The sequence below is a fragment of the Alligator mississippiensis genome, chromosome 2 (genome assembly GCF_030867095.1).
Source record: "Alligator mississippiensis isolate rAllMis1 chromosome 2, rAllMis1, whole genome shotgun sequence".
Classification (NCBI taxonomy): Eukaryota; Metazoa; Chordata; order Crocodylia; family Alligatoridae; genus Alligator; species Alligator mississippiensis.
Genome location: NC_081825.1, coordinates 186293373 through 186408344, shown reverse-complemented (window position 1 = coordinate 186408344; position 114972 = coordinate 186293373). Strand labels below are relative to the sequence as shown.

Sequence of the window (114972 nt, the reverse complement as noted above, 5' to 3'; positions counted from 1 at the left end):
AAGTGCCATTGGCTTTTTTGATGGCTTCGTCACAGTGCTGACTCATGTTCATCTTGGTGTCCACTAGGACTCCAAGATCCCTTTCCACTTCCGCACCACCCAGCAGGTTATTCCCTAGGCTGTAGGTGTGCTGGACATTTTTCCTCCCTAGGTGCAGCACTTTGCATTTCTCCTTGTTGAACTGCATTCTGTTGTTTTCTGCCCATTTGTCTAACCTGTCCAGGTCTGCCTGCAGCTATTCCCTGCCCTCCAGCGTATCCACTTCTCCCCATAGCTTTGTGTCATCCGCAAACTTGGACAGAGTACATTTCACTCCCTCGTCCAAGTCACTGATGAAGACATTAAAGAGTATCGGTCCAAGGACCGAGCCCTGCGGGACCCCACTGCCCACACCCTTCCAGTCGAAACCGACCCATCGACCACGACTCTCTGGGTGCGACCCTCCAGCCAATTCGCCACCCACCGGACTGTGTAGTCATCCAAGTCACAGCCTCTTAACTTGTTCACCAGTATGGGGTGGGATACCGTATCGAAGGCCTTCCTGAAGTCTAAGTATACGACATCCACCCCTCCTTCTGTGTCCAGGCGTTTCGTAACCTGGTCATAAAAAGAAACTAGATTGGTCAGGCACGATCTGCCTGCCACGAACCCGTGCTGGTTTCCCCTCAGCATAATTTGCAATATTGTGCTTTGCTATTCTGCTTCCTTCCCTGTGGTACCTGCACAATTTGCTATTTTACTTTCTCCTTCCTGCCCTACATGTCACTAAGCTGCCTGTCCCTTCCATGATCTGCTACAGGCACAGGCTCGCCTTGCCACTTATGGTGCCCATGCCAAAGGTTGGCCACCCCTGAAGTAGACTTTGATTCAAAATGTACAGTATGGTTGGTAACAGCTTTAGGTATTTTCATTCTCTGGGAGGCTTCAGTACTAGTTTTTCGGTACAAGTGCTGATATAGCTTGAATTGGGAATCTGGAATATTACCTACATAATATTTATTTTCCTCCCTTTTTAGAGCTGAAGTGCTTCTCCTCACCATGATGTATACAACCATTTGCTTAAGTTGAAGCAGGATTGCTCATAAAGAATTTGAAACAAAGCATTTATAAAAGTCCTCAATCCACATGTATGTATTTATTTATTTATTTTTAAAGAATGATATAAATGCAAAACAGTGAGCATGCTGTGGACTAGCACTAAAGAGGACCTACTCAGAATTTGACAAGGGCCTTGAATTCAATCATCTTTTTCATGGACAGTTAGTTGGTGTGAATATAACAGGGCTCATGATTTTTCACACTGTCCTTTATTATTGGCTTTTAATAGCACATTACCTTTTAAATGCTATGGCAAGAACATTAATTTTAATCTCCACATCAAAAACAGAGTTAAGGGAAAAATTAAACAGAGAGACTTCCTTAAAGAACCTGGTATCAGCCAGAATCAGTACAGAAGAATTCCTAGTCCTCATGTCAGTTGACAGTTTTGTGGAGGGTGGATCATGACCAACAAACCTGGCTTCCTTTTATGACTAGGTAACTAACCAACTTCTTACCTGTCAACAGCTCTGTGTTCCTGAGGGAGCCCAGGCACCCAGCTTGCTGGACTTACAAAGGACTTCTTCTATTCGACACCCCTCCTCCCCCAATCTAACCACAACTAAGCAGAAGAAAAGTTTAATGGGCATCTTGGGCCTACAGTCCCAGCTAGGGAATGTACAGCCTGAGATGCCTATTTAAACTTGATTGACTAAAACTTGTTTGCCGGGTTAGGGAATGCTGAGGCAAGAGACCGAGCCAGAGGGGGTATGGGCAACATTTGAACAATGGTTAAGGGTTCATCACAACATCCAGCCCGTTGGAGTCCTGACCACAAATGCTGTCATACATTTCCCAGGATGAACACATCAAGTAATCAATCATCTTAGCTATGTTAAAAGACTATAGTAAGATCTGAAAGTCATGCTAAGCTGAGGCTTATTTACAACAGGTAAAATACAAAACACTGATGCTGACTAGGCCATCTGAGAAGAAACAATGTGGTTATCCCTTCCAGTATATCATCTATATTCATCATCATTTCAAGCTGACTCCTAGGTGTCTGGTTACTCCTTAAAACTTTGTTTTTCCTGGTTGTTAATCAGTTTCTTGAGATGTTTCAACCCAGATAACCTCTTGTCACTGAAAAGGGTAATTCATTTAAATTGAAACTGTTCATATAACAGGATTTTCTCTGTCAATTATGGCTTGGAACTATCTTGATTTACACAATTACAAGAATGCTTGTACAAGAAGGTATAAGAAATCTGTAAAGCAGCAAACATTGTGCTTCAAGAGGGAGAAATTTCTCTGACACCATCCACTGTTGTTCTTGAGAAGCTGGGATAAACGGATCATCTCTTTCTGTTGCCTGTTTAACCTTCAACGATCATGCTAGGAACTTTGCCTGTCAACAAAACACCGGACTGCCTTGGAACGGTGAGATCCCAGCTCGCTCGCTCACTCTCTTTCTTTTTGTCTCTTTCTAAACCTGAATGCTATTAGTTAAGCTTGAGCTAGGTTTCCCCAAATACTTAAATAAACCAGGGTAATATTGTAATTGTTTTTGTTTGTTTTCCCTTGCATATCTATTACTACTAGTACCATCATAAATTTCACATACTTAGCAATAAATAACGCTTATAGTCAAACTAGTACTAACTGGGTGAATTTTTCCTTGTCTACGTCCCCTTCCCCACTTGCTCTGCAGCAACACTACTTTTACCTAAGCCAAAGATCCCTGTAAAGCCCCAAAAATACTATGGTGCCCACTCCTCAAAAGGCTACCGCTGCTAGGACAGAGCAAAAGATTGGGACGTGCTGAGTTTGAGATGCATAAGGGGATCAGCTTGTATAGGCTGATTGACCCAGTTTGGCTCAGACATGCCCTAATGAACTGAATACTGGCCCATGAGGGTGTCAGCTGATTCAGAAGTATTCTGTTTACCTGTGTACTTATGTCTGACTGCATTTTATTGTTACCTTAATGAACTGATTCCTGGCATATGGGTGTCAGCCTCTACTTGCTGATCAACCCGGCCGTGTCAGGTGTGTGTGTGTGTTTGACTGATTTGGTGGCTGGAGGAACCCAGCCTCATTGAAGCTGAGTTCTGCAAGATCAGTCCATTGTGGGTAAGGACTTGCAGAAGGGAGAGATACAGCTCCATATAGAAACACAAGTAACACAAGCAGCACATGGATAGAATTGCAAAGACCCTAGAAACGTATCCCTAATAAATGAGCACACCCCAAAGTGATGGGCAAATCTGGTAACAAGCTGGACAAGGGACACGAGGTAGACATTATTTACTTAGACTTCAGTAAGGCCTTTGTCTCTGTCTCCTATTAAATACTCAATTAAACTGGAGGGGATTGGCCTGGACCAGCCTACAGTGGGGTGGGTAGATAACTGGGTTAGAGGCTGGTCCCAGAGAGTTGTAATCGATGGGACGGCCTCATCCTGGAGGGCTGTCTCTAGTGGTGTCCCACAGGGATTGGTGCGTGGACACGTGCTTTTTAACGTGTTTATTAATGACTTGGATGATGGGGTGGAATGCTCTATGATTAAGTTTGCTGATGATACCAAGCTGTGGGGAATTGTGAGCGCACCGGAAGATAGAGTAAGTTTCCAGGATGACCTAAACAGACTGGTTCTATGGGATGATCAGAATCAGATGAGGTTCAACAGGGAGAAGTGCCAGGTTCTCCATCTGGGTAGGAAAAACCTTCACCATAACTAGAGATGACCTGAGCAGGGTGTGGGACCTGAGTCAAATCAGCCTGTGCGGGTCCCCGCCCCCACGTGCCCAGGACATGAAAGAGCTGGTGGCAGATTAGGCAGGGGGGAGGTGACAAGCAGCTGGACGCGAAGCTGGCAGCGGCGCTGAGTCGCTGCACCCACTCTGCCTTGCTCCGCGAGGCCCCACGCAGTTGCCCAGATTTGCCCCCCTCCTCCTCCCAAGGATGGTCCTGACCATAACTATAGGATAGGCAGTAGCCTGCTGGCTGGCACAGCATTTGAACGAGATCTGGGGGTCACAACTGACCAGAAGATGAATATGAGCCAACAGTGCGATGAAGTTGCCAGCAGGGCAAACAGAACTCTGGCATATATCAGCTGATGTGTTTCCAACAGATCCAAGGAGGTGCTTCTCTCTCTCTACTCAGCATTGGTGAGGCCGCAGCTGGAGTACTGTGCCCATTTTTTGGCACTGCACTTCAAGAAGGATGCGGATGAGCTTGAGAGGGTGCAGAGAAGGGCCACCCACGTGATAAAGGGCCTGGAAGATTGCCCTCTGATTGGATTGTCGTTAGACTGGACATAAGGAAGAACTTCTCCGTAAGGGTAACTAGAAACTGGAACACACTGCTGGCAGAGGTGGTGTGGTTGTCATCCTTGGAGGTTGTCAAGAGGAGGCTGGATAAGCACCTTGTTGAGCTAATTTGAGCTCTTTAACCTCCTGCCTATGGCAGGGGACCGGACTTGATAATCTTCCAAGTCCCTTCTGGTCCATTGATTCTATGACTATGTCTGTTTAAGAAACCTTCATATTATTTACTGGGGATCTTTTGGAGTTTTATCTCAGCAGTGAGAATATTTTTTGTTTCTTTATTTGATAGATGGTCCCGAGCTTGAAACCTTGCAATGTAGCTTTTCAGTAGTTATTCCTGTATTAAGAATTGCAGTAGTCTAGTGACGTCTGCTCTTGAGTGGTGTGGAAGATAAGCTGCTTGTTTGTGATCCATAATGCTGGCAGGCCTACTTTAGACATTACATCAGTTGTGGAAGCTGAACCAGCATCTTGCATGCTGGTGTCACAACAATGCCAGCCCTGTACAATTCCTGTTGTTTTCCTGTAGAGGAATGTTTCTGCCCACACCTGTAACTTACTGCACAGGGAGATTGTAGCCTCTGCTTGGTCAGAAAAAATGAGCCTTACAGGGGTGGCATATATAGGGAAGAAGGGAATAGGGAAAGGGCACCTAAGGGTGAGAGTAGGGAAACAGCAGCAGCTAGAGGGATGGGGGCAATGTGGGGAGAGGAGGAGCAAGGACCTGGAGGGGACTGCCTTTGAGGTGAAATGGGGTCACTGGAAATGGATTTCTTGATGGGGAAAAGCATTAAAGCCAGGACTGTGAGGGGATGAGGGTGAGAGGCAGTGATGAAGAAAGTGAGGACCTGGGCTGGGAGAAACTGAGCAGGTGTGCAATTCAGTGTAGACAGCAATGGTGAGGAGGGATATTGGGAGCATACAGAACCCAGGCTTGGGTTTATACCCAAGGAGCATACAAGCTTTTTAGAAGGGGAGAAAGTGTGGAGTAGCATGGAGCAATTGAATGAAAATGGCCTGGGAGGCCATTCTCCCCACCCACACATGTGGAGCTTGTAGGGAGAGTGAAGACATAGGAGGAGATTCTGGTGGATGCAATGTGCTCAGAAGGTAGAAAGGCTGTAAGCCCCTGCTGATACATTGGTAATTACATTCTCACTTTTTTTTATAGTTGGACTCTTCCTTATTCTGGAGGTGGATGGGGGTTGTGCAATGAGGGAGAAGTCAGCTCATCCTTCATTTATGGCAGAACCTGGAAGGTGGGGAGTGAATGAGGTGTAGGGGTAAGCATGAAGAGAGGGTGGTTTCATGGCTATGAGAATTGAATGCTGCCTCATGCCCTCTATCTCAACCAGTTAGCAGCATCCCTCATGTTACTGTGGTCCAGTAAGGAAATCATTGTCTGGTCCTAGACTCTCAGTCTCCCTGCGTTCGGTTCATATGCCTGGACCTACACCTGGCATGGCCTGTAGTAGTCCAGCCCTGAAGTTCTAGGGGAAAGTCCTGTTTAACTTCTGGGTGAAACGGATCCAAGATGGACAGAATCTTCATTGAATTTAGCTGCTAAAAGTTCTCTTATTATGTGCAATTTTTTCAGATTAGCTTGAACTTGGGCAGACTTTCATGGGAACAGCAAAAAGCAGTTATCCTGATACAAGCCAAACTGAGCCACTGCTCTAAAAGGGGAGGTAATAGACTGTTTCAAAGAAAAGGCGGTCAGAATTTTTTAATCTGGGTGATTATGACTACCTCTTCATGGTCCCTGTAGCTTTAAAGTGAAACTAAAAGTCACTACCAAGGCAATCAGACTTTCAATTTTTCCAGTTTTGATGCATTATATTTTCCAATTTTGATATACTAACTACAGGATGAGCTACAGCAACCTCTCCTATCTATGAGGGGAAAGTTTTACTGCTCTTCAACTTAATGTTGAAGGCTATACCTTGCTCAAGCAATCAGTGCTGGAAGGCATCCCCAGGGAAATTAAACCACATGCAGTCCTTCTACAAGAAACACATATAGAGCAGCTGCAGAAGATGAATCTCTCAGGCTACAACCTTGTACACCCTGTAGCCAGCAGGATCTGTGGCCTTGCTACTTCCATCAGAAATGACCTGCCATATACTACCAAATGATGTAACACCTCCCAGAGTGCAATTGAATGGAGTGCTGTTCAGATCAGTGACATAATCATTGTCAATATATACAAACCACCCTTTGCTATGTTGTCAATCCCATCCCTGCCTATTTACGACCAGATGACCTTGTATGTGGAGACATCAACTGTCAACATTGGGGATACTCTGTTAACAGGAGCAATGGAGGCAATCTTTATCTCTGGGAAAGCCTGAATGCTGTAATCCTGAAAGTGCCAAGCACCTTCCACTCTGGACAATGAAACATTTAGACAAACCCAGTTCCTGCCTGGTGGAAGGGGCAACTCGAATAAAATATCAATAAGAAAAGTACTTGACAAGTTTCCATCTTTCCAGCATAGACCCTCACTCAATATGATTGGCAATATGATTTTTCAGCCCATAACGTTTAGACCAGCTCCAAGATGGAACTTTTGGAAGGCAGATTGGCAGAAATACCAAAGGCTGACCAACATGAGAGCAAAACAACAAGAGGAACCATCAGAAACCAATATTGATCAAGGCTACAATACATTTATAAACTGCCTAATTGAAATAGCTAAAGTCTATGTTTCTAGAGACTATAGAAGACACTGTGTGCCATGCTGGTATGAGCAGTGCAAACAGGTTTTTGACATCATCAAGCAATACAGTGACCTGGAAAAAATCATCAAAGAGTCTGTGTGATACGCTTACATAAGGTAGGATTGTGAATGACAGCCATCATGGCTTCGTCATAGATTCATAGATGTTAGGGTCAGAAGGGACCTCAATAGATCATTGAGTCCGACCCCCTGCATAGGCAGGAAAGAGTGCTGGGTCTAGATGACCCCAGCTAGATGCTCATCTAACCTCCTCTTGAAGACCCCCAGGGTAGGGGAGAGTACCACCTCCCTTGGGAGCCCATTCCAGACCTTGGCCACTCGAACTGTGAAGAAGTTCTTCCTAATGTCCAATCTAAATCTGCTCTCTGCTAGCTTATGGCCATCATTTCTTGTAATCCCCAGGAGCGCCTTGGTGAGTAAAACCTCACCAATTCCCTTCTGTGCCCCCATGATGAACTTATAGGCAGCCACAAGGTCGCCTCTTAGCCTTCTCTTGCGGAGGCTGAAGAGGTCCAGGTGCCCTAGTCTTTCCTCATAGGGCTTGGCCTGCAAGCCCTTAACCATACAAGTGGCCCTTCTCTGGACCCTCTCCAGGTTATCCACATCCCTCTTGAATTGCGGCACCCAAAATTGAATGCAGTACTCCAACTGCGGTCTGACCAGCACCTGATAGAGGGGAATTATCACCTCCTTGGTTCTGTTCGTCATGCATCTGCTGATGCATGACAAAGTGCCATTAGCTTTTCTGATGACTTCATCACACTGACAACTCATGTTCATCTTGGAGTCCACTAGGACTCCAAGATCCCTTTCCGCTTCCGTGCCACCAAGCAGGTCATTTCCTAGGCAGTAGGTATGCTGGACATTTTTCCTCCCTAGGTGCAGCACTTTGCATTTCTCCTTGTTGAATTGCATTCTGTTGTTTTCTGCCCATATGTCCAACCTGTCCAGGTCTGCTTGCAGCTGTTCCCTGCCCTCCGGTGTGTTCACTTCTCCCCAGTTTTGTGTCATCCACTAACTTGGATGGAGTACACTTCACTCCCTCGTCCAAGTCGCTGATGAAGACATTAAAGAGTATTGGTCCAAGGACCGAGCCCTGCAGGACCCCACTGCCCACATCCTTCCAGGTCGATACTGACCCATCCACTGCGACTCTCATGGGCAGGTCTTGTCTTACCAACTTCATCTCCTTCTATGACCAGGTAACTCGCCACCTGGATAAGAGAGAGGAGGTCGACATTGTATACCTAGACTTCCAAAAGGCCTTTAATCTACTATCCCATGATGTTCACATGGGAAAATTGGAGGATTTGCAGGCTTAACTGCTCAACAATTAGGTGGGTAGGAAGCTGGGTGCAGGGTAGGACCCAGAGAATTCCAGTGAACAGATCTGTCATCCTGGTGAGAAGTGGCCAGTGGTGTCCCTCAGGGATCTGTGCTTGGTCCAGTGCTTTTCAACATCTTTATCAATAATCTGGATGTTGGGGTGAAGAGCTTACTGGCCAAGTTTGCAAATGACAGCAAGTTATGGGGGAGCGTGGTCACACTTGAAAATAGGCTGCAGATACGGGTGGACCTAGACAGGCTGGCAAGCTAAGTGGATCAGAGCCAGATGAAGTTCAACATTGAGAAGTGTAAAGTGCTCTGTCTGGGGATGAGCAATCCCCAACATACTTACAGGCTTGGTAGCACCATACTGACTAGCACCATGACTGAAAGGGACCTAGGGGTAATAATAGACCATAGTATGAACAGGAGCCATCAGTGCGATGCTGTAGCTATCAGGGCAAACAATACTCTGGCATACATCAACTGATGCATCTTAAGCAAAACCAAGGAAGTGATTCTTCTGCTTTACTCAGCATTGGTGAGACCGCAGCTGGAGTACTGTGTCCAGTCTGGACACCGCACTTCAACAAGACATGGAAAAGCTTGAGAGAGTCCAGAAAAGAGTCACCCGTATGATCAGAGACTTGCAAGACAAGCCATATGAGGAAAGGCTGAAGGACTTGGGCCTCTTCAGCCTAAAAAAAAGAAGGCTGAGAGGGGACTTGGTAGCAGCTTACTGCTACATCAAGGGCTCAGTGAACAACTGTTCACCAGGGCACCCTTGGGGAAAACCAGGAGTAATGGCCATGGGTGACTGGTGGCTCTTGAGTCGGGGGGGGCATGTGCCCCCCCTTGACACCAGTCAGCAACTGGGGGGGGCGGTCCCCTGGTGGGCAATCCCACTGACCCAGAGGGGGTCCCCCGATGCCTGATCACACTAACTGGGGGGTTTCCCACTCCCAATCTCACTCACCAGAAGTCCCGCGGCTGCTTTTGCTGGCAGCCCTGCTCCCCAGATGACGCTTACGGGGGGCGGGGGGGCACTGGTGCTCCCATCTGCCCCCCTGCCTGCTGGTTAAATGGGGAGCGTGCCTGGAAGGGGGTGCACCAGCACTCTCAGCGGGTGCACGTACACCCCCGTGCACCCTCTAGGCGTCACCACTGGTAAAAGCCAAAACTCCTGGAAGACCGTATCAGGCTTAACACTAAGAAAATCCTCTTCACAGTTAGGTTGTCCAGACTGTGGAATAGTCCACTCCCTTCAGGAGTGGTGCAATCACTTACCCTGGAAATCTTCAAGAGGAGACTGGATGGTCACCTTGCTGGGGTCACCTGATCCCAGTTGTTTTTCCTGCCTAGTGCAGGGGGGCTGGATCTGATGATCTTGTGAGGTCCCTTCCAGCCCCTACCAATCTATGAATTTATGACCCTGCAACTGTAAAAGGAACTACAGAACAGCCGGCTACCCCATTGAACAATATCAAAAAGAAGACATGGCTTACTACCATAGAAGGACTGGATATGACCCATTGGAGCAGATAAGCATGGAGCACCATTGACTATCTTACAAGCAAAGACGACACCAAAATGGACTTTGCCCTGTGTCAGCAAACTCCATTGCTAAAATACTGTGCAACTACAGCAAGTACAGTAACCCAAGCAAGCAATGCAGAAATGATTAGATATCTGATTCATGCATGACTTAAATAACTGGATGCCAACCTTAATTTAACCGCCCCCATCTCTGACAGCAAGTTTGACACAGATATTAAAGTGATCAAGATTGGCAAGGCTGCTGGACCAGATAATATTCCCAGAATTCGTTACCAAGCTCAGAAGCACAATGAAAAGATAGCTTCAGAAATTCATGTATAAATGTCTAAAAAGTAACAAAGTTCAGAAAATCTGGAAAAAAGCTGATGCTATCCTCAAACCAAATAAATCACCAGCGGATCCGAAGAGCTACTGACTCATCTCAGTACTCAGTGTTACATAGAAACTCATGGAGTGCATAACCATTCCTTCATCTATAAACATCACGTTCAGAAGGTCAGCAGTAAAGTCTCTGCGTAGGTACTTGCCGTAAGATGTTTAGCCAGCATGTCATGGGGTGCCAACTTCAAAGTGTTCAGAACCACCGCACTTGCAATGGTATATGCCCCAGCAGAATATTGTGCTCCTATATGGTCCAGAAGTTGTCAGGTTAAAAAGCTCATCACTGTACTTAACAGTGAGCTGAGACTCCTATCAGGCTGCACAACTTATGCACAGATATAGTCTCTGTACTCTCAAGCATTAGACTAAGTGATATAAGAAGACAGACCCTAACATCATTACTGGCAGTAGAGGCAAGAGATGATGAAAATCACCTACTACATAAACTGTTAATGGAAGACCCAAACAGATGGAAGCTTAAGAGGCTTAAAAGTTGTAAACCCTTTGTACGTGAAGCCCACCAGCTCCTAGTAGAGACTGGAGATGCGATACTAAGCCTATGGGCAATAATGGAGTGGACTGACTGTTGGGAAAGGTCAGACCTATTCCTCCAGCATTTTATACTGACACCAAATATGTCCCCCATTGGACACGGCCTTGACAGAGAAGCCTGGGTCAAGCTGAACAGACTGAGATCTGGATACAGACACTTCAAAACAACACTTCACAAGATAAACATCTTGGACAGCCCTCCGTGTGAATATGGTATCTAACAAACAGCACAGCACTTACTTGAAAGCTGCAATCTTTACAAATGCCCAGACAGGGTAGATGGAATCTGCATACTGAGCAATAATACCAGACAGTGGCTCATAGAGCTGGACGTTGATCTCTGACACCATGTGAAAGAAGCTGAGCAAAATTGTGTTTTCCCTTAGCTTAGTTCTCAGAAATGTATGAACCATTTTGGTTGAAACTTTCCAGAATAATACCTCCTGGTCATGTCTACACAAGATACTGACTGCGCAGTTGTAACTGTGCAGTATTTTAGTACTTGTATACCCAAGGACTAAATGACTGTGTAGGACTGGTCTTACTGCACAGTAGCTCACCCACATGGCTTCTTGGTGATGCTGACTGTAGTGTCGTCACTATTTGTGTCCCATGATCCTACTGTGCAGTAAGCATCTCATGTAGATGCAGCCCCTGAGGCAGATGCTCCAGCTTGGAAAATTTTAGTCCAGAAGGCTAAAATTTGGGAAAGCAGATGACAATCAATTGAAAACATGGTCTTGTAGTGAGTGAAGCCTGCCTACGATTAATTTTAATTTCAAACTACTCCCTGTTGAATGCAATCCAGGAGTGTCTAATAACTATGTACATGTTTTTAAAAAAAATATTTTGTATCAAAAGCATGTGAGAAGCCCACAGCAAGCTTCATGCCCTCATCTACTCTATGCAGGGGTGGGGGGAGGGGGCTTTGAGTATTTAAATTGCATAGGAATACGTGCCTGGAAAGGACTTCCTATGTCACTGCATCTATAACAATGTCCTATATAACTTGTTTCAGATACTGGGTAAAGCACTACATGGGTTGTTCCAGAAAATTTCTCATTTCTATCTGCTGGTATGGGAAGCTTACCCTACAGCAGAGCTATCCAACTTCTAAGTGATTGAGCCTTTAAGCCACTGGCTGTGTGGGCTATAGCCTGCATTGCACTGCATAGGCATCTTCCCCTCCCCACTGGCCTGGCCAACTGCATGGCAGGTCCCCTTCCCCCAGTGCACTGAGGTACGGCAGAGTCCCCATGCCCTGCATGCTGCACGGCATGACCAACACAACACAACAAAACACAACACAACACCACACCGTGTGCCTCCCTCCCCTGTACCATGTGAAGTCAGGGAGCAGCTCCTGGAGTAGGAGCCTGGGGCTGCATGTTAACCACTCAGGAGCTCATGCAACCAATGGGTTTCCAGCTGGACAGCCCTACCTTAGAGCCCTGCTCTGTGAAGGCATGTCATGTCAGTTAAAGGAAGACACCTGTTTGCTTTTTTTCCCCCTCACACTTTCACAGTGATGATTGATTTGAATGACTTTCTGTAAATTGGCGACCACCTGAGGGTGCAGATGCACGCACAACAATTGAACCATTCCCAAGTGTCAGTGGGGAAGTGGTTCACAATGGTGTGACGTTCTGTGGCTATGATACCAGGGGGGTGGGATTGAGCACCCAACCCAGCATACCTCACAGTGGGAGTGTCTGGGATGAGCGGGTGGGAGCGGGGGCAGTGCTTGCACCCATGCTTTGGAAATCTCAGGGGTAGGTCACCTATGCCTGTAGGCTTTGTCATTTTTCTGCTTTCTTTGGTTTCCTAGGCATGAGTCCAGTCAATTGCAAGTTACTGAAGTTTACTGAAGTCTTCACTAAGCTTGCCTGATTTACAAGTGCTTAGATCCAATTTTCTCAATTCCAAGGGCTGCAGTCAAATAGGGATTGAGGATACAGAAGGTTGTTATGAAGATAGCTTTTATCAACCAAGCCATGCAAGGGAGCTCATTGACTAAAAAGTGCCAACAAAATGGTGAGAAAAGGGAGGGGGCAATAGTTCTGCCCATATATCAGAATGGTTAGTTGCAGCCGTGTGAGTGTGTGTGTGTGTAGGGGGGTGGGGAGAAGGCTGGTGAGTTGAGGAGCAATGCAGTATGGGATGCCTGGAGGACTGACCAGACCCATGTCCACACACAACACTGTAGTGGTGCATAGTGAACCAGTTCAAAATAGTTTTTGATTTTCCAGGTATGCTTTTGAACCATTCCAGGAGGATTTAAATCAGTGTAATGGGCATGTATATTTGTTTCAAGGGTAAACCACATTTAAATGGTTTTATCTGTTATGTGTGTCCAAGCTGATAGACATATTTTAAATTCCACATAGCCAGGTCCACTTGCTCTTAATGACCAAAGAAAAATAGCCCTGTGTTCTGTCAGAATCCATTTGGTCTGGTGTTTTCATAATAAAACAGCTCAGGGTTAAAATGAGCTACAAAACAATCCTATGTGTAGAGCACTTGACAGTCCTTTGCAAAGCATGGAAATTCTTTCTCCTCAACTGTGCTAATCCTCTGAGCAGATTATTTGATGCTAATCAAGCTTGAAGTGTTTGAAGTGGTGGACCACACAATATTTGACTAATGGTAATAAATGGTGTATAAATTGCCTTGTTTGCTTCTAAAAAGGCAAGAGATTGCTAGCTTGTTTTTTCAGCATTACAAAAAAATGTTGACAAAAATGAGACCTGCCAACTAAAAAAGAACACTTAGACAAGTGTAGGAATCTTTTACTTTTGGATTTTAGTTTGTGTTGCTGGGGACTTGGACAGAGGCAGAACTACCCTAGAACTAAGCCCTACTTTTATAAGTGCCTGCCTAAAGTCAGGACCCTAAATTCCATTCTCAAGCATTGAAGTAAAGGCAGGGGCAGATCCAGAAGGGGTATGGTGCTGTGGTTGCACACCCTTCCCCACCCCACTTTAGACCACTTTATGGAAGCAGGAGCTGGGGACTTCTTTAAGTCCCCAAAACAGGTAAGAACCCCACCTTTCTTTGCAATCCCTCCCTTTTCCTCTGCGTTCAGCAACATCTCTCCTTCCCCTGCCTCTGCCCCTGGGGATAGGGGGAGCTGTAAAGCCACTTCTGTCCCACTCCAGCCAGGCTACACAGGGAGCTAGGGACAGCTGCAATAGTGGGGCCAGTGTCCCTCTTGCTGTCCAGTCCCCCAGGTATTTCCCGCTAGTTAGGAACAGGTGTAAGGTGGGGGAGTGCACCCACCGCTGCTGCTGCTGTTTCCAGCTGAGCCTGGCTCTCCACAGCCCTAGATGGAGCATGGCAGGATTGGCTGGGACAATGAGGTCAATGGGAAAGTGAAGAGCATGCTACATTTGAGAATTTAGCATTTTTTGGTGTTTAAACATTACTCAAACTTTCATCTACTGAAGTTCAAAAATGTTCATTTGAAATGTTATGGTTCATTTGAAATGTACATACCTATACACAGAATTAAAAAAACCTGACCCCTCTATGCCTCTAGAGATTTGTGATGTTTTTCCTGATTCTCAATAGCAGTGTTTGTCTACAGTAAAAATTAATTGTACCGGTGTTCTCAACATTGGACCACCATTGCCGATTTTGCTCATGTAGATTAAAAGGTCAACGTCAGATTTTGAACAGAAAACCACATCAAAGGCCAGGTCTATGCCACAGAGGTTTGCTGGCATAGTCATGTTGGCTTGGAACGGAAAGAAAATGATGATAATTTAACAAATATAACTTTCAACAAGGTTTTCACTATTAGGAGATCATAATTTGAAGGGATATTTTGTCTATCTTCTTCTAAACAATGCTTCTGTTTCAAAATAAATCTTTATCAATTCTTGCTGTTCAGCCCAAATGACTGAAGTGAAGTCATTACCTTCATTTGTAACAATAGGATTTATATAATTTGGATCCCAAGTGCTTGCATTTCAAGATCAGAATTGACTGCATACTCATTTCTTAGCTTTTAGCTAACTCTTCATAGCAGCCCTTCTTTAAATATATCCCAGTGGTCCAAGAAGAAGAAGCCTTGTTGGTGACAATCTATGAAGCCATATGATCTCCAAGCATGAGAAAATCCAGGGTTTACTAAAGAGGATTGTGGCACACCACCCTTCAGACTATGCAGGGATGGCTGGATGGGACAAGATGTTGCTGGAGCCCCTTGTACTTGCAGAGGACACTGGGGAGCCAGGTAGAGAGCAGGTGCATGGGGGGAGGATAACACAACTGATGCCACTGCTGTCCCTGACTGATCCAGGGGGTCTGGGAGGAGCCCCATAGCTGCTCCTGCCCAGCTCCATCTGAGGGCTGTGAGGAGCAGCTCTTGTAAGGAGTAGTGGCAGCACTGCCCACTCCTCTTTCTTGCACCTGCTCCCTGACCTGACCACTCTTCCTCTGCAGGAGTCCCTTGCTGGTCAGGAAGGCAGACACTGAAAGGAAGAACGTGCATGTTACTGTTGCTGTCCCCAGCTGAGCCCTGCACCTCACAGAGCTTCTCCTTGCAGTCTGTGGCTGAAGTGGGCCATGAACAGCTCTGGAGATCCCCCTGTGCTTGTGACAGCTGAAGACAGAAGCATCAACAAGGAGGTAGGTTCCTCCTTCCAGTACCTACTCCCAGCCAGAGGGGGACACTGGGGGTATGGGGGAGGACTGAGGGATCAGGTGCAGGAAGAGGGAACCCAGCCACTGCCACTGTCCTCTGCTGAGCCTGGCACCCTGCACAGATGCAAATCGTGGCTGGAGTGGGTCAGGGCAGGATCTGAGGTTCCCCTTGCACCTAGGCCAGCTGAAGATACCTGCATTGCTAACCCCCCCCTGGATCTGCCTGATGCATCTTATTCTACCTGGAGACATATATACATATATTTTTTTCTATATAATGATGCAGTGGATTTCAAAGTAAACCCACTTCAAGCTGATGAGATGTAGCAACATGTTAGCCAGTATACATGACACTATAGGAGTATAGTTTATACATCATTGCTGGTTTAACTTGCAGAGTGATAGCATCAAAAGGGTACAGAGATACTCATTTTTTCCCACTGCACCGAGGTCCCTGTATAGACACAGTTGAAGAGGAATGCCCACATCTTGGAAAGTACAAGGTAAAGCAGGGAGAGTATTCCTTGATGACAGTTTCATATTTAGATACACTGGAGGATATATTTTCTTGTTTTACTTTCCTTTCCTAGATCATATGTTATGTGTACTTTGGCCTTGCTTGGTAGCTACAGTCAAGTGGCTGACTAGAGAAAAGTAGATTCCCTCTACTGGTTCTGAAACCAGTTGCTCCTCCTTGATGTAACTAACCAATGAAATAATAAAAGGAAATGTTCCTTTGTAAGTGAACAAGTCCACAAAGTGGTACATTAAGAGAAATAAGGCATCAGTGTCAAGCTCCTAACTGCTTAACTTAGAGAAGAACTTAACTTGGTAATAGCCAGCATTTTTTTCAATTACTTTACATAGTTAACCCATGTCAGCCTAACCATACCTTGTAAACTATTGCTGCAGGTAATTCAACTCAAGATTTTTAAAATCAAATACATGTGCTGCTGCTCATGATATTTGTTTTGCTTGTGGTTTATTCTCAGCTTGGACAATGAAATCAATTTCATTTTTTGTATATTGTCTGTTTTAGTTTCAGGTCTTTACGCCTATAGTGTCTGGGTTTCAAACACAACGGGACAATGTATGTTTCAGTGAAAATAGTTATTTTGTTTGAATGTCTTTTATATGTTTAAACATGTTTACTGGTCTTAGGTTTTGTAAAGGCTTTGATTTTGCCAAAATTAAATTTTCAGCCAGATGAAAATTGTCCTTTTCAACTTCATGCTGTGTTGTGGTTGAGTAATAATATCCCTGCGTTAAGACAAAAATGAGGCAGAGCAATCCAGTGTTGTTCATAGTTCTGAATAAGCCTGTATAGTTCTGTTGTCCTTGTGGAGTACAGCAGATTTGAAATAACACTACTGCTTTTAGCAGCCTGTCACCCTTTCTCCTTATTCTAGTATCCCCTTAAGGCTTTTTAACATTCAAATAAACCAACCTTGTTTCCATTATATTTTCCAGTGTTGTAAGCTTAACTTCCTTGCTACCATTGGATGTATGCTGACTATCATGGCAGTGGGGGCTAGCACCTTCAATCCACAGCAACAACAACAACACTTTTTAAAGTGATGAGGCCTCACATTAATTCCCCAGCAGAGACATACCTAATGTAATTTGTTCCCTGGGGTGCTGGAATGCAGGCAGAGGGGCTTGAGGCTCCAGCAGTGTCAGGATGCTGCTGCAATGGGAGGTGTTGCAGCCAGCAACTAGGGTAACTCTCTTTTGATCCTACAGCCACTGAAGTTTTATATACTGATCAACAGGAATCCTGGTTTTCTCTGATACAAAAAAAATCCCCAACTTTCAGATTTAAAAAGTAACCCCAAATCCACATTTTTCTGCGATTAAAATGAAAATTTTAATCTGAACATTGGGGATTTTTTTTGTATCAGAGAAAACCTGGGTCCGTGCTGATCAATGATGCAAAGCTCTTAAGTTGGTAGTGGCTGCAGGGCAGGAGGAAGGTTTAAGGTGGCTGTTGGCAGTGACAGCTGCCCTTGCAGTAGTGCCCTGACTCTACTCTGAGCCCCCTGCCTCCATTCTGGTGCCCTGGGTTGGTGCCCAGGTCTCCCACCCTTATATTTGCTACCCGTTCCCAGCACTCCAACCAACCCAACTGCATTGTCAACATGTTATGTACAGTGTTACGTATCAGTGTTATGCACACGTGCCAGTAGGTGGCCATTTCATATTGTTTATCTCCTATTGCTCTGTTTGAAAAGATTCAGTGAAGTGTTCTCCTACCATAGAAGATGGCTGCCCTGTTCTTCCTGAGTGACCTCAGAAACTTCTGCAATACATCCAACTTGCCCCCAGGGGAAATAGTGGTAGGGCTTTTTCCTCCTATATTTAAATCTGTGCAATTCACATTCATCAGAGTTACATTTGTGAAATACTTCATATATTTTTAGAGTGTTTTTAATAAAAGATAAAGCACAACAGGCAAAAAAAAAAATAAAATAAAATAAGGGGCAATAGGCCTGACCTAATGCACACTGAACTTGGTGGAAGTCTTTTAATTGATCTCAATGGCTTTGGGTCAGGATCTGTAGGGTGGTTATTGCAGTTCAAGTGGTGAGCACTGCAGAGGTTGTAACTTAGTGCCTGTTATAAATGTTCATATTTCATTTTCCATTCATTTTCTCCAAGCTACATGTCCCCCAATATCAGATGAGTCACATTTCCTGGATATATACTGTGTTTCAACATCTGGTCGAATCTTACTAATATAGGAATGAAAGGATTATTTTGCAGGACCGGGGCAATGATCTGTCTTGTCTGTGATCTTGCCTCTGGCCTGTAACTGATGGCTTAGCTGCCAATAACGTACATGCTTGTTTTTCATTATAGTGGTTGGAAAGGAGTGGATTTTCTTCCCACTGAAGGTAGAAATCGGCTTATGTCTAAATGCATGAGGATAGATCATCCTTATGACATTATCTTAGCAAGTCTAACTATAAGTACTCTTCTTATTCATCCTATTTTGTCCATCTCCAAATGGTAAAACATGGGTGCAGTATGTTGGTGCCCAAAAAACTGCGATCAATCCTTTTTATGGAACCCTGTGGGAATAACTTGAAATTTAGTCTTAAATACTTTTCCTTTTTGCTTTATTGTGTGAAACAGCTGGTCATGCCAAAAGCAAGTTAAACATGTCTCTTTCTAACTTCTCTCAGGGGTGCGCTTTGCTTTAAAGGAAACAGGGATGATTTGCATGGCTTTCAGGGCTTCAGCACAGTTGCGTGGCATAGACCAGGAAATCAAGAGCACTACTACTACCTTTTTGGCAGATTTCAGGGCTTACCCCTATATGTGGTGTTATGGATGAGCTTCTTGGTTGAGGAGAGAGCCTTCCTGCAGTTGTATGCTCCTGAAGAAGTTAAAACAGAAACTGCCTTTACATCTCACTTTCCTGCCTCTGCTGTATTCAGCGTGCATCAGAAACAACTTAGCCCCCAGCATGAGCACTGGTGGCATGTTTTCAAACTAAAGATGCAATGCTATCACCTTCTTTCAGCAGAAAAAAAGAAGTCGTGGCAGCTGGGGAAATCAGGGGAGCTTAATTAATTTAGTGTACCAACACAGTTGGTTGTCAGCAAACAGCATGACCATAAGGACTGCATTGTGACTATCTGCATAAAAACACCCGCAGGGTTGCTGTGATACAAGACGTCAGAACACAGCATCTTTGTTTCTTTGACATTGCTTTAATGTTCTAAATGAGAATGATCATTTGTACTATGATTTGCGAGGGGGTGAGACAAACTAAAAAATGAAGCTTACAGCAGGGGAGAATTGTGAATTCTTTCCTGCTAGATGCACAATAAAGCTCAATTCTGGACTTTCCTATTGCCTGTTTTAGGGAAAAAGACTTTTGTCTAGTTTAGTCTAAACCGGGGTAGATTCAGGCTTTAAATCAAGATTTAAATCAAGCCGTGGATTCAGGTATAAATCTCAAAGATCACAGATATTGGACCTATGAAATTAGGAACAATAACCGGGTAAAATATCATGACTGTGATGTACAGAAAGTCAGATTAGATGATCTAATGGTTCTTTCTGGCTGTGAACTATGTGAGTGAAAAAAATCCAGTGTATGACAGTCTATGCTAGCTTCCCACAGATTTCTGCATCTCCAGGGCTGCCTAAGTCTCAGGCTCTTGTGTGCTACTTGTGCACCTGGCAGCTATATTGTGCCTACCTGCATCTCGTCTGTCACCTCACACAGGCACAAAGGTTGCAAGCAGATAGTTTCAGTTTCTCTTGCTCACTGAAGAGACTAGGCAGCTGCATGCCCTTCTGCCTCCTTGCTTTCCTGGATGGAGTATCCAGGAAAAACGAGGCTGTGGTAAGTATGGAAAGCTTGGGAGCTGGATGGAGGTACACTGGTTTGGAGGAGAGAAAATGAAGGACAGTATTAGGATAGGGATTGAGAAAAGATGGGGGAGATTGTAGGAGGTTCACTCTCAGCAGTTGCTTCTACTGCTCATGTAAATGTCCCTGCTTATGCTGTCCCCAGGATCCCTTTTACCGTTTAATGGATCCTCTCAGGCTCCTGTAGTTCCCCACAAAAACCCCTCCCACACTGTCCCAAGATCCTTCTAAATACCTGCAGCCCTCCTAAGTTATATCTAACTTTTCCCCACTCACTCTCCCATTCCTAGCACTTCCTCTTCTAGACTCTCCGCCATATCAACTCCCTTTCCAAGAGAACGCTGACTCCTTCACTACTCCGGTACCCTACTGACTCCCCTGCGCCACCTCCCCAAGCTTGCTTCCAGGGTGTGCAGAGAATAGACTGCTAGTTCCCTGACATCAGGGAGATGGCTGTCTTCCTTTGATAAAGGGACCCTGAGGAGGGGAAAAATATGTTTTGTGTTGCTGGTAAGAAATCTGTCACATAAAGCTGCAGAAAATGGTACAGAATGTCCTGCTCTGGGACTTCAGGATGGTGTTTGCATGCAGAATAGCTAAGGGGCTTTTCACAGGGGAGAGTGGTTTGCTTCCTGCTGGCTCAGCATACTATTTTAAAAGAAGTTTTAAAAGTAAGTTACAGCAGAGCAGAAGCATAGCCAGCTCACTGAGAGTCTGGGAGTGGGGAGTTGCAGAGCTTGCCTAACTGCTCTAGGGGATGAGAGGAAGACTGATAGATGGATGTGGGTGAGAGGAAGGCAAGGCTTTTCTTCCTGGGGTACTGCTGCCACTGTTTTAGCATCATCAGCTCCACTCCAGGGGCAGCAGCCTCACGACTGGGCTTGCTGTGACCTACTGCCCCTTTCCTCCTACTCCCCTCATACATACATATTGGCATAGGGCCCCAGATACAGGTATGATACAGGACTACCCTACCCAGCTCCTGTGGCTGGGCAGGAGCAGCACAGGGCTGCCATAGTCATATTAAAGACTCTTGGTGGCGGGGGTCCTCCTGCCCCTATATAGTCAGCACCCAGGATGGGTGCCCCGCTCCCCCTGGCCTTGTTATGCTACTGCAGCAGAGCTAGTATAGTTGCCTTCATACTCTTCCAGACCTGAAAAGTCAATTTGCTTCACCTCTTACACAATTAATTGGATTAAAAGAAAAGTAGAAATCAATAACGTTGACAAGAAATAGGGTATCAGTTTGATTAGGATACTCAATGTTTCTTTTTCTTTTTAAAATCTTTGGCAGTAGTAACATTTCTTTTAAACGTGTAGCTAAATAGTTAAATCAGATGACCCTGATTTCACGTAGGTTTGCAGAAGAGGTTTCATTCTGGTTTTGAACCAAGATGAACGTAAGCTATGAAATCAAACTTTTCTGATGAACGTTTAGATATGAAATTTTGGTTTAGATTGGTTTTTTGTTTGATTCTTAAGCCTTGTTAGGGATGAGGAAATTAAAAAAAATGTTCCAACCAGTGCTTCTACTAATTGCCTGGGTTTAATATGGAGGGGAACTTTATTAGTCCATAATTAGAATGCACTGTGTCAATAAGTATGAATTGAGGTATCCCAAAAGTACAGGATAGTCAAACCCTGAATCTCTTGGTAGGCAAGTTGAATTTGAAAAAAAACATCACAATGAAAGGATTTTAGGAAATAGAAGAGAAAATGTGGGAAATGATGTTTTTTCTTGATATCAAATGCCCCCAGAATGGATAATTGCTCCAAATGTTTTTATTGTATGAGGAAAGATTGAAAAAAGAGGAGAAATTTGAATTGCAAAATTCAGATCCATGGTTTCTTAGCATTCATAGGATTATAGGTAGGGATCTCCTTAAGTTGCGGAGGAAGTACCCCCCACAGTGACTCCTTTAATTTTTTTCATTTTGCTGCTTGCCTCCCCGCCTCCTCCCTCCTGACACTCCTGATTAGCAGAGGGGCCTTACTGGCCAGGCCATTTGCCGCTGATGCTGGAAAACAAAAATTGCAGTTTTAAATATGCCACAGTTTTTGCCTCTCTGCTGGTTAACAGCAAGCGGTGGGGCCATCGGGACCCCTCCGCCAATCAGTGGTGGGGAGGCAAAACTGTGGCATATTTAAAACCATGGGTTTTGCTTCCCTGGCGATGAGCAGCAAATGGCCCGGCCAGCAGGGCCCCTCCGCCAATCAAAGGTGAGGGGGGCCAGTGCACAAAATGAAAAAAATTAAAGGAGCTGCTGTGGGAGGTGCTTCCTCCACAATATACAGACATCCCTAATCATAGGCAAGTAGGGCTGGAAGGGATCTCACAAGGTCATCTAGTCCAGCCCCCCTGTTCAAGGCAGGATCATCTCTGACATAAATCATCCCTGCCAAGTGTTTGTCTAACCTGCTCTTGAAAATTTGCAAGGATGCAGATTATACTGTTTTTCTAGATGGCCTATTCCAATACTTGACCACCCTCATAATCAGAATGTTTTCCCCAATCTCCAACCCAAATTTCCCATGCTGCTGCTTGAGGCTGTTGTTCCTAATCCTATTTCCTACAGCCACAGAGAAAAGCCCATTTCCATCCTGTTCTTCTGGAGACTGTTATCAAGTCTTCTCTTCTCCATAATAAATAAATCTAGAAAAGATCAGCCCTTCCTCATGAGTCTTGTTTCTCAGGCCCTTAATAAGTTTTGTTGTTGCGTGATGGATTCTTTCCAAACTGTCCACATACTTCTTGAAGTGTGGGGCCCAAAACTCGACGTATTACTCTAGGCAAGGGCTCACCAGTGTTGACTAGAGCAGAAGAATCACTTCTCTTGATTTGCAAGTGACACTCTTGTTAATACATCCCAGTCTACTGTTACCTTTCTGTGCAATAAGAGCACACCGTTGGCTTATATTCAGCTTGTGAAAAATCAGGTTCATCAGGCAGGACTTGCTCTTGGTGAATCCATGTTGGCTGTTCCTAATCACCTTGTGCTTCACAATTGATTCTTTGAGGATCTGCCTCATGATCTTTCCAGGTGTAGAGGTCAGGGTGACTCATCTGTGGTTTCCCAAATCCTCCTTTTTCCCTTTCTTAAAGATGGGTACTATGTTTGCCTTTTTCCAGTCATTTGGAAGCTCACTTGGCCTCCACAAGTTCCCATAAGGGATAACCAATGCCTCCAAAATTAACTCAGCTAATTTTTTCAGTACCCTAGGGTGCATCCCATCTGGCCCCACTGATTTGAAATAATCCCTAACCTGTTCTGCCATTACTCTAGGCTGCTTGTCTCATTCCCTGTCTTTTCTGCCAATTGCACTTGTCACCTGGTAGCTCCCCGTATGTGTGAAAACTGAAATAAAAAAGGCATTAAATACTTCAGCCTTCTCTGCATCACCTGTAACTAGATTGGCTTCTGCATTCCATAAGGGATCTATGATTTTTTTGGTTTTGCTCTTACATTTGACATACTTGTAGAATTTGTTTTATTGAATTTATGTCCCTCGTCAGCTCCATTTCAAATTGTGTTGTGGCCTTCCTCTTTTTCCCTCTGCATGTCCATGCAGTACTCTTATATTGTTCCCTAGTACTATGACCAAGTTTCTACTTTTTGAATTTCGACTCATTAAAGAGATTGCTGTCTAGCCAGGCTAGTCTCCTGTTGCACTTCCCGTTCTTCCATTTCACTGGAATAGCTTGCTCTGGTGCCACTAAAAGGGCCTCCTTAACATACTGTCAGCTCCCCTGGACTGCTTTTCTCCTCAGACTTGCCACCTAGTGGATCCTGCCCACCAGTTTCCTGAGTTTGTTAAAGTCTGCTTTTCTGAAGTCCAGTGTCCTTGTTCTGCTGCTTTCCTTTCTTCTTTCCCTTAGGGTCCTGAATTCTTATCGTTCTATGGTCACAGTCATCCAAGTTACCTTTCACCTTCACATTCTCTACCAATCCTTCTCTGTTTGAGCAGTAAGTCAAGGAGAACTCCTGTACTTGGCTTCTCTACTATCTGTATCAAGTTGTCCCCAACACACTCCAGGAATTTGCTGGATTGCCTGTGCACTGCTGTGTTTCCCTCTCAGTGGCTATGCTGATCTTTAACGTCCCATCCTGAGAACCAAGTCCTGTGCTTTGGAAGGTTCCATCAGTTATTTAAAGAAGACCTTGTCATTGACCCATAGCAGACACTCATTTTGATATTCCCCTTACTGTTCTCCCCCGACCTCTACCCAGATGCTTTCACCGGGCCTACCTTCCACTTTGTACTGCAGGGGGCTTGGTTTCATGTGTTCAAAATGAAAGTAATTTGTTAGTCTATGACTTTTCCCCGATCAACTGATCAGTGAGTATGAGTAGCTTCTATTCAGGAGAATCCCAAGGTAGGCACAAATAGGAATGCTGCACTTCAGTGGTGAAGTGATCTGGGGGGCAAGTACTGTGCAAGTATCCCATATGCACTGGTTTATTTAGTGGTATCAGCTTCTGTCTCCCACATCCATTAGCACTAAAATTCACAAATTACTCACAGTTTTGCAAAGTAAAAAAACATGGATATTTGCAATGAAGCGTTTAGAATAGCAAAGTATAAAAACTATAAATTGTTTGTTAATGGGATGCTTTTGTCAACTAAGTGTTTAAGCTGAATTTTAATACCATCTTCACATTTGTTTACCTAAAGGAATGGGCAAAACAAACCTCACGCAGAGATACAAATTAACTACACCAACTGGGTAATATAAGTATGCATGTGCATGTGTGTGTAATAATACTATATGGCTGTTTTCTAATAACAGTACCCTAAAATGTCTGTATTTGGCAGATTGATTGATTGAATGAACATTTTACACCCCCACTATTCTCTGTTGTATCCAAATGCCATTCACTGGTACCTACTAATGAAACGTCACAGCATTTGCTTATGTTTTCAGATGGTCAAAGTCCACATTTACTAATCTGATCTGGTACAGTGTAATAACTGTTAGCAAAATTGTCCAGTACTAATATTATGTTATGTACTGTAACAGATTTTTAAACATAATATTATTTGCTAACCTCTAAATCCATGATTGTATTGATTTATTGACAGGAATACATGATTAATATTTTTAAGACTATTGCTACAAGATTGAAAAATAGATGGATTTTTTTTTACTACATTTCAAGGGTATCCCTTTCCTGTTCTATCTAACTAAGTTGATGGGATACTTGATAGCTGCATATCTATGCTGGCTCCTCAAGAAACAGTGATTTGTTCTAGTTCGTTAGCTAAAAGTTTATATCTTCATGGTATTATTCACACAGTTGATAATTCCCATGTCTCAAGTACTCCATCTGTTACACAGATCACTGGCTCTTGATTTTTTTCCCTTGGTCTAATAATTTTTGTTGCAATTCATAGCATTTCTTCTATTTAAGGAAAAAAGAAACTTGTATTCCTATCTCTATCAGTCCTTCCTCATTTTAAAAAAAATGTATTATTTTAAAATAAAAGCATAATAGGTATTTTATGAAAAAGCTAAGACTTGATCTTCATGCTGTATAGAACATAATTTGTTCCCTATATCCATGTACTCCTTGGTCTCTTTGCTGAGACTGCCAGCAAATATGAATATTTGTTATAGATCTCACAATTACAATTTTTGCTATCTGCTGTTTAAACTGGAATAGTCAAATCATGATGGTTACCATCCATGTTCAATGTGCTGTTGGGCACAGCACAAAACTAGTTGTGGTGCTTTTCATGTGGAATACTATATGGAGTGAGTATTCAGGACTGGAGTGCACACTGTAGTCCACCGAGAACTACTCTGAAATGACCCAGTTGATTTTCTAGGCCTCAGCAGTTAACTGGAAACAATTCACTTCAGTCATTATTTCCAGGATTTTGATAAATACCTGCCAGACCTATGACACTGTGAAATAACATTTTCAAGTACTGATTTATAAAGATGAAAAGATCTGTATCCCATGCTTAGTCTCTTGATCCCTCTAGTCTATATTATTCTGATTTTGTATTGTTGGTATTGTAGGATTTAATCACTGTCTTGCTGTTAGTGAGTAAATATTTTCTCCTGTACTAATATTTGTGTTGAGTGGTCTCCTAGGTATCTTCTACATTCAGCTGAAATATCTAACCACCACTAGAGGGCAGCCTAACAACATTTTCAGTGAAAGTGCTAAGAAAGACACTGGATTGCCTTGAATTCAGCAAACCCAATAGATCGAAGTGTCCTAAACAACCTTTATAACTTGTGAGTATAAGAGAAGATAACTGAAGCAGTAGAGCACTAAAGAGTTGAAATAGTCCAAATGTATGGTCTGATTGTCAAAGATGCTGAGACCCTGTAGATTCTATTGTAGCAATAGTCTTAAAAATGTTAATCATAATAATTAATTATTATTAATAATAATTAATTAAACGATGATTAATGTAACATTATTTGCTAACCTCTAAATCCATGATTGTATTGATTTATTGACAGGAATATATGATTAACAATCACACCATACTTGCCAGTGCAGAGGGAGCCTGGGATCACGATCCTGGACTCTCTCTGCACTCGGAAGTTGAAAGCCGGGTTCCCAACAATCAGCTGATTGTCAGCTCAGCTGGGGGACTGCACCAGGGTCTGGAGCCAACCTCAGTGCAGTGCCCACCAAGCCAACAGGCAGATGATAGTTAGTTGGGTCCAGTGACCTCACTGGGGTCTTATATCAGTCCTGGTGGGGTCTGCACCAAGCTGACAATCAGCTAGCTGTGCCCGGTGGGAACTGCACAAGGGCTGTTTTTCAAACCCTGATGTAGTCACCACGGCTTCTCCTCTGCCCCTCAGGCCCCCTGCCTGGTACACTCCCTTGCCCCTTGAGGATCTTCCCTGCTACCCCTTTTCCCCTCCCAACCCTTGCAACTCACCTGTGCCCTGCCATGTCCCTTTGGCTTACTTATGGCTGCCAGTGCTGTTCCAGGGAAGCAGGCAGAGAAGGGAAACCCAATTGGGTGGGAGAGGTGGGGTGTGTGTGTTCATAGCATGTAATCTGAATCTAAATTACTATGAATGAAAGAGACTTGGGGGTAGTAACTGACCACAGTATGAACATGAGCCGGCAGTGCGACGCTGTAGCCAGCAAGGCAAATAATACTCTGACGTGCATCAATTGATGCATCTCCAGCAAAACCAAGGAAGTGATTCTTCCTCTTTACTGGGCATTGGTGAGACCACAGTTGGAGTACTGCATCCAGTTCTGGGCTCTGTACTTCAACCAGGACATGGAAAAGCTTGAGAGAGCCCAGAGAAGAGCCACTTTTATGTTCAGAGACTTGCACGGCAAGCCATATGCAGTAAGGCTGAGGGAGCTGGGACTCTTCAGCTGAAGAAGAGAGGGCTGAGAGGGGACTGGGAGCAGCTTATCACTACATCAGGGGCGTACATCAAGGGCTCAGTGAACAACTGTTCACTAGGGCATGTTTGAGGAAAACCAGGAGCAATGGTCACAAACTCCTGGAAAATTGTTTCAGGCTCCACATTAGGAAAAACTTCTTTACAGCTAGGGTGTCCAGACTGTGGAATAAGCTCCCTCCAAAGGTGGTGCAATCACCTACCCTGGAAATCTTCAAGAGGAGACTGAATGGTCACCTTGCTGGGGTCACCGGACCCCCAGTTATCTTTCCTGCTTGGTGCAGGGGGCTGGACCTGATGATCTTCTGAGGTCCCTTCCAGCCTCTTAAAATCTATGAATCTATGAATCTAAATCTGGTCCTTTTAAGCCAATGTAGTTTTTATTTTTACATTGGGCACTGAGAAATATTTGATCATTATCTTCAGTATAACAACATTTTATCTGCTGAAAGACCATTTTCTTGCTTGCTCCCCCTCAATCTTCTCTTTTTTAGACTAAACAGGGGCAGTTCTTTCACACTTTAGTCATAGGTTACACTTTCTAAATATTTTATTAGTCTTGCTGCTCTCCTTTTGATTCTCTCCACTTTTTCCATGACATTCCTAAAATGGGGACTCCAAATCTGGACACAGGACTCCATCTAAGGCCTGACCAGTGTCTAAGAGAATGGAAAAACTATTTCCTTTCTTACATACAACACTACAGTTAATAAATTAAAGAGTGATATTTTTTTTCTTCCTAATAGCCTAGTGAGAGTATAGGATGGAAATAATGTTGTATAGTCTTGCTCCCTGGAAGCAGTAACACTAAAAAAAAACTTGTGTATGTTAGTGGTCAGTGCATTAGGTATGAGTTCATGCTTTATGGAAGAACGACTTCTTTGCATTGACAATACCTCTTTACTTTCAGAGAACAGTTGTAGGAAAGGCACTTAAGTACTATTCCCAATTACTTTTAGCCACGTATTTATGAACTTAGACTTCTTCAGTGGCAGAATTGAGATATTATCTTCGCCCACTTTTGTGCAGTTGGAAGTAATTTTGATTTATAACACTGAGCTCCATGTGTCATTTTAAAATGTTGTAAAAGCAAACTGTAAAGCTAACATTCACTGTTTTATCCCTAAACAATTACTACCTGAGCCCCAAACCATTAATGGTGTACAGGGCACAGGTTGCAATGCTATTCACTTCATCTAGGGACTAAGTTTGGACTTCTCTGCATGTTTAAAATGTGTAATTATTTGAAAAACTAGTTCCTCTTATACTTTCCTGCCAAATCCTTACTTCAGGCTTCATTATTTATGCTGTAGCAGGTGCTGACACAGTAAACACCCAAGACAGCTTGGGTAAATATTGTTTTATAAAGTACTGAGGGGAAATACAGCCAAATTCCTTCTGGGTGTAATTCCACTGAATTCAAGATTTCACAGGTATTGAAGGAAGAAAATGAGTTTGCAGATGCAGGATTAAGTTTTAAGATATGGATCTGTTTGTAAATTGTTAGCTATAAGCGTGTTACAGGTGCAACAGTTTTTCCCTAGAAGCGTTATTTTGTCTTACTCTAATATACCATGCAGGAGAGTAGCAAAGATTCACCAGATCTGCTATACTTCAGTTTATTAGTTTACTAAGGATTCTGGCTGAGATCCATGCTCCTGAGATCTGCTATACTAGCATTTCCTAGTTCTCAGCTTTATGTACAAAGAAAGAAAGAGGCTGCAGCCTGCATGTTCCCCAACCATCACTGGAAATAGTAGACAGAGAGTGATCAAGAATATGACTCCCCGAATCCTCTGTACCAATAAGCAGAGCTGACTGGGCAGTATTCTCTACCCAGAAATGAAGTTTTGGGGAATGTCTTGTTCCCTTCCTGTAGTGGAATCAGGGAGTAGGATTGCTATTGTAAAGTCACAATTTAAGCCAAAGTGAGCAGAGATAATGAAAAGAACAGCAGTCACCAACATGTAAAAATGCTGAAAGTTTTATTAATCAAATGAGAGACAAAATGCAGAAGGAAGCAGTCTCCTCCTTGCCACTACCAGATGCCTGCTGACACTAAAGAACATAAACTCCACAGAGAAGGATACCCAATGAAATTATCTCTCTGGTTACAAATAAATAGGAAAAGACAGTGAAATATAACCACAAAATTTGGTTTTCTTTGTATAAGATAATTATCATAATATTTTTTTCCCCAAGAGCTGTCCTTTTTCTTTGCCAAAACATTAATATGTAAACAATTTTGTAAATAATTGTAGATCTCCAGACTGTTACAAAAGGATGCTCTGTAGAGGGCCTTCAGGTTTTTCTCACACACACACACACACACACACACACACACACGCACGCACGCACGCACACACACACATCCAGTGGTGGCTGACTCACCAGTGAGAGCGAACACTCACAAACATGAGGTGAAGAAGATGGAAATATGTTACTGCTCTAACCTTCAAACCTCAGAGCGGAAATGGTAAAGGAAAGGGTTTTTTCCCATCTTAAATCAAGACCCAACCTCTCTTAATCCAAGTTGTAATTTTGTGCGTTGTTTCTCTTCAAAAACCGTATTGTTCACAAATCAAAATACATGACAAGACAATTTATTTGGCTCCTGAATAGTCTCACATTTTAAAAAAATGAAACATGGTGATAGTGAGAGCTAAAATAAGAAAGGAACACAGTTTTAAGCAGGAGCATAGGTTATTTCATTGATATGGCTAATGAATCTGACTGCTTTGGAGCTGTTTGGTCCTGTCTTCAGACTCTGATGGGATGCACGCAGTTATGCATTGGCACTCTTCCACATATATATAGTCATAATTGCTTCTTGTACCATTGTGACAGGTCAGGGTCACTTGTCTCCTGTGGCTCTTGAGCTCCTTGCAGCAGGTACATTGGTGTTGCATCTGATTTGCTTCCAAGGAATACCTGCCCAGGCAGACAAAGAAAAGGAATTTATGTCCTTCCATAAAAATCACCAGACGCTCATTTCTAAACCCAGCATGATTTCAATAACATGTTTCATAGAAGGTGTGTTTCTGTTCCCACTGAGCTCAGTGGCAAATCTCTCTTTCACTTTAGCATGACCAGGCTTGGGCCTATTATTACCAGCTTGCAAGTGTGCACATAGCATAAGGTACAAACATGCAAGTTGAGATTGTAGTGATTTTTAGTCTGTCCACTGTCATCATTGCTTAATGGGAAATTTTATTCTCTGCATGTATGAGAGAGAGAGAGAGAAATGAAGGGCAGAAAGTTTTTGTTCTATGCTCTATGGGCTTGAATGCAATAGGTCCCTCTTAGGGCTTTTATGTGCTATGATAAAACAAATTTAAAATGGTGGTGATGATTTTGGAAGATGCATTGATAGGAAGGATAGGCCAATCTACATATGAGGGACTCTGTTACAAGCCAAATTGTAGTAATGACTTATACAGGCCCTGACTCTTTTGCTGCAGAGGGAAATCAAGAATAACACTGCTAAAGACATTGGAACTTCACCAGTTTTACAGTGGTGTAAATCATAGAATTACTACAATATGCCTCTTTCTCCTGGTTTTACTTTTGTTCCTGTTTGAGCTTTGCCATCAAGTCCCCAGTGTTCTGCTTTGTGACTTGAACTAGTATTTATCTCCATGAGCCTGGCTTTTTAACATTGTGTATATCATATTATATATTGTGTCACGCTCTCAGCCCAAGTGGTGGAAGATATAATAGCACTGATGTACTACTGTGTGAAAAATCTCTTCTAATATTGGCACACTTGAGATAAAGGAGGCAATGCATTCACTGGAATTACTTGCTTTTCAAGTGTATATCAAATTTGTTGAGAGTGTACAGATGATTCCATGCTTAATAGCCCTTGAGCAGTTGAATAAAAAGAGGCCAGAAGGATAAATTGACAGAAAGGAATATCAGCAGTGTAACAAGGGGTGGGAAACTGGGGTGCCAGCCTCAGGTGCCCACTTTAAACGAAGGGCAAAAATGGCAGCCACTGCTGCTGTCAGCCCAGCTGCCACCAAGGGTGCAGCCACTGGTAGTTATACTCTGTGGAGCATAATGAACTTGGTTCTACTTACTTGGAGGAGCTGCCACAAAACCCTTCGCAGTATGTCAGTTCGATAGATTCAGAAGATTTGCATTCATCCTGGTAGATCACAGTTGGTTTCTTGTGAACCTTGCATTTGTCCGCTTTAATAAAGAAGCAAAAATAAATAGAAATGTTTCACCTCTTTTCTTCAAATACACTGAGAGTTAAAGCTTAAATCATTTTCTCTGAGTGGAAGATGTTGATTACACAGGATTAATATACCATTAATGTAGTTAGGAAACACACATAAAGATTAGTTGGAGATTTCAGCTTAATGCACAGTCTTGATCTCCCAATTCTAGTAGAAAGAACTGGTGAGGAAGTATAGTCAAATTTTGGATGGAGTGGGGAATGTCTTGTCACTATCAAGCAAGGCATGTTGCCCCTTTTCTTTGGAGGAACTAAATGAAAGAGAGGGAAGTAAAGAAAATCAGGGAATGGACCGTGGATGAACCCTCCTTTAGTATAGCTAGAGATATTATAATCATACACACTCTGTTTGGGCAGCAAAAGCTGAAAATTACTTACATTTACATATTCTGCAGCAGCCATCGGAAGTCAGCTGGACGTCTTCCTTTAGTGCGGAGACAAAATGCAAAGATTAAGTTTCCATATAGATGGCCTATGAAGAACTTTCTAGAACGTGTTAGCATTCTTGTCCTTAATAAACAGGGAGTTTGGTGTACAATGGACAGCAAATAAAACCTTAGTTGGTGGACTTCAAAGGGTATCATACTGCCTAGATCCCCTACAGTCCTTGACTACAGATACTCCAAACAAGAAGTAGTTTATATTTGAAGTTGGAGAGGCAGTTTTTTGCTGTGTCTGTTGGTTACAGCTGACACCATGGCAAGTCTAGTTTCACTCTCTTAATAGAAACCCACCTGTCTTGGTCATTAATTAACAATGGATTGTGATTCCTTGTCTTAAATTGCTTTGTATCCATTGACCATTGTTCCATGCAACAGCACTCATTAAATAGTAAAGAAGAAAAAACTGGTGAAGACTTACAGGTTTACACTCATCAGGGTTAAAGACAGGGCATGGTGTCCTAACTTCCACTGTAATAAATTGATCTTCAATTTTATCACATTTATAATAGATGCATTTATTATTTTGGGATGTCCAGGTATCACCAGGCTAAAATGAAAAAAGTTAGTATTATTTCTTTCATGACATGATCAAACATAGTATGGCTACTCTGAAAAGGATTGACATGAGATTTTTCAGTGTATGCCACTAGAAACTCATAATTTTCCTCTACTTCTGAGGCCTTATCAGTTAGCAAGTATCAGGAGCCAAATTTCCAAACATTATTTTAATCATAGACCCGCCTACCCATATCAGCTTTAAGAATCCTAAAATGGATATCTGCTACCACATCTCACTACACATTTGAACACATTAATGTAGGATTTAGTTATCCAAACATTTGTATCCAATTTGAAAAATCAGGCCCTTACTGAAAATGAGTGGCCCTAGCTAATAAGAACATAGGAAGTATCCTGCTGTATATAATAGAGGGTGTGACCTGGTTGTGAGCTGTCTTGCTTTTATCAACATTTCACACCTGTAGTGGCCTAAAACAAAGTTCAATGAAAATAAAAAATAACAGTTACCTTGAGCACCTGGCTAGTGCTGTTATCCAAAGAGATTAAGCAAGCCACCTGCACACATTCCCCACAACATTTTCCATGTTTCGTTTTATACTCATAACCCTGTTTACAAAGCAACAAGAGAGAAAATGCAATGACTCGATGAGAGGGACTTTAATTGTTTCAAATCTACAGAAAATAAATGATGGCTGAGAAAGTGAAATGAAAAATGGAGCTCACCAGGGGGCAAGATGTATGACATTTCACTGGTTCACACTCCACAATATTTTGCTTGGAGACTGGATCTACCTTAGTGCTGCAGGTACAATTCTTACATGGATCGCTTGGGACAAGCATTCCAGTCTGGGAGAAGTCAAAGATTAAGTACACTTAGATTGAACTTTTTTTAATTTTGGAAAATCTAGTCCAGGAAATCTGATAAGTATGGACAGAGGTTAGCACAATTTCATGCAACATTAAAGATGCTGAAACACTAGTGTGATTACGTTACCCTGTGGAGAGCCTAAAGCAATTATACTGCACATATTACACAAAATAGAAAACTAGTGTAGGAGTGGGAACAAACTAACAAATAATACAAAAATGGTTACACTAACAAAGATGTGGTCAGGATATGATGCAAAAGATCAAAAGAACGCTCATAGTTTGGAAAACAGATAAGTCTGGTTGCAGCTGCCTCAGTATTTTATCAACCTTCCAGGCTTCACTTGTGGCCGAAGAATCTATGAATTATATCAAGAGCCAGTGAAACGGTCATCAATTTAAAATGGATATTTAAATTTCTACCTATTTGGATACCTAAACACAGGGACATGAATGTGTGTACAGATTATAGACATAGATTTGAGGCAGGCGGGTGGGTGGGGAGAGGTGGTGGCAGTGAGAAGCGGTGAGTGGTGGGGGGCAGGCATCACTGCAGGGCCTGTGTCCTTGCCCAGGGCCAGGGCTGGTGGGGGCCCAGAGCAGGGCAGCAGGAGTGCAGGCCCGGCCTGGCACGTGGGACTGGAGCAGCCAGCAGGCTAGTGGGGAGAGATGGCGGTGGCGAGAAGCAGCGGTAACCAATTATCTATGTTTACATTCATTCCTATGGACAAATGGGTTTTACTTAGCACGGTTCCACTTAACACTCATTTTTTCTGGAACCAATTAAGAGCGCTAAGCGGAGGTTGCCTGTATTTAACATGTAGGATAAACAATCTCTCTCCAAGGAGCTACCGATCAAAAAGATGCATATTGGATCTCTAGAGATACACTGACATTAGATTATATTGGCATCCTTCGTGTAATACTGTTGTTTTTACCTGATAAGAAGTTCCATTAACTCTACAGGTGTTGGGGGGAAGTACTGAAAAAAATAAACAAACAAAAGGAATTAGATCATTTAAAGTGATAACATTTAACAGAGACTCAATTTTTAAATCTTCCAGAGGCTGATGTAGCTTTTTTGTATGTAGTTCAAGGGGAGTGTTGCATTTAGGGTGTCTGAATAAACTCTGGTGCAGTTCATGCCAGAATCAGCTACTTCTGTGCAGTCTTCATGTGCACCCAGGACCACAGCACTTAGAGCTGGGGTGGAGCAGCCCTGGGCTGGCTGGGGTTTGGGGGATCAGCCCCAGGCTCTGGGTACCAGCATCAGGCAGCAGAGGGGCTGGCTGGGGCACGAGGGTGCTAAAGTGTGGGGTTGGGCATCAGGCAGGCAGCCCATGCATTATTGCACCCTTGTGCCCCAGTCAGCCTTGGTGACTGTCTAAATTAGTGTTTCAGTGGAGTTAAATTAATTACTCTTCTGTAAGCTAGTACTGTCCCCAACAATACTTTCTTACAGAAGAGTGTGTTAATTAATGTAATGCGACCTAATACCAGCGCTCATATAGACAGTGATGTTTTACTGCAGAACTAATTAGTCAGCTCTGCAGCAAAGCACACATGTAGATGCACCATGCATTTGGTTTCTTCATTTCTCAAATCTTTTTTTAGGTCCATTTCTTCTTGAAAATTTAAATTGAGCTTCTTTTAACTCACAGGTCAAAAGGAGAGGAGACAAGTACTTACCACACTCATATGTCACACAACAGTTGCCGGCAAAAACAACTGAGGCTAGATAATAACCTTGTTCACAACTATTCTCGGCCTTGGGGCACAAGGTAATATCACATCCTGAGAAATGAAAGAGAAGAGGACATGTTTAATAGGCTAACATTAGCAGTGTTAGTCTTCATTACTTACCTGTATAGAATTAATGTGTGCCAAAGCTTCATGAACATATGGAGAAACTAAAGGAAGAATGGCACAGAGAAAGCATTGATTAATCAGGCACTATGGGCATTTTTACACATGCTCTGGGAGTGGAGGGTTGGTGGGGAGCACTTTAATTAGAGTGGCTCTGAGAGCGGCTCTAAGTAAAGCTCCCGGAGCATCTCATGTATCAGTGTCCCCATGCTTCAAAATAGCATCAGTGGCACTTTATCTAAAGTTCTTCAAACAAGCTTTATGTACTTGTATATTTCCTGTATATTTCCTGGACCATCATGTCTGTACGTTACCCTAACTTTACCGCATAAATTCAAAGGACACTTTTACTTCACTGGTAAGTTCCCTGAAACCTGTTTGTATGTAAGTTGGATGGAAGACTTACTCTCATAAAAAATATTACTGTACTCATAAAATCATTTACTATCATTAGCTGCCATTTTATATCTTTCAGAAATCCACTTAACATTTAGCTCTCCATTACTCATTAGTTGTACCCCTGGTTCCAGGGTAAAAAAAACAGGTTTCCTTCTCCCCTTGTCTCTCTTGTCTGACCAGTAAGCAAGCAGAGCAGATAGTATAAAGTCTTATTTTCACTATTTTTCATATACTAATCATCCAGTCTTTGCTTATTAAAACTAATTTTATTTACTTTTTATCACCTTTTTCCCTCCTTGATTAGCTAGTGAAATACCACATATAACTGCTGTCTTGTGTTTCCTTTTTTATTCATCTTTATTTAGCTATATAAATAAATTAATATTGATGAACTGCAATAGTAGATACACTTATGGATTAATACTGTTGAATCTACATAAATGGAGTTAATACCTAGGTATATTAAGACTTACAAATATTTTTTAAACCTTTTTTCCTCTATACCCTCCCAAAACAAACACATTAGAAAGAGTATTATTTTGAAATCAGCTCACAGTGCACATCAAAACTGTAACTCAAAAATCCACTTTTCATACTCAAAGTACAGTTAGCTGTGTATCCATTAAGGCACAGCTCTTAAATATTAGATACTATTAGGTATTTTAGTGATAGCAGATATTATGGTGTTAGATGTTACATGATGCCCTTTATTTAGATAATATGTGTTAATGAGAGATCTGCAGTATTTGTCCTAATATATTTATGAGTTGTCTGTCAAAGATAATTGCTGGTACTTACTGCATATAATTTCAGGGCAGCATGGGTCATCTGGTGTTAACACGGGCATAGGGACGAATCCTGGTTTATTACAAGTGGCTGGCACAGGCGTCTGACATAAAAGTGGCTTACACTGTACAGTCATAGACTTTTCGTCACAGACACACTCCTGGCAATTGCTCTTCCATTTGGATCCAGGCTGAAAAAACATTTAAGTATTGTGTTAACTGTTCTCTGGATGTTCTGGATCAATTTAAGCCCTCAAAACTGAAAGTAATCTCAGGTTCAGGGATAGACCCAGGACTGCCAAAGCAGGGTGTGGCTACAGGAGTGGCTGCACCCCCTGCTCCCAGCCTTCTCTGTCTCACTGGGCTGGGCAGCACTGTGGGAGCCTGCAGGGACATTTTTAAGTCCCTAAAGCAGGTGAAAATCCTCCCTCCCTTTCTCTTCATGCTTAGAGGCATGCCCTCCCCTTTCTTCCTCCCACATACTGCTTACCCTGCTGTTCCAGGGGTGCGGGAAACACCAGAGCTAGCTGGGCTGCATGGAGGACTGGGCTCAGCTGGGGACAGGGACAGTGGTGCCAGTATGGTGGGAAAGCAGTTCCCTCCTCCCAGCCTGGGCACTCAGAAGCAGGCACAAGGAAGCAGAACTCCACCCTCCCCTTACCCCCTGTTGTCCATGCAGCTCAGCTGGCTCTGATGTTTCCCCCACCCCTAGAGAAGCAGGAAAAGCAGCAGTGGCAGATGGGGAAGGGGAAAGGATAGGAGAGGGGACATGCCTACAATCATGAAGAGGAAGGGTGGGAGGATTTTTACCTACTTTGGGGACTTAAAAAAGTCCCCACAGGGTCCCATAGTAAGGTCCAATCCAAAAGCGGGGTGCAGCTGTGTGGGGGAGTGTCTGCAGCCCCTCTGGATCTACCCGTGATCAGATTAAACTGTTCATAGTTCCTAATTCAAAGTCCATTCAAAGCTTGAGGCCATTTCTCAGATGCTGACAAAAATCAGTGAGCCTGCTTTCCCTTTTTCAAATGGGATATGTACGAATAAATATCTCTTAACACTTTACAGAGGAATGATAGATCACTGGCACTGAAGTACCAGCAAGCTAACTGAAGGAATATATAGATGCTGCTGCTCTGCTTTCTGCTCCCTGCCCTATCTGTTGCTATGCTGCCTGCCCCTTCCCCATTCTGCTACATGTCACTTTTGCGATAGGTGTTGCAGGTTGGACATCCCTGTGTTAAAAGAATCATATTTGTTCTCTAGGGATATATTGTGAGGGTTAAAATGTGCTCTTTTTAAAGTAGGTGAGTTGTGTATTAAATGCGGAATGTGTTAATTAAGTCATTGCTGCTATTTTCCTCCTTTCTCTTTCTACTAATAACTAGGACACTCACTAGATCTTAAAGTAAAATAAGGACTAAGAGGAAGAAAAAGGCAGTGATATTCTGAATTCCTGGAAATATCTGTATTTGAAAATGTTTTGGGGCAAGATCTGTAGAAAAAAATCCTAAAATACTTACCTCTCTGGGCAGTCCATCTGGTCCAACACAACCTGAAAGAAATGAAAGAATGGAGGCTTACATTTGTTCCAGTGTAATGGCCCTTCCCATAATAAATGTATATCAGTTATACTTTATTTAGTAATGGCAATTTTGAGATACATGTATTGTTATCCACAAGGGATATATTTTAAGCCTTAATTCTGTCTTGTGCTGAGAGATTCTGGTCATCTATTTTTAAATAGTAAGATGCAGGTGTTAATGCCATTCTTTCTTAAAAAATATTGAATGGACAAAACTTATACATCTTGTGGTGAAATCAGTTTTGGCATTTAGCATCCAGTTCTTAACTAGATAGTATTATTTACTCTCAAGCTGATGCCTGTCCAACACTAAAATCTGGTATGTTGCAGATCATACTAAGGTGGATTCATTGTGTATATTTTGCAGATTATTCAAATTCAAAGAATGTAAAATAAAATGGGAATGGGGCTAAAATAGTCTGTTTAATACACCGATCTTAAACCAGTAGCAATTTGGCTTCAAATGCTAATTAATAGGTATAAGTGGTTTTCGTGATTTTAATCAAGTTCACAGCATGAATTTCTCTCGATGTACAAAACCATGAGTCAGACTGATGCAAAAAGTAAAATTTGAATAGTAAAGAACTAGAATGCCAGTTTATCTAGTTGAGTAACAGTAGTGGAACTGTGCGGTAGATGTTTCCATAACGTCCTTTCAAGCTACATCCCCACATAGTTTCTCCCATCAGCCTCTTTTTTTCAAATCAGCAGTATTTGCCCAATTCACATTCCCCTCCAGAAACCATACAAACTTACCGCATTCTGACACACAGACATCAGCAAATGAATTAAAGAGGATGCTACCCTCTGGGCAGAAGCATCCTTCAACAAAACCTTCAATTGTCTGGTCACCAGTTCTAGAAGGAAAAGAGGAATGGATATTGAAGTCCGTTTTTCCTGCATTATATGATCAGAATTTTTATATCATTCTTATAAAAGATGCATAAGGAAGATATTTCCTTAAACAATCCAGATGCTATTTTATAAGCTTTCTTTAAACTCCTTGCATTCATACATACCCCAAATATCCAAAATTATTTTATAAACATGGACAAATTATCTTCAGTTGTTTTACCTGCATTGAATTACAGCTATCTGTGAAATGTAGCATGACAGCTGTTTGCAAGCACACAGCAGTGCTGCCAATAGATTTTTTTTTACAAGATAAATTTGAAATTGCAGAGGGAGAATAACAGACTGTAATTAGCCAAAGAGGAAATTGGCCAGGATTCTGATTCTGGCCTTCCTTCTTTGAAGAAAGGTGATATTTTTAATAGTCACAAATAGTCAGGACATCAGTTTTAATGTCACAAGTGAAATATGGCACCCGTAATGACCTGTAGTAACTCATAGAGTTTGCTGAAATCACCAGCACCACTGGTTCTTCAAACATATGTCTTGTTCTAAAATGCTTCCTAAGTTCCTATCTGAAGACAAACCCAGTTATGCACAGTGATACACATGAATGAACTGCTAATTATTTGGTTTAGCCTTACCTTTCATTACAGGTGACTGGCTTATGAGGACCACATGCCTTATACACCTTGTCTGCAGGACAGCTGTATGCTGTGTAGGAGCAGGAATATATTTAATATGAAAATGAAACATCAGGGTTAGAAAGCAAAGATGATCCTTGCCAATTATTTTTAATTCTGTGTGTACCACAGGGAAATAAGCAACAATGATCTTTGGCTTCATAAATCCTTTTGAGCTAAGTAAATATGGAAGTATAAACATCTAAAATATCATAACAGTTAATAGTTTTAAACTTTACGAAGGTTTTGGGTTAGGTTTGGTTAAGTTTAAGGGAAAAGACGTGTTTCTGTTTTATCTGAACTAATTCATTCATGTCTTAATAAGCAAAGCTCTCTTTAGATAGAGGGGCCTGTTTCTCTGTGACTATAGTTTATATTTCCCCCCCCAGAAAAGCCAGTATTAAGTACTTCTTATATCCAAATTAAGTTTTCCTCAGTACTACTTACAGCATTTTCCTTGAGTCTTGCTTCTCCAGTCAGCACAGATACCATTAGCAATGCAAAGGGAAGAATATTTGTCCAAGATGATGCATGGGAGGCTGTCATTGGTGTTCTTACATGACTCAGAGAGACATTCTGTATAGAACTTCCTTGGAGGAAGAATCTTATGGCACTCTGCAAAGATACTTGAGATACAATAGACAAGAAGGTTGAATGGTGAGGCATGGTCACTATAAAAACATATAGACAAGTCAGAGTGAAGTGGTTTAAAGCAGAGGTCGTCTGTGTATGGCTCTTAGGCTAGATCTGGCCGGTGGAGCCATTGGATCTGCCCTGCAGAGCTGGAGAGCCCTGCCGGCATTTTGGCATTGAGGGGCTTCATCTGGGCCTGTGTTGGAGCTGGGTGGTGAGGAGCTGGCTCTGTGCCACAGCTGACGAGCAGGGAGAAGCAACAGTGGTGGCAGCCAGACCAGAACACTGACCCGCCACAGACCAGAGCTGGGTTGTTCTGGCCTATGGCACTGACAGGTCGTTAGCCTCTGGTTTAAGGACAAGATACTGCCTTGGAGATGCACTAACTTCTATATAATGATTTTAGTTCCAAATGAGTGATTTTAGTGACAAAGTAATAACACTCACTGGTGGCAATTTCATGAGACTTGTTTCTAGGCAGGTTGTGTTTCTGAACAGTATAAATGTATATTAGATAAGTCTCATATTTATGTGAGGCTAAATGATGCCTAAAGTAGGATCCTTGGTACATAATTGAGATGACAAACTATACAGCTATGCTGTTTTTTTAAAAGTTGAATAAAGAATATTTCTTCGTTGTTTTTACAATCAGCACTGGAATTCCTCCCCTGCACCCCCGCTCCCCATTTCTTTTAATTTAAACCCGCTTCAAAGACGACAAATAAGGCTGCCAAAACATTTGGTTCCTTTTCAGTAAAGAAAAATACTTTGCATATAACGTAAACCTACTCGCTCAAGATCAGCTCACAGAGAGGCGAAGAAGAAGTGCAGGGTACTGGTGTAGTTGGTGAGATCAGAGGAGGCGATGATGTTGTAGTCTCGTGACAATAGGGATTGTTTCCATTCTCAACCTTCCACGTGTAAGCCATTTCTGAACATGAGGAAACTTCCTGACCGCCTTGCGTGCGGCATTCGTCTGATTTTATATTTGAGCACGTGCCTGGTAGAACACAGATGGAATTAAATGTAATTGTTATCAAAGCATTGGCAGTAGTATATAGCATAGTGTGTTAAGCAAAAGTGGAGATGTGCACTTGAATGGAACCAAGGTGTGCAGAGGGGGATTGTGGAATGACCGATGAATGACTTAAATTAGAAATGTTCTTGTTAACTGAAATTGCATTCTGAGGGGATTCTGAGAGTATCTAAACACATATATACGATGGCTCAGTAATCCTATTTTTTTTTTCTGTTTTTTGTTACATTTTCTGTGGCTTCTAGAACTTAAAGGATCAGCTAAAGTCAACCTTGCCATTGGTATAAATAAGGATAGCTTTTCGCTTGGAAACTGCTTTAATGGAAAATGGGAGTCAAACAATTCTACTTACCACACTGGCCCTCAGTGTTATGTGCAAACAGACCGAATGGCACTTTCACTGTGAAGATTAATCCATTCAAGGAGATGTAAGCATTGATGGCAGGAATTTCAACAGTCAAATCCTTACCAACTCTGGTAATGGAAACACCATCCTTGCTGACACCTTCATTGATTGGCTCTTTGTTGAAAATGATCTAAAAATCAATAGAAGAAAAGCAGTTGAAACAGGTTTATTTTGTGCTCATATAATTAGGAAGGATGTTATTATTTTTAGGGCTAAATCTTATTTCCTTTGTTGTGCCAAAGTGGTACATATATAGTCATGTAACCAGTTTACAGCTTATGCATAGCTTTCAATTCACCTTTGAGTGTGCAGGCCTATGCTCCCTCACTGAGTTTAATCAGTAGGGGTGTATTTTGAGTTGAGACAGCTGCCCAGCAAAACAGGATTGCCTGGGTACATATGTAACTAAGGCTGAGTAAATCCTAAAATTTTAGTTGCAGAAAGCCAAGGTGTCAGATGATGAAGAAGGGAGAGGATCTTCTTCCCTTTTAGTCTATATAGGGTATTCTTCCAGGGAGCAGGAGACCCATGTTTTAGGCCTCACTCACTTAGATTTTCTCCTTCCTAACAAAGCAGTTTAATTACCAGGCAACAGAGTAGGCATTACCCAGACCTTTCCCCAGCCCTACGCTTGAAGTTTGTCTACTGAACAGCCAAGATGAGACGTGTGTGATCAGGAGAAGGTGATCAAGCTACAGGGCATATGGCTTAGTGAGGTAGATGATTCCCCAAGAGTGGATGCTGAGTTTTAGCCTGGGCACCTGCTCTCAATAGAGCACAAACGTTCCTAGTGCTGTTTATCCATTTTATGCAATGAATATTAAATGCAAGGTACAGTGGGCCAACTTCAGAAGGAAGCCTGGAGAGGGTGGAGGCACGAGCCTGTAGACAGTGGTTAAAGCACGTACCTGGGAAGCAATAGGTACAAGTTCAAGCTCTTTTTGAGTGAGGGGGCCCTAGAACCTGATTCTGCTCTTTCCTGGGTGAGGGGTCCTTAACTATTACATGAGGGAAATCCCCCTCCACCTTCCCATCATTTTAATTCTGGCAGGTACACAAGAAGAGTGATTCATTTTTGCTGTAGGAGAAATAAAATCCTAAACTGCAGTTAGATGGCTGTGTATGTACCATTTGGGTGAAATAGTTTTTAACTTATGATGACAAGAGTCAAGTTGAGAAAGGAAGAAGCAAGCCCCTACTACATAGCTGAACAGCCCTTTTCAAAATATATACAAAATAGGGAGATTCTTGCAGAATTATATTTGATTCCCAGATGAAATGCTATGCATTTACAATCTTTAGCTGTTCTGTATAATGGTATTTAAATACTTTAGTCTTGTTACTGAAATAACACGTTTTTGCAGAAAAATACAAAATTGTACCTTGTTAGTTACGTTTCCTTCATGTGTCTGACTGCTTAGCACTATTTCCATGGAGTTGTAATTCACAATGATAGATTTAGGGCAGGAGAGTCCATCAACCACATCACAGTTGTAATTGTCAGTAAGAACACTGAAATTGTATTTTGGCACAATCTCTTTCACCAGCACATATCTGCAGAGTCCATTGAATGTGTATTTAACTCCATCAAAAGTCTTGTAGTCAGAATTGCTCCAGCCGTTACAAACACCTTTCAGGAAGAAAACAATTTAGTTATAATTCAAAGATAAATGTAATTTCTCAATGAAATTATAATTTCATGCTAATGGCATAGCAATCGCAATCTGTGTTCAAAATAAGATTTTTTTTTCTGATATTGAAACTCAAGTTATAAGTAAATAAATCATAATCTTTCTCTTGTGTATAACTTCTGTAACAATAATGATTTTAGGATTAGAATTCAATGTCCAAATATGCTTATCTATCCATATATCTGTCAGCTTTTGTACTAGCTTTACACCATACTATGATCTGGGCGCACCTAAGCGAGATCCTACGTTACTGTAGCGATGAGCTACGGTGAAGTAGCATAGGCAGGCACAAACCACGATGCTGATGCTACATCAGTGTAGCAACCAGCTATATTGCTGAAGCTTGTTTCTACATCACTGTAGCATATAGTATTAACTGTGCCCTGCTGGGACTGCACAGTACCTGCCAGTACTGCACAGTTCTTTAGTACTTGCTAAAGCAAGTATCAAATGACTGTTCAGTACCAAATGTGTAGTCCCGGGCACACGTAGATATGCCTTCTGACCATTAAAATATTTTAAAAGCTATATACTGTTCTAATGCATATGTAATGAATGCCTAGCTACTAGTTACATACATTTATATAGTAATTATATACTCTTATAATTCAAGTATATTAGCTGCCCTCTCTTTTAAGAGAAAAAGTACTGTCTAAGGCACTGACAAATCTTAAATATATTATAAACTGGAGAACTGTAATTGGTGAGTGAAGCCCAGTATATTTAAATATTATATTAATCCAGGCAGCCTGAAAAAAAGTTTTTCTTCCTTTTTGACTTTTAAAAATCATGCATCATTTATGCTTTAATTGTTTCTTATCTTCCTTACATTCACACTCATAATGGTAGGTACAGCCATCTGCCTCATAGACTTTTACTGGTTCGCGTCCATTTACACAGGTGATAACCTGTACAGGTGGAGGAAGCTCCAGAACAACTGTGTTGTTTCCCACACATGTTGCCTTAGTGCACTTATCAGACATCCAGGTTTCGTTTATCTGAAAGAGGAATTTTTTTTTTATAGTGGTCTGAGTAAAAAATTCAGTTGTTTGTTTTAGAATAACATTGCATTCAATCTTTGGGATTATGGTTGCTTCAAGTAAGACTGTTTATTTGTAGTTGACAAGAAGAGAATTCACAGAAATTTAATCATGTACCTAATGGAGAAACTGAATGTGTGACTGCTGTTATATGTTTGAGGTTAGAATCAGGTGAATGCCAAAGATAAAATAAGTTAGTCTTGAGCATTCTGTTGATTTCCAAATTTGAATTTTGTTTCTTCATTGTTCAAAGCCTTAACTGTTTACTTTTCATGAACAAAAACAAACACATTTTTTTTCAGGACAAAATGACAGTAGTTAATGAAGATGAGGTTATCCAGTGACTTAAGTGCTCAGTCATACAACATATTAAAAACACAAGTGAATTTTTTCTGCGAACACTTTGTAAACCTTAGGCTGAACATATATCCACATAAACAGTAATTGCATAATTTACAATATTAGAATTTATTAAAACTGCCTTGCTATCAATTTGTGGAAAATTTGTACATAGGAAAAGGGCTAAACACATCAAAGATGTTGGTTATTCACACAGTTTTAGTTACTTTATAAACTTACTTTTAGTAGTTATAAACTTTAAATAAAGATATCTCATTTTAGTCTATGCAGAGAATATTAATCTAATAGGTTTTAATAGCTGAAGATGTTCCAATATTCTTTTAAAAAAACCTCAAAATTTTATTTTTCATTGCTGGGAACACCATACATTTTATTGCAGTTATTTATAACTTGACAGCACATATTCATAGCATTTATGTTCTACACAGTTACAGAAAAATGTCAAAGTTTGGTCCTGAAATGTACATGAATCACTCCCAGTAAACCTGATAAGAATGGTGTAAGGGAGAATTTAGGGTAAATTTGGGTGAAACTTGGCAATTATGATAATGAGGAAAAAAGATATTACCTTCCTTGGAGGATCCAAACTAGGACAGCCTTCTGGTGGTGGTTTAGATGTTTCTAGAGATGGTGAGATTGTAGAAGAAACAGATCCTGGACTTGATAGACCTGAGGTTGTAGGTGATGTGGTTGATGAAATGGAAGGAATTGTTGTGGGACATGGCCCCTGGAATCGGTCAATTTCACATTTGTCATTGCAAAGTGCATAAAAATAACAACCAGAATGATCTGTTCTGTTGTATACAACTTGCCCTAGAAAACAAAATTAAAATTGAAATTACACAGATGATAGAATTTTTTTCAAAAAATCAACAACCAAGAGATGTCAATATTTGACACCCATACATGGATCTTATACACAAAAAAGACAAATATTTAAAAAGTATTTCATACAGTTAGCTTAATAAAATAATGAAGGGCTAACATTTCTCTTTATTATACTTATAGCAGCCAAATAATAAACTTACCAGGAGAAAACAAATGGTCAAATACATGGCAGAAACATGCAGTTGTTCTGCTTGCAGTGGAAGACTCAGTTTCTTTAGTTCTGAATATTCCCCCTGTAGTTTGATTCTGAGTGCTGGTGGAAAATATTGAGGCACTTTCAGTGGTTGTAGATACTAAAGTAGATAAGGTAGAAACTGTGGAACCTACTACCTGAGGGGCGTGGGTTGCAGGTGTCTTAGTAATAATGCTGATTGAGGGCTTTCCTCGGCTTGTAGCCAGGGTAGTAGTGGGGAATACTATTGATGTTGTTATGGCCGGCGTGGAGGTTGTGGTAGCAAGGGAAGTGGTAGTTTTCAGTGTGGTTATGCAGTTGGGGTTGGCGTGACAGCACCAGAATCGAACTTCGTAGTTGAAACACATCTTAAATTTCCCTGTTTGCTCGCTGTTTCTGCACACCAGCCCAGAGTCCAGGCTGCAGTGCACGTTCTGAGCCAGTTGAGCCAGGCTTAGGTCTGGGTAGTTTTGTGCCCTGCATTGAATTTTCTCCGGCTTGTGGCAGATTGGCTTTCCAGCAGCGTGGATATTGGAGAGGGTTTCCATGTCTCCTCCCTCGGGTCCAGAAGTTGGGAAGTCTATATCAATCCAGGGTGTCCAGGCACAGGTTGGCTCGCAGGAGGTTGGGGTAGGAGAAGCAGCTGAGGTGACTGCTGTTGTGGTGGGGGTTAAGGGCACTGGAGTAGGGGTGCTCTGTGTTGTTGTGGCTGTTTCGGAGGTGGTGAAACCACGTGTAGTACTTGCTGCAGTAGTGGGTCCCCGAGTTGGAAGAGTGGAGGCGGTGGAGGCTGCTGAGGTGGTGTGGGTTATCTCGGGTGTGGTCCCTGGTGGCGTAGTAGGTGTGGCAGCAGCTGTGCTTGTGGGCCTGGCTGTAGTGGGGACGAGAGTGGTCTTGGTGGGCTCTACAACTTCCCCCGGGGGGCTTGTGATAATGAGCGTGGTGCCTTCAGTGGTTGAGGTGCTGGCTGGAGGATGGGTGGAAGGCGCTAATGAGGGTGGAGACGTGCTCGTGTGTCCAGTGGTGGTGCCCGGCTTGGGGGTGGGGGTAGCAAGGGAGGTGGTTGTTTGCAGTGTAGTAATGCAGCTGGGGTTGGCGTGACAGCACCAGAATCGAACTTCGTAGTTGAAACACATCTTAAATTTCCCTGTTTGCTCGCTGTTTCTGCACACCAGCCCAGAGTCCAGGCTGCAGTGCACGTTCTGAGCCAGTTGAGCCAGGCTTAGGTCTGGGTAGTTTTGTGCCCTGCATTGAATTTTCTCCGGCTTGTGGCAGATTGGCTTTCCAGCAGCGTGGATATTGGAGAGGGTTTCCATGTCTCCTCCCTCGGGTCCAGAAGTTGGGAAGTCTATATCAATCCAGGGTGTCCAGGCACAGGTTGGCTCGCAGGAGGTTGGGGTAGGAGAAGCAGCTGAGGTGACTGCTGTTGTGGTGGGGGTTAAGGGCACTGGAGTAGGGGTGCTCTGTGTTGTTGTGGCTGTTTCGGAGGTGGTGAAACCACGTGTAGTACTTGCTGCAGTAGTGGGTCCCCGAGTTGGAAGAGTGGAGGCGGTGGAGGCTGCTGAGGAGGTGGGGGTTACCTCGGGCGTGGTCCCTGGTGGCGTAGTAGGTGTGACAGCAGCTGTGCTTGTGGGCCTGGCTGTAGTGGGGACGAGAGTGGTCTTGGTGGGCTCTACAACTTCCACCGGGGGGCTTGTGATAATGAGCGTGGTGCCTTCAGTGGTTGAGGTGCTGGCTGGAGGATGGGTGGAAGGCGCTAATGAGGGTGGAGACGTGCTCGTGTGTCCAGTGGTGGTGCCCGGCTTGGGGGTGGGGGTAGCAAGGGAGGTGGTTGTTTGCAGTGTAGTAATGCAGTTGGGGTTGGCGTGACAGCACCAGAATCGAACTTCGTAGTTGAAACACATCTTAAATTTCCCTGTTTGCTCGCTGTTTCTGCACACCAGCCCAGAGTCCAGGCTGCAGTGCACGTTCTGAGCCAGTTGAGCCAGGCTTAGGTCTGGGTAGTTTTGTGCCCTGCATTGAATTTTCTCCGGCTTGTGGCAGATTGGCTTTCCAGCAGCGTGGATATTGGAGAGGGTTTCCATGTCTCCTCCCTCGGGTCCAGAAGTTGGGAAGTCTATATCAATCCAGGGTGTCCAGGCACAGGTTGGCTCGCAGGAGGTTGGGGTAGGAGAAGCAGCTGAGGTGACTGCTGTTGTGGTGGGGGTTAAGGGCACTGGAGTAGGGGTGCTCTGTGTTGTTGTGGCTGTTTCGGAGGTGGTGAAACCACGTGTAGTACTTGCTGCAGTAGTGGGTCCCCGAGTTGGAAGAGTGGAGGCGGTGGAGGCTGCTGAGGAGGTGGGGGTTATCTCGGGCGTGGTCCCTGGTGGCGTAGTAGGTGTGACAGCAGCTGTGCTTGTGGGCCTGGCTGTAGTGGGGACGAGAGTGGTCTTGGTGGGCTCTACAACTTCCACCGGGGGGCTTGTGATAATGAGCGTGGTGCCTTCAGTGGTTGAGGTGCTGGCTGGAGGATGGGTGGAAGGCGCTAATGAGGGTGGAGACGTGCTCGTGTGTCCAGTGGTAGTGCCCGGCTTGGGGGTGGGGGTAGCAAGGGAGGTGGTTGTTTGCAGTGTAGTAATGCAGCTGGGGTTGGCGTGACAGCACCAGAATCGAACTTCGTAGTTGAAACACATCTTAAATTTCCCTGTTTGCTCGCTGTTTCTGCACACCAGCCCAGAGTCCAGGCTGCAGTGCACGTTCTGAGCCAGTTGAGCCAGGCTTAGGTCTGGGTAGTTTTGTGCCCTGCATTGAATTTTCTCCGGCTTGTGGCAGATTGGCTTTCCAGCAGCGTGGATATTGGAGAGGGTTTCCATGTCTCCTCCCTCGGGTCCAGAAGTTGGGAAGTCTATATCAATCCAGGGTGTCCAGGCACAGGTTGGCTCGCAGGAGGTTGGGGTAGGAGAAGCAGCTGAGGTGACTGCTGTTGTGGTGGGGGTTAAGGGCACTGGAGTAGGGGTGCTCTGTGTTGTTGTGGCTGTTTCGGAGGTGGTGAAACCACGTGTAGTACTTGCTGCAGTAGTGGGTCCCCGAGTTGGAAGAGTGGAGGCGGTGGAGGCTGCTGAGGAGGTGGGGGTTACCTCGGGCGTGGTCCCTGGTGGCGTAGTAGGTGTGACAGCAGCTGTGCTTGTGGGCCTGGCTGTAGTGGGGACGAGAGTGGTCTTGGTGGGCTCTACAACTTCCACCGGGGGGCTTGTGATAATGAGCGTGGTGCCTTCAGTGGTTGAGGTGCTGGCTGGAGGATGGGTGGAAGGCGCTAATGAGGGTGGAGACGTGCTCGTGTGTCCAGTGGTGGTGCCCGGCTTGGGGGTGGGGGTAGCAAGGGAGGTGGTTGTTTGCAGTGTAGTAATGCAGTTGGGGTTGGCGTGACAGCACCAGAATCGAACTTCGTAGTTGAAACACATCTTAAATTTCCCTGTTTGCTCGCTGTTTCTGCACACCAGCCCAGAGTCCAGGCTGCAGTGCACGTTCTGAGCCAGTTGAGCCAGGCTTAGGTCTGGGTAGTTTTGTGCCCTGCATTGAATTTTCTCCGGCTTGTGGCAGATTGGCTTTCCAGCAGCGTGGATATTGGAGAGGGTTTCCATGTCTCCTCCCTCGGGTCCAGAAGTTGGGAAGTCTATATCAATCCAGGGGGTCCAGGCACAGGTTGGCTCGCAGGAGGTTGGGGTAGGAGAAGCAGCTGAGGTGACTGCTGTTGTGGTGGGGGTTAAGGGCACTGGAGTAGGGGTGCTCTGTGTTGTTGTGGCTGTTTCGGAGGTGGTGAAACCACGTGTAGTACTTGCTGCAGTAGTGGGTCCCCGAGTTGGAAGAGTGGAGGCGGTGGAGGCTGCTGAGGAGGTGGGGGTTATCTCGGGCGTGGTCCCTGGTGGCGTAGTAGGTGTCACAGCAGCTGTGCTTGTGGGCCTGGCTGTAGTGGGGACGAAAGTGGTCTTGGTGGGCTCTACAACTTCCCCCGGGGGGCTTGTGATAATGAGCGTGGTGCCTTCAGTGGTTGAGGTGCTGGCTGGAGGATGGGTGGAAGGCGCTAATGAGGGTGGAGACGTGCTCGTGTGTCCAGTGGTAGTGCCCGGCTTGGGGGTGGGGGTAGCAAGGGAGGTGGTTGTTTGCAGTGTAGTAATGCAGCTGGGGTTGGCATGACAGCACCAGAATCGAACTTCGTAGTTGAAACACATCTTAAATTTCCCTGTTTGCTCGCTGTTTCTGCACACCAGCCCAGAGTCCAGGCTGCAGTGCACGTTCTGAGCCAGTTGAGCCAGGCTTAGGTCTGGGTAGTTTTGTGCCCTGCATTGAATTTTCTCCGGCTTGTGGCAGATTGGCTTTCCAGCAGCGTGGATATTGGAGAGGGTTTCCATGTCTCCTCCCTCGGGTCCAGAAGTTGGGAAGTCTATATCAATCCAGGGGGTCCAGGCACAGGTTGGCTCGCAGGAGGTTGGGGTAGGAGAAGCAGCTGAGGTGACTGCTGTTGTGGTGGGGGTTAAGGGCACTGGAGTAGGGGTGCTCTGTGTTGTTGTGGCTGTTTCGGAGGTGGTGAAACCACGTGTAGTACTTGCTGCAGTAGTGGGTCCCCGAGTTGGAAGAGTGGAGGCGGTGGAGGCTGCTGAGGTGGTGGGGGTTATCTCGGGCGTGGTCCCTGGTGGCGTAGTAGGTGTGACAGCAGCTGTGCTTGTGGGCCTGGCTGTAGTGGGGACGAGAGTGGTCTTGGTGGGCTCTACAACTTCCCCCGGGGGGCTTGTGATAATGAGCGTGGTGCCTTCAGTGGTTGAGGTGCTGACTGGAGGATGGGTGGAAGGCGCTAATGAGGGTGGAGACGTGCTCGTGTGTCCTGTGGTGGTGCCCGGCTTGGGGGTGGGGGTAGCAAGGGAGGTGGTTGTTTGCAGTGTAGTAATGCAGCTGGGGTTGGCGTGACAGCACCAGAATCGAACTTCGTAGTTGAAACACATCTTAAATTTCCCTGTTTGCTCGCTGTTTCTGCACACCAGCCCAGAGTCCAGGCTGCAGTGCACGTTCTGAGCCAGTTGAGCCAGGCTTAGGTCTGGGTAGTTTTGTGCCCTGCATTGAATTTTCTCCGGCTTGTGGCAGATTGGCTTTCCAGCAGCGTGGATATTGGAGAGGGTTTCCATGTCTCCTCCCTCGGGTCCAGAAGTTGGGAAGTCTATATCAATCCAGGGTGTCCAGGCACAGGTTGGCTCGCAGGAGGTTGGGGTAGGAGAAGCAGCTGAGGTGACTGCTGTTGTGGTGGGGGTTAAGGGCACTGGAGTAGGGGTGCTCTGTGTTGTTGTGGCTGTTTCGGAGGTGGTGAAACCACGTGTAGTACTTGCTGCAGTAGTGGGTCCCCGAGTTGGAAGAGTGGAGGCGGTGGAGGCTGCTGAGGAGGTGGGGGTTATCTCGGGCGTGGTCCCTGGTGGCGTAGTAGGTGTGACAGCAGCTGTGCTTGTGGGCCTGGCTGTAGTGGGGACGAGAGTGGTCTTGGTGGGCTCTACAACTTCCACCGGGGGGCTTGTGATAATGAGCGTGGTGCCTTCAGTGGTTGAGGTGCTGGCTGGAGGATGGGTGGAAGGCGCTAATGAGGGTGGAGACGTGCTCGTGTGTCCAGTGGTAGTGCCCGGCTTGGGGGTGGGGGTAGCAAGGGAGGTGGTTGTTTGCAGTGTAGTAATGCAGCTGGGGTTGGCGTGACAGCACCAGAATCGAACTTCGTAGTTGAAACACATCTTAAATTTCCCTGTTTGCTCGCTGTTTCTGCACACCAGCCCAGAGTCCAGGCTGCAGTGCACGTTCTGAGCCAGTTGAGCCAGGCTTAGGTCTGGGTAGTTTTGTGCCCTGCATTGAATTTTCTCCGGCTTGTGGCAGATTGGCTTTCCAGCAGCGTGGATATTGGAGAGGGTTTCCATGTCTCCTCCCTCGGGTCCAGAAGTTGGGAAGTCTATATCAATCCAGGGTGTCCAGGCACAGGTTGGCTCGCAGGAGGTTGGGGTAGGAGAAGCAGCTGAGGTGACTGCTGTTGTGGTGGGGGTTAAGGGCACTGGAGTAGGGGTGCTCTGTGTTGTTGTGGCTGTTTCGGAGGTGGTGAAACCACGTGTAGTACTTGCTGCAGTAGTGGGTCCCCGAGTTGGAAGAGTGGAGGCGGTGGAGGCTGCTGAGGAGGTGGGGGTTACCTCGGGCGTGGTCCCTGGTGGCGTAGTAGGTGTGACAGCAGCTGTGCTTGTGGGCCTGGCTGTAGTGGGGACGAGAGTGGTCTTGGTGGGCTCTACAACTTCCACCGGGGGGCTTGTGATAATGAGCGTGGTGCCTTCAGTGGTTGAGGTGCTGGCTGGAGGATGGGTGGAAGGCGCTAATGAGGGTGGAGACGTGCTCGTGTGTCCAGTGGTGGTGCCCGGCTTGGGGGTGGGGGTAGCAAGGGAGGTGGTTGTTTGCAGTGTAGTAATGCAGTTGGGGTTGGCGTGACAGCACCAGAATCGAACTTCGTAGTTGAAACACATCTTAAATTTCCCTGTTTGCTCGCTGTTTCTGCACACCAGCCCAGAGTCCAGGCTGCAGTGCACGTTCTGAGCCAGTTGAGCCAGGCTTAGGTCTGGGTAGTTTTGTGCCCTGCATTGAATTTTCTCCGGCTTGTGGCAGATTGGCTTTCCAGCAGCGTGGATATTGGAGAGGGTTTCCATGTCTCCTCCCTCGGGTCCAGAAGTTGGGAAGTCTATATCAATCCAGGGGGTCCAGGCACAGGTTGGCTCGCAGGAGGTTGGGGTAGGAGAAGCAGCTGAGGTGACTGCTGTTGTGGTGGGGGTTAAGGGCACTGGAGTAGGGGTGCTCTGTGTTGTTGTGGCTGTTTCGGAGGTGGTGAAACCACGTGTAGTACTTGCTGCAGTAGTGGGTCCCCGAGTTGGAAGAGTGGAGGCGGTGGAGGCTGCTGAGGAGGTGGGGGTTATCTCGGGCGTGGTCCCTGGTGGCGTAGTAGGTGTCACAGCAGCTGTGCTTGTGGGCCTGGCTGTAGTGGGGACGAAAGTGGTCTTGGTGGGCTCTACAACTTCCCCCGGGGGGCTTGTGATAATGAGCGTGGTGCCTTCAGTGGTTGAGGTGCTGGCTGGAGGATGGGTGGAAGGCGCTAATGAGGGTGGAGACGTGCTCGTGTGTCCAGTGGTAGTGCCCGGCTTGGGGGTGGGGGTAGCAAGGGAGGTGGTTGTTTGCAGTGTAGTAATGCAGCTGGGGTTGGCATGACAGCACCAGAATCGAACTTCGTAGTTGAAACACATCTTAAATTTCCCTGTTTGCTCGCTGTTTCTGCACACCAGCCCAGAGTCCAGGCTGCAGTGCACGTTCTGAGCCAGTTGAGCCAGGCTTAGGTCTGGGTAGTTTTGTGCCCTGCATTGAATTTTCTCCGGCTTGTGGCAGATTGGCTTTCCAGCAGCGTGGATATTGGAGAGGGTTTCCATGTCTCCTCCCTCGGGTCCAGAAGTTGGGAAGTCTATATCAATCCAGGGGGTCCAGGCACAGGTTGGCTCGCAGGAGGTTGGGGTAGGAGAAGCAGCTGAGGTGACTGCTGTTGTGGTGGGGGTTAAGGGCACTGGAGTAGGGGTGCTCTGTGTTGTTGTGGCTGTTTCGGAGGTGGTGAAACCACGTGTAGTACTTGCTGCAGTAGTGGGTCCCCGAGTTGGAAGAGTGGAGGCGGTGGAGGCTGCTGAGGTGGTGGGGGTTATCTCGGGCGTGGTCCCTGGTGGCGTAGTAGGTGTGACAGCAGCTGTGCTTGTGGGCCTGGCTGTAGTGGGGACGAGAGTGGTCTTGGTGGGCTCTACAACTTCCCCCGGGGGGCTTGTGATAATGAGCGTGGTGCCTTCAGTGGTTGAGGTGCTGACTGGAGGATGGGTGGAAGGCGCTAATGAGGGTGGAGACGTGCTCGTGTGTCCTGTGGTGGTGCCCGGCTTGGGGGTGGGGGTAGCAAGGGAGGTGGTTGTTTGCAGTGTAGTAATGCAGCTGGGGTTGGCGTGACAGCACCAGAATCGAACTTCGTAGTTGAAACACATCTTAAATTTCCCTGTTTGCTCGCTGTTTCTGCACACCAGCCCAGAGTCCAGGCTGCAGTGCACGTTCTGAGCCAGTTGAGCCAGGCTTAGGTCTGGGTAGTTTTGTGCCCTGCATTGAATTTTCTCCGGCTTGTGGCAGATTGGCTTTCCAGCAGCGTGGATATTGGAGAGGGTTTCCATGTCTCCTCCCTCGGGTCCAGAAGTTGGGAAGTCTATATCAATCCAGGGTGTCCAGGCACAGGTTGGCTCGCAGGAGGTTGGGGTAGGAGAAGCAGCTGAGGTGACTGCTGTTGTGGTGGGGGTTAAGGGCACTGGAGTAGGGGTGCTCTGTGTTGTTGTGGCTGTTTCGGAGGTGGTGAAACCACGTGTAGTACTTGCTGCAGTAGTGGGTCCCCGAGTTGGAAGAGTGGAGGCGGTGGAGGCTGCTGAGGAGGTGGGGGTTATCTCGGGCGTGGTCCCTGGTGGCGTAGTAGGTGTGACAGCAGCTGTGCTTGTGGGCCTGGCTGTAGTGGGGACGAGAGTGGTCTTGGTGGGCTCTACAACTTCCACCGGGGGGCTTGTGATAATGAGCGTGGTGCCTTCAGTGGTTGAGGTGCTGGCTGGAGGATGGGTGGAAGGCGCTAATGAGGGTGGAGACGTGCTCGTGTGTCCAGTGGTAGTGCCCGGCTTGGGGGTGGGGGTAGCAAGGGAGGTGGTTGTTTGCAGTGTAGTAATGCAGCTGGGGTTGGCGTGACAGCACCAGAATCGAACTTCGTAGTTGAAACACATCTTAAATTTCCCTGTTTGCTCGCTGTTTCTGCACACCAGCCCAGAGTCCAGGCTGCAGTGCACGTTCTGAGCCAGTTGAGCCAGGCTTAGGTCTGGGTAGTTTTGTGCCCTGCATTGAATTTTCTCCGGCTTGTGGCAGATTGGCTTTCCAGCAGCGTGGATATTGGAGAGGGTTTCCATGTCTCCTCCCTCGGGTCCAGAAGTTGGGAAGTCTATATCAATCCAGGGTGTCCAGGCACAGGTTGGCTCGCAGGAGGTTGGGGTAGGAGAAGCAGCTGAGGTGACTGCTGTTGTGGTGGGGGTTAAGGGCACTGGAGTAGGGGTGCTCTGTGTTGTTGTGGCTGTTTCGGAGGTGGTGAAACCACGTGTAGTACTTGCTGCAGTAGTGGGTCCCCGAGTTGGAAGAGTGGAGGCGGTGGAGGCTGCTGAGGAGGTGGGGGTTACCTCGGGCGTGGTCCCTGGTGGCGTAGTAGGTGTGACAGCAGCTGTGCTTGTGGGCCTGGCTGTAGTGGGGACGAGAGTGGTCTTGGTGGGCTCTACAACTTCCACCGGGGGGCTTGTGATAATGAGCGTGGTGCCTTCAGTGGTTGAGGTGCTGGCTGGAGGATGGGTGGAAGGCGCTAATGAGGGTGGAGACGTGCTCGTGTGTCCAGTGGTGGTGCCCGGCTTGGGGGTGGGGGTAGCAAGGGAGGTGGTTGTTTGCAGTGTAGTAATGCAGTTGGGGTTGGCGTGACAGCACCAGAATCGAACTTCGTAGTTGAAACACATCTTAAATTTCCCTGTTTGCTCGCTGTTTCTGCACACCAGCCCAGAGTCCAGGCTGCAGTGCACGTTCTGAGCCAGTTGAGCCAGGCTTAGGTCTGGGTAGTTTTGTGCCCTGCATTGAATTTTCTCCGGCTTGTGGCAGATTGGCTTTCCAGCAGCGTGGATATTGGAGAGGGTTTCCATGTCTCCTCCCTCGGGTCCAGAAGTTGGGAAGTCTATATCAATCCAGGGGGTCCAGGCACAGGTTGGCTCGCAGGAGGTTGGGGTAGGAGAAGCAGCTGAGGTGACTGCTGTTGTGGTGGGGGTTAAGGGCACTGGAGTAGGGGTGCTCTGTGTTGTTGTGGCTGTTTCGGAGGTGGTGAAACCACGTGTAGTACTTGCTGCAGTAGTGGGTCCCCGAGTTGGAAGAGTGGAGGCGGTGGAGGCTGCTGAGGAGGTGGGGGTTATCTCGGGCGTGGTCCCTGGTGGCGTAGTAGGTGTCACAGCAGCTGTGCTTGTGGGCCTGGCTGTAGTGGGGACGAAAGTGGTCTTGGTGGGCTCTACAACTTCCCCCGGGGGGCTTGTGATAATGAGCGTGGTGCCTTCAGTGGTTGAGGTGCTGGCTGGAGGATGGGTGGAAGGCGCTAATGAGGGTGGAGACGTGCTCGTGTGTCCAGTGGTAGTGCCCGGCTTGGGGGTGGGGGTAGCAAGGGAGGTGGTTGTTTGCAGTGTAGTAATGCAGCTGGGGTTGGCATGACAGCACCAGAATCGAACTTCGTAGTTGAAACACATCTTAAATTTCCCTGTTTGCTCGCTGTTTCTGCACACCAGCCCAGAGTCCAGGCTGCAGTGCACGTTCTGAGCCAGTTGAGCCAGGCTTAGGTCTGGGTAGTTTTGTGCCCTGCATTGAATTTTCTCCGGCTTGTGGCAGATTGGCTTTCCAGCAGCGTGGATATTGGAGAGGGTTTCCATGTCTCCTCCCTCGGGTCCAGAAGTTGGGAAGTCTATATCAATCCAGGGGGTCCAGGCACAGGTTGGCTCGCAGGAGGTTGGGGTAGGAGAAGCAGCTGAGGTGACTGCTGTTGTGGTGGGGGTTAAGGGCACTGGAGTAGGGGTGCTCTGTGTTGTTGTGGCTGTTTCGGAGGTGGTGAAACCACGTGTAGTACTTGCTGCAGTAGTGGGTCCCCGAGTTGGAAGAGTGGAGGCGGTGGAGGCTGCTGAGGTGGTGGGGGTTATCTCGGGCGTGGTCCCTGGTGGCGTAGTAGGTGTGACAGCAGCTGTGCTTGTGGGCCTGGCTGTAGTGGGGACGAGAGTGGTCTTGGTGGGCTCTACAACTTCCCCCGGGGGGCTTGTGATAATGAGCGTGGTGCCTTCAGTGGTTGAGGTGCTGACTGGAGGATGGGTGGAAGGCGCTAATGAGGGTGGAGACGTGCTCGTGTGTCCTGTGGTGGTGCCCGGCTTGGGGGTGGGGGTAGCAAGGGAGGTGGTTGTTTGCAGTGTAGTAATGCAGCTGGGGTTGGCGTGACAGCACCAGAATCGAACTTCGTAGTTGAAACACATCTTAAATTTCCCTGTTTGCTCGCTGTTTCTGCACACCAGCCCAGAGTCCAGGCTGCAGTGCACGTTCTGAGCCAGTTGAGCCAGGCTTAGGTCTGGGTAGTTTTGTGCCCTGCATTGAATTTTCTCCGGCTTGTGGCAGATTGGCTTTCCAGCAGCGTGGATATTGGAGAGGGTTTCCATGTCTCCTCCCTCGGGTCCAGAAGTTGGGAAGTCTATATCAATCCAGGGGGTCCAGGCACAGGTTGGCTCGCAGGAGGTTGGGGTAGGAGAAGCAGCTGAGGTGACTGCTGTTGTGGTGGGGGTTAAGGGCACTGGAGTAGGGGTGCTCTGTGTTGTTGTGGGTGTTTCGGAGGTGGTGAAACCACGTGTAGTACTTGCTGCAGTAGTGGGTCCCCGAGTTGGAAGAGTGGAGGCGGTGGAGGCTGCTGAGGTGGTGGGGGTTATCTCGGGCGTGGTCCCTGGTGGCGTAGTAGGTGTGACAGCAGCTGTGCTTGTGGGCCTGGCTGTAGTGGGGACGAGAGTGGTCTTGGTGGGCTCTACAACTTCCACCGGGGGGCTTGTGATAATGAGCGTGGTGCCTTCAGTGGTTGAGGTGCTGGCTGGAGGATGGGTGGAAGGCGCTAATGAGGGTGGAGACGTGCTCGTGTGTCCAGTGGTAGTGCCCGGCTTGGGGGTGGGGGTAGCAAGGGAGGTGGTTGTTTGCAGTGTAGTAATGCAGCTGGGGTTGGCGTGACAGCACCAGAATCGAACTTCGTAGTTGAAACACATCTTAAATTTCCCTGTTTGCTCGCTGTTTCTGCACACCAGCCCAGAGTCCAGGCTGCAGTGCACGTTCTGAGCCAGTTGAGCCAGGCTTAGGTCTGGGTAGTTTTGTGCCCTGCATTGAATTTTCTCCGGCTTGTGGCAGATTGGCTTTCCAGCAGCGTGGATATTGGAGAGGGTTTCCATGTCTCCTCCCTCGGGTCCAGAAGTTGGGAAGTCTATATCAATCCAGGGTGTCCAGGCACAGGTTGGCTCGCAGGAGGTTGGGGTAGGAGAAGCAGCTGAGGTGACTGCTGTTGTGGTGGGGGTTAAGGGCACTGGAGTAGGGGTGCTCTGTGTTGTTGTGGCTGTTTCGGAGGTGGTGAAACCACGTGTAGTACTTGCTGCAGTAGTGGGTCCCCGAGTTGGAAGAGTGGAGGCGGTGGAGGCTGCTGAGGAGGTGGGGGTTACCTCGGGCGTGGTCCCTGGTGGCGTAGTAGGTGTGACAGCAGCTGTGCTTGTGGGCCTGGCTGTAGTGGGGACGAGAGTGGTCTTGGTGGGCTCTACAACTTCCACCGGGGGGCTTGTGATAATGAGCGTGGTGCCTTCAGTGGTTGAGGTGCTGGCTGGAGGATGGGTGGAAGGCGCTAATGAGGGTGGAGACGTGCTCGTGTGTCCAGTGGTGGTGCCCGGCTTGGGGGTGGGGGTAGCAAGGGAGGTGGTTGTTTGCAGTGTAGTAATGCAGTTGGGGTTGGCGTGACAGCACCAGAATCGAACTTCGTAGTTGAAACACATCTTAAATTTCCCTGTTTGCTCGCTGTTTCTGCACACCAGCCCAGAGTCCAGGCTGCAGTGCACGTTCTGAGCCAGTTGAGCCAGGCTTAGGTCTGGGTAGTTTTGTGCCCTGCATTGAATTTTCTCCGGCTTGTGGCAGATTGGCTTTCCAGCAGCGTGGATATTGGAGAGGGTTTCCATGTCTCCTCCCTCGGGTCCAGAAGTTGGGAAGTCTATATCAATCCAGGGGGTCCAGGCACAGGTTGGCTCGCAGGAGGTTGGGGTAGGAGAAGCAGCTGAGGTGACTGCTGTTGTGGTGGGGGTTAAGGGCACTGGAGTAGGGGTGCTCTGTGTTGTTGTGGCTGTTTCGGAGGTGGTGAAACCACGTGTAGTACTTGCTGCAGTAGTGGGTCCCCGAGTTGGAAGAGTGGAGGCGGTGGAGGCTGCTGAGGTGGTGGGGTTTATCTCGGGCGTGGTCCCTGGTGGCGTAGTAGGTGTGACAGCAGCTGTGCTTGTGGGCCTGGCTGTAGTGGGGACGAGAGTGGTCTTGGTGGGCTCTACAACTTCCCCCGGGGGGCTTGTGATAATGAGCGTGGTGCCTTCAGTGGTTGAGGTGCTGACTGGAGGATGGGTGGAAGGCGCTAATGAGGGTGGAGACGTGCTCGTGTGTCCTGTGGTGGTGCCCGGCTTGGGGGTGGGGGTAGCAAGGGAGGTGGTTGTTTGCAGTGTAGTAATGCAGCTGGGGTTGGCGTGACAGCACCAGAATCGAACTTCGTAGTTGAAACACATCTTAAATTTCCCTGTTTGCTCGCTGTTTCTGCACACCAGCCCAGAGTCCAGGCTGCAGTGCACGTTCTGAGCCAGTTGAGCCAGGCTTAGGTCTGGGTAGTTTTGTGCCCTGCATTGAATTTTCTCCGGCTTGTGGCAGATTGGCTTTCCAGCAGCGTGGATATTGGAGAGGGTTTCCATGTCTCCTCCCTCGGGTCCAGAAGTTGGGAAGTCTATATCAATCCAGGGGGTCCAGGCACAGGTTGGCTCGCAGGAGGTTGGGGTAGGAGAAGCAGCTGAGGTGACTGCTGTTGTGGTGGGGGTTAAGGGCACTGGAGTAGGGGTGCTCTGTGTTGTTGTGGCTGTTTCGGAGGTGGTGAAACCACGTGTAGTACTTGCTGCAGTAGTGGGTCCCCGAGTTGGAAGAGTGGAGGCGGTGGAGGCTGCTGAGGTGGTGGGGGTTATCTCGGGCGTGGTCCCTGGTGGCGTAGTAGGTGTGACAGCAGCTGTGCTTGTGGGCCTGGCTGTAGTGGGGACGAGAGTGGTCTTGGTGGGCTCTACAACTTCCACCGGGGGGCTTGTGATAATGAGCGTGGTGCCTTCAGTGGTTGAGGTGCTGGCTGGAGGATGGGTGGAAGGCGCTAATGAGGGTGGAGACGTGCTCGTGTGTCCAGTGGTAGTGCCCGGCTTGGGGGTGGGGGTAGCAAGGGAGGTGGTTGTTTGCAGTGTAGTAATGCAGCTGGGGTTGGCGTGACAGCACCAGAATCGAACTTCGTAGTTGAAACACATCTTAAATTTCCCTGTTTGCTCGCTGTTTCTGCACACCAGCCCAGAGTCCAGGCTGCAGTGCACGTTCTGAGCCAGTTGAGCCAGGCTTAGGTCTGGGTAGTTTTGTGCCCTGCATTGAATTTTCTCCGGCTTGTGGCAGATTGGCTTTCCAGCAGCGTGGATATTGGAGAGGGTTTCCATGTCTCCTCCCTCGGGTCCAGAAGTTGGGAAGTCTATATCAATCCAGGGTGTCCAGGCACAGGTTGGCTCGCAGGAGGTTGGGGTAGGAGAAGCAGCTGAGGTGACTGCTGTTGTGGTGGGGGTTAAGGGCACTGGAGTAGGGGTGCTCTGTGTTGTTGTGGCTGTTTCGGAGGTGGTGAAACCACGTGTAGTACTTGCTGCAGTAGTGGGTCCCCGAGTTGGAAGAGTGGAGGCGGTGGAGGCTGCTGAGGAGGTGGGGGTTACCTCGGGCGTGGTCCCTGGTGGCGTAGTAGGTGTGACAGCAGCTGTGCTTGTGGGCCTGGCTGTAGTGGGGACGAGAGTGGTCTTGGTGGGCTCTACAACTTCCACCGGGGGGCTTGTGATAATGAGCGTGGTGCCTTCAGTGGTTGAGGTGCTGGCTGGAGGATGGGTGGAAGGCGCTAATGAGGGTGGAGACGTGCTCGTGTGTCCAGTGGTGGTGCCCGGCTTGGGGGTGGGGGTAGCAAGGGAGGTGGTTGTTTGCAGTGTAGTAATGCAGTTGGGGTTGGCGTGACAGCACCAGAATCGAACTTCGTAGTTGAAACACATCTTAAATTTCCCTGTTTGCTCGCTGTTTCTGCACACCAGCCCAGAGTCCAGGCTGCAGTGCACGTTCTGAGCCAGTTGAGCCAGGCTTAGGTCTGGGTAGTTTTGTGCCCTGCATTGAATTTTCTCCGGCTTGTGGCAGATTGGCTTTCCAGCAGCGTGGATATTGGAGAGGGTTTCCATGTCTCCTCCCTCGGGTCCAGAAGTTGGGAAGTCTATATCAATCCAGGGTGTCCAGGCACAGGTTGGCTCGCAGGAGGTTGGGGTAGGAGAAGCAGCTGAGGTGACTGCTGTTGTGGTGGGGGTTAAGGGCACTGGAGTAGGGGTGCTCTGTGTTGTTGTGGCTGTTTCGGAGGTGGTGAAACCACGTGTAGTACTTGCTGCAGTAGTGGGTCCCTGAATTGGAATAGTGGAGGTGGTGGAGGCTGCTGAGGTGGTGGGGGTTATCTTGGGCGTGGTCCCTGGTGGCGTAGTAGGTGTGATAGCAGCTGTGCTTGTGGGCCTGGCTGTAGTGGGGACGAGAGTGGTCTTGGTGGGCTCTACAACTTCCCCCGGGGGGCTTGTGATAATGAGCGTGGTGGCTTCAGTGGTTGAGGTGCTGACTGGAGGATGGGTGGAAGGCGCTAATGAGGGTGGAGACGTGCTCGTGTGTCTAGTGGTGGTGCCCGGCTTGGGGGTGGGGGTAGCAAGGGAGGTGGTTGTTTGCAGTGTAGTAATGCAGTTGGGGTTGGCGTGACAGCACCAGAATCGAACTTCGTAGTTGAAACACATCTTAAATTTCCCTGTTTGCTCGCTGTTTCTGCACACCAGCCCAGAGTCCAGGCTGCAGTGCACGTTCTGAGCCAGTTGAGCCAGGCTTAGGTCTGGGTAGTTCTGTGCCCTGCATTGAATTTTCTCCGGCTTGTGGCAGATTGGCTTTCCAGCAGCGTGGATATTGGAGAGGGTTTCCATGTCTCCTCCCTCGGGTCCAGAAGTTGGGAAGTCTATATCTATCCAGGGGGTCCAGGCACAGGTTGGCTCGCAGGAGGTTGGGGTACGAGAAGCAGCTGAGGTGACTGCTGTTGTGGTGGGGGTTAAGGGCACTGGAGTAGGGGTGCTCTGTGTTGTTGTGGGTGTTTCGGAGGTGGTGAAACCACGTGTAGTACTTGCTGCAGTAGTGGGTCCCCGAGTTGGAAGAGTGGAGGCGGTGGAGGCTGCTGAGGTGGTGGGGGTTATCTCGGGCGTGGTCCCTGGTGGCGTAGTAGGTGTGACAGCAGCTGTGCTTGTGGGCCTGGCTGTAGTGGGGACGAGAGTGGTCTTGGTGGGCTCTACAACTTCCACCGGGGGGCTTGTGATAATGAGCGTGGTGCCTTCAGTGGTTGAGGTGCTGACTGGAGGATGGGTGGAAGGCGCTAATGAGGGTGGAGACGTGCTCGTGTGTCCAGTGGTGGTGCCCGGCTTGGGGGTGGGGGTAGCAAGGGAGGTGGTTGTTTGCAGTGTAGTAATGCAGCTGGGGTTGGCGTGACAGCACCAGAATCGAACTTCGTAGTTGAAACACATCTTAAATTTCCCTGTTTGCTCGCTGTTTCTGCACACCAGCCCAGAGTCCAGGCTGCAGTGCACGTTCTGAGCCAGTTGAGCCAGGCTTAGGTCTGGGTAGTTTTGTGCCCTGCATTGAATTTTCTCCGGCTTGTGGCAGATTGGCTTTCCAGCAGCGTGGATATTGGAGAGGGTTTCCATGTCTCCTCCCTCGGGTCCAGAAGTTGGGAAGTCTATATCAATCCAGGGTGTCCAGGCACAGGTTGGCTCGCAGGAGGTTGGGGTACGAGAAGCAGCTGAGGTGACTGCTGTTGTGGTGGGTGTTAAGGGCACTGGAGTAGGGGTGCTCTGTGTTGTTGTGGGTGTTTCGGAGGTGGTGAAACCACGTGTAGTACTTGCTGCAGTGGTGGGTCCCCGAGTTGGAAGAGTGGAGGCGGTGGAGGCTGCTGAGGAGGTGGGGGTTATCTCGGGCGTGGTCCCTGGTGGCGTAGTAGGTGTGACAGCAGCTGTGCTTGTGGGCCTGGCTGTAGTGGGGACGAGAGTGGTCTTGGTGGGCTCTACAACTTCCCCCGGGGGGCTTGTGATAATGAGCGTGGTGCCTTCAGTGGTTGAGGTGCTGGCTGGTGGATGGGTGGAAGGTGCTAATGAGGGTGGAGACGTGCTCGTGTGTCTAGTGGTGGTGCCCGGCTTGGGGGTGGGGGTAGCAAGGGAGGTGGTTGTTTGCAGTGTAGTAATGCAGCTGGGGTTGGCGTGACAGCACCAGAATCGAACTTCGTAGTTGAAACACATCTTAAATTTCCCTGTTTGCTCGCTGTTTCTGCACACCAGCCCAGAGTCCAGGCTGCAGTGCACGTTCTGAGCCAGTTGAGCCAGGCTTAGGTCTGGGTAGTTCTGTGCCCTGCATTGAATTTTCTCCGGCTTGTGGCAGATTGGCTTTCCAGCAGCGTGGATATTGGAGAGGGTTTCCATGTCTCCTCCCTCGGGTCCAGAAGTTGGGAAGTCTATATCAATCCAGGGGGTCCAGGCACAGGTTGGCTCGCAGGAGGTTGGGGTAGGAGAAGGAGCTGAGGTGACTGCTGCTGTGGTGTTGTATGAGAATGTAGGTTGACTTTTAGTCGTTTTAAGGTTTCCTTCTGTCCCTATTGTCTGTGTTGGTTTAGAAACTTCTGTTGACTCAAGTGATGTAACTGTTAATGTTGAATATGCCATAGTTGTCCCTGCTGTGGTGGGTTTCAAAGGGTTACATGGTATATAGATACAGCACTGTATTCTTATTTCATAATTGTAGCAGATTTGTTCATGTTGGTCCTTGTTATTACATATCAGTCCTTGGGTTTTGCTACACTCTACTTTTTGGTTCAGGTTTTGTAACGACGTGTTTGGAAATTGTGCTGCTCTGCATTCAATGTCATTTGGTGTTTTGCATATCTTGTGTCCTGCATTTATTAGATTTGCAATAGTTTCATAATCTCCGTTACTGGAACCAGATGTTGGATGGCTGGCATCATACCATTCTGACCATTCACATACTCTGTGGACACATACTGTTGTAGCAGTTGCTATAGCTGTTGTTCCTGTTGTAAAAAGAACAGAATTTGTTGGTTGTCTTCATATTCTAGATATTGTATAGATTTTTAAAATGTATTAGTTAATTAGACATATTTTTGTATTTTAGGCCCTGCTAGTCTATTGAAATGATGAAATTACCCATCATTCATAGATTATAAAAGCTTTTAATAGAAGGACCTGAATGATCTTTCAATTTTACATTCTGGGAGGTATGTGGTAGAGCCTTTTGTCCTCTTCTTTATGTTCATACAGTAACAAACTTAGCCGAGTTAAGTGGGTATTTTTCTTCATTGTCATTTAGAGGTATCCCATTTTTTTTGTTGCGTGGTACAGATATGCTATACAATTCCTTAATGTTACCAAGCATACTTAATGTAACACCATGTACAGCGTGTAACTGCTAGGATCAATTTTTTCCCTGTATTCTGTCTATTGTAGCTTTTTACGGTGGGTTCTAACTAAATTAAAATTACACCTTCACTTTTTAGCAGTGAGAGTTATTTCATGCTTTGTATTAAAATGACAGGAAAGTAATATTTAGAAATTCTTACATATTTTAACATAATTTCCTGTTATAATTAGTATTATTCAGACATTCTTATTGCATGTATGCTGGTTTGTTCACAGGGAAGCTGTTTTTGTTTGATACAGCATTCAAGTCATTATGCTTTGTTACTGATGTCAGTACATGCTTCTATGGACACTTTTATTTTTGTCATACAGTCAAAATCACGAGTTAATGCCAGGATCATGGAGGACTAGTATAAGAGGTGTTTGGGGGAAATTTGGTTACAAGAACTTGAGTAGTTGCAACAAGTGTCAAAGGACATTTTTAGATAACTTCAGCTTTCCCTCACAAAGAATATCTTAGCTTTGAGATGCTTTAACATGTTTATTTTATTTTACATTCATTATTTATTATTGCTTTCCACTAACATGTAGAGGGAGGAGTATTAAATATGGTGTCTAAGACTAGTAGTCCACGTGAAGCAGCTTGAAAGCTGCTCTATTCTCTACTTGGGACAGGTAGGGTTGTCCAAGGCATAAAGAGGAAATGCTAAACTGCCTTTGCTTTGAAGAAATTCCCAGTAGTGGGGGTTGTTTTTCATAGTTGCTGCAATACCTTGTCCCACTTGATTTAAGTGACCCTCACAAGGATGGAGCTACCAGATAAGGGTCTTATTTCCCTAAAAGGATTCAACATTTTATATGAAAGGCATGTGCAGAAATCACAATGCAAAGGTGTTTCCACTGGTCTGATAAAAACACAGATATACCTGTAACAATAGTTGTAGGTGTACTGAATTCAAATGGAGGTGTGGTTGTAGGAGTATTACATATATATATATGTCTGGTTATTGTTCCATTTACATCACAAACTGCACTAAAGCAGCCTCCAGTTCCATCTGTGGTGTTGTAAATGACCTCTTGATACTCATATTTTTTCCCTTCATAAATGCAGTAACATGCTGTAAATCAGAAAAAGTAAAATGAGGTGTCATGTAAAGAGAAAGAGACATTTTCCATCTGTTTTTTTCAAGAATAAATCTTTATCGCCTTACCTGTTTTCTCGTACATGCAGTTTATTTTGCCTTCCTGTGTGCATTTACTGAAAGAAAGAACATACAGAAGAAAAGTGAGAGTGAATATGCATGAGGGATGGTGAAGTCATTTATTACTATGGTATTTTCACTGAATTCCTATAAGAGACTAATCATAAACCAGAATAAGGTTATTTTGGGCATGTCTACACGTGAGATTAATGCACACAAATAAACTCTGGAGCATATTGCTCCAGAGTTTATTTGTGCACAGCACATGGAGCCTGTCTGGAGCAGCCTGGGCTAGCAAGGGACTTGAGGGGTAGGCCTGCCAGCCCAGGCTTCATATGCTGTGGACTGGCTGGCTGGGGCATGTGGGTGCTGCAGTACAGGGGCTGACTGCTGGCTAGATCCTTACTGAAGCACCTTTTGCCCCAGCCAACTGGGGCAATGTCTACATGTGCGCTGCTGTGCACAGTAAATCTTTGCAGCAAGGTAGTACCTGTAGTTTACAAATACTGCCCTGCTGTGGAGTTTATTAGTTTCATGTGCCCTAATATGGGTGCATGTGTAGATGCCGAGACGTTTACTGTGCAGTTAGTCAACTGTGCAGTAAATGTCTCATATAGATGTGCCCGCTGAGTCATTATTTGATGAAAATTCAGATTTTGGATAGCTGGCAGTATTTGTAAACTACACGTACTGTCTTGCTGCAGAGTTTTATTGTGTGCAAGAATGCACATGGAGACATTACCCCAGCTGGCTGGGGCAAAGGATGCTTCAGTAAGGGAAAGAAAACCTGAATCCCTGGTGAACACCAAAGGATGTATTCAGGTTGCCTGTGCAAATATGACCCCTTATTGTCAAACACCACTTTTCATATTGCTGGTGAGAAGCTAAGTTCTACTGAAGTGATTTTCTGTTCTGTTGTATTTCAAGCACTTTCTATGTAAATCCTTTAGCTTACTGCTCAGAAAGGAATTTAAAAATGCATTTGTTGTATTCTGCACTCCTGTTCTAAGGAGATGAGCAGCTATCATTCAAACACTGACTAGTTAGGAAGAGGCACTACTTGCTGCTCACAGTGCCTTCTTCATGGCCCAACTAAAAGCTCTTTCTTCCTCTTTTTGGGCAGTTCTGGCAATGGACCAGCATGGGTCGGTGTGAGGCTTAAAAGAGGATTCACTCCTCCCCCAGTTTCTTCTGATTGTGCCAGCCCCTTTCTTATGCTTTCTCCTTAATGTTTAGTTCATGTCAGCATTTCTTCCTGCCATTTTTTGCCACAGACATCTCATTATGCCCCACCTCCTGCAGAAACATGAACTCAAGGATCATGGGAGACTGCAGACACAAGTCTTGAGAAAAACTAAACATTCCTCACCCTTCTCTTGTCTAGGTAAGAAAAAGGAAAATGTCCAAATACTAGACAGTATTTATAATTAATAAAGACTGCATATGACTGTGAAATATGCCACAGAAACAAATCTGTTTATGTAATGACTTCCTATAAAGCTGCTCAGCTCCTTAGAAAAACCAAAATCAAATGCCAAAATATATAAGTATGTAGAATGTATTTTATTATAATGATGGAAGCACTGGTAGTCTTCCAAATTGCTTCAGAATTGTAAATATATCAATAAAATATTATGTTCAATTGATACATACACACACACACACACACAATTAAAATGAAGCACCTATATATATATAATGGCGCTTCATTTTAATTATTTACTGGAAAAATGCAGATTTGGGGGTTTTAAATCAGAGATTTTGCCATTTTTATGAGATTTTGCAATTTTTAAACGGAGAAAACCAAGGTCTCTCATGTTCCCATAGGGGCAGGGGCACACAATTTTCAGAGTGCTTTGATTCTTTCCCCTCCTCATGGTCATCCTGGCTATTAAATCTTACCATAACTGACAACTGTCCTGTGAGTAGGTCTTTCCTGGTTCCACATAGTTTCCTAGATCATCATAACATCCACAGGTATCAGTACAGTTCATCGTATGCTCATTAAAATATGGTTTGTCTGGTGAACAGGTTGGGTAGCACCCTGCAAGAAAAAAAGATGGCATGTATTTAAGAAGAACCTTTACACAGAAAATAGTTCCTTTTTTTCTACTTTTGCCTATATTTCTCTGGAATAAGGTGTTTCTAAATTTGGAGAACCTCTTCCAGCCAAACTTGCTTTGGCTTCCTCTTTTTCTAAGCTGTCCTTTATAACTGATAGAAACTGATAAATGCATGTGGGACTTGTAGAGCAAAGAACTTATTGAGCGCATGTACATGTCCTTTAATGCATTGTAGGTAATGCACATCAAATCTAGTACTTTCATTGTGAGGTACTAGAAAAAGGTACATTAGCCTATTTTAATGTGCATTACCTAAAGAGTATGTTTTTTGTGACTTTAATATACATTAAAATAGGCTAATGAGCATTAAAGTGCAAGTGTAGATGTGCCCATTCATATCTCAGTGCTTTCATAGGTCTTTAAAAATATTTCTCTTTACTTATGTCTCTCTCAGGTGATCCAAGCACCCCATGACCACTCAGGTTTTATCTTCACTGCATTGTTGGCTCAAGGTATAACTTGAGCTTTGCTCTTGGCCTGATTTCCAGGCGCACACAAAAATATCTAGCTCAAGTTAAGTAGTATTTAAAACATAGCTCCTGTCCGGTTGGAGGACTGACTGAGGCAGAATGTAGTGAAGCTGTAAGGCTGATGATAGTGTCATTAGTAACACAAGTGGGGATGAAGTGGCTCAAGTTAGAACAGACCACCATCTGCTTTTCAGATCACCATGTTAATTCAAGCACAATGCTAATTCCTCTGTACTGTTTATCAGACCTTTCTATACAGGTTGAGTGTTGTTTCGCTATGTGGTCATTCTTAGACAGAGTATGCTAGCTCATGTAGAAGGAGCTGTGTGTGCTAACTGGAGTTAACTCCTGCACCCCCTCCCCACCCACCCGCTGTGACATCCAGGCCCTGTACCGGTTGATTTGCGCTGGGCTTCACACCCTGCTACGGTTGTCTCTGAGTAAGACAAAATGTTACCTTTATTTATGCAGATGTGACACTGATGGAAAAAAATAGATCTTAGCAATGCAACTGAAGAGAGAATTTGGTCCAACAATAACTGATCTGGAAAAATAGTGTCACCAGTTATGTACTCTACAGTGACAGGGGTAATGTTGTGGTTCTTTTTACCTTCTAAGCCTGAGAACTGATTAAGGCATCTTCCAGTTGGATTCCTACAGGTCTTCATGCAGGGAGCCCCACAAGGCTTGTAGTGCCATTCACATTCCCCCTTTGGGTTGTAATAATCACAGAACATAGCTAGAGTAAACAGGAAAACAGACATGTTCAGAAGAAAATGTTGTGTTGTTGATTTATTATTTAGACATCCCATTATACCACAGTCACGCTGCTTGACTAGTTGTGAAAATCACAAACTAAGAGCTGAATCTGCATAATCGCCATAGAATCATAGGATTGAAAAGGACCTCCAGGTTCATGTAATCCAGTGGGGACCATCCTTTTTAGTAGGTATGCCACAAATTGGCCCCATACCTCCCCCACCGAGTGCCACTCTGATCCCCTTTCCTTGTCTGATGTACTTCCTGATCTGTTTCCTTCCCTGTGGTGTCTGTCCAATCTGCTACTTTTCTTTCTGTTCCTTGCCCTATCTGCCACTGTGCTTCCTGTCTCCTCCCTGATCTCTATGCCTCTTGTGGCACCTGTGCCACACGCTGGTCACCCTGATCTGATCTAGCCCCCTTCACAGATAGTGTCACCAGTCTGGTTCAACGTGATAGTTAGACACCATGCGGTTGTCAGGAAGCCCCACAGGTATGTATAGGTATATTCTATATCTTTAAGAAGGGCAGCATGTTCTTGTGCAGGGACATTAATGAGTCTTGAGAACCAATTGCTGTCATACATTTAAAAGCATTCTCAGTAGATTTGCCTTGAAATTGCAGTAATATCCATTCAGTCTCCATTAAGTGAAGGGGTAATACTCACGACAGATTGATGGTGTTCTCCAGGCCACGCAGACTCCAAATTCACTGCATACTTGAGCATAGGCAGCTACTGCAGTACAGAAACATTCACAGTCTCCTCCACTGTCACAGGCACATGCATCAGTTACACATGATTCATAGTATTTTTTTGCATCAACCTGTAAGAAAAGCCAATAGTTGGCATAAGCCTTCCTTTCTCAGGTTGCATCTTGCTTTGCTAGAATGATTCTCCTTCTGATCTTGAAATACTAAAAAAAGGCCCAAATCAGCAATTTCTTTATCTTCCTGTACTGTTAGACAAAGCAGGCTGATGCTACTTCCTACACAAGGTGGCCAAAACAGGTGTGTTTAAATCACATATTTAACAATTAACATCAACATATTTGCAGGATTTGGACCATCTAGTTAGGTAACTATGTTTGAAGATCAAGGTTTGTTTCTATGGAAAGTATTAGCGTATCACAAAGAGCAAGTTTTAACATACATTGTTTTCTGTGTGATTTAGTAATGGCTGTTGATGTCCCAAGTAACACTTTCCCCTTACCACTCCAACATGCTAATAATTAACCCAGGGAGACAGCTTGTATTCTGTACATGGCATTTCAAGAAAATAGCAACCATCATAGTCTAAAAACCAACTGGATACCAGTTTATTTTAAGACTACTTTTCTTGTACATTGGAAAAACATGGATGCTTCCTGACAGAGGAACTGTCTATTCTATTGTTTAGAAATCATCCACTGGGGCAAAATAAACCAGCTTGAGGTTTACCTGTGACAATTCAAAGTGAAGCATACCAGCTATGGAGTTGTGTCACAGTGTATGAGGGTTTCTTTTCAATAGGATAGTCCTACTGGAATAGGGAGAAAATGAAATCTCTGAATAGTCCACCTGGAATAGGTTCAGACTTATCTTTTAATGGATGGAATTCCACAACAGCCAAAGGTATCTAGTAGAGATGACCCTTGGTTATGAATGTCTAAGTTAGTTCTAACCCCCCTAACTTTGAGACATGGATCTATATCCATAGATTCATAGATGCTACAGTCAGAAGAGACCTCAACAGATCGAGTCCAACCCCATGCCTAGGAAGGAAAGAGTGCTGGGATCAGATGACCCCAGCCAGATGCCTATCCAGCCTTCTCTTAAAGACCCCCAAGGTAGGGGAGAGCACCACCTCCCTTGGAAGCCCATTCCAGATTCTGACCACCCTTACCAGTCCAGTGTGCCTGTTCTGAGCCATACTTAGGACATACCTACTAGTTTAAGAGTAGGCTACCCACATAATTAACTGAATGGAGGGAATAATAATGTAGTGTCAAGGACACAGGCACAGGAATAATATCAACATATAGCCTTAATTCAGAAGAATTCTGCTTCAAGGAATTGTTGTACCTGAGGGTGACAGGCTGAAAAGACATCACTGTTGATGATGCTGCACTGCTTTTCTGCCCAGGATTTTCTGTAAGGGTTAGTAGAGCATGGATTCTTTACGCATTTGGCATCAGGACAAGAAGAAGATATTTTCCAGCTGTTTCCAAACTCCAGCACAGCTCCTACTACAGACTGACTCCTGGTGGTGAAGTCATTGATGTCATTGTCATCATAGTTTCCACATAGGCCACAGACTTGACCCTGAACAAAGAAGAAAATAAAATAATGAGGGAGCACAGAAAGTTTCATCATTTAGCATGCTAGCATTTTTAGCTATATACTCCTATTAAATTCAAACATCAGAAAAAGTGTGTTTCATTTGCCCTGTCACTGGTGAGTTATGACATTATCATAGAAATGAAAAATCCTCTGTTATTGTCTCTTTTGCTTATGTCTTGTTTTGTACAGATATTCAATATACATTCATAGATAAGAACTTTGCCAAGCTGTCTTGAAATAATTATCAATAGCGGCATATAATCTGCTGCTTGTTCTTTCCTGGGATGCTTTTTGACAATAATAAATATTAATTGTATTTTGCTTGCAACTCCAAGTTCCCATTTCCGGTGTTGTTTCATCGCCTTTCTGTAGATCATGAGCTACAAGAGTAAGCACTACTATGATGAGGTGACTACGATGACTACACACTGTCTTCACACCTGGTTTTGAGACAGGCTTGAAAATACACAATGGTATGTTACAAGAGACTTTCATTTATGTTCTCAGCTTCATTTCATTCCACACAACTTCCTCATTTGTGAAATATGATAATTGATCCTTTTTATCAGCATGACAGTTGGCAGCAGTCTCGTGGCTTTAAGATCCTCACCTTGAAATCAGGGCTGAGCTTGATGAAGATGCTGGTTTTCTTATCCCACATAAGATGCAGTCCATTGACGGTCTCAATCACTAAGTACATTCCCATGTAGTGGACTTTGTATGGCACTTCCTGTCCATCACCCCTCTTTACTGCCTGGAAGTGCTCCTCATTGAGTATCAACTCATAATTCTAACACAGGGAGAAAAATCAAAGAAATTATGATTAAAAATAATCTTAGCAGAAGAAGCACTTGCCCACCACAAACATATGGAAATGGTTTTACTATACATTTATCTTTAATATCTACTTGCTCTTTAACCAACTAAAATGAAAATGAGCTATTATTTCTTTTTATAACTAATGAGGTAAATCTAATCTAATTAATAATTCAATCTTCATCTATCTCTGAATTGAGATCTAATGGTTAATGTCAAAGAAGTGCGCAGCAGTTTTTATAAACGTATTTTAAATGGTTAAGTCAATCCAAGCAGGTAGCATCTGTGATTATAGGGGCACTATCATGTGGGATATAAATGTGTTTTAAAGCACAGTGGGCCATATTCCCCCTAATACAATTTTCCTGGAGAACTGAAGTACTCTCAAATAGTTTCAAGTACAGTAAAATTTCTACTAACCAGCATGCTTGTAAGGTAAAGTGAAACCAGAAGTGCCCACCGTGGCACTTCTGGTTTTGCCAGGCCCCCATGGCCCGGGGCAAAGCAGCCTGCGCTGCTGAGCCGCCATGGCCTGGGGGCATGACAGGCTGCGTGGGGCCTGCCTCCCTGTTCTGCGGGGCCCGCAGGGCCCACAGGAGGGCCGGTGATGCCGTGGGAGGGGCAGCGACGCCCCAGATGTGGCGGGAGAAATGGTGGCCTGAATAGGCAAGGACAGCGGCATATTTTGTTATCCGGCATCCCCCTTTCCTGGGGTGCTGAATAGCAGAGCTTTTATTGTACTGCAAAGGAGAGCTTTGGGAAAAAAGTAAGATTGGAAGTTCTACCAACTATTTTGTTTTGGTTTTGGTTTAACTACACTTTACAAATCTATTTGCTTTGGGAAAAATAATTCTGAATGTGGGTCACAGCAGTAAATATTCAGTCTTTTTTTGAACCTCAAAATGGAAACACAATAAAACTATTCTTAGCATATATGTACTATAAGCTCTACTGACCCCTAGGAAGACTTTTATAGACTTTGAACAGGTTGTTCCCGTGGTGCCGCAAGGGATGTTCTCAGTGATCACTCGGAATGTTCCATTGGCTGTGCCATCGTTGCTGCAGTGGTCCTGAGGAGGGAAAGGGAGTTTAAAAGACAGATTATTAGCATAGATAGGATAAAGCTTACTTTTTGAGTATTCATACTGAAAAAGAAGCTCAGTACCTGGACCAGTGTGTATTCACAATTCCCATTGAAGCTGAACCGTTTGCCATCAAAGGTGATGTAATGCCCATCTCCATAAACAGCACAAGTACCCAGGCACTGATGCTGGGTGCAGCTCCACATCCTATTCTTACATTCACTAAGAAGGAAGAGAGATCATTTTAATTAAAAAAAAATGACACACTTGTTAGTGCAGCTGAACTCTGACACTTTGGTATGTCATCATATGCATCAGTCCATGTTAAAGCTGAGCTCAGGTTGGAATTCTTCCATGTACACAAGATCTATTACACAAGCCTGAATATAGCAACATGGATACTACTGCTTGAACACCTCAAACCCAAATATTTCCTGAGTGCTATTTTTTTTTTTTGTACATCTGCATTCAAACAGAAGAAAACCTATTTGGCACGACTGCACAAAATCCCATCTCATGGCTCCACTAACTGGATATGGATCTTTGGATAGGCAAGTTATGGGATCATGAACAGTGCTGTTCCATGAATACATACCAGGTATTACAGCCCACTTTGATCTGTTCTCCTGGCTTGTACATAGCTTCATTGTGAACACATGGGCATTCTTCCTGAGTAATGCAGCCACCTTTCCTGTCTGACACCAGCCCAGAAGGGCACATGCAGCCTGATACACATTGTGTGCTGTACTGTGAAAGCCAAGAGAAAAATATAATTTCAGAATGAACCCAGTGGAGTAGGGGGAAAGACTAGGTTTTCCTAACATGTCTCTCTATTAGGTTTGCTTTAATCTGACTTAAATCAGAAATCTTAAATTGCTAGATAAAGATTTAGTGAATGACCAAACCTGTTAAAAGTAAGCATTTCATATGCCCAGTCTAAATAGGTGTCCTGTGGTTTGTGAAAGTGTAAGGAGTACTACATAAGATACTAGCCTGTATTAGGTGAGGGAACCTTGGAATTTGCATTGGGTGTTATTGGATGATCTATGTGTGAGTAGATGAAAAGTCCAAAAAAATATTTTTTATTGTGTTCTTATTTTTGATGTATTATATTAGAATCCAATTTATTTAATGTAATACTATCTTGCTAAACAGCAGATTTTCAGTATGGGCGATTCAGAACCAAATTAATGAGCAATGAATTATTCTAGTGTAAAAAAGTTTGAACAAAAAATAGTTGTCTACAAACCCATCTTTTCCAGGCTTTCCATACTTACGCAGTGCATATCAAGAGTCTGACAGCTTTTCTGACACTCAGCCCCAGTGGTTCCTGCAGTGATGTTTTTGCAGTCAAAATAGACCATGGGAGAAATGCAGACTAGGGGAGAGAGTGACATGAGATATGATATATGGCACAGAGTTTGCACAGCAGTACAAATGAGAGGCACATCTGAGTTAGAAGTGCTCCAGGTTCTGAACATTTCCTTTGGCTAGTAAGCGAAAAGGGTCTCAGTGAGGTGTACTGTACTTTCTAAATGATCTATACCTAGTGTAATAAAAAAGGAATGCAATTGCTTTTGTGCAATTAGTACCCATTTCTAAGAAATAATATGATGCTATGACTCTTGATGATCACTAATGTATTACTCTTGTGTTTATTTTTCTTTGTCTTTTTTTACTGAATGGATTGTATAGAGTGATATTTCATTTAAAAAAGTATAAATATATATATAAGCAAATGTTTCTAGTCCACTGAATTTCCTGGGGGTTTCAGATTTGGTTTTTCAAAGCAAGAAGGGTATGATTGAAATCAAAGGAAAGCTAAAGAAGGGATTTTACCTGGCTCTGGGCTTTTGGTTCCAATGCAGTTCAACACTCCTTTTGCACACGTGCTGTGAGAAAGGGAAGAGAATTATTATTTTTTTAATTGTGTATATTGAGGCTGATTTTTTTTCTTGCTGTATTTCCGAACTTTCCAAGAGATCATGAAATTCTAAAGCACCACCATATATTCAGAAAAGAGTTTGTTTTCCACCCAGCTGCTACTGGATTTGCATATCATTTTGACAATAGATATACAGGAAAAAATATAATGGGACAAGGTCTCTCTATGAGTTTGCTGCTTACTGTAACCTCTCCCTTTTGGCACATTTGTCTATTGTATGGTGGGAAATGATTCAGTACAAGAGAACTCTCTTCTACGTGCAATTATGCTAATAAATCTTGAAAAATACACCATCCTTGAAGACTAACAGGGATTCATGGAAGAACATTGTACTGAAATCCAGGCAGGTCTGAGTACAGCCAATTTAAATGAGGCATAGTCTGTTATTAAGAAATTCTATAAGAAATACCGGTAGTTTTAGTGCTTTACAGGAAAATCTCTTACCATACATGACCATCTTCATGAACTACTTCCCCAGAGGGCACAAGAGATCCTTTGTAGTAACAGGGACATCTGCTAGCAGGCACACATTTGCCACTTTCATCCATGTAAGTGTCATTTACACAAGTGCAGCCATCAACTGGAACAAACTTTATGTTGCATGTGGCATCGGGCTCACTTAGAGACTGGCAAGTGGGTTGACAGGAATTGATGACATAGCTGTAACTCAGGGATTTGGGACACGTTGTTGTGTATTTGGCTTAAGAGGGAAAAACAAAATGAATTAATAGATTTGTTCATTTGGAGTGACATCATGTGATGATGGAGAGGAAGGAGGAATATGCTGTATGAATAATGGGGGAACAAGGATACTATATAATTTTGTTCTGTGTTGTTTTTTTCATGCAAAATGCCAGAATGCTTTAAGAGCTAAATAATGCATAGTTAGCTACAAATAAAGGGAGTAGATGGGGAGTAAATGAAATGATATATGCAAATGAGAGATGATATGCATTCAAATCGGATGTAGAAAGAGAAACAACACAGAAGGCTGGTAGTTAATACCTGGTACATGTAAATGTCCACTGTGAGGTGTGAAGCCTCCTAAAAAAGGAGGTATTTCTGCTGTTGTGGCCGATAGGATAAGTGAAAACTAGTCTTTGGCTTTAAGCCACCCTTTGCTTAAATGTTTTCTATTTTTAAGTGTTCTGTTTAGAATTACTATTTTTATAATCAGCCATATTTATCACTATGGCAACTAGCAACAAGTGAAACTGATTAGCTTCAAAGGCTCAGCAGAGAGAGGCAGAGCCAGGTCAGCAGCAGTTGTCTCCCTCCTAATTGAAGTTGTGCCTTCCTTCTCTTTATATTCCCTGTCAAAAGATTTAGAATCTGGAGGGGAATTTTCCCCTCTGGATTTTTAAGAAATATTGGGGAAATATTGCTAGGCTTTCACTTCTTAAAACCTTTTCTTCAAAATTTACTGGGAGATTCTTGGATTGCTTTGAAATTGCTATAAAATAATCTTTGGTTAACCTTTTGGAACAGGAAGTCAAGCAAAGGGTTTTAGCACTTACAACAGATGTTGGTCCTCCATCCACTCAGCAGGACTCCTTTGGCTGCACAAGCTCGCACATAGGCAGAGAGGGAGGCACACATACAGTCCTCACTTTTTTCACAGTTACAAGTGTCAAACATGCAATTCTAGGAGTGCAGGAAGAAAATCTCATGAATAACAGAACCTTCTGCCCAAAGACATTTTACATCTACCTTTTGTTCTTATTTATTAGCTTCTTCTCGAGGTATATTCAGTTTTAGGCCATTTTTACTAACCTTTATTTTCAGTTTTGAGCCATTTCTACTAACCTTTATTTTAACCTACCAGCTGTTAAAATTTTTGTTCAGAGAGAATCAATAGAGATGTAGCTCTTTCCAATGAAAGAGGTAAACTAAGGGCCAAAGAGTTTGCTATATGCTTAGCAATATCTCATACCCATCTGAATATAAAAATTATTACAGTCATTTTAGTTTAGCAACCCAAACTCCATCTAGAATAAGGACATGATATGATCATACAACCCCCCCATGTGTATGTTTATAGTTGTTTTAATTTGATTTCAGGCAAATAGCAGTATTTGTTTAAGAAAGCATTTGAAGGCAATTCCAGAAAATGGAACCAAGACCACAGACTGAAAAAGGCAACATATATATAAGCAGAAAAGTACCCAGGCTGTAAGAGGTGATGTACTATAAATGCTAAAATATAGTTTCATGTCACCTCACAAACTGACCTACTAATATTGTTGAACCATCATAGATACAACAACTATGCCATTCCAGATTAAAATGTAGGTAAAGCATAACATGGGAGTTGTATTTGTGCTATATCTTTTTTGATAGCTTGATTTAATGATCTGAGTCCCACTGGTTTTAAAGAAAAAGAAACCTAGCAAAGTACCGTGTGGTAAGAAGAGGGGTTCACAGTAGCATGGCAAGCAGCGAAAGGTCCTGTGCTGTTGGTCAACATTCCACACCAGTGCAGAGCATACTTTTCTGTGAATAGAGGAAATAATGTGAATTCATACTCACACTTTTTGTATTGCATCAGATGTGGAAAGCTGCTGTTCACATGATCTTCAATGAATCATATGCTTTCATAAAACCATTCAGAAATGATGCTTTGGTGGCCACCACCTTTGTTTTGCTATGCTGCCACATGTGGCTAAGATTAGTTTCATAGTTATTAGGAGCTGGAAGGGACCTTACAGATCATCAGGTCCAGCCCCCCTGCACTTGGGAAGGAAAGACTTCTGGGATCTGTGAAAAACATGCTTGCTCTGGAATGAATGGAGGATGAACCAATGCCCCACAAACATTTGACGGCTGCACACCTATTCTGCTCTGAATCATCAGCTTGTATGCCATCTCTGAATCAAAGATTGCAGTTTTCTGTTCTTGGACTGTTTCCTTGATTCTCAGTTATTTTATTGCTTAACTTCTTAATAACTTCTTGTATGGATATTTTTTTCTAGTTTCAAAGGTACATTTTACCAAGTTTGGATACTTTAATGCTGTTGATTTTTGCTCTTATGTCAAGTGCTTTTTGTCAACAACATTAGAACCCCCCCCCGACAGATAATTTCAAATTGTTTGTACAATATGTCTTATGACAAAAAAAATCTGTGATGCACGTACCATTCTCTACACTGAGGGAGCAAGGGTTTTCAAAGCTATTTTTGATGTCAGTGCATGAAGGCTTTGTTTTCCAGGTGTTAGCAAATGCAGCTCCTGTTCCTTCAACTACACCACTTATTATTTTGAAGTCATCAAGCTGGGCATTGTTGAAGTTTCCGCAGAGACCTGTTGAAAAAGCATTATGAATTTAAGCAGACAAGGTTCCTTGGGTGAATTTGATATCTTTTATTAGACCAACCCAAATGGTTGGAGAATAGTTATTAAGCAAGCTTTCGGGTTCAAAAACCCTTTGTCAGGCTAAGGACGCTGCAGCAGTTGGTGTGTGCTCTTCCTGGATGGAATGAAAAGTAAACAAGCCGGGGCTGGGCTGGGCTGGGCTGGGGAGTCAGTTGCCAGGCTGATTGTAATGTATCAAAAATCCAATGTGTGTGTTTAGTCCCTGATCTCTAGTATCCAGCAGGTTGATGAAATGGAGCTCATAGGCTCGTCTCCGGGATGTGTTGTGTAAATTTCCCTTGAGGATCAGGACTGAGAGATTGGAGAGAGAGTGGCCCTCCTGTGAGAAATGTGCCCCCACCGGTAATTGGGTGTTTCTGTCTTTGATGGATTTCTGGTGTGCGCTCATTCTGGTGCGCAGTTGTTGTTTGGTCTCTCCTACATATCTTCCGTCAGGGCATTTGGTGCATTGGATGAGGTATACTACATTCCTGGAGGTGCAGCTGTAAGATCCTGGGATGCTGATGGCTCTGTTGTGGGGTATAGTAATAGTGGGGGTGGTGGAGATGTGGGGGCAGGTTTTGCATTTCTTGTCATGGCACGGTCTGGATCCTTTTGGTGTGTTCTGGAGTTGAGGAAGTTTGCTTCTGGTGATGAGGTTGGCGAGGTTCGGTGCTTGTCTGAAGGCTAGGATGGGTGGCTCTGGGAAGATTTTTTTAAGAATAGGGTCTTTTTCTAATATGGGTTGCAATTTTTTGAGGATTTTCCGTACAGGTTCAAGGGATGGGTGATAGGTCATAACCAGCGGTGTGCGATTTGTGTGTGTTTTTCTTCTGTACTGCAGCAGTTCTTCACGTGGTATCCGGGTGGCTCTTTCAAACATGCGATCTACCTCTCTGGAGGAGTGTCCTTGCTGGGTGAAAGCCCTTTTAATATTGGTGAGGTGGCGATCCCGGGTGTTCTCTTCAGTACAGATGCGGTGGTATCTGAGGGCTTGGCTGTATATCACAGCTTTTTCGGTGTGTTTAGGGTGATTGCTGGTTCTGTGCAGATATGTGTGTTGGTCTGTGGGTTTCTTGTATACTGTGGTCTGTATTTTACCCTTCTGGATACTGATCATTGTGTCTAAAAAGGGGATGTTGGTGCTGGAGTATTCTAAAGAAAGTCGGACGGAGGGATGGCGACTGTTGAATTTCTGGTGGAACTCAATTAGAGATTCCTGGTTCTCACTCCAAATGATGAAGATGTCATCGATATATCGTAAGTACAGCAAGGGTTTGATGGTGCAGTTCTTGAGGAATTCTTCTTCCAGGTGGCTCATAAAAAAATTGGCATACTGTGGGGCCATTTTAGTGCCCATACCTGTTCCCATCGTCTGGAGGAAGTGTTGATTATTAAAAGTGAAATTGTTGTGTGTGAGGGTGAAGTGTATAAGCTCAGTGATGTCTTTGGGTCTGTATTCTGGGTTGTAATCTAAAACATTTACACAAGTTCAAAGAGGATTTGGACAGGTTAGTATTTTTATGTTAAATTAACTTACCACAGGTCTGTCCTTTCAAAGACGGATGCAGTCGCACAAACACTTGCATGAAGGGTGTGACTTGGATCTCCATCTGGAGACCAAAATTTGTGTGCACAATAACAAAGAAGGATGAAGGTCTAAAGATGGTCACATCAGCTAAGGACAAAAAAGCAGAACAATCCATTTCCAGATGAGACCAAATGCTATAAAACATTGCTTGATTGGTATAGCTTCTCTTCTTGGGCTTCTTGCTGCAACTATAGTGAATCTCAGTGAGGACATCTACATCAGAAATTTATTGTGGAATTGCCTAACTCGCTTCATAGTAAATGTCTCGGCATCTACACATGCAGTGCTATTAGGATGGAGTAAATTAATTAACTCTGCTGTAGGTTAGTACTTATAAACACAAGTATTACCCTTTGGTGGGATTATTTACTCCACAACACACGTGTAGACACTAACACAGCTGGCTGGAGCACAACGGTGCTTCAGTGCAGGTGCTGCCTTCTGGCTAGCCCTGCACCGAAGCACCCTCATTCCCCAGCCAACGGCCACCCCTGGAAGTCACTGTGCTACAAGGACAACAAGCAGGGTCTGGATAGTATAAAAGTCTTACTGAATATCATTATGAGGACAGACAGCAAAAACAAATCAACATTGCAATAATGTGGACAGCAGACTGTAATGTCTCATAAATCTTTCTGTAAATCAGACTACCACCAGATGCACAGTATGGGGCAAGAGGCATCACAGTGACAAATTACTACATGAACATGATAGGGTTTGGAAGTACATGCTACATTACATGCTAGTGACCTACAACATTCTGCTCTTCTGTAGCTTGAAGTAATAGAGAGTGCCACCCACTGACCCTAAAAGAGAAACATACCTGTTGAGATGGGCAACTGAGTATAGAAACTGTTTAAAAATACACCACCATCAGGCTTAATCACAATGATCTGGCAAGGAAATAAAGAAGTGTAAAGGAACAATGTGTCACTTAATAATATTACAAGATGATATCCCAATACATCCTCATGTGTTTCATGGACAGAGGTTATTTCTCCAACTCTCACCCTTTCATTATCTTGTACATTCTCTACCATAAAATAAATTGTTTTGGAGTCATTCTCATTTCTTTATAGAGCTCTAGCATAGGCCAGGACATCATGACTGCCACAGACACCAGGGTTCCTTGCATAGGCAACTGGTAGGGGGGCATGGAGGGGCACACAGCCACCCTCACAGGGCCGTCCCTGTTGCCGACACCACTGGTGGCTTCTGAGGGTGCTCACTAGCACCACCCCTGCTGCCGATGTCAGCTTCTGCGGGTGCTTGCCCACCCCATCCCTGCTGCCACCACTGCCGCTGGCTTCTGCAGGTGCCCCCCCAGACTTGGGAGGCACCAGTCACCCATGGTTCCTTGTTGGGCCTTATTTTATTTGGATTCAGATTCAGCCTGAATCGGGGACAGTGATTTAATTAGTTGTTTCAGATCAGCATCCCCAATTCAATTTGGCTAAATCCAAATCTGAAGATTTTATGCTGCTTTGGCGAATCAGCGATTCACCCATAGACACAGCTTTAAATGTTTTTTCTACATACCTCAGGGTACCAGGCACAGCTTGTGAATGCTGCGATGCTGGGGCAGATAGAGAATCCGACAGGAGCATGGGGGGGCAGGGCCTGGGTGCCCCCCCAGACTCAGGATGCACCAGTTGCCAAGCCAGGAAGGCATGGGGGCTCCCCCCTGCGCATTCCCTGGCAGACCCAGAAATGGACTGGAAGTGCTTCGGTCTGCTGCCAAGCACACTGGGGAGCCCCCCACGCTCCTGTGGGATGCTCCATCCACCCTGCCATTGTAGCATTCACAAGCCATGCCTGGTACCTTGAGGTATGTAGAAAAAACATTTAAAGCTGTGTCTATGTCTGACTCGCCAAAAGTTTCTGAATCTCTCCAAATCGATTTGGAGGCTTCCGATTCGATTTGGAGAGATTGAAGGGTCTCCTGATTCGATTCGGATCTGGAGATTTGGCCACTGAATCAGGCCGAATCTCTGCCGAATTGAACCAGGGACTAAAGCTTTGCACAGCCCTAATGGTCAATACAGTTATTGGTTTTCTGAGAAGTCAATAAATTCATGGATTATTCATTCCTTAGCAAAGGCAAGAAACTTTCTTCTGCTTTTTGAATCAAGTATTTTGGTTACTTAACTTATAAAACCTGAATGTACTATTTACCTCATTATTACGACAGATAGATTTATTTTAATTTCATTTACAAAACTAAGATAAATTTGACAGGAATAGAAACCCTAAAGCAGTAGGAACTAAACTTTTTGGCAGATGTGCTACAGATTAAGCCCCACATCCTCCCCAACTACCACGTTTATCCCCTTTGTCTGCCTGATCTACTGCTCTTCTGTCTGCTTCTTTGCCCTATCTGCCACTGTGCAGACTATCCCCTATCTCATCTGCTGTGTGCCACAAGCAGAGGCTACCTGTGCCATTTGTGGCACGCATGCTGCAGTTTGGCCATCCCTGCCCTAGAGAAATAAATGACCCACTCATTCTGACCTGACTTTCTTATGCCTCATATTTGTATAAAGTAATCTAATCCAGCAGCATGTTCAGCTCTTGAATGGGACACTTACTGTTTGCTCTTTGTTAGTGATGAGGGCTATCATCTTTAGGCATGTCTCGGTATCTGTCAGGCCGCATTTGCGAAGTTCCCCCAAAATGGTGAAGGTGTCATTTTCACAGTCCTGAAAAAAAAAATTCCAGCAACATTAAAGACTGCCCACAGGAGATTCTTTTGTTAAATAGACCTCTGATAATATTTGGTAGAGGTTGGTCCAAACTCTCTCAAGCTTAGGACTTCTTGGATCTGTAATGTTGTTTAACTCATTGTAGAGATGGATTAGCCCTGGGTTCTGGATCTGGCTTTAGATCTGCTTTGATGGTGTTCAGACTCAGAGTTTTAATTCAAGTTCATTTGTAAAAATTGCTTCCACTCACTTCTATATCTGATTTTTCCCAACTTGACCTGATTTAAAAGCTAGACAATTTTGAAAAAAATGTTAAAATGAAATAGGTTGATTCAAATAATGCTTAGTTTCAGTATCTTTATGCTTATTTAAAAAGAATTATTAAAAATATCTGAAATTGCAATGAAATGTTTCATTTCATGAATTTCTTTTCTACTTTTAAGTTTACTAATTTTAAGTATATATATATATATTGTTCTGTGTCAGCCCACTTCCCCCCCACACTTTTCCAGAACTGCCAGCTAGCCACAAAATCAGTTATTTCATAGCCCTGACTGATAGTATCAAATATTATTACATGGAAAAAATCATGCAACCCTACAAAAGAGGATGAATTGTATCACTGTTATGAAGATAAACCAAATGCAGCCTTTAAGAAGTCATAATTTGTTAATGTTTGAATCATTATGGAATTGGAAATACCTCAGTATTTGTTTTGGACATCAGTACTTCCAGCATCACAGATAATAGATTGATTTTGCATGAAGTGCAATATATGCTATCTCACTACAGTGCTCTTCTGTGTCTATTGGAAATCTTTCAGTGTTCTCTTTTACAGTGAGCTTCTCCAATCTACATGCTCGCAGCCCTTCTAGTCCTACTTCAATAAAACTATTAGATTTTGTGACCGAGGATTACTTGGTGGTGCTTACCCTAGAGAGAACATAAGTACAGTCTCCATGGACATTGTAATGCTTTTCATCATATGTGGAGATGTGTGAGCCTCCTACTACTGAACAAGTTCCAGGGCATGGAATGTCTTCACAGCTCCATTTGCCTCCAGTGCAGGTACTAGAAGAGAAGGGGAGAAGTTAATCAACATCAGTGATATTAGCCTTGAAGAAAGGCATTTTTAAACTATTTACACAGTGTTGGTTTGCTACTGTTCTTCCCTGCTATATCTTTTTATGATTTCTTCAGAGGAAAAAAACGTGCAAATGTGTGTGAATGACCCCTTTTCTTATCTTAGTGTTATGTCTGTGATGTGTCAGGGTTGATGGTAATCTGATGTAGAATTTAGATCATAGATTGTAGAGGCTGGTTTGGATAGGGATGATCCTGCCTCAGGCAGGGGATTAAACTAGATGACCTCTGGAGGTCTCTTCCAGCCCTACTTCTCTATGATTCTATGAAAATCCAAATACTTCAAAGAAGTAAGCAAAGTGAGATCATTTTAAGTTAGCAGTAAGAAATCTATATATTACAATTCCTTATCCCGAACAACTTGAAATGGTATGCAATAACATGTTAAATAACAATACTAAAAAAAGAGAAGGGCAATTCTGTTTCTAAGCTCACACAGGAACTGCAGTAATGTCAGTAATATGCACTTAAGGGTTGCTGCTGAGGCTTTCATAACTGATAAACAATGAAGCTAGTTCACTCCATAGGAAAGAGCAGCAAAAGAAGCAAGTTACCAGTTGTGACATGGGCCTGAATAAGACGTCCCTGGAGCATAAGTGTTACCATCGTAGGTACAGGAGCACTGCTGAAGGGGAATGCAGCCAGAAGTGGTAATGTCATCAAACACAGTTCCTAAATGAATTAAAAAAATCAATATATCAAAAAGGTATTTTACACATACAGATTCTTTTTGGCCTTAAATAGAGTGCCACAAATAGTTTTGGAACTAGTTCATTGGCAGCTCTAAATAGGCATAGCTTTGTTGAAGTCAGCAAAGCGTGCTAAATTGCATCATCTAAGGAGTTGGTCCTGGAAAGTTTAAATTTCCACTTGTCTTACAAGTCCTGTAGGGCAAATAAATGGAATAGTGCTGAGTTGCTGTATAAAAGACACTCCTTTGCCGTAGAACAGCCATGATGTTAAGTCATGGGAGACATTCTGAAATTAATTGTTCTAATTCTTCTTTACCACTTACCAGATGTTGCACACTTATAGGAAATTAATTATTCACTATTGTGGTATTCTTTACTTGTTATGCACAGATAAATGCTTCCTACTTCAAACTGTGAAAAGTACCTTTGGGGGAGCTCTGAGTTATGGAAGTGCAGCTAAATGTCTACACTCAAATAGCTGCTGGTCTTTTTTGAGATGAGAAGTGGGAGACAATGAAAACTTGCCTGGAGGGCAGAAGCAGCCATCTATACAGTGCTCCTCACAGAGTGTAGATGTTTCAGGGTTACTGCAGGTGTCCATGCAGGGGGAACCACATTCCTGGTAGTGCATATTGAAAGTACAGTTCTTGGCTGAAATTTTAAAGAAAGATAGATTTCTTAATTCAAATGTAATTACCATTTGCTACATCTTAAAATGTGTATTCATCGCAACCTTCTTTCTAGAAAGGAGGCTACACTAGACCTCAGATCTAAACATCCCTCTAGCTTTGGAAGTTTGATAATCCCAGGTGATGTTGTATGTGTTCGAATTGCAGTTCTATCATATAATGCTGAGTTTGTAACTTGAAGCTTGGATTTTTGCCGATACATTAGAAACTCTTTCATAGACCTATGAGATGTATACACTGGCCCGTTTGGTTTGCAGTGACCTTTTTGCAGGAACCCCTTCATTGCTTGTGAAATATGAAAAACTTAAGCCCTTAGTAAATGTGCATATTTGAATCATGTGGATTTCACCAAAATCTAGTTATCCCCTGGGAATATAACTATGAATCAACATTGATAAATATTGGTCTTCCCACTTTAATGCAGGAGATACTGGTTGCCTCCGTAGTCTGGACAACTGTTTAATTCAGAGTATGTCTACACAAAGGCACTCAGGAAAATGAATATAGATTATTTTATACAGTGGATTAGTTAAACCCACATGACATTGCTGTGTAGACACTCTCAGGTAGAACTAAGGTGCCTTAATTTAATTTCCCATTGAAATGAGCTAAATTGAACTAAGAACACTTTCTTTTAGAATGATTGTATCCACACAGGGGTTTCATATGTTAATGACTCCATTAAATGTACACTGTTCATTAATTCAGGTGTACTTTCCTGGCTGTCTGCATGTAGCTACAACTATTGAAGTTCTGTGAAAAGTATTACCATACTTAATAACCTTTAATTCCCATGGGTTCATGTGATGGTGCCTGTAAACCCCACATAGCAAGCCAAAGGAACACTGGGGGAACTAGGGCTAGAGTTTCATGGCTACCCAATCAGGAGGCAGAGGCAAGCCACAGAAGGATAAAAAGGGAGACCTCTGGGCAGTGTGCAGAAAACTTGGGGGCTCAGAAGAGATCTGTGGTTGAGAAAAAGCTTTGGGACTATGAAGGACTTCAGTGTATCCTGGCTAGCCACTGTGATACAGGAGGGCAAGCTTACTTGGGAGATAGGAATGAGGGCTAAAGAGTTAAAGGGGTGAAGATAGGAAGTAGCCAGTTGAGGTCGAGAGGAGAAGTTGACAAGAGTGAGAGTTGTTGGAGGACTTAAATTTAGGGCCCTGGGCTAGATGTAGAGTAGGAGTGGGAAGGCATGAGTCCCCCAACCTCAGGATTCCTTGTACTTTCCAACATGAACTGGCAGTTTACAATAGCTACCTTTTTGCATTTGAGGGGCTAATGGACTGGAGCTGGGGAGGGGATCCTTAGACCTTCAGAAACCTGGAAAGATGTAGTTTGGGACTGGGTTCCAAAACACAGACCCCAGAGATGTGTGGGAAAATAATTCTGATAATTCCTGACAAACTCTTAAGACTGCTAAGGCCAACTCCAACTTACGGCACAGTTGTGGAGTTCTCCAGTTCTGAGGTTGCCCACCAGCATGGGCACACTGCCGGGAGTATTCAGCAAAAGTATTACACATGCAGAAGGCATTGTTGGACTGGTCACAGCGACAGAAGTCTTGTACACAAGACTCAATGTACTTGTTAACAGCAAGTAGATCATTACACTTTGAAAAGGCAGGTCCAGTCAGTGTTTTCCGGCACATGTTTTCCTAGGGGGCAGAAAATGATGTTTAATTCACAAGTTCACAAAACAGAGAGGACCACTTAAAGTGTTATTTTTTGTTCTGTTTTATTCTTAATTAGATTCTGGGCCCATCTACATGAGACGCTATGTCACTGTAGTAACGAGCTATGGTGATGTAGCTTGTCATTAGGGTGACATGGCATTGGCGGTGACAAATGGTGATGCTGCTGCTACTGCACAGTAGGGTTGGAAACAACCCATGTAGCACTGGGACTGTGCAATACTAGCAGTTCCTGCCCAGTCATTTAGTACTTGCTAAAAGCTGATACTAAATGACTGCGCAGTAACAACTGTACAGTTGGGCTCATCTGTATATACATCCTCTTTCTCTTAGCTCTTCACAGTAGAAGGGACAAGCCCTTTTTAAACTAGTGAATTAAAAAAAAGTCCCTTACATAATCAATAGTGCAGTTGTCCACAGTGTTTGTAGGATCCTCACATTGTTCTGTTGGCCCATCTAGCTTCTGCATATTCCCAAACTGTAGGGCAGACAGCTGGATATCTGAAATAAATCAGTTAAAAATGTATATATTTTATTTGCAATATCTTTCAATCTTGTTCTCCTCTGAGGAGTTAATTTCTTATTTAGCCAAGGAAACTGGTTCTCCTAGAATCTTTTCACTTAGATATCACTTCATCCAGAGCTAGATGCTGATTCTATCAATTCTATCAAGTATCAATTTACTTTGAATGGTATCATCCATAAAGGAAAATGTAGAAAACAACTCCCAGTTTGTAACAGAAGTTATGCTGGAAAATGACACATTCTTTCAAAGTTAGATCTCAGATGGTGGATGGAAATGGCCTGTGGAGGTAAGAGTAAAAGGTTTTAGACACGAGTTAAATCAATGAGATTATTGTGAATCAGGGGGTGCAGCTACATGCAACGCTACAGTGACATAGCTTGTTGCTATGGCAATGTAGCATTGGCAGGCACAAACCGTGATGCCGATGCTATGTTGCCATAGTGACGAGCTACCTTGCTGTAGTGAATTGCTATGGCAACATAGCTGCTAAAAATAACTGTACACCACCAGGATGGCATAATAACAGCTGTGACTGAGCCATTATTTAGTACTTCCTAAAGCATGTATTAGATGATGGCGCAGTAACAACTTCACTGTGGGGAGCACGTGTAGATGCACCCAGTGAGCAGAAAAAAAAGGTGAGGTTGATTAAATTCCCTAAAAGCTTTATGAATGAAAATGATAAGACAAAGGAGAAAAAGATGGGTGGAGATGCAAGGAGGCCTACAGCCAGCTGCTGGGAGACATAAGCAGGAGACATTAGAGTAGGGGTGGGCAATTATTTCAGGCGGAGGGCTGCTTACTGAGTTTTGGCAAGCTGTCGAGGGCCATGTGGGTAGCCTTGCCCCTTGACAGGCACCCCGCCCCCTGGTTGCCATCTTGGGACCAGAAGTCCTTCCCTTAACCTCTGACCTTTTCCACTGAAAGTCCCTCCCCTTATCTCTGGAAGTACTTTTTTGGGGAAGAGGGTTTGCCATCTTAGGGAAAAAAACAAATTACATACTAACAATCAAACACCCATAATAATATATTTTAATTTAATTAAAAAATATATTTTTGTCCTGATTTGTGGGTGTTTCTGGTGTATATGCAGAAGTGATTGCATATGGGGGTTTGTGGGGATGTGTGATGTGGGTATGGGAGCCATGTGTGGCTGTGCAGGAAAGTGGTGGGGGGTGGAGTGGAAGCGAATGGGAGTGTGGGGCCTGCACCAATGTCCCAGGGCCAGTGCCGGCAGAGCCCAGAGTGGGGTGGTAGGAGCATGGGGTGTAGACTGGCAGGGGTCTGTGCAGCCGGGCTACACTGCACCAGCAGGGAGAGCAGGGAGCTGACCAGGCTCCATAGAGCCCCTGTTGGCTGGGACCCCATACTCTTGCCACCCTGCTCTGGGCCCCATGCTCCTGCCCAGCTGCCGCTGGCTCCTGCATGCCCACTCGCTCCCAGTGCCCGTGCACCAGCCCCGTGGTACAGGCAGGGAGCAGTGTGTAGCCCCGACCCCATGCGCCCTGCACTCGCCCATGGGTTATACGCTGGTGCTCAGTGTGGAGAAAAAGTGGCCCCTTCCCTCCCTGTGGCCAGTGCCCTGTGCTGCAGCCACTCGCAGCCTGGACAGGGCTGTCCTGCCTCTCCACCACATCACTACCACCCTGTGGGGCAGCAGTGGCAATGGAGAGCAGGTACAGGCAGCTCTGAGGAGCTGCAGCACGGGGTGCTGGTCACAGCGAGGGGGCGCTTTTCCGCGTGCTGAGCACCAGCTTGTAACTCATCACCACTGCTAGCCTGGGCCCCATGCCAGCTCCGGGCTCACCTGTTGGGGCTGAGATGCGGAGCAGCAGCTGAGCAGAAGCTGCTGCTCTGTACAGAGGAAAGCAGGCCCCCCGCTGGGCAGTGTTTGGTGCTGCCATCTGCCTGGAGGCCGTGCTGTGCTAGGCTGTGGTGCGGCTGCTTCACCACTGCCTCTGTGCTGCTCAGTGGCTGCTCCACACAGCCACTGCTGCCGCACTGGGCAGCACAGAGGCGGTGGTGTAGCTGCTGCACCGCAGCCTAGAGCGGCACAGGCTCTGAGCGGGCAGCCACACCAAACACTGCCTGGGAGCAGCGACGGGGTGCTACTTTCCTCTGTGCTCAGCAGCAGCTTCTGGGGAACAAGCTAGTGCTCAGCATGGGGGGGAAGCGCCCCCGCTCCCATGGCGGGTGCCCCGTGCTGCAGCCGTTCAGAGCCCGTGTGGGGCTGCCTGTGCCTGCTCTCTGCTGCCACTGCTGCCCTGTGGTGGAGAGACCCGTGGGCTGTATTTTGTCCACCCCTGAGTTAGAGGAAAAACAGTGGATATAGAGGGAGAGATGACAGTGTAAAAAAATATGCAGATTGCAAGTCTGGATTTACAACATGGAATGGTATTGGACTATGCAGGACTGTGGTATTGTGCTGATGCCTGCATATTAATTATAGATTAAAAAATTGTTACTAGACTTTACAAATCTAGAAGCAGGTTGCTATTAAATGTGACAGTCAGGAGCGTTTAAGACAGAACTAAATAGAAACTTTCCTGACCAGAAAATTATAATGAGCTGTTTTACTACAATTTATTGCTAACTTTTTGGTCTTGAGGATATATTTCTATACTTACTCATGCTAGACTATTCAATTTGGCTCTCATCTAATTGATTATCAAATGAAATAAATACACCAGTGGCAGATAGGAGACATACAATTGTTTTTTTAACATGGATAGTACACATACTTCGTGTTTTTAAATGGCAATAAGCCAAATAAATATTAATGAAGTTGGTAATTGATCAGGGTATCCTACCTATGCATTAGATATAATTCAAGCCATTAGAGGTTGAAATGTGGTGATTCTCTGAGCAAGCCTGTCAGCAGCATAGAAGAGGAATGCTGAAGAGGCTCGACTCGACTGAACATAACAAATTGTTGATGCAGAGAATGGAGATGCTAGAGATTAACAATCAATCTGCCATTATTTCTAACACTTACCGTTTGAAAAGAACTCATTGTATTTTGGAATGCCATTGAAGTCCCCACACAGCCCACAGGTCTGATTGGCATATTTCTCAGCCACTTCCAGCTGAAATGATGGAGGGAAAGTTGATGTAAGTTAATATACACATTCCAAAATGTATTCAAAATCAGTGAAAGCAGCTGTGCCGGCTGCACCTAAATAGTTTTCATCAGGGCTGTGTAAATGTTTTAGCAAACTAATTCAAGCTTGCCTGATAGAATGAAGACTCAGTTTGGATTTGATTTCTGATTCATAGAATCCAAGCTATTCATACAGACCCAGTTTTCACTGTAATATCTGTATTATATTCAGCCTCTTTCTCTTTATTCTTTCTCCAGAGAGCAAATCAAATCCACTGTGAAATTGAAGTCCTATGAAATTGGGATTCTATTGGAAAATAAAATTTGAGGAGGTAAGTGGCACCTGCTGTAATAACACTAACATGTTAATGATGTAATAGAAATGATTTTTTTCCATCTCATCTCCTTGCCACAAGGAGTATGCTAGTAGATTGCTTCAGTGGTGCATGAATGAAAGTAGAACTTTGAAAAATATTAACGGGGGAGCAGTGCCCCCAAAATGATGGAAATGAGTATACCCAAGGCTAGGCAAGGATTTGCAGTGTATCTCGATACTGCAGTGCTTAGGGCCACATATATATACAGCTTCTCTGTTGTGAACACGCAACTACTGAATTAGCACATCCATTGGCTGTTTGTATGCACAAATATGGAATCAGAATGCACAAATGGGTGTCCATACACAGTTTGCACTTGCATAAATTCAAGACTCGTGGAAAATTTGACTTTGAAGGTTTCAATGGACTGTCTATTATTTTATGAATTCTCTGAAGCTTTGGGAATGCAATCTTACCAAGATACTGTCATCTTCATTCCACATGAAAAGCAAGCCCATTTTGGCTCTCACTTTTATATAGACATTGTTTTTCTCAATCAGGATTCCAGAGTGGCTATAGGGCAGCTGAACCCTAGGAGAAAAAAAACCCAACAACTACAGGGTAGGTATTTTCTAACTATGAAAGCATAAAAGGAAAAGCTTGTTTCTGTTACCCTGCATTAATGTGAATTCTCCAAGAAGGAAGGCCCGGGGAGGGAAAAGGTGTTTAAAGAATTGATGAGCCCAAGCCACAAAATGTAGTTCTGAATCTGGACCCAAACTTTGCCAGAATTCAATGATATTTGACTTGAGCTTTTGGTTTGTGTCCATCCATGAAGGGAAAGACTACTATACAACAGACAGTTTTTATAGAATGGCACTGAAAATTTTGGCAGGTTGAGGAAGTAGCTATGTCTCAAGCACAGTGATGTGTCTAAACTTACCTATTGCTGTCCACGAGAACAGAATCCTTCGTTATTTCAGTAATCACACCCTCAAGTTTCATGATGATATGGCTGATAGTAGGAACATTTCCGATCAGAGTACGCCTGATCTGGATGTTAAAATTCTCATAAGCTGCATTGCACTGGGATGCAAAAATATAGTTGCAGAGCCCAGGGAAATGAAAGATGTCCCCATCAAAGGTTTTGAAGTGGAAGTTGCCCCATGTGCTGCACACGCGCCCATTGTGAGCAGGGTTTAAGGCTGTGGATTCAAAATGAACTGTAAGAATTTTCTGCAAACTCCTTTATATCCTTCATCTCAAACCCTCATTTCTTCAATTAATTTATTCTTTTATGCACCTTCGTATGTTGTTTATGTTTACCTAGCCGCTGTGAGCATATACTTTTATCTATTTTTCCATCCATCTGCTATTGTATTTTTTTACATAAGCACATCCCTGAATAAAACATGCACCTTGCTTTTGAAGGGCAGCACGAAGAAAAAAGAAACATCCTTGAAAATAGGGGCAAGAGGCAGCAAGTAACTGAGTAGCAGCAGCTAAGGAACCCAGTGTGCTTGTTGTGTTACTCCCTGAGCACATTCAACCTTAATTTTGTGTTCTTTCTTCTGTCTCCCCCTCTCAGCAGAGGCTTTCACAGTAGAAATTGCTATTACCATATTTCTTTGGTTATAACACACACCACAGTTTTCAGCAGCTATTTTTTTTGGGAAAAAGATGTGTATTGTATTCAAGACAATACAATGATTTAACCTAGGTCATCCTTTGACCAGGGCAGATCCAGGAGGGTTGTATTGCACTACCTCTTTGATTCCTGTCCCACCCAAAGTTTAAAGCCAACTGCTTGGGGGGGTAGCAGCATTTCTATTTTATTGCTGAGAGAGTCAATTTACTTCACAGCTCATTATCATTTCCCTCATTCCTGCTAATCTTGCTACTCCGTAGGTGTTAATGACCTTCTATTTTTTAACTTGCTTGATGTTTCACTATTCAAAATATCTTTCTTTTACAGTTTTGCTGCCTGTTAGCCATTCATGGTAATGTCTCTTTTCTACTTTACAGCCCTGCAGACTACTTTTAGCTTTAGCTAGAAACCTTACTTCAGGTATGGTAATATTAACTGAGATACAGAAATAGCTTCCAGTGAAGTAGAGGTAATGTTAAGACTCTCAGTAAAGGAAGATTTTGTTTTATAAATATGAGATATATATTTATGACTACAGGACTAATGACACAATATATTTTGACATTTTTTACCTTTTTTGCCTAGCTTGTGCTTTTTAACTTTTATATAATCTAACAGATTAGTGCACATTTCAATAGTTACATTTGTTTTTGTTTTGATCCTAAACTTTGAAAGATCAGACTTTGAAACTGAACAATATAGTGCTAGACGCCTAGCATAATAGTAAATCAACTATCTTCTCTTTAACTGGAAACAATATGAGTTGTATTTTATATGTGATGATGTGCCATACTGTCTGCATACCCCTTTTCAAAATCCTAGATCCCTTCACCCATGCTTTGCCTTTCCCTGTTGGTCTGTCTGTCAATTTGTGATTCAGACATGATATCATATTTTTCCATTTATCTTTGTTCCTTCTCTGCTTATCTGTCCCTCTTCTCATATACCAGTCTCTCTTTCTGTTTATTTTAACTTTTGCATCTGCACCCTGTAAAAATAGATGATTTTTTTTTTTAAACACTGTATTTGCTTAACTTACTTGTTATCACTGGGTTTGTTGTCATTGGCTGGATGATGGTCACCTTTCCAGGTGGAGTTGTAGCCTGAAAAGCTACAGGGAAGAAATAAAATAATAAAATAAAAGCTAGGCACAAAAGGTCAGAAAATTAACACATTAAATTTTGGATCTATCCACATCACATTTTCTGATGAAGAAGGATAGGAACAGGCAGCCCCCGCTTAGTGCTCATAATTGGTTCCTGAAAAACTGAGCGTTAAGCAAAATGTGTGTTAAGCAAAACTGGAAGTATTTGATGACCCAAAATGGTGACCACAATTGTTTTCAATGACCCAAGATGGTGACCACAAGCGTTATAACGAAACTCGCTGAGCACTAAGTGAAATCAGGTATTAATTTAAAATGAGCATTATAGGGAAAAAAAGCTAAGCAAAATAGCATTAAGCGGGGTTTCCTGAATTGTAGAAAAACTAGAAAATTAAAAGGTCTGATCCAAAGTCCATTAATATCAATGATGGCCTTTTTGACTTCATTAGGCTTTGGATCAGGCAAAAAACTGCCATTAAAATTTAAAGCCAGAATCATATAATAAGACCTTTTTTCTTTCTAAATTTGACCCTTTTATGGTAGACCTCTAGTACTGGATATGAAAATTCACAGAGAGTATGGTTACAAATAAATTAATTTAACAGCATTTTAAAACTGGAGCTGCATATTAATAATATTGCTTCTTCTCATGGTGTGGATGAAGGGCTCAATTTCCCTTCTATTTTTTCAATGGAAGGGATGAAATGAAATGCCATTCACATGGCAATAAATCTATTAGGGGAGTTCATCTTGAATGGCATCATTCCTGTTCAGGCCCTTTGAAGTTCTTTCATTTAGACTCCTTGGTAAGGTCAGATCACCAATTGGACAATATTATTAAAGTACTAGGGGTCTACGAAGCTTCGGTCCCTGATTTGTTTCGGCAGAGATTCAGCCCAATTTGGTGGCTGAATTTCCGAATCCAAATCGAATCAGAGGACCCTTTAATCTCTCCCCCTGTGCGCTCCCCGATGGACCTGGAAGTGGACTGGAAGTACACCCGGTCCAATTCCGGGTTTGTCACTGAGCACATGGAAGGTGTTCCCCTACTCCCATGGGATGCTCCATGCGCCCTAGCATTGCAGTGATGACAAGCCACGCCTGCTACCTCAAGGTATGCAGAAAACACTTTTAAAGCTGTGCCTATGTCCGAATTGCTGATTCTCCAAATCAGCATCGAATCTTCAGATTTGGATTTGGCCGAATCGAATCAGGGACAGTGATCCAAATCAATGAATCAAATCCCTGTCCCTGATTCAGGCCAAATCCAAATTGAATAGAGCCTGCTTTGCACACCCCTATAAAGTACCATTACTTCTGTGGAGTTCTGCCAATTTATTTCATTGTGGGATCTGACTCATACATTTAGTTCTGTGCTTTGAATATTTTATAGGATATATGTCCAAAAAGCACCGTCATTTTTTTCGACCATTAGCTAATGAGCCTACACTTCAAAGAAGTGTCATTTCTACATCTTGAGAACCAAACATCATGAATGGCTTTACTGAAATCCTACAGGTACACCCAACTCTGAAATAAATACATATATACTATACAGGGTATATGCATAGGTACATCATTTAAACATGCATCTTTTTTTTGGTCCTTGTTTGTTTGTTGAAGAAGTTTGGGTTTTTTTGGTTAATGTTGATCATTACATGTGTATTGTTGTAAGAAAGAAAATGTGGCCACATATATACAATATAAACTGGCAACATACTGTCTTGTTCCTGCTGAACAGACTCATTTTCTGTGTCTTGGAAGCTTTGACTTGGAATCTGCTCTGCTGCAAAGGAATACAAAGAAAAATGTTAAATATGAAGTCGTATGTTTAAATTTCTTGGGTAAATCAATCAATCCACAATAATAAAAAATGGCTAGGTGCTCATTCAGGGATGCACAAAAAGGTAGTGACAGCCCCCATGGAAGTAAAAAGAAATATTTCTATTAATTTTATTGAAATGGATTTTGTGCCCTAAGATAAAAGTAAAGGTAATTGTAGAAAGAGATTTTATACTATGTATAGATATATGGCCATTCCTTTCCTTACTGCTTAATTGCTGGAGACAATTATAACAAGAATCCAGAAAATATTAGCTAGGCTTTATTAAAACACCCATATAGTATTACAACAATAATACCAAAATACAGCAGAGCTTAATAAAAACCAGGGACTTAGATCCAATATAGGATTGTACATTTACAAGTTAGACATTAAAGCACCTTCCTTTTAAGTGTCTGGCTCCTGCAGGGAATCCAGAACCCTGAAATAGGTACCTGGGCTCTTTATACAGTGCCAAGAAAATTAGATGCCACCTTATGGTGATTCAGAAACTTGTATGCTAAATGGCCCAGAGATTTCTAATAGGAAACACTGAATACAAGAGGAAGTCATAAATCCATCCTTCTGAAGCTTAGGCTGATTCAGGGCTCTAGGAGCACACCATTGTTTATATAAGATCAACTACCTGAAATTCTCCCCTGAAGATAGATACCTGCTTCTGTTCTTTAGAAGAACGAGCAGGGCTTATGGGGACTCTAAGGCACCTGTTCTACCTTCCTAAGCCTAACCATCAGCTGCCCCAACCACAAGGCTGTAAGTTATGGTGGGTGGGAAGTTCCTCAGTTGTGGAATACAAGGTTCATGAGGATAGAAAGAAAAGGCAGACTGAAGCTAGAGCAAGCAATACTCTGTAGCCTAACAGTTGGGGCACCCAGCTGGCAAGGGTCAAAAGTATAGGGTCTGTTCCCAGGAGCATTTCTGTATTTTACACCAAACAGTCCTTGGAGCAGGCACCTACAACTTCTTTACTGGATCTAGCTCCTAGGCTGTGATCCTGAATATCCTACAATATCTAACATTCAGGTACATGGTTCCTCATATGGAACCCAAAATTATACACCTAGACTTTCCATATTATGCATGGGAAGAGTTATTAGCCTCAGAAAGAGATCAAAAACAGGTTGTTGAGCAGCAGCCACCTGAAATCAGCACTCTGAGCAGGGAGCTACTTGGGCTGGTGGGGGAAAGCGCACAGAAAAGAGGTATGTCTTAAAGCATTCTTCTCTTTTAAGCTTATGTTCTTCAGTATTATTGGGAAGGGCTTCCTTCTTGGAATTCATGGTGTAGAGCCCTTGCTTAAAAATAAGTGCCTAAAATTTGCCTTAAAAATGAAAAGGTCATGTTTTTCTCTTAAAATGCAGCCAAGTACAAGGAGAGTGGCCTAATCACCAGGCAGTAGGCTGGTGATAGGAGAAGTTCTCTCAGCATCTCCTGAAGAAGCCACTCCACTTGCCGTAAAAGGGAGTGAGAGTCCACAAGAGTGGACACACCTCTGTAGTTTAGTGGATAGAAAACTGTCCTGGTGGTGGACACCTTCTTTAGGGTGATGGGAGGGGTAGCTTTAAATGTGCCTGGGTGGGGGAAGGAGCTGAGCCTTCATCACTCGCATCCTGAGATACCGAACTACTGAGCTGCTGAATGAAAACAGGCTCTGGGCAAGGGAGGCCATTCCAGTGGTAGCTCTTTTTTTTAAGCAGCAGCTGCCACTGTACATTGTATAGAGCCCAATCTGATAAGTGCCGTCTGAGAACACCTGCTGAATCAAACCTGTCCGGCAAGGCAGGCAGATGAATGTGTAGTTTTTAGGTCCCAGAGGGACTTTGTCGTGCGTTAGATGCTGAGCTGCCAAGCCCTGACAAGACTGAGGTGCTTAGGGGTGTGCACAGAAGCAGAACTTGAATGTGAAAACCTGAGGTGTCTGTACAGTCTAAACACCCCCAGAGCTGGGGAACTGCTGAGGCTTGGTAACCTGAACTACACCTATGTTCCTTTCTGGGTCTGGGAGTTTATTCTTTCCTCATCTACACCTTTGACTGACCAGTGACCCTCCACAAAGAAGTAACCAAGGGAAAAATTTAACAGCAAGTTTCTGTTTTTCGTGTTTCCTTCTATATTGCATTGGACATGAGATACTGATATAATCTGTACTAATCAGAAGGTAAAATCTGAAAATGTCTCTGGATCTATCTGTGTTCTCAAGGATATCAGCTTACACCTTGAGCAACCTCACCAACTGTAGATTTGTTTTCAAATTGTACAAAATACTTTAAGTATTTAATCTGTTCTATCATATAAGCAGTCTTTCTAGTGGGGCAGTACATTGCAGAAATGTGTTCCCTCTTCATTTTTTTCCCCAAGGAAAGCACCTTTTCTTTTGTTTATTTAGCACTTTCATTTCTGGTTTTTAAACATTAGGAAGTGAAAGACCTCTCAGGATCTGCAGCTTACTTTTTGCCAGGTAATAAATAATGTTCTATGTTGCTATCGCAAGTACTTCTGAACTACTTGTCAAAAGCATATCCTGCTGTCAGTCTGTGTGTAGAACTTCCATTGACGTCTGTGGCAGTTTTGCATAAAAATGAGGATACAGTCCCTGATTGGCATACAAGCACAGCATACTAGGACCTGCTCTTACTTCTGTGAAAATGAGTAACAAAACTGCCATTCGTTTCTATGGTGGAAGATTATGCCATTACCTTTCAGTTACTCAGGATATGAGACTGACACTTGCTTAACAATAAGATGCAAGAAAAAAGAAGTCTGATGGCCTCAACCTAATCTTTATTTGTCCACATCACAATGCCCCCTACAATTCATTATTATACAGCAAAAATGACCTTCTCTGTTCACAGAGGGCCTGGATTGGATTAGTAAGTATGTTGCAGAATGATTTTGAAGTGCAGTGATTGAAATGAAAGCTTGTAGTCTAGTCGATTCAATGAGTTGCCATTTTAGCCTTTGAGAAAACTAAAATTGCCTGAACTTGCTGCATTTACAATTGTCTATGATTAAACAATGATAAGTAAAAGAGAAAAAATGTACGTGTGATTTTTGGGGTATTTCTCTGATTAAGATGTTAAATGTAGTAGCCAGCAGGACACAACCTGGGAGCAGACCTTAAATTCATACCTTTGAAACAGTAGCAAAACATCTTAAATACTTTGCTACTGCACCCACTGCCTCATTCTCCCTCTCTTTTAGATACAAAGGAACAATCATTATGAACAGAAGATGGCATATTGAAAGCTGATAATGCATAATTAATGGATGGAACTTCTTGCCATTGATTACCATTGAGGCCAAATTCCCAGAAGTATTTAAAACAAGAAACGGACATGTGTATGGATCACAAAAAAGCTCAAATTCCAACAACTGCTGAAAAGCGCACCCCACACATATTCTGAAAAGGATATAAACCGTGATACTTCAGGGTATAAACCAAGCTCAAACCTTTGGTGGGGCATTAGGAAGAAAGTACTTTTTGAGTTTCCCCTTTACTGCCTAATTCATGCTGTCCTGAACCTTCCTCTAATGCAGCTGGTACTGGCTACCATCAATGCCAGGATCTTGGACTAGACTGATCACCTGTCTGGCCTACTGCTGTTTTGCGTGTCAACATAAATAGAAAATTCAACATCAGTTCTAATACAAAAGTCAGTAGGAGTACTTTTTAAAAGGTTTAATTGAGATAACTATTTTCATTGTTTCAAGTGGTGGAGAATTATCTTTTTTGATTGGATCTTGAAAGCTGTCTTAATCCAAATATACTTAAATATCTTGGCTTCAGGCAACATGAAATTAAATCAATCCCATTAATACACAGGCATTAAGGACTTAATGGACATAGTAAGAATGAAAAAGGCACACAGAAATCTTGTTTAATCTTAAGGAAACTGTTTAAAAGGTGACAAAGTAAAACAAGTAATATTGTTTATATTAATAAATATAATCAACTTCAGACTTCCTTTTTTCCTTTGCAAGCTATAAAATGAAAAGTGAATGGGTACTTACCTTCTTGCTGGGCAAAACAGACTGTTAACAACAGGGCCCATATTGGCACTTGTATCCCCCTACCAAACCCCATCTGAAGGGGAGTTTGGTACAAGGATACGTTGTCAGAGGTTGGTCAGGAGGACTAGTTCACCTGCACTCTCAGAGTCTTATATAGTAAGAAAGTTTGGCTTTATTCCCAGATTGTTTCACAGGGTCTAAGAAGGTGGGGTCTTGGGCAGATGCATTGGACAAACAGAAGATGCTTTTCCTTTCTCAACAACGGGCTATCATGTTTGCATTTAAGGAGGAGTATTGTTTTATTAAGGTTCTGTCCAATGAAGAAATACAAAACAGATGGCAATGGAGAGTAATTCTTCACCCACTAACAGCAGATCCTGGAAAAAACTCAAGGATCTTTTGAGTCACTTTGTGGTTTTTCAAATGATATGCAGGTAACCATTTAAGTTTCTTGTTACTGGAAACGATGCCAATCACTTCTCTGGCAAGAAAACAATTCTTTCTCAACCCTCAGTGGGATGGAACATTTCATGTGTGATGGACAATTCTCATTTTAGAAGTCATTTTTTGCCTCATGGTATAGATATTCTTTTTGTGAAAAGTAACAGATTGATAGGTTTGGAGGGTCCTACACTTAGGAAAATGACAATTATTGTGTAAATACATTCAGTGAAAACTTATTTCTTCAATAAGCATTATTCGCCTTTATGGGAGATTGTCAAGGGTAGGTGTTTTAAGGTCTGGGTCCTCTTCGACTTTATATCCTCCTAGTGGATGATATAAGGCTGTAGGGAATGCTGCTACTTCCTTACCCAGCTGCCTGTTGACATCAAATTATTTTCCCCTCGTGTTTAGTTTTTCTTTTATGCTTGACTATTGTGACTTTGATCTTATGCAAATTAGGAAGATGGTCCTGATGGTGCTAATAAACTAAGGTCTACTGGGGGGAGGGCTATCTTTGTGGGGCTCCATCTCCCCTGCACTCCATGCTTACCACATCCAGCATGTTCCACAACACTCTTCACCAGGGGTGCATCCCCTTCCTTTTGGACCCCGGATGCTGGTCACCCCAGCATGGCTATTAAATATTCAGCTAGGTTCTATAATGTCACTTCTCACTAATTCAGAACATCGTTACCATCACTCAGTGTATAGGTGTCCTTTCATTTATCAGTTCACACTATTGGTTATCGTATAAGTATTCTTTACTCTACCTAGTTATTTTGACGGTTTCATCACCATAAGAATCAATTAAGCAGACATACATTTTCCTCAGGAGGAGTTCTCCTCCCTTCTTTTATCAATTCCCTTGTCAATAAGTTTGAGAGGGACTAAACAAAAAGAAATACCTTCAAGCTTACTCGTGCCCCTAGGAAAAGAAAATCTCCCCGATGGCTTCACTGAAATAGTCCTGGAAATAATAGACGAATGAATTTTGAAGGCAAAATGCCCACTCATGGATGGCAAGCTGTGTGCTGTTCAATTCTTTGAGCTTCCTTCTCTTTTCTCTGTTGGTACTGGATTTATGACCCAGATACCTTGTTCCAGACAGACCCCAAACCCTCAGATCAACCACAACTTTTCCATTCAATAATAGGCAAATTTATTGATACACAGTGATAGCAGATAAGAATAATGCAAATAATTCTATATCTACCAGTCCTAGAGCTGTCATCAGAGTCAAGGTATGTCTGGCCAATACACGAGCTTCACTCCGAGGTTTTCTTTTGAATGCCAAATGTCAGCAGCCTAGAGGTTGAAGGTCGAGGTCCCACCCTCCTCCCCCACAGTAGGGTGGGTGAGATGGGCTGGTGGTATGCCCTTTGTCCATTGTGGCCTTGGGTTCCCCTCTCAGGGCCCCTTTGCTGCTCTAAAATCCCTTTTTCATATATTTTCTCCTCCTGTGATAATTTTTCATCCTAGGCATCATTGATTGGTCTCTCTATGGTTGTTAAACTGTTCATGTTTTGTCTTGTCAGCATGTTCCTTTGTTTCACAAACCCATCACATGCACACATCCTAATTTGGGCTTTCCCAGTCTTCTCCTAATTTGGTCTGTTCCTCCAAAACCAGAAAGCCCAAGGGCCCTGAAGTTGGGTACTGTGACCTGGCGCTACCTTATTTTATGTTATGGAACAGTGTGGTACATGTCTTCAATTTCCCATCCTGTGCGTCTGTTCACTGCTTGCCCGTAGCAGACACAGTAGGCCTTGGAGGAAACTCTCATCACAAACAGGCTTTTTAGAAATCAGTTAACCCTCCTATTGCCCTGGACCATTACTCTAATGCATATCTACTTTCCCTATAAGCCAATTACCAAAAGCAAACCTCTAAATACCATTTTCTAACCATCATTCTCCAGGTATCCTGATCACAGGACTCCAGTGATGGTCTCTGGCTCACTGGGTGGTCCTCTGAACACTGTTGCCGATTGCCACAGACCTCCTCTGCCAAGAGGTTCTGGCCAGAGAGCCCTTCAGTGGTTTCCCTCTTGAGATGCTGCTCGCTCTTCTCTGGCTGCCCCTTTCTGGGAATGGAAGCACTTTCCTGGGTCAGCCCACCACCAATGAAGAGGGAGCAATGGCTCCAGAAGTGTCCCACAGAGCTGTGTTCATCACAGGCAGTCCTCACTTCATCCAAGGTAAGTTTTAAACAGGGGTCACTCATGGGTTTTTCTCTAACCCCACAGCCTCTTCATCCACAGAGATTTAAGCTGGTTTAATTCATTTCCCCCCCCCATTACATTAGCTATGAACCCAAATTCTAGACTCTAGATATAAACACTCTAGATTTTCCATGCACATAAGTTCAGGTTTTGACACCAAAGGCTATTTTCTGCTTTCAAATTTGAAAGTAGAAAATTAGTCCCTGCTCTATAAAGGATATATCCTTAGTTCTGTACAATACACTTTTTCTATGTCTCGTTTCACTTTTTCTATTGCTTATTTCCATATTAGCCCTTGTTTTGTCACATGAAGTTCATCTCTCCACTGCCTTTGTGGGTGGATGGTAAGGCCAAGAGGACACTAGTTGGGTAGTTTCCTCAGCATCTTTGGCAGGTGCAAATTCTGTCCCTCTGTTATAACAGGTATCTTACGGAATGCAAAACCTAACTTGACCTGACCTTTACATCCCTATGAATAGTTAGGAACATCACCATCTACTTACTATGGTTACTTCCTTCTGCTAGAACCACACAGATTCCAGAAATTGTGGTGTGGTAGCCAGAGGACCTATGGCCTTCCAGTTCAGAGGGCATGTCTACATGTGCCCCAATGGCTCTGTTGTTACTGTGCTGTCATTTAGTACTTCCTTTTAGTACTAAACGACAGTGCAGTAACAGCCTGTACTGCACTGTGGCAGTGGTGTGTAGTTATTTTTAGCTGCTATGTCACTATAGCAATACACTATACTAAGGGAGCGTGTTGCTTTGGCAACATAGTGGCAGCATCATGTTTTTTGCCTACAGATGCTATGCGTTGCTATGGCGATGTAGCATCACATGTAGACGTGCCCAATATCACAATAAGAAGAGGAGACTAAGGTGAAAAATGTGTGAAAATAGTTGTCCCTACAATATTTCCCTCTATTTTGCATCAGGAGTAATGCCAGATCCAAACTCAGATTTGTGTAACGAACAGGACTCAGAAGAAATTCTGGGCTCCAAATACTTACATTTACAACCTACTAATCCAGATACACATCTGTAATAAGTGGGCATCCTGGGGCTGGTTGATAGGGGTGTGTGAACTTGATTTGGATTCAGCCTGAATGGGGGACAGTGATTCGATTTGTTGTTTCAGATCACTGTCCCCGATTTGATTCGACTGAATCCGAATCTGAAGATTTGATGCTGATTCAGGGAATCAGTGATTCAGATGTAGACACAGCTTTAAATGTTTTTTCTACAAACCTCTGGGTACCAGGTGCAGCTTGTGAATGTTGAGATTCTGGGGCAGATGGAGCGTCCCACAGGAGTGCAGGGGGCCCCCCAGCATGCTCCGTGGCAAACCTGGAAGTGGACCAGAACTACTTCTGGTCCACTTCCAAGCCCACTGGGGAGCACACTGTGGGCCCCCCTGCACTCCCCTGACTCAGTTGCGTGGGGACTCCGGCTGCCCCCGCCAGACCCAGGAGGCACCAGTCACTGAGCTGGGGGGGCACAGGAGGGGCCCCTGCATGCTCCCTGGTGGACCCAGAAGTGAACTGGAGCCCCTTGCGCTTCTATGGGACACTCCATGCACCCCAGCATCGCAGCATTCATGACCTGCCTGCTACCTAGAGGTATGCAGAAAAAACATTTAAAGCTGTATCTATGTCTGAATCTCCAAATCTTTCCAAATCTCTCCAAGTTGATTCAGAGGGCTCTGAATCGATTTGGAGAGATTAAAGGGTCTCCTGATTCGATTTGGGTTTGGAGATTTGGCCACCTCATTGAGCCGAATCTCTGCCGAATCCAAACAGTGACCGAAGCTTCGCACAGCCCTACCAGTCAAATTGTTGGCCTGCACACTTGTCTCAGGGATAACTGCCTGCCTACCTCAACTGCCATGCCTTTGATAATACTAATTAGAAGATGTTAACCAGGTGGGAGGCTCATTTACTTGCCCTGATGCCAAGGGCCTGTATACACGGCTCCAAACCTCCCCTTATACCGTGTCCCATGCCTTGCAGATGGTATCCATAGCCTAACACCTGGCCTATAGCTTGTTTGGCTTAACATCTGGCCTATACGTCCATGCCCACACACTGGGACCTGCACTCCCGTGCCTCATGTTGGGACTTTCACTCCTATGCCCTCACACTGGAGCTCACAATCTCAGTGCCCTCACACTAGGATCTCAATCAATTAACTGGAGCTCTCAGCATCTCCCTTTCCCTTGGGCTCCCTGCCTGGCTTGCAACCCTCTTGGTCCACTCGCACCAGTACACTGGGGCCTCATCCCCTGCCCGACACTGGGCCTTAATCCCCCTTAATCCCTTGGCCCAGGAGCTTCACACCTAGCTCCCTTGTAGACTTAGGGCCCCACCTCCCTGAGGCCTCACACCTGGCTCCTTTATATACCTCAGCCCTCACTGTGAGCCTGGGCCCTTGCTTTGTATTTGGGATGTGCTGCCCTAGACTTTCCCCTCCACAGGGTAACCCGCAAGGCAGGGGGGGCTGAGGCTTTCTGGTGCCACACCATCCAGCCCCAGCAGGGTATAGTTTTAGGTCATGCCCCAGGACCAGGAACCTCCAGCCATCCCCATAGTTCCTGCCCTCCAAGATGTTATGAGCAGCAGCTCTAGCCAGGCGATGCTGTCTCTTCACCTGCTAGCAGCAAGCTGCTGGTCTCACTGCTCGGAGTTCTTATAACAAGCAGCTGGGCTCTGTTTCCAATCAGGTAATTGTGCCTGATTGGGAGTGCAGCCACCTGCAAACTGCTCTGCTGTTTGCTCATCCCCCTTTGAGTAACAGAGCACACCCTATGCTGTGTTAAATCATCAAATACAAAAGTGTCATCCCATCACCAGTTATGGGTCCTCTTCTCCTCATGCTTATACCAGAAGAATTTTCACTGATGTTAACTAGCCTAAAACCAGTTTATGAGAGAAAAATCAAGGTAGTTATGTTTCTGGTCTCTGACTATCTGTATTGCGCCAAATTTATGGTATAACACTTTTCACATCACTGGATTTAAAAGGACTAAAAGCAAAGCAAAACAATGTGATGAATCTGGTATACACATTTATGTTATGTATTAACAGAAATCTGTCAGCCTGGCCCTCTACCTAGGATCCCCTGAGTGTATATTAACACTCTTAAATAGAAGCAGGACATTGCCTGCCATGGTTCCCCTGCTTTACCAGTGGCAGTTTAGGGTGTTAAGTATTGTTCTGCATCAGGGGTGACAGTAGTTTTATAAAGAGTTCAGATTATGGATTTGTATAGGATGATTTGGATAGTGATGATCCTGCCTCTGCCAGGAGGTTGAACTAGAAGACTTCTGCAGGTCCCTTCCAGCCCTACTTCTCTATGATTTCTATGATTAATGCATTTAGCTCAGAGGTGGATGTCTAACAAATTAATTAACTTAAGTTTGATTAATTTATCATTCTTAAAGTGTGAATTAATTTATATTTAAAGAAGCAATGCCAAAGATGCTGGACTTCTGCTTTATGGCTTCTATACTCTTTTAAAAATTTTCTTTTTATATTAAGACAGGCTGTGTTTAAAAGTAGGCTTTTGGTTTTCTTAAAACCCCGAGAAATTGGACAAAACCACTGTAATGTAGTTTTGCACTTAACATAATGGCCTAGAGCTACATGTTCATGTAGTTAATAGCAAGGAATAAATCACAAAGTTATTGCACAAAATATGTGCAATAACTTTGTGGCTAGTTCCCATTGAAACTTAAACTGAATGTGTGACCAGGCTGATTAGCAGTCAGGGCTCCCAGCCATGGGAGTACATCAGAGTCAATGGCTCCAACTTACCTCCAAGGCTGTGTGTGGCAGTCAGCTGGTTGGTGCTCTTAGCCTTGGGGACACATCAGAGTCATGGGCTCTAATACACTGCTGAGGTTGGGTGTGACAGGTGATTGGCACTCCTGGCCTTGAGGGTGCATCACAATCAAGGGCTTTGATGTGCCCCAAAGCTGAGAGTAGCAGTCATTGATTGGCATGTTGAGTGTTGGGGTACTTTGATCAAGGGTTCTGGTGCACCCCCAGGGCTGGGAGTGGCAGTCATTTGATTGGGGCTTCTGGTTTTAGGGTCACATTGGAGCTCTTGACTCCGATGTGCTCTCAAGGCCAACTGGTCAGCTTACTGGCTTTCTACTTGCTGGTATAGGGGGTGTCCAGGATCATGATCCCAGCTCCTCATGTACAGGCAATATACTAAGATTTGGATTTGATCCTGGATCCTACAGTTGTGCCTCCTGCTATACACATGTCCAATAGCTGGAGGCATGATTGTTGGGATTGTAGATTACATCCCATTGTGCTTTTAGTTGAACATCTGCCAGCGACCTGCAGTAGTACAGCCATCTGTAGTAGTACCTGTTTGTTGAGCCAGCAGAGGAATGTGTTTGATAACATTCCTGCTTTGGGGGCATATCAAAACTTGATTTTTCTCATTTTTTAATCTCCTGGTACCTTGCAAGAATGGACCTGGCAGTCTGCCCCTTGTGCACATAAACATTCCTGTCATAATGCATTGAATAGGATGAAACAGAAGGACTTATGAATGGGTGAGAGAGTAGATGGAGGACAGCTGAGGGACTGGTAGTAGTGTGTATGTTGGGGAGAGTGTGCAGGCAAAGGTGAAATCACAAAGTCATGCATATCAATTAGGATGGCAGGGAGAAAATAAGGAGGTGGAAAAAGAACACATTTCTTTAAGAAGAGAGTAAGTTTTAAGTGCCTTCAGTACATCTAGTGGGATTCAAACTGGTGGCCTCTGGTGGTTCAATCTGTAGCCCTTCTGCCTAACTGCTGGGAATAGTAATAGCATGTAGTTTATTAATCTAAGATATTCAAAGGACCTTAAAATAGGGGGAGTTGGGTACCTAACATTAAGTCACTTCTTCAAATGCCAGCCTGCAATTATTAACTGAAACCCCTTTTCTCTAATCAGAATGCTTTCTCATTGTAACACTTGCTCTGGATATTACTGAAGTACACCATTTATAGTCCATAAAGTGCCATTATTACCACCCTTTTATAAGAACATTTTTGTGTAACATGTAAAACACCGGTTCCCAATGAAGGCATTTAATGAAGTATTTTATTATGACAAAATTAACCAAAAATTACATCTTGAAACTTTATTCTAATGGATTTTCATGCTGAGTTTGACTATTGGGTAAATGTTGTAGGGTTAGTCATAAGGTCAACATTTTAGGTTTTTTGCTAAGCCATAGTATACCATCCTTATCGAAACATCCAGGATGTTTGATGAAGGTACATCTTCAGAGTTAGTGGTGAACAATTTAAACACTCTAGATATATATCTTCATGGTTCAGAAGACCTGTAGAATGGAATAAAGAAAATTAAAAACTGGACTTCCTGCCCAGGGAACATTATTTTACTCTGTGCCAATACCCATAATGAAAGTAAATATATATGTGAACGGAAACGACCAATGATATCTTATTTACGTGACAGCTCAAACTGGTTAAATATTTTAGATAAATATACTTTAGCCTTGTTTAGACATTCAAATAAGCTACCTACAATCTAGGCATTCAGATGCTGTTGAATATATAGCGTTAGTTAAACAATTGTAATCCATGTCCTACCTGGAAGTACAAGAGCATTGATTTCTTTCTCCTCTCCTCCCCTTCCTTTCCTTCCCCTCCACTTTGGTGACACATAGAGTTCCTTGTATCAGAGGTTGTTGTGTCCAGTACCTTTGGACTGTGTTGTCATTGACACTCATGCAAAGTAGGCCTGCTTTACTGTGGGTGCACCTACAGAAGCTATTAATGTAGCTTGGTAAACTCCAGTGCAGTTCACACCAGAGTCAGCTGCTCCCAAGTACAGCATCCTTATGTGCTTGGGGGGTCAGCCCTGGACTCTGGGTAGCAGTGTCAGGCAGTGGAGGGGCTCGTTGGGGCCAAAACTGTGGAGCTGTGGGCTGACCTCCCAAGCATACTGCCAGTCTGGGGCTGCTCTGCCTCGGCTCAAAACTGCCACGTTCCCAGTCACTGTCCACCTCTGTGTTTCTGCACAGTAAATGATTCTGCCGTAAGATAGTATTGTCCCTGATGATACTGTCTTATGGCAGAGTTAATTAATTTACTGCACCCTAATACTGGCACATGTGTAGATGGTGACACTTTACTGTGGAGCTAATTAGTCAAGTGCACATGTAGATGCACCCAGTGGCTACTTCATGTTTAAGATACTGTTGCTGCATAGTCTTCAATGGCAGTACATTTAAGTGTGGATGGCAGAAGAATCTGCTTTGTACTGAACAAATGGTTATCACAGAATGAAACTGATTGGGGAACAGATATACATCCAGTTATACTGATGATGGTTACTCTTCACTGAGTGCATCTACACATGCAAATGCTCTGGGGTGGGCTTACTTACAAGTAATTTCCTTTAGAGCAGGTTCTCAAACTTTTTTTTCCACAGACCACTTGAAAATTGCTGAGGGTCTTGGTGGACCACTTAATTTTTTTTTTTTTTTGTTCTACAAATCAAAGCACACAACTCATATTTTAATATCAGTAGTCTTACCTTACAAGTACAGATATTCTTGATTGTTCTGCAACCTTTCTGAGGACCACCTGAATGGAGCTCATGGACCAGTGGTGGTCTGCAGACCACAGTTTGAGAACCTCTGTTCTAGAGTAAACTGACCCCAGGCAGGTGTCTACATGTGTGGGGAAGTGGAAGCAGATTTGTTTCTCATAGCAGCAGTCTGCTCCTGCCCCCTGTCAGTTCTGCACTGGCCCCCTGCAGCAGCCAGGGGGAACTCTGCTAGCCCAGAGGCTGGCAGGGAGCACAGGGTCAGGAGACAGGGGTCTCCCGTGCCTCTGGGAGCTGCCTCTTGCCAGGGTGGGCTCTGCCACTGGAACCCAGGAGGGGACAATGTCCTCCTGCCCTGGCAGTGGGGAGCTCCCAACCCCTGTTCCACAATTGTGATCCAGTGGCAAAGCTCTCCCTAGCAGCAGGGAGCTCCTGACAGGCAGGGAGTAATCTCCCGTCTCCTGCTGCCTGGCTGTTATTACTTCCAAGTAAATTTTCTACTTGTATTTACAGGTAGTAAATTTACTCAAGACTAGAGCAAATTACTGCACAGTAAGTGTCTTGTGGAGATGTGCCCATTTACTCTTCGCTTTAGCCTGCAGCATTATGACTGACACTGGTGGCAGGCTGTACGCTTGTATCTGCTCCATTTTTGCTTTAAAGTAAAGCCAAATTACTCCAGAGTGTCTCTAGTGGGTTATGGAATAGAGAAAATCCCACACAATTTACTGATTCATTTGATGCACTGGCTGGGGAAATTTTTAGCTACTTGCACGATTTCACAATGATTACACTCTTAATTCATACAACACAATTTTATTTTAAAATTCTTTGCTATGCATATAACACTGCTTAGCTTTAAGAAATACCACAAACATTAAGAACACAGTAACTACATATATCAGAAACAATGCTCCGAATGTACTTCCTTCCCAAACAATGATATAAGAATTAGTATTACAAAAACAACTACAGTTACAACTAAAAGTTAAATTTGAATCAATACTATTATTTTTCATAATATACTTACAATCCTAGAATTCCGAGAAGCCAAACACCTAAATATGGTTTCATTCCTCAGTAGTACAATTTAATGGGTTGGCCTCAGTAGTACGGTTCAATGGGCTCTCCTCAATACTGATAGGACTAAGTCCCCTTCCTTCAGTTCCTTTCGGGTGCTCTGCAGCTTCAGTGTGGACTAAGAGATTTGTGTTCACGGAGAAGGTGGTTCAGGTGATCAGTCTGATCCGGCCTACACTTGCGATTCTTCCTTTGTTGTTCTGCAAGTGAGGTTACCTCCAAATTGGGACAGTAGGTTACAATTTTTATTGAGTGAGTTGCCGTCTTGGCCCCCTCCTACCCAAACCTATCACTACTCCCAAATTTGGGCTTGGATCTTTCTTAACAGATTCTTTTGCTTAGTAATCAGTTTCTTTCTTGACTATTCTAATTACTTTGGGGAATTTCCATATCACTGAATTGATTTTTCATTTCCAATCTTGTCAAAAGGCCCTAGGGTTTGATCTCTCAGAATTTGGGATATTTGCTTAAGGGTAATTTTTATGTTAACTTTGTTAAAGGCCTCTAAAGATAAAATTAAAGAGTTAAGACTTTGAGCACAGTCAGGACCTTTTGCACGTAGACCAAAACAATGGCCTAGATAAGAAGATAAATCTTGTCTTCTTCCTGAAACTGGCTAATGGGCAACTATTACAAACATTCAAACTATTTCATTCAATATGACAGAGTAAATATGTTGTGTGCTTACACCATCAAAATGGAAAAGTGTAATGATAAATAGGTGAAATGATTGCAAAGCGGCTGCCACTTCTGTATGCAAATGAAGAGTTCTGACTGAGCTATTGTTTTAAAGGTTTAAAGGTGTTTGTAGAAGTGTAGGGGTATGTCTACACAGCAAAATAAAGGCATAATAACAGCATAGATAAATATACCCACACTAGTCATGAATACATGAGACACTGACTGCTCAGTAGCCTAATAATACTGTGCAGTAATGTATCACAGCATGGGCAGTGCTAATACTGTACTGTGCAGTATTATTAGGCTACTGTGCAGTGGCAACACTTAAAAGATGTTAGCCAGCACTACTGCACAGTAACTCCAGTTACTGCTTATTTATTTAGTACTTGATTATATAAGTAGTAAATAAATGTGCAGTACCATTGTGCAGTAGCATCTTGTGCAGATGCCACTAAGTATCTTTCCTCTAGCTACCATGGGTAACAGTTAGAGTGAAGACATAGCAGCATGGGTTTAAGCATGTCCCAAAAACCAGAGTATATACCTAGAATTCCCTGTGGGCTTGTATTGTGATTACTAGCCCATGCAGAAATCTATGTTGTTCCCAGTGCTACCTGGAGGAAAGATACCACAGGTGTGCTGCATATCTGTGCTTCAGTCATACCCTAAATGACTACGCAATATGCAAAGCCGTGATAAATTAGTATTACTTTACTGTTACGTATTTAAGGGTCATAGTCTACTCTTGATTAAGTTAATGAAAAACTGGAGTATTTCCATGAAAGTCAATGTAGTCACTTCTGATGTGCACCTGTGTAATCAAAAGCAGAATTTGCAATTTACTTAGCTGCACACTGGGCCAATGTCGATTCCATTGGCAGGTGATTGGATGTAAATGTGACCAATTTAATTCTGCCCTGCCTGAGTCCCTGAAAAAGAGCTAACACAAAGGGTAGTTACTCTCTTCTCCCTGCTGCTTTGGTGACCCAATCTTAAGGGAAAGATGTTATAAAAACAGAAAAGTAGATTACAAAATTGTGTTTAAAAAGTAGACTTATTAAACAACTTTCAGAGACTTGAACAGGGTCAAATAGAATCATTTGGACACCTAATAGGTGGAAAAGAATTTGGCCCATTTACTTCTATGAAGCTATTCTGATATACCCAAGTTGTATATCCATCTGTCTTACTAATCCATCAAGGCCTCTTTGGCTCTTTTTCTGGATGCCTGGTTTGTTTTAACAGTTTGCTTGCTGCTTGATCAAGATGAAGAAATGTCCAAGATCTCTGCCAACAGTCTCAAAAGGGTATTCTTTTCTGGAGTTCAGATAGCAATCTATGTATTCCAGTGAATGTAAGACTTTCCATAATGAAGCCTGGAAACCTATTTTTTAATCTCAGGAAGACCATTTGTATTCAAATTATGGCACTTTAGAAAAAATATCCTATTAAAGTGAACTGTGCAAGTACCTCAGGGCTCACAGAATTAAAAAAAAGATCACCGATTGCACTATTCACAAATGTAAGATTTAAATTACGATCACAGGAGTCAGTGATTCTCACACAAAAATACCACTGGGTTATTTTAGAGGCTAATCAGTTTGTTCCCTCAAATTAATTGCATTAATATAGGTTTAAAAAATAATAAAAAAGGTCCTTGACTGGGAATAAGAAAAATTGTGCTGGGGAGTGAGGAGATCTTAATAAGTGAGAAGATAAAGCAGGCAATGACACATTCTGTGTTATTCGGTTTCTTCTGTAGCCTTTTACAGTACTACTGAGTGGATCCAAAGTGGGATGAAATGCCATGAAATCAGTGTGAGTAATGAATCGCACACACTTTATACACTTATTTGCTGTGGCATAAATGAATACACATGGGGAAGAGCAATCAATGATTTGTCTCAATGCTTTACAAAAGGAACAGAGTGAAAAGAATGAGACAGGAAAGACAAAAAGGAGCCAGAGAACAAGGGCTGCAAACAGGGTAAGCAGTTTGGAGGCAATTTGCAGGCCAGTTCCAAGGCCAGTTCATCACCCTTCCCACCCTTTTCTGAGGGGCAAGATCTTTCAGCTTGGCATGAAGAAGCAGGAAAAAAAAAGGAACTCTTTGAGGCCAACGAGAAATAAACAGGCTAGTTCTGGGTGAGTTTGCTAGGGAAGGTCTGCATGGAAGAAGAGCAGTAAGAGAGAGAAGGCAGATTAAGAGACCCAAGGAAATGGCTGAAGGATTTTGCAATGCCAGAGCCACTACCACTGCTTGCACCTGTGAGGCTTCTGTCCGGGCAGAACCGCTGACCATTGAGGCTTCCACACAGGTCCAGGTTTGGCGCTGTGGGGACTGTAGGTTGCAAGTTCCTTCCACTGACAGCCAGGTCAGGGAGTGACTGCAGTGTGAGCAGTGCCTCTTGGTTGTGTTTCTCGGTGAACAGGCAAGAGAACTGCAGGAGGAGGTGGTGAGGCTCTGAAGCATCCTCTGCCATGAGGCATTCATCGATTCGATGCTGGAGGAGACCTCCAGGACTGTGAAGGAAGAAATGCCAGCCACAGGGCTACAGAAGAGAGAGGACATAGACACCCAAGAGGGTGAAAGCTGGAGGCTTGTGACTTCTGACAGCAAGCTGAGAACTTCACCCTCATCTGCAGTTGTTGATCTGGAAACCAAATGCAGCCCTAGCAGCTGAGAGGGAGGAGCACGTTCCATTGGTGGAGGAAGACAGGCCAGTCCTCACCAAGTTGGGAGGGATCGAGATGACCACCACCAAGAAGAAGCGATGGGGGTGGTGGTTGGAAAATCCCTTCTGTGGGACTGTGGGGGACAGAGATCTCTCAACCTGACCTATAGTCTCGGGAAGTTTGCTACTTGCCTGGATCCCAGATCTGAGATGTCACAGAGGGACTACTGAGGTTCATCCAGCCTTCTGACTGCTACCCCATGATGTTCATCCTCATGTGGGCACTGATGATACTACCAGGGGAGACCCTGAGCATATCAAGATTGACTACAGGGCTCTGGGTGCAAGGGTGAGGGGATCTGGGGCCCAGGTTGTGTTCTTGTTGATCCTTCTGGTCAAGGCAAAGGGCCTGGGCAGGAGTAGGTGCATCCTGCAGATCAACACTTGGCAATGCAGGTGGTGTTGCCAGCAAGGATTTGGCTTCTTCAACCATGGGATTTTGTTCTAAGAAGGATTGCTGGGAAGAGATGGGATCCACTTGGTGAAGAGAGAGAAGAGCATCTTCACAGACAGCTCACTAACCTAGTGAGGAGGGCTTTAAATTAGGTTCACTGGGGGATGGAAACCAAAGCCCTGAGATAAGTGGGGAAGTGGGAGACCTGGAGGAAGAGCAAGCAGAAGGGAGCAACAGGGGAGGTGTTCTCATACTTCCCGAGAAATCAAGACAATCAACTAGTTACCTCAGGTGCCTGTACACAAATGCACAGGGCCTGGAAAACAAGCAGGAAGAATTGCAAGTCCTTGCACAGTCACAGAGCTATGATATGATTGGAATAACAGAGACTTGGTGGGACAGCTCGCAGGACTAGAGTACTGTCATGGGTGGGTACAAACAGTTCAGGAAGGACAGGCAGGGGAGAAGAGGAGGAGGAGTTGCACTTTATGTAAAAGAACCATATGATTGCTCAGAGTTCCAGTATAAAGCTGGAGATAGGCCAGTTGAAAGTCTCTGGGCTAGGGTCAGAGGGGAGAGTAACAAGGGTATTGTCATGGTGGGTGTCTGCTATAGACCACCAGACCAGGAGGATGAGGTGGATGAGGCTTTCTTCAAACAACTAGTAGAAGTTTCCTGATCACAGTCCCTGGTTCTCACGGGGGACTTCAATCACCCTGACATCTGCTGGGAGGGAAATACAGCAGTGCGCAGGCAATCTAGGAAGTTTCTGGAGAGTATTGGAGACAACTTCCTGGTGCAAGTACTGGAGCAGCCAACTAGGGGCCATGCTCTTCTTGACCTGCTGCTCACAAACAGGGAAGAATTGGTGGGGAATGTAGTAGTGGATGGCAACTTGGGCAGCAGTGACCACAAGATGATTGTGTTCAGGATCCTGAGGAAAGGAAGGGTAGAGAGCAGCAGAATAAGGACCCTGGACTTCAGAAAAGCAGATTTTGATTCACTTAAGGAACTCATGGACAGGATCCCCTGGGAAGCCAGACTGAGGGGGAGAGCTGTCCGGGAGTGCTGGATATACTTCAAAGAAGCCTGAGAGCACAGGAACAAACCATTCTGATGTGCAGGAAGACTAGCAAGTACAGCAGAAGACCAGCTTGGCTTAGCAGGGAATTCTTTAGTAAGCCAAATCACAAAAAGGAAGCTTATAAGAAGTGGAAACTTGGACAAATAATTAGGGAAGAATATAACAGTATTGCTTGGGCATGCAGGCATGAAGTCAGCAAAGCCAAAGCATAATTGGAGTTGCAGTTAGCAAGGGATATGAAGGGTAACAAGAAGGGTTTCCACAAGTATGTCAGTAGCAAGAGGAGGATCAGGGAAAGCATGGGTTACTTACTAAACAGGGCAGGCAAACTAGTGACAGAGGATGCAGAAAAGACTGAAGTGCTCAGTGCCTTCTTTGCCTCAGTCTTCACATGCAAGGTCAGCTCACAGGCTAC

General features: G+C 44.1%; 1 protein-coding gene across 1 annotated transcript; it reads right to left on the bottom strand.

Moving 5' to 3' along the window:
* Nucleotides 1–30069: 30069 nt before the first annotated feature.
* Nucleotides 30070–102598, bottom strand: LOC102562201 (mucin-5B). Its single transcript, XM_059721338.1, has 42 exons — nucleotides 102508–102598; nucleotides 95206–95271; nucleotides 93420–93491; nucleotides 91676–91937; nucleotides 91209–91323; nucleotides 90311–90401; nucleotides 87184–87290; nucleotides 86537–86753; nucleotides 84930–85055; nucleotides 84267–84384; nucleotides 83502–83640; nucleotides 82456–82566; nucleotides 80691–80760; nucleotides 79817–79954; nucleotides 78061–78225; nucleotides 77324–77418; nucleotides 76443–76569; nucleotides 75370–75625; nucleotides 74820–74872; nucleotides 74258–74358; nucleotides 73576–73727; nucleotides 73064–73202; nucleotides 72855–72968; nucleotides 71693–71872; nucleotides 70825–71064; nucleotides 69431–69587; nucleotides 68615–68743; nucleotides 67314–67455; nucleotides 65421–65467; nucleotides 65136–65327; nucleotides 45783–63863; nucleotides 45323–45567; nucleotides 44184–44352; nucleotides 43046–43293; nucleotides 41610–41793; nucleotides 41011–41221; nucleotides 38810–38910; nucleotides 37992–38023; nucleotides 36485–36662; nucleotides 35111–35215; nucleotides 31432–31543; nucleotides 30070–30280 (listed from the first exon to the last, which is right to left on the bottom strand). Exons 1-42 carry the CDS (start codon nucleotides 102596–102598, stop codon nucleotides 30070–30072), a joined length of 23889 nt encoding a protein of 7962 aa, XP_059577321.1.
* Nucleotides 102599–114972: the final 12374 nt, after the last annotated feature.

Coding starts and splice junctions, on each gene's coding strand:
- LOC102562201 (XM_059721338.1), bottom strand. CDS start 102,598: ATGCCCTCTGAACTGGAAGGCCATAGGTCCTCTGGCTACCACACCACA. Junction 75,626..76,442: donor ATGGAGGACCAACATCTGTT/GTAAGTGCTAAA, acceptor TTCCCTCTTAAG/CCAAATACACAACAACGTGT. Junction 38,024..38,809: donor TGTCTGTGTGTCAGAATGCG/GTAAGTTTGTAT, acceptor CATTTCTTTCAG/GTTGTGTTGGACCAGATGGA.